At 47.6% G+C, this 125,836-nt stretch overlaps 1 protein-coding gene across 6 annotated transcripts; it reads right to left on the reverse strand.

Annotated features, from left to right (window-relative positions):
* Window positions 1-4,160: 4,160 nt before the first annotated feature.
* Window positions 4,161-118,256, reverse strand: PIK3R6 (phosphoinositide-3-kinase regulatory subunit 6). 6 transcript variants are annotated; one of them, XM_082271464.1, is made up of 21 exons: window positions 86,731-86,844; window positions 86,620-86,656; window positions 56,352-56,446; window positions 50,699-50,785; window positions 47,663-47,754; window positions 45,454-45,522; window positions 44,902-45,034; window positions 41,570-41,639; window positions 39,105-39,288; window positions 33,760-33,907; window positions 28,474-28,557; window positions 25,691-26,096; window positions 19,505-19,604; window positions 18,031-18,144; window positions 15,323-15,433; window positions 14,292-14,382; window positions 10,264-10,334; window positions 9,724-9,814; window positions 7,122-7,186; window positions 6,099-6,211; window positions 4,161-4,900 (listed from the first exon to the last, which is right to left on the reverse strand). In XM_082271464.1, the coding sequence occupies exons 3-21, from the start codon at window positions 56,362-56,364 to the stop codon at window positions 4,744-4,746; spliced, it is 2,199 nt and encodes a 732-aa protein (XP_082127590.1). In that variant the 5' UTR covers window positions 56,365-56,446; window positions 86,620-86,656; window positions 86,731-86,844; the 3' UTR covers window positions 4,161-4,743. The 6 variants fall into 6 exon arrangements, with proteins under 6 accessions (XP_082127590.1, XP_082127592.1, XP_082127589.1 ...); XM_082271466.1 differs by lacking the exon at window positions 86,620-86,656 and adding an exon at window positions 86,496-86,578 and having other exon boundaries at window positions 56,352-56,433; window positions 86,764-86,781; XM_082271463.1 differs by lacking the exons at window positions 86,620-86,656; window positions 86,731-86,844 and adding an exon at window positions 118,163-118,256.
* Window positions 118,257-125,836: the final 7,580 nt, after the last annotated feature.

Consider the following 125,836-nt stretch of genomic DNA (forward strand, 5'->3'; position numbering starts at 1 on the left):
AAAATGATGAATGTTGTGTGAATGTTGAATCGTGGGTCAATGTTGTGCAAATCTTGAGTTAATGTTGAATGTTGTGTGAATTTTGGATGTGAATGTTGTGTGAATCGTGAGTGAATGTTATGTGAATCTTCTGTGAACGTTGAGTTGTGGGTGAATGTCGTGTGGATGTTGGGTAAATGTTGGGTGAATGTTGACTCTTGGGTGAATGTTGGGGTAATCCTGCCGGAGGAAGGGGTCCTGCCTGGCTCCGTGGCGTTTCACTGTCTTCTGTGAAGTGATCATTCTTCAGTAAAGATTTGGATGTATTTGGCGATACGCGGTGTGCTGGTGAATGTGTGTTTTTGATCTGTGATGTTTCCAGTCCCAGTGGGTTGTTGCTGCACCCAGGGCCATGTTACCAAATGGCATGCTGGGCAGTTGCCCGGGGAGCCCCACCTGCCCAGTGACCCAGCCCCAGCCAAGCATTAGTCCCGAGTCCCCTGTGCATCCCGCCGCCGAGCTTAGCAGGTGGCAAGCACCTATCGGCCCTGCGCTGCTGTCAGGCCACTTGGGCCGTGGAGGGGGAGCCCACAACTGCAGGAATGTCTGTCCGCCTCCACAGGAACCGGCACACACAGGACAGTCGAGTCTGACTCCCATCTGTGTGTGTGTTCCCCGGACCCAGCCCCAGCCAAGCATTAGTCCCGATTCCCATGTGCAACCCGCCGCCGAGCTTAGCAGGTGGCAAGCACCTGTCGGCCCTGCGCTGCTGTCAGGCCACTTGGGCCGTGGAGGGGGAGCCCACAACTGCAGGAATGGCTGTCCGCCTCCACAGGAAGAGGCGCACACAGGACAGTCGGGTCTGACTCCCATCCGTGTGTGTGTTCCCCGGACCCAGCCGCCCAACTTGGAAGCTCTCATTAGCCTGGGACTGCTGTACTGATAAATATCACCTTATTGATAATTAGCATTTTTATTCTTGTGGATGATTATGTAGGCGAGGCCCCAGTGCACTGCATTGCCCGGGGCCCTTTAATGCTCTTAAGATGGCACTGGCTGGCAGCTCTACATTCACTCTAGCGCAGTGTTGTTTTTTATTTGTTTTAAATAATTTATTCTGGCCTTTGGAACGAATGAGCGCTGAAGCGCTGAACCCATTTAGGTGCATTCAGTGTTTTTTCTGCTCGTCAGCTCCTTCGCTGAACGCACTGTGCTGGTGGGTGCGTCTTTTTTTCCTGCCTGTGAAAAAAAATGCCAAACGCCTGTAAAATCTGCTTTTTTTTTTTTTTTTTTAAGTCCTTGTGAATGAGTCATTCAAACGACATCGGATTGTTCTCATGATCAGTAAGCATTGTTGTGTGCTGGAAGAAGATTTACTTCACCTGATAATAAAGAAAACAAATGCAGCCACCACATGTAAGGCCCGGTGAAATGCACTATGAGAGCCGGTTCACACTTGGTCGCCTGACAAGTCGCCTCGGGTCGCCTGCCATAGATTAGCACAGGACCCGTTCTAATAGGAGCGACACAAGTCGCTCCGACTTAGAAAAAGGGTCCTGTACTACTTTGGGGCGACCTGGATCGACCTGCATTGACTTCAATGATATGAAGTCCGTGCATGTCGCTCCGAGGTCGCGGTGTGAGCTGTGCACCGCGACTTCACAGGTCGCCCCAGCAAGTCGGGTCGCCTGTATGTGAACCGGCTCTGACAGTTTTAGTTTTGGATTTACAAACACTGACTAGCTTTAGTCTACATTGTTGCAGCTTTCTCCAATAACAAACCATTCAGGAATATCCCGGAGTTTATTGTTACGGCAATTCTTACAATAAATAAATAATCCGGTGTAACAATTTTCAGTGGTTTAGTTCTTGCCAGCGACTCGCTGATGTTTGGACAGAAAACTGAGGCGGTTGGCGGCAATCAGACTGAACGTCAGCCAGGTCCAGGCCCAGTGGACGATGGAATGCGCTGCACCCAAGCCTGGTGTTAGATGCCAGCAGGGGCTCATCCCGCACCATGGACAAGTCCAAAGAAGAAGGAAGGTGACTACACTACACTGTCCACTACAATCCACTGGATTCAAACAGTGACAATCTTTATTAATCCGGACAAAGTGAACAGAGAATCGTGGCCTGGGACTTCCTTCACTGATGTGCTTCTTCCATAAAGTTGGGCCTAATTGTTGACCAGGGCAAATCGAACAGAGAGACCGTGCCTGAGTCATCCTTCCTCACTGACGCATTTCACCCACAAACTTGGACTTATTAATTGATCTAGACCAGGGATCTTCAAACTACGGCCCTCCAGTTGTTCAGAAACTACAATTCCCATCATGCCTTGTCATGTCTGTGAATGTCAGAGTTTAACAATGCCGCATGGGATGTGTAGTTCAGCAACAGCTGGAGGACCGTAGTTTGAGGATCCCTGATCTAGACAAAGCAAACAGGATTTCCGTGTGTGACTCCCTTCACTGGCGCAATTCACTCAAAAACCTGAACTCAGTCATTGACCTGGACAGAGATAACAAAGTCCTGACCAGGGACCTTCTTTACTGGTGCGTTTCACCCACAAACTTGGGCTTAATCATTCATCTGGACAAAGCGAACAGAATCTCCTCACGGGAACATCTCTAGTGAAGTAATTCACCCAAAAACTTGGGCTTAATCATTGACCTGGACAAAGTGAACAAAGAGTCCTGACACAGGACCTTCTTTAGTGATGCGTTTCACGTTTGTGGGTTAAACACGTCATTGAAGGTCCCAGGTGGAAACTCTCTGTTCACGTGGTCCAGACTAGGGCTGCCACGACGCGGCGACTACGAAAAATCGTCGACGTGCGTGAAAGGCGTCGTCGCGTCAACACGTGACGTCACACGCATACCAAAGATACGGCCGGTTCTTTCAACTCCACTTCCGCCACGAGTACGAGACTTCTAAAAAGACTTCCAATGCAATGCCCTCGATGCCCGTGCACAGTGTTCTCCACTGTGCACGGGCATCGCGGGCATTGCATTGGAAGTCTTTTTAGAAGTCTCGTACTCGCGGCGGAAGTTGGATTTTTCGGCAAGATGTTTCTGCAGCGCCACTTCAAGCATTGCCGGCCGGGCCGCTGCATTGATTGGGGCCGCTGCAGGCTGATCCCTCCCACTGTCCCACACAGCCGAGATGTGACGCGCCACTCCAGCAGCAGCAGGTGAGCCTGAGGGATCTCCATTGGGAGGGGGGGCTTACTAAGTGGTCTGTACTAGGTGGGAGGGCTTACTGTGGGGTCTGTACTGGGAGGGGGCTTACTGTGGGGTCTGTACTGGGAGGGGGCTTATTGAGGGGTCTGTACTGGGAGGGGGCTTACTGTGGGGTCTGTACTGGGAGGGGGGCTTACTGAGGGGTCTGTACTGAGAGGGGGGCTTACTGAGGGGTCTGTACTGAGAGGGGGCTTACTGAGGGGTCTGTACTGAGAGGGGGGCTTACTGAGGGGTCTGTACTGGGAGGGGGGCTTACTGAGGGGTCTGTACTGAGAGGGGGGCTTACTGTGGGGTCTGTACTGGGAGGGGGCTTACTGAGGGGTCTGTACTGGGAGGGAGGCTTACTGAGGGGTCTGTACTGGGAGGGGGGCTTACTGTGGGGTCTGTACTGGGAGGGGGCTTACTGTGGGGTCTGTACTGGGAGGGGGCTTACTGAGGGGTCTGTACTGGGAGGGGACTTACTGAGGGGTCTGTACTGGGAGGGGGGCTTACTGAGTGGTCTGTACTGAGAGGGGGGCTTACTGAGGGGTCTGTATTAATTACAGGATTAATTAGCTAATCAAAAAAACACTCAAGCCCAAAAAATAAAATAAAAATAATCGTTAGATTAGTCGACAGACAAATTAATCGTTAGTTGCAGCCCTAGTCCAGACCAATGATCAGTCCTGAGGTTGTAGGTAAATTCATCAGAAGACCTAGGTGGGCACTCTCTGTTCACTTTGGATCATGGGTAGGCCCTTGTTTATGGGTAAACGTGTCATTGAAAGTCCCAGGTGGGAACTCTCTGTTCACGTGGTCCGGACCAATGATCAGTCCTGAGGTTGTGAGTAAATTCATCATAAGGCCTAGGCGGGCGCTCTCTGTTCACTTTGGATCAATGGTTATGCCATGTCTGTGGGTTAAACACGTCAGTTGAAGAGGCCCCAGACTCTTTGCAATAAAGATTGTCAGCATTTGAATACTTGGGAGTGTAGCCAGCTTCCTTCTTCTGTGGACTTGTACAGGTACGGCCATGGTGTGTAAAGCTCAGATGTACAAACGTTCGATGTGAGTTTGGCTCCAGTGTATATATTGAGTACAGACATGAGATTGTTTGCACCGCTCCTCATACATGTCAGTTTAAGGAGTCTCTCAGCCTGGATCGGATAGTTGAGCTTTTGGTTGATGCCGGAGATTATAGCCACTTGATGGATTCTGATATCTCCCGGGGATTGCTCTGGAGAGTTCCCGGATCTGGACACCAGGAGCTCCCGCTATCTCAGCTGCACTCCCTATTCAATGTATAGCAGGCATGGTGCAATCGGGGGAACACCTCGAGGTGGGAGGAAATAGATGGAAAGCAGAACTCGCCATGGAGGTCCTCGAGAGTTCTACATAGACCATGAATAACACACAACTCCGCCCACAATCAGAATATCTCTTTCAGAGGAAAGACTCATTATTCTGGGTTCATGAACCAAGAGATGATGTAAGTGGAGTCATCGATGGTCCATTAGTTTGGTCGGCCATCGTTCTCTGGACATCATTGGATAATGCCGGCAAATGTATTTATTGGGAGCAGCAGAGATTTGGTCATATATTGGCTCAGACCGCCATCTTCCTTTCCGTCCCCCTGACAACGGGATGCCCTCATCTTCTGTAAGCTGTATCCAGGCTCCTGGCAGGGGGTGACCTCAAAGCTGCAAAAAAAAAAAAAAAAACATTTTTTAGGACACTTATAATAGGAAATTACATTTTTAACCACTTAAAGCGGAGTTCCACCCAAAAGTGGAACTTCCGCTTTCGGTATTCTAACCCCCTGACATGCCACATTTGGCATGTCATTTTTTTTTGGGGGGGAGCGGGTACCTAGTTTTGACTGGTACCCACTCCCACTTCCGCTCGGAGCGCCACGGCGCCCTGAACGGAAGTTCTCCTCTCCCCCTCCCTCCCTGCAATCTTCTGGGACATGTCAGAGGTCCCAGAAGATTGCCGGCCAATCAAGACTCGCAGCGCGACTCGCGCATGCGCAGTGGGTACCCGGCTGTGAAGCCGCAAACTGTCACAGCAGGGTGCCCACAGCAGTGATGCCGACGCCGCCGAGACCAGAGGGAGAGGATCGAGGCTTCGGGCGGCCGCATCGCTGGACCATTGGACAGGTGAGTGAAAAGGCTGGAACTCCACTTTAAAGTGGTTGTAAAGGCAGAAGGTGAATTTTATGCATTAAAAAAGCCTTCTGGGTGTAGCAGCCCCCTAATACTTGTCTGAGCCCCATCTCTGTCCAGCGATGTCCAGGAGTCTCTTGGCCGCCCGGGACTCTCCCTCCTGATTGGCTGGGACAGAGCAGCGGCACCATTGGCTGCCGCTGCTGTCAATCAAAGTCAGTAAGCCAATCAGGAGAGAGGGGCGGGGCCTAACGGCAGCTTCTTGTCTGAATTGACACACGGAGCTGCAGCTAAGCTCAAGTGCCCCCATAGGAAGCTGCTTGCTGTGGGGGCACAGGACAGGAGGGAGGGGCCAGGAGCAGCAAAGAGGGACCCGGGAAGAGGAGGATCAGGGCTGCTCTGTGCAAAACCAACTGCACTTTCTTAACCCCTGTTGACAGTTGTTGGTGAACCAGTTTTGGCACAAGCACCCTGACCCTGAGATTGGCGCCGGCAAAGTAGGCACCATATTTAAACCTCACCAGCCTGTCCCTATGTGCTCATTATTGTGTTCATTGCTGGCAAAGCCCCCCCCCCCCCAATAAAAAGCTGCCAATTTACTGCCCACCCACGGAAGGCCTAACAAGGCAGCTATGAGGGTCATACACATGCCATGGCCAATTTGGCCCATACTTAGATCACACGTGACAGATACGAGGTGGAAAGTTCTTATATTCGCAGTATTTCCTCTCACCTGGAGACGTTGGTGTAAGTCCTTCGGCTGTCCTTGTCCATCTGAAGGCTCAGAGTCCTCAGCTCCAGGCTCCTCATCTGTACACTGGACACCTTCAGCCCCTCGCTGATACCCTGCTAGAGAGAACCGTGACATCATGACCCCAGCTAGATGACATCACCAACCATCACATTCAGAAAAATTAAGTCTCAAGCTGCCCAAATCTGAAAATGAATTCTTCTTACAACCGAAATTCTAGGATTGGTAAACGACACGACCAGCGTGACTGATTCGGTTATTTGTGGTTTCATAATGTCAGCATTACAGAGAGAAAGGAGAGCTCAGACATCAAAGTGCAGCACAGCGCTCACCCTACTGTTATTACTATTATTTCTAGTGAGGACACTCCCACTGCCAGCCTGATTTCAGCTGCTGCATAAATGATAATATGCAAATGGATGTAGATGATTTAATAAAGTTTAGAAATCTTTTAACTTTTTTTATTACATAGATGTGTATGTGAGTTATAGGAAAGTGTTTATTATACATTTGTCATATATTCCCTTCAAAGCTGAACTCCCAGATCAGCAAATACCATCCGATTCCTTTCATCGTGTGTCTTCTTCCAGAATCTCGGGGTGATTTGTGTATTTCATCCAGATCTGTGCAGTCATCCAGTGTGAGACTTCCTGTAATAAAGACCGCCCACTGATACTCTTCTCTCCTAGTGCAGGGTGACTGGTCTTGTCTCCGCCTCCTCCTGTAGTTTTTTGTAGTAGGTGGAGCCTGCTGGGCCCCTCCCACAGCTCTGCTCTCTCTCCTTTTGCAGAGAGACTGGTCTTGTCATTGTCCCCTCCTGTAATTTTCTGCAGGCAGCCTGTAGTGGGCGGGTCCTGCTCTCTGCACAGGCTACATACTGCACAGTGATGACGTCACCACCACTTTTACAAGGTAATATCTGGGTTTGCCTGGAGTTCAGCTATAAATCACATACTGTATTATGAGAAATAAAAGGATACAGCCCTATCTTGGAGTTCTACTTACTAAACTTGATCGTCCAGAGGAGGATTTCATTGGCTCATCAGTGCAGATGTTCAGACAGACCAGGTCTGCAAGAAAGAAGCGTTATTGGCTTGTTTTGCTGTTTTGGGGCTCAGGGGTAAATTTCCACCACGCCCCCCTACATAGACTGTGTATGTCCTACATGGACTGTGTATGTCCTACACGGACTGTGTATGTCCTACACGGACTGTGTATGTCCTACATGGACTGTGTATGTCCTACATGGACTGTGTATGTCCTACATCAAATGTGGCCTATGTGGCCTGTGTGGCCTGTGTGGTCTGTGTGGTCTGGGTGGTCTGTGTGGTCTGTGTGGTCTGTGTGGTCTGTGTGGTCTGTGTGGTCTATGTGGTCTGTGTGGTCTGTGTGGTCTGTGTGGTTTGTGTGGTCTGGGTGGTCTGGGTGGTCTGTGTGGTCTGTGTGGTCTGTGTGGTCTGTGTGGTCTGTGTGGTCTATGTGGTCTGTGTGGTCTGTGTGGTCTGTGTGGTCTGTGTGGTCTGTGTGGTCTGGGTGGTCTGGGTGGTCTGTGTGGTCTGGGTGGTCTGTGTGGTCTGGGTGGTCTGTGTGGTCTGTGTGATCTGTGTGGTCTGTGTGGTCTGGGTGGTCTGGGTGGTCTGGGTGGTCTGTGTGGTCTGGGTGGTCTGTGTGGTCTGTGTGATCTGTGTGGTCTGTGTGGTCTGTGTGATCTATGTGGTCTGTGTGATCTATGTGGTCTGTGTGATCTATGTGGTCTGTGTGGCCTGTGTGGTCTGTGTGGCCTGTGTGGCCTGTGTGGCCTGTGTGATCTGTGTGATCTGTGTGATCTATGTGGTCTGTGTGGTCTGTGTGGTCTATGTGGTCTGTGTGATCTATGTGGTCTGTGTGATCTATGTGGTCTGTGTGGCCTGTGTGGCCTGTGTGGTCTGTGTGGTCTGTGTGGCCTGTGTGGTCTATGTGGTCTATGTGGTCTATGTGGTCTGTGTGATCTATGTGGTCTGTGTGGCCTGTGTGGTCTGTGTGGCCTGTGTGGCCTGTGTGGTCTGTGTGGCCTGTGTGGCCTGTGTGATCTGTGTGATCTGTGTGATCTATGTGGTCTGTGTGGTCTGTGTGATCTATGTGGTCTGTGTGGTCTGTGTGGCCTGTGTGGCCTGTGTGGTCTGTGTGGTCTATGTGGTCTGTGTGGTCTGTGTGGTCGAGGTGTGTGGCCTGTGTGGCCTGTGTGGTCTGTGTGATCTGTGTGGTCTGTGTGGCCTGTGTGGCCTGTGTGGTCTGTGTGGCCTGTGTGATCTGTGTGATCTGTGTGATCTATGTGGTCTGTGTGGTCTGTGTGATCTATGTGGTCTGTGTGGCCTGTGTGGTCTGTGTGTGGTCTATGTGGTCTGTGTGATCTGTGTGGTCGAGGTGTGTGGCCTGTGTGGCCTGTGTGGTCTGTGTGGCCTGTGTGATCTGTGTGATCTGTGTGATCTATGTGGTCTGTGTGGTCTGTGTGATCTATGTGGTCTGTGTGGCCTGTGTGGTCTGTGTGTGGTCTATGTGGTCTGTGTGATCTGTGTGGTCGAGGTGTGTGGCCTGTGTGGCCTGTGTGGCCTGTGTGGTCTGTGTGATCAATGTGGTCTGTGTGGCCTGTGTGGTCTGTGTGGTCTATGTGGTCTGTGTGGTCTGTGTGGCCTGTGTGATCTATGTGGTCTGTGTGGTCTGTGTGGTCTATGTGGTCTGTGTGGTCTGTGTGGCCTGTGTGATCTATGTGGTCTGTGTGGTCTGTGTGGTCTATGTGGTCTGTGTGGTCTGTGTGGCCTGTGTGATCAATGTGGTCTGTGTGGCCTGTGTGGTCTGTGTGGTCTATGTGGTCTGTGTGGTCTGTGTGGTCGAGGTGTGTGGCCTGTGTGGCCTGTGTGGTCTGTGTGATCTGTGTGGCCTGTGTGGTCTGTGTGGCCTGTGTGATCTGTGTGATCTGTGTGATCTATGTGGTCTGTGTGGTCTGTGTGATCTATGTGGTCTGTGTGGCCTGTGTGGTCTGTGTGTGGTCTATGTGGTCTGTGTGATCTGTGTGGTCGAGGTGTGTGGCCTGTGTGGCCTGTGTGGTCTGTGTGATCAATGTGGTCTGTGTGGTCTGTGTGGTCTGTGTGGTCTATGTGGTCTGTGTGGTCTGTGTGGCCTGTGTGATCTATGTGGTCTGTGTGGTCTGTGTGGTCTATGTGGTCTGTGTGGTCTGTGTGGCCTGTGTGATCTGTGTGGTCTGTGTGGCCTGTGTGGTCTGTGTGGTCTATGTGGTCTGTGTGGTCTGTGTGGCCTGTGTGATCTATGTGGTCTGTGTGGTCTGTGTGGTCTATGTGGTCTGTGTGGTCTGTGTGGTCGAGGTGTGTGGCCTGTGTGGCCTGTGTGGTCTGTGTGATCTGTGTGGTCTGTGTGGCCTGTGTGGCCTGTGTGGTCTGTGTGGTCGAGGTGTGTGGCCTGTGTGGCCTGTGTGGTCTGTGTGGTCTATGTGGTCTGTGTGGCCTGTGTGGCCTGTGTGGTCGAGGTGTGTGGCCTGTGTGGTCTGTGTGGTCTGTGTGGTCTGTGTGATCTGTGTGGTCTGTGTGGTCTATGTGTGTGGAAGAAGTCTCACCTTCAGTGTCTTTATTGGGTATGGCTTTGATAACGGCTCCAGCAGTTCTGAGCACCATGGAGGCGTCCTTCCCCCGATTACTGGCCAAAGCCTGCAACAAAAGCGTTACATTTTATAGACCCCGATACAATCTCCCCATACACAGATCTGTCATCCATACGATGGTCATGGCAAACCGTCTTCCTGCTACAGGGCCCAGCAGCACTCTAGTTCCTGAGATCGCACACCCCAGATGCCTCAGATTTATAGAACACGTGACTTTCCTTCCTGCCACAATATTTGTAGTTCTGTTCAGCCAGTCTCATGATTCACACAGCCCCGCCCCACTTTATGCCTGCAGGGCGACACCACTGCTCCCGAGTCACCTGCCTATTCATCACACTAGAATGATGGGGGTTTATTTTTTTTCTTTAACCGCTTGCCGACCAGCGTGCCCATTCCCCACAGGGGAAGCTGATCTGCGTCGGCACGCACAGTGAGGAGAAGACTTCATTATTATTTGTGTCATTCTCAACTTTCTGCTGATCAAAGTTTTTTTACCTTTTTATAGTGAACTTGGATCCCAGCACCGCGAAAATCCACCACCGTCTTCTTCCTGGTTATTGTGTTCACTAAATAAAGAAAGTTTATATTAGAACTAAAACTGGAGCACACAGAATCTGGGGCAGCTCTGCATGGTAACCAGGGCCGCTGATAGGGGGGGACCATCAGCCCTCTTGTAGGGGGCCCGAGCACACAGGGGGACCCACACAGAGAGGGGGATTAGTGATGGACAACAAATACAGAAATCTTCCTCCAGCACCTGAATCTGATCTGTCCCTCTCCCTGCTATCAGCTTTTATCTGCTGAGAAAGAGACAGTTGTCCCTCAATAATCCCCTCCCTTGTGTGGGCCCCCCTCCCAGCACTGGCTCTAATGTTATCTCTGCTCAGGAGTTTATTTGTAACTTTGTTTCTCTCTCTCTGTCTCTCTGATCTCTGAGCTCCAACTGCCCAGCCTGTATATTTTTCTCATCTTCATTTTTATTTAACATAGTTTTTTTTTTTAGATTTAGCAGGAATTATGCGAGTTATGTTATATTTGTGTCTGATAATAGTGATTTTGTTGGAATTTTAGCTAAATATATCTTTAATTTTTTCTTGGGGGGGGGGGGGGGGGCCCTGCCATTTCTAACAGCAGCCCTGATAGTAACCAATCCACTTCCAGGTTTTAGGCCCCTTTTACAAAGACGTTCCAATCAGATTTCCCTGTTATTTTATTTATTTATTTCAGGTACTTGTATAGCGCCACCAATTCACACAGCGCTTTACATATACATTGTACATTCACATCAGTCCCTGCCCTCAAGGAGCTTACAATCTAATATCCCTAAGGCCCCTTTCACACGGGCGATCCGATCCACCTGTCAGTTTTTCCAGGTGGACCTGATCGGATCCTCCATGCATCCTTATGGGGCAGCAGATGTCAGCAGAGACATCTTCGCTGACACCCGCTGCTATCCAATCCTGTCCGTGAAATCCGGATGGAAACCCTATTTTTCAGCCGTCTGGAGGATCGGATCGGATGAGAACAGACAGGCGATCTGTTCTCATCCGATTCCCCCATAGAGGACAGCGGGGATCTGACAGCTCTGTCTCTGCACACAGAGTGGAGACAAAGCTGTCATCTGCCTGCTCAGTGGGGGATCGGTGGATCGATCCCCCGGTGGGCAGAACAGACTCCGTCGGGCGGTGTGCCCATGTGAAAGGGGCCTCACTCACATTCCTACATACACATATAAGGGCCAATATAGACCGGAGCCAATTAACCTCCCAGCATGTCTTTGGAGTGTGGGAGGAAACCGGAGTACCCGGAGGAAAGCTAAGCAGGCACAGGGAAAACATGCAAACTCCAGGCAGGTCGTGTCATGGTTGGGATTTGAACCAGCGACCCTTTTGCTGCTGGGGAAAGGTGCTAACCACTGTGCTGCCCACATGTGGACCCAATCAGAAACCTCCATTCTTTTCTATGGAGCGGGTGGTGTAATTTGTCCATTTACACCCGCCTACATCCAACCCAATCTGAGCCTCCAGAAAAAGATGGGTGGGGATGGGTTTCCCCATCCATCCAGCAGATCAGATTGGATGGCAGTTGGGTGTAAACTGACAGGCGGTCCGTTTATATCCAGCCACCCATAGAGGAGAGAGCGGTCTGTGTCCGAGTCCACTTTGGTTAAGCGGAATCAGACACAGACCTGTCATCTGCCTGCTCAGTGCGGATCCGCTGATCCCCCGCTGAGCAAGCGTATCGCAGCCGCAGTTTGTCTGTCTGAATGAGGCCTTATTGTCAAAGCTTCACCACTTGCTGACGCCCTCTGCAGATATACTGCGACAGGCTGGCTCGGCTGAGCGAATCACCGTAACCATCCGTCCCTCCTCGGGAGCGAGCATGGGAGACGTGCAGCAATTCGGGTCAGGGGAAGCTGATCTGCGGGGGCGGCGGCTGTCATTGCTGCCGGGAACCCAGGATCGCTCCCTGGGAAGACAGAACAGCGGTAAACACAGCAGACCTTTGTATGTCAGTTATCATCACAGTGCTCCTCCTATTTAGGAACACAGGTCCCTGTGCTGAGCCAAGAAGCCCATCCCCCACACAGTTAGAAAACACCCCCTAGGGACACATTTAACCCTTTGATCGCCCCTGGTGTTAACCCCTTTCCTGCCAGTGTCATTAGTACAGTGACAGTGCATATTTTTAGCACTGATTACTGTAGTAATGTCACTGGTCCCCCCAAAAGTGTAAAAAATGTCAGTTAGGGGTCCGATCTGTCCGCCGCAATGTCGCAGTCCCACTAAAAATCGCAGATCGCCGCCATTACTAGTAAAAAAAAATGTCATAAATCTTTATCTTAGTTTGTAGACACAATAACTTTTGCGCAAACCTTTTAAAATATACTTATTGCGATTTTTCTTTTTTTTTTTACCAAAAATATATAGCAGAATACAAATTTGCCTAAAATTATGAAAATAATTTATTATTTTTAATTTAATCATTTTTTTTTCGAGAATGTTATATAGCAGAAAGTAAAAAAAAAAAATTTTTTTTTCAGAATTTACGCACTTTTTTTGTTTATAGCGCAAAAAATAAAAATCGCAGAGGTGATCAAATATCACCAAAAGAAAGCTCTGTTTGTGGGGAAAAAAGGACATCAATTTCAGTTTGAGTACAGCGTCGCACGACCGCACAATTGTCTGTTAAAGTAACGCAGTGTAGAATCGCAAAACATGGCCTGGTCATTAACCACTTAAGCCCCGGAAGATTTTACCCCCTTCCTGACCAGGGCCTATTTTGCGATTCGGCACTGCGTGACTTTAACGGACAATTGTGCGGTCGTGCGAAGCTGTACCTAAACGAGTTCGACGTCCTTTTTTTCCCACAAACAGAGCTTTCTTTTGGTGGTATTTGATCACCTGTGCGATTTTTATTTTTTGCGCTATAAACAAAAAAAGAGCGACAATTTTGCAAAAATAACAATATTTTTCACATTTTTTTATATGAAATTCCCCCCCAAAAAAAAGTAAAAATCAAAATGTTTTAACATTTTGGGCCAATTTTTTTTTTTTACCATATGTTTGTTAAAAAAAATCACAAAAAGCGTATTTTGATTGGTTTGCGCAAAAGTTATTGCGTTTACTAACAAAGGAAAAGATTTTTGTCGTTGTTGTTTTTTTATTTTTTAACGCGTAATGGCGGCGATCTGCGATTTTTTTTTTTGCGGTACTGCGACATTGCGGCGGACAGATCGGACCCCTGACTGACGTTTTTGACACTTTTGGGGTTACCAGTGACATTACTACAGTAATCAGTGCTATACATATGCACTGTTACTGTAAAATGACACTGGCAGTGAAGGGGTTAACTTTTTGTGAGAGGGAGGGGCTGTGTGTGTCCCTAGGGGCGTGATTCTAACTGTGATTGGCTGTGGCTTCAGATGTATGAACAGTGATCAACGGTCCTACATAGTAGAACCGTATGATCATCCTTCATACACAGGGGAGAATGAGAGGTGGCTTGTTTACATTAGCCTCCTGCCTTTCTCCCTCTGCACCCGACGATCGCCGAGTGACCGGCGGACATCGGGTCCACCGCTCACACGCCCGCGGGGGGGTCCGTGACCACGCGGGAGCGGGAGTGCGCCTCCGGCGGCGCGCACTCGCTCCCTAGACCCTCACAGGCTAGCGACGTAGCCCTGCCTGTGAGGGGCTGACCACTGATGTAAATAGTCGTGCGGCGGTCAGCAAGTGGTTAAGGGGGAAAATCTTCCGGTCCAGAAGTGGTTAATTGAAGAAGCTGATTGGTTACCATACAGAGCTGCACCAAATATTGCACCCTCCAGTTTTAATATATCATCCCCCCCCCCCCCCCACTGTGTGTGAGGAGAGTAGTATGAGGGATCCCAGGACTGAATTCTTACATCCACATAGGATATAAATCTATAATGTGTGCACCAAGTAGCTGGCAAACCCAGACACTACCTTGTAAAAGTAGCAGTGACATCACCAGCTTTCTCACAGTATGGCATCACTTACATTTAGTAAAGGCGCAGTCCTGGATTTCCACCTTCAGCTCGGTCAGGAAGACCTCCTCCACCGGCTCCAGCGTCAGGTCTCTGAAGTGGATCTGAAAGAACATCGGATATTAAAGTAGAACTCTAGGCAAAACTTTTTTTTTTAAATTTTGGATAGAGCAAGAGAGGGTTATGACCCCTGTCAGAATATCTTTCTGCCATCTGTGTCCCATACCCAGAACAGGAAGTGAGAGGAAATCCCTGCAAATGAACCGCTTCCCCATATACTGCGGCAGGGTGGCTCTCCTGCGCAAAGTCACGCGCGGGAAGCTAAGGGGCGTTGGCGCGCTCCCGCCCCCACTCAGCAGTGGGGACTCCGATGCACGGGTCAGGCAGCTCCGATTGCCACCTGACACCCACGATCGTTCCCCGCTGAGAGAGAAGGACGGTCGGATGTTGTAAACACAGCTGACCGTTCTTCTCCCTGGAATGATCACAGAGCTCATGTGATCCTTCTATATAGGATCACATGTCTCTATGGTCATTTCACAAGCCACGCCCCCCCCACAGTTAGAATCACTCCCCTAGGCTCACATTTAACCCATTGATCACCCACCGGGTTAACCCCTTCCCTGCCAGTGTCATTATTACAGTAACAGTGCATGTTTTTAGTGTAGTGTTTCGTCATAAGCAGACGTCATCTGGGGTGTGGCGACGTACTGATGTAACTTCAGCTCCCCACCCCCTGCTTTTCAGAGCTGAAAGATTCCGTGTAAATTCTGCACGGTGAATGGATGTAGGAGACTCCTGCAGATAAACAGGTACAACTTATGAAGAAGGATTTCTTTCATCTCTGAGGCCAGTCACATCAATGGGTATATGGAAGAGATTACAACCACTTTAAAGCTATTTCTGATCCTATGAAGAAACTTTCAGCTGTTTCCAGAGACAACTTTGACCATACAAATTTATACAACTGGCTTATGGAACTTTTTAGGATCACCGAACAAAAAAAAGTGCAGCAGACAGTTTTGGGGGGTATGCGGTACTAACCTTTACATTGTAAATTTGAAAGTACACCGGCTGCAGCCCAAACCTCAGGTAGTACGAGGCGACATCCAGGATGAAAGGATCCGATGCGGCGTCTCTGGCCGGGCATACAGGCTGCAAAGAATGTGTCTGGAATTATTGGGCAGTAGAGGTAAACTGCAGTCAGACTTGGGGGGTCTATCCTGGAAATACATATGGGGGACACAGCCATTCTGCTCAGGTTTCTTGGTTCAGTGCTGATGAGGACAAGGGCCTCTTCCCAACAACCCTGGCATGGTGTTAGTGGGGGCCCATTGGAATCTGGAGGCCCCCTTTACCAATAAGGGGCCCTGAAATACTGCCCCCCCCCTGTTAATAAGTAAAGGGGCACACAATACCCCAACTCATTCACAAAACAAAGCCATGTAAATGCAAACAAACTTTGTTTGATGTCCTTTATTAACCACTTGCTGACCAGCCGCTGCAGATATACGGTGGCAGGTTCCAGCGAACATCGTACATCGCTTTGCAGGAGCGATCATGGGGCGTGCCTATTCACCCCCAGGGTAGCTGATATGTGGGGCCAGGGGGTCACAATTGCCACCGGGCACCGCGATCGCTCCCCCGTGGAGACAGAACGGTGGTCGGCTGTTGCAAACAGGAATGAACACAGAGCTCCTCCTATATAGGAACAGAGGTCCCTGTGTTGATTCCATAAGCCCATCCCCCCCACAGTTAGAAAACACTCCCCCCGAGGCATATATTTAACCCTTTGACCACCCCTGGTGTTAACCCCTTCCCTGCCAGTGTCATTATTACAGTGACAGTGCATATATATAGCACTGATTACTGAAGTAATGTCACTGGTCCTCCCAAAAGTTTAAAAAATGTCAGTTAGGGGTCCAATCTGTCGCAGTCCCGCTAAAAATCGCAGATCGCCGCCATTACTGGTAAAAAAAATAAATAAATAAAAATTACATAAATCTTTCCTGTAGTTTGTAGACGTGATAACTTTTCACCGCTGACACCCGCTGCTCTCCGATCCGATCCTGTCCGTAAAATACAGACGAGTGGAAAACCTATTTTCCATCCGTCTGGAGGATCGGATTGGATGAAAATGGACAGGCGGTCTGTTTGCATCCGATCTCCCATAGAGGAGAGTCTTTGTCTTTGCAAGAGGGGGAGAACAGGGTGATTAGCAGTGTTTGATCGCTCAGTTCTCACTACAGAGGAGGCAGAGGACAGGGGCAGAATCGGATTAATGCTGCATCCACCTAGGTGAATATAAATGTGTTTTTTTCTTTTATACTTCTCCTTTAAAGTAGTGCATGCACTACTTTTGTTGCGGTCCAACGCGATTGCAGCCTATTCAAATGAATGGGCTGAAATCGCAGTGCACCCGGATTGCATGTGAATCACACAGGAATGCATACTGCGTGTGAACCGATCCTGAGAGCAGATCACATCTGGCTGATCTTACTTTGTTGTGTAATATGTAAGATCCTCTACTTTGGGAATTTTTAGGTTGTTTAAGGTCCTATCTGAAGCACTGCAGAATCTATTCCTGTTGAAATCAATAAGATACAATTAGATAACATTGCTTGCCTATGGAAGCCAATATTAAAAATCAATTTTCTAACCTGCTCTAGCCACTTGCCGACCGCCGCACGACTATTTACTGCGGCAGTCAGCCCCTCACAGGCAGAGTAACGTAGATCTACGTCGCTAGCCTGTGAGGGTCTAGGGAGCAAGCGCGCGCCCCCGGAGGCGCGCTCCCGAGTGGTCACGGACCCCCCCCCGCGCGTGTGACCGGCGGACCCGATGTCCGCCGGTCACTCGGCGATCGTCGGTGCAGAGGGAGATAGGCAGGCGGCTAATGTAAACAAGCCGCCTGTCATTCTCCCCTGTGTAAGAATGGTAATCATACGGTTCTACTATGTAGGACCGTTGATCACTGTTCATACACCTCAAGCCACAGCCAATCAAAGTTAGAAGCACGCCCCTAGGACACACTTAACCCCTCCCTCTCAAAAAAGTTAACCCCTTCACTGCCAGTGTAATTTTACAGTAACAGTGCATATGTATAGCCCTGATTACAATGTCACTGGTACCCCAAAACTGTCAAAAATGTCAGTCAAGGGTCAAAAAGTCAAAAATCGCAGATCGCCGTCATTATGCGTTAAAAAAAAAAAAAACAACAAAAATTACAAAAATCTTTCCCTTTGTTAGTAAACGCGATAACTTTTGCGCAAACCAATTAAAATACGCTTTTTGCGATTTTTTTTTTTTTACCAAACATATGTAGCATTAAACAAATTGGCCCAAAATGTTAAAAAATTTTGATTTTTACATTTTTTTTGGGGGGGGAATTTCATATAAAAAAATGTGAAAAATATTGTTATTTTTGCAAAATTGTCGCTCTTTTTTTGTTTATAGCGCTTGATCCAAAAATCGCACAGGTGATCAAATACCACTAAAAGAAAGCTCTGTTTGTGGGAAAAAAAGGACGTCAAATTTGTTTGGGTACAGCGTCGCACGACCACGCAATTGTCTGTTTAAAGTCACGCAGTGCCGAATCGCAAAATAGGCCCTGGTCAGGAAGGGGGTAAAATCTTCCGGGGCTTAAGTGGCTAAAAAAGTGATTGCTGGAATCTGATTGTCAGTAATGGACAACACACTGTTATGTGCACTAGGGGATGACAGAAATAGCTTGCTAGTCCCGGTCTACTAACCATCATTGCCAGCTTGGAGATCCTGTTGCAGAGAGTGTTGATGTTGCGGTCATACCACGGGTCCACCTGACCCAGGTACCTGCTCAGTTCATGCGACTCACTTGGGGCTTCCTCCTGAAATGAAGAGCAGATTGTCTTTTTATCAGAAAGAGAATTCGTCATTGCGATGTCAAGTAGTAACAGACACATCAGCTTTGCATTCGTTATGTAGAAAGAGTAGAATGGGTGATGATAATGCACAACAGCCTTTCTCAACTGGGGTGCCGCGGCACCATGGGGTTCTACCTGAGGTCTTTAGAGGTGCCGCGGCATCCTGCTTGAAAAAGGGTTGAAGACTGCAGTAAAGAGAAGTAGAAGAGGGAGGCTCTCCACCTCCCCCTACAGGACAGTGCCCGGTGTAAGTGCAAGGCTATGTCTGTGAGTATGCAGGGATCGGAAGGGGTATTTGCCCCATACATCCTACTAGAGGCATACTGAGCTGCAGCCAGCACCCCCTCCCCATTCTGGCAGCATCGCCCAAAGCTTCGTAGACTGTGATGGAAGATCGGCTCTGCCCTGAGGTTCTGCTGAAAGGAAAGTAGGGCGCAGAAGGGAATCAACAGGAAAGTTAGTTGTCAGAGGTTAGTGCAGAGAGAGGGATACAAAAAGTTGTGCAAACAGGCAGTGTTGGGGTACAAAGGTAAGCGGGGGGGGGGGTGTGGAGGTAAGCAGGGGAGGGTGAGGTTTGGGGTACAGAAGTGAGCAGAGAGGGGGGTTTGGCATACAGAGATTAGCAGGGGGATTGGGGTCCAAAGGTGAGCAGTGTGGGATTGGGGTGCAGAGGTTAGCAGAGAGGGGAATGTGCAATGTGATTTTGCAGCCTATTCATTTGAATGGGCTGCAAATTGCACTGGAACACAGAAAATGTAGTGCATGCAAAAAAACAAAACAAAGCCGGACCAAACCGCAAGGTACTACAGTACCATGCAAGTTGGTGCCTTCAAACACACTGCATTTGTGATCTGCATTTGGGGTTCTGTAACAATGCACTGCTACCCGCATTCAGATCGCATGGGGCCGGGGCGTGCCTATCCCACACCTTGTTCTGGTGTGAACCGGCTCTAGTCCCCAACGACTTTATTTCTTTTTTTTTACTTACCCATACCAAAAACGCACTGTATTTTCTAATGCATGGGGGTACTGGAATGAATTAATGACACCCCTGTGCTTCTGCTGAAGAGTCATTAATTCATTCTGGTACCCCCATGCATTAGAAAATACAGTGCGTTTTCGGTATGGGTAAGTGAAAAAAAGTAATAAATTCGATATTGCACCTGTTCCCCGACACTCAGTAATGTGAACCAAGACTTAACTGGGGTGCCTCAAGACTAAAGATACTTTTTAAGGGCGCCCTGACTGGAAAAAGGTTGAGAAACACGGATGTGCAAAGTATAGTTAGTTAGGATTAATAGAAGATACAAACCGGAAATCTTACCAAATCAGGCAAGGAATCGGACTGTTCTCCGTGGACGGGGATACAATAAAACTGAAGATTGGCCTTAAGGGTCCGGTGGGGCCTCCTGGCTTCTCTCTTCCTAGAGGGCAAACAAATACAGAGATCCTATTTATCCAATCTAGATCTATGCAATATGAGAAGACAAGAGCAGTTTATTAATAGAACAAAAACAGAACAGTAACATAGTGAATGAGGACCTCTGCTTTTTACATCTATATCAAATGGGGGGGGGGGGTAGACCCCAAAAAACTATCCTAAAACAATACAATTTTAGTGCAAACAAAAAAAAATGATCATCAACTGAAACTCAACTCTTTAGACTCCTATTACAAAACTGTCTGAGTGTGCATTACCATTTATGAACACAAGATGGCAACAAATACAAGCAGTTAAAAGTAAAGTATTTTTTTTTTTTTTTTACACTGTCTTAATCGTCTAAGGCACAGGTGTCAAACACAAGGCCCGTGAGCGGAATGCGGCCCCCCAGGGCATTTCATGTGGCCCTTGCACCTCTCCTGCAGCTGCTGCATCTCCCTCATCTCTGCCCCCACCTTGTCTCAGCAGATGGCAGCAGAGAGGACCAAACTCCTCTGGCAAATCCTGTGCTTCCTCCTGCAGCTCTAGAGAGGAACCCCCCCCCCCCAACTCAGTTGGCAGCAGAGAGGAGGACACAACTCCTCCTACAGATCCTGCACCCCTCTGTGCATCCGTAGCACCCCCTCCTCTCCGCCTCCACTGGTCTCAGCATTTAGCTGACTCCGAGCCCTCCTCCAGACCCTGCAGTTGCTGCTTCCCAGCTCTGCCTCCAGCTTGCTTCTTCCCAACAGCAGCACATGGTAAAGGCGATGCACTGTGATGTAAGGGGGGGGCTCTTGACGTCTGATAGTTGTGGGCTACAGATTGACCTGGCCCTCTAAGGGCGACCATAATACTGATGCGGCCCGCGTTGAAATTGAGTTTGACACCTCTGCTCTAAGGTGAAATAAAGACAAGTAAATGACTCCTGCGCTCAAATGTTGCATAAAGGCCAGAGAGGCAATGGCTGTGTCGTTGCTGCCCTCTCAGGATGATTTGTATCCACACAAACTGAAAGTAAAAAACAATCCTCTAAGGCACATGTGTCAAACAGAAGGCCTGTGGGCTGAATCTGGCCCTCCAGGCCATTTCATGTGGCCCCCGCACATCTTCTGCAGCTGTGGCACCCCCCCTCATCTCCATCCACACCTTATATTTCAGCAGTCGGCAGCAGAGAGGATGACAGAACTCCTCCTACAGATCCTGAACCTCTCTGTTCACTTGCAGCACCCACTGGTCCATAGTTGGCAACATTCTCAAAAAATTTATAGGGACCATTTTTTTTGCCTTTGGGTGGAGTATTTTATTAGGGGGTGGGGCATTCATTTGTAGATGTGGTCTAGATGTAGTAGAAAAATGTGATGTGCGTAGCGCTTTGCAGTTAAAAATGGGCTTGGGGTGTCATTAACCACTTAAGCCCCGGAGGATTTGGCTGCTAAACGACCAGAGGGTATTTTGCGATTCGGCACTGCGTGACTTTAACGGACAATTGCGCGGTCGTGCGACGCTGTACCTAAACGAATTTGGTGTCCTTTTTTTCCCACAAACAGAGCTTTCTTTTGGCGGTATTTGATCACCTGTGCGATTTTTTGATCACGCGCTATAAACAAAAAAAGAGCGTAAATTTTGCAAAAATAGCAATATTTTTCCCTTTTTTTATATGAAATTCCCCCCAAAAAAAATGTAAAAATCAAAATTTTTTAATATTTTCGGCCAATTTGTTTTATGCTACATATGTTTGGTAAAAAAAATCGCAAAAAGCGTATTTTGATTGGTTTGCGCAAAAGTTATTGCGTTTACTAACAAAGGGAAAGATTTTTGTCATTTTTGTTGTTTTTTTTTTAACGCGTAATGGCGGCGATCTGCGATTTTTTTTGCGGTACTGCGACATTGCGGCGGACAGATCGGACCCTTGACTGACATTTGTGACACTTTTGGGGTTACCAGTGACATTTCTACAGTAATAAGTGCTATACATATGCACTGTTACTGTAAAAATACACTGGTAGTGAAGGGGTTAACTTTATTTGAGAGGGAGGGGCTGTGTGTGTCCCTAGGGGCGTGATTCTAACTGTGATTGGCTGTGGCTTCAACTGTATGCAGAGTGATCAATGGATCTACATAGTAGATCCATGTGATCATCTCTCATACAGAGAGGAGAATGACAGGCAGCTTGTTTACACAAGCTGCCTGACTTTCTCCCTCTCCCCCGCCGATCGCAGAGTGGCCGGCGGCGATCGGGTCCGCCGGTCACACGCGCGGGGGGGTCCGTGACCACGCGGGAGCGGGAGCGCGCCTCCGGCGGCGCGCGCTCGCTCCCTAAACCCTCACAGGCGAGCGACGTAGACCTACTTCACTTTGCCTGTGAGGGGCTGACCGCCGCCGTAGATAGTCGTGCGGCGGTCGGCAAGTGGTTAAATAGTGTTTGAAATGAAAGAGGAATGGAGGGAAAGAGAGTGAGACGGAGAGAAAGAGGGAGGGGGGAGGAGGAGAGAGGTCTGGAGACATGCTTGGCCAGTCCATCACCTTTACCCTCAGCTTCTTTAGCAAGGCAGTGGTCATCTTGGAGGTGTTTGGGGTCGTTATGTTGGAATACTGCCCTGCCCCCCAGTCTCTGAAGGGAGGGGATCATGCTCTGCTTCAGTATGTCACAGTACATGTTGGCATTCATGGTTCCCTCAATGAACTGTAGCTCCCCAGTGCCGGCAGCACTCATGCAGCCCCAGACCATGACACTCCCACCACCATGCTTGACTGTAGGAAGACACACTTGTCTTTGTACTCCTCACCTGGTTGCCCCCACACACGCCTGACACCATCTGACACCAAATAAGTTTATCTTGGTCTCATCAGACCACAGGAGATGGTTCCAGTAATCCATGTCCTTAGTCTGCTTGTCTTCAGCAAACTGTTTTTGGGCTTTCTTGTCCATCATCTTTAGAAGAGGTTTACTTCTGGGATGACAGCCATGCAGACCAATTTGATGCAGTGTGCGGCGTATGGTCTGAGCACTGACAGGCTGACCCCTCCCCCACCCCTTCAACCTCTGCAGCAATGCTGGCAGCACTCATACGTCTATTTCCCAAAGACAACCTCTGGATATGACGCTGAGCACGGCACCCAACTTCTTTGGTCGACCATGGCGAGGCCTGTTCTGAGTGGAACCTGTCCTGGTAAACCGCTGTATGGTCTTGGCCAATGTGCTGCAGCTCAGTTTCAGGATCTTGGCAATCTTCTTATAGCCTAGGCCATCTTTATGTAGAGCAACAATTCTTTTTTTCAGATCCTCAGAGAGTTCTTTGCCATGAGGTGCCATGTTGAACTTCCAGTGACCAGTATGAGAGAGTGAGAGCGATAACACCAAATGTAACACACCTCCCCCATTCACACCTGAGACCTTGTAACACTAACGAGTCACATGACACCGGGGAGGGAAAATGGCTAATTGGGCCCAATTTGGACATTGTCACTTAGGGGTGTACTGACTTTTGTTGCCAGCGGTTTAGACATTAATTGCTGTGTGTTGAGTTATTTTGAGGGGACAGTAAATTTACACTGTTATACAAGCTGTACACTCACTACTTTACATTGTAGCAAAGTCTCATTTCTTCAGTGTTGTCACATGAAAAGATAGAATAAAATGTGAGGGGTGTACTTACTTTTGTCAGATACTGTATATACTGTATGTACGTTTTTTAAATTTGTGCACTATTCCAATGTTATTTGCAGGATTTCACTATTGATGTGTTGATATGAAGTCTGTGTGTGTTTAATATCTTTTGTGAGATTTACTACACATAGATGGGGGGAGGGAGCCTCTGATGTAAAGAGGGACCTCTGATGTGATTGAAGGACCTATGATGTGATGGGGGGGGGGGGGGGGCCTCTGACGTGATAGGGAGCTTCTTATGTTATGGGCGACCTCTGATGTGATGTGAGGACCTCTAATGTAATAGGGGGACCTCTGATGTGATGGGAGGACCTCTGATGTGATGGGAGGACCTCTGATGTGATGGGTGAAGCTCTGATGTGATGGGGGGACCTCTGATGTGATGGGGGACCTCTAATGTAATAGGGGGACCTCTGATGTGATGGGAGGACCTCTGATGTGATGGGTGAAGCTCTGATGTGATGGGAGGACCTCTGATGTGATGGGGGGACCTCTGATGTGATGGGGGGACCTCTGATGTGATGGGGGGACCTCTGATGTGATGGGGGGACCTCTGATGTGATGGGGGACCTCTAATGTAATAGGGGGACCTCTGATGTGATGGGAGGACCTCTGATGTGATGGGTGAAGCTCTGATGTGATGGGAGGACCTCTGATGTGATGGGGGGACCTCTGATGTGATGGGGGGACCTCTGATGTGATGGGGGGACCTCTGATGTGATGGGGGACCTCTGATGTGATGGGGGGACCACTGATGTGATGGGAGGACCTCTGATGTGATGGGTGAAGCTCTGATGTGATGTGAGGACCTTTGATGTGAGGGGGAGGGACCTCTTATGTGATGGGAGGACCTCTGATGTGATGGGGGACCTCTGATGTGATGGGGGGACCTCTGATGTGATGGGGGACCTCTGATGTGATGGGAGGACCTCTGATGTGATGGGTGAAGCTCTGATGTGATGTGAGGACCTTTGATGTGAGGGGGTCCTCTGATGTGATGGGGACCTCTGATGTGAGGGGAGGACCTCTGATGTGATGGGAGGACCTCTGATGTGATGGGTGAAGCTCTGATGTGATGAGGGGAACTCTGATGTGATGGGGGGACCTCTGATGTGATGGGGACCTCTGATGTGATGGGAGGACCTCTGATGTGATGGGTGAAGCTCTGATGTGATGAGGGGAACTCTGATGTGATGAGGGGAACTCTGATGTGATGGGGGAAGCTCTGATGTGATGGGGGGACCTCTAATGTGATGGGGGGACCTCTGGGGCTCAGGATTTTTCATACTTGGGGTGATGTATTTTTGGGGTGATGTATTTTTTGGGTGATGTATTTTTGGGGTGATGTATTTTTGGGGTGATGTATTACTTGGGGTGATGTATTTTTTGGGGTGCTGTATTACTTGGGGTGATGTATTTTTTGGGGGGTGATGTATTTTTTGGGGGGATGTATTTTTAGGGTGATGTATTTTTTGGGGGGATGTATTTTTGGGGTGATGTATTTTTGGGGGGATGTATTTTTGGGGTGATGTATTTTTTGGGGTGATGTATTTTTGGGGGTGATGTATTTTTTGGGGTGATGTATTACTTGGGGTGATGTATTTTTTGGGGTGATGTATTTTTGGGGGGATGTATTTTTGGGGTGATGTATTTTTGGGGGGATGTATTTTTGGGGTGATGTATTTTTGGGGGGATGTATTTTTGGGGTGATGTATTTTTTGGGGTGATGTATTTTTTGGGGTGCTGTATTACTTGGGGTGATGTATTTTTGGGGTGATGTATTTTTTGGGGTGATGTATTTTTTGGGTGATGTATTTTTTGGGGTGATGTATTTTTTGGGGTGATGTATTTTTGGGGTGATGTATTTTTGGGGTGATGTATTTTTTGGGGTGATGTATTTTTTGGGGTGATGTATTACTTGGGGTGATGTATTTTTTGGGGTGATGTATTTTTGGGGTGATGTATTTTTTGGGGTGATGTTTTTTTGGGGTGATGTATTTTTGGGGGGATGTATTTTTGGGGTGATGTATTTTTGGGGTGATGTATTTTTGGGGGGATGTATTTTTGGGGTGATGTATTTTTGGGGTGATGTATTTTTGGGGTGATGTATTTGAGTAAAGTTTGACAAATTCTGGTGAAGAGTCAGAAGTCTGCCCTGTTGAAGGAATAATCCCCTGGATCCTAAATACTGCCATATTGCTTCCTTTCCTCATGTGAATATTGTGAATCTGGTGTTGCTCAGTCACACAACTATTCCACAAATGGATAAAAGTGAACCAACATGGTTGCTCCCTCTGCACTGTTTCCCATGATGCCCTGGTGTGTAAAGATGGAGTTGGTGCTGCTCCAGTATGAGCCACTCAGCTCTGATTGGCTCCTCAGGCACTTTCAATGAGCCACATATTAGGTCTGATTGATACCTGAAAGAGTAGTAGGCTTTGGCCAGTCTGCCCAGAGCCCTGTCGTCCCCCAGAACGATGACCCTAGCGGTGGGCAGCCTATCAGGACCAGAGGGGACCTCAGTGCTCTGACCCGACAGTCTCTGTAGTGTCCCCGTCCGGCTTCCCTTGGGCGCCTTAGTGAGGTTCTGGAGCAGAATGGTGGGGTCCAGGTCTTTCTTCTTGATGCATGGCTTCCTATACAGTTTGTTTGGTTCCCTCTCCTCCGCCACTGGTAAGTCCCTCTCAATCCCGCTATCATTGGACCACACCGAAATACGGTTCTGTTCGCTGCTGTCCGAGTCCATCGCCAGTTCTGGCATCTTGAACGACTCGATCTCGGCGTCCATGGCTTGCGTCTCCCGGGTGAATAGCATAAGTTCTTTCCCTGAAAATAGATAAAAGGATAAAGATATCAAATATTAATATCTGTAATATCTGTAATAAGTTACCCAACCCCCTCCCCCCTATGAACATCTGATCTGTGGCAGTTGAAAGATGAAAAAATGCGTATATACTCCAGTATAAGCCGACTTTTTCAGCATGTTTATTTTATGCTGAAAAAGAGCCCCCCTCGGCTTATACTCAAGTCACGGTCTCATTTACCTTTTACAAATGGCGGCAACATGTCATCGCGCAAGCGCCGTCTGCCCAGGAATACTGTAGCCGAACGTGTACAGGCTTTCCCGAGCATCGGCGGCACATGCGCGGTGACGGGTTGGCGCCGGGCGGCGCCATATTTAAATGTAAGTCGCTTTACCAACAGGTAAGTGATACTCCTCCGCAGTCCCTGCATTTCCTCATGAAGTGCTGCGAGCGTGGTACAGGACATTCTTCTGTACCATGCCCGCAGCACTGCATCTCCTGTACCATGCCTGTACCACCTGTGCCATGCCGGTACCATCACTTGTGCCATGCCGGTACCATCACTTGTGCCATGCCTGTACCATCTCCTGTGCCATGCCCGTACCATCTCATGTGCCATGCCCGTACCATCTCCTGTTCCATGCCGGAACCATCTCCTGTGCCATGCCTGTACCATCTCCTGTGCCATGCCTGTGCCATCACCTGAACCATGTCCTGTACCATCTCCTGTACCATCTCCTGTATCATGCCTGTGCCATCTCCTGTACCATGCCTGAACCATCTCCTGTATCATGCCTGAACCATCTCCTGTATCATCTCCTGTACCATCGCCTGTACCATCGCCTGTGCCATCGCCTGTGCCATCTCCTGTACCATGCCTGTGCCATCTCCTGTACCATGCCTGAAATATCTCCTGTACCATCTCCTGTACCATGCCTGAACCATCTCCTGTACCATGCCTGTGCCATCTCCTGTACCATGCCTGTACCATCTCCAGTACCATGCCTGTGCCATCTCCTGTACCATGCCTGTGCCATCTCCTGTACCATGCCTGAACCATCTCCTGTACCATCTCCTGTACCATGCCTGTACCATCTCCTGTACCATGCCTGAACCCATCTCCTGTATCATCTCCTGTACCATGCCTGAACCATCTCCTGTACCATCTCCTGTACCATGCCTGAACCATCTCCTGTACCATGCCTGTACCATCTCCTGTACCATCACCTGTGCCATACCTGAACCATCTCCTGTACCATCTCCTGTACCATGCCTTTACCATCTCCCTAACCATGCCTTTACCATCTCCTGTACCATGCCTGTACCATCTCCTGTACCATGCCTGTGCCATCTCCTGTACCATGCCTGTAACATCTCCTGTACCATGCCTGAACCCAGCTCCTGTATCATCTCCTGTACCATGCCTGAACTATCTCCTGTACCATCTCCTGTACCATGCCTGTACCATCTCCTGTACCATGCCTGTACCATCTCCTGTACCATGCCTGAACCATCTCCTGTACCATGCCTGAACCATCTCCTGTACCATACCTGCACCATCTCCTGTATCATCTCCTGTACCATCTCCTGAACCATCTCCTGTACCATGCCTGAACCATCTCCTGTACCATGCCTGAACCTTCTCCTGTACCATGCCTGAACCATCTCCTGTACCATGCCTGAACCCATCTCCTGTATCATCTTCTGTACCATGCCTGTACCATCTCCTGTACCATCTCCTGTACCATGCCTGAACCATCTCCTGTACAATGTCTGTGCCATCTCCTGTACCATGCCTGTGCCATCTCCTGTACCATGCCTGAACTATCTCCTGTACCATCTCCTGTACCATGCCTGTGCCATCTCCTGTACCATGCCTGTGCCATCTCCTGTACCATGCCTGAACTATCTCCTGTACCATCTCCTGTACCATGCCTGTGCCATCTCCTGTACCATGCCTGTGCCATCTCCTGTACCATGCCTGTGCCATCTCCTGTACCATGCCTGAACCATCTCCTGTATCATGCCCACAGCCCTGCATCTCCTGTACCATGCCTGTACCATGTCCTGTATCATCTCCTGTACCATGTCCTGTATCATCTCCTGTACCATGCCCGCAGCCCCTGTTTTGTGTCTCGTGGTGGTCCAGTTGGGTTCAGTAGCTGCTGCTTTTCCCACCCTAGGCTTATACTCGTGTCAAAAAGTTTTCCCACTTTTTTGTTGTAAAATTAGGTTTTTTTGTAGTAAAGTTAGGTGCCTCAGCTTATATTCGGGTCGGCTTATATTGGAGTATATACAGTATATAAAGTTTGCATTGAAAGCTGTGGGTGCGTCCTCAGCCTTATGAAGAACAGACAGGGATAAATAGTTGGGAAAGTGGTGCAGAAAATAACACTTACATAGCTGATCGTCCTCCGTCCATAGGTGGACACTGATATTCGGGCAGGGGAGGGGGATTCTTTGAAGTTTGGATTCTGTGGTTTCTGTAAAAGAAAAGAGAAGGAAGAAATGAGTGCTGAGCAAAGATTTATCAATGAGCCCCATGAATCAGGTGTATCTTATCCAATCAGGGTGCAGCATGCTCAGTAATCTGTCAGTATAACACTTCCTGCTATTTATTACTTCTCACACACATCACACTACTCCCCTGACACTGCTACATCTGCTTTTCCCTCCAGAAGGACGGCACCATCTTTGTTCAGGCATCATCCAGGGTTGCCATACAATTCCTGGGCTGAGATGCCGGCTCAGAAATGACAGCAAACCTTGGTGCCTGAGCAGTTATTGGCTCCTGCTGTGGCCTCTCACCGTGTGACCAGCTACAAACTTCCAATGTTGCAGTCTGATTCCTTGGGGAAGAAGAGACTGAGAAATGCGAGAAACTACAAAGTTACAATGTACAGTCTGATCACTGCTGGGGAAGAGACTGAGGAAATGCCTCCTCCTGTCTGCTACAAAGTACAGTCTGATCACTGGAGGGGAAGAGACTGAGGAAATGCCTCCTCCTGTCTGCTACAAAGTACAGTCTGATCACTGGAGGGGAAGAGACTGAGGAAATGCCTCCTCCTGCCTGCTAAAATGTACAGTCTGATCACCGGAGGGGAAGAGACTGAGGAAATGCCTCCTCCTGTCTGCTACAAAGTCACAATGTACAGTCTGATCACTGCATGAGGAGAGACTGAGGAAATGCTTCCTCCTCCTTCTACAGAGTTACAATGTACAGTCTGATCACTGGAGAGGAAGAAACTGAGGAAGTGCTTATTCCCACCTGCAGCAGACTGACATCAGCTCAGCCCAGGCAAAGTCACTAAACTGGGGGTCAGGGTTTGCTTTGTAATGAGAAAAGATAGAGATTTTCTTGAAGAAGATACAGCTGATGTATACCTTACCATGTCAGGACTCTGTTCTGGAAGACTTGTAAAGTTTCTGACAGGCCTACTTTTATTATTATATATGATATTTTATATACTTTATCATATACGTATATATTATTTTTGTACGGGGGGGGGGGGTGGTGTTTGTCAGGAGATTCCAGGGCAGTTCTCCAGGCAGTTCCCCCTTCTGCCCCCTTGCAAGTTCTCCCTTCTGCCCCCTCGGCAGTTCCCCCTTCTGCCCCCTAGGCAGTTCCCCCTTCTGCCCCCTTGGCCGTTCTCCCTTCTGCCCCCTTGGCAGTTCCCCCTTCTGCCCCCTCGGCAGTTCCCCCTTCTGCCCCCTTTGGCAGTTCCCCCTTCTGCCCCCTAGGCAGTTCCCCCTTCTGCCCCCTCGGCAGTTCCCCCTTCTGCCCCCTTTGGCAGTTCCCCCTTCTGCCCCCTAGGAAGTTCCCCCTTCTGCCCCCTTGGCCGTTCTCCCTTCTGCCCCCTTGGGAGTTCCCCCTTCTGCCCCCTCGGCAGTTCCCCCTTCTGCCCCCTCGGCAGTTCCCCCTTCTGCCCCTTTTGGCAGTTCCCCCTTCTGCCCCTTTTGGCAGTTCCCTCTTCTGCCCCTTTTGGCAGTTCCCCCTTCTGCCCCCTCGGCAGTTCCCCCTTCTGCCCCCTTTGGCAGTTCCCCCTTCTGCCCCCTCGGCCGTTCTCCCTTCTGCCCCCTCGGCAGTTCCCCCTTCTGCCCCCTCGGCAGTTCCCCCTTCTGCCCCCATTGGAAGTTCCCCCTTCTGCCCCCTCGGCAGTTCCCCCTTCTGCTCCTCGGCAGTTCCTCCTTCTGCCCCCATATAAATTCCCCAGATTGCATTGCTGTATATTGTCTTATCATAGGGGATCTGTAGTACAGCAGCAGATACACAAACTGTGATAAAACGATTGTCATCAGCAGTGTGCAGTCATTACCATTTCCACACACTGACCACTTCCTGCGACCCGCCAGCGTCTCCTTCCTCCTATCAGTGCCGGGCGCAGCGCTGGATTTCAGTTGCAGAACAATTTCCTCGATGTTACAATCTGCAATGACTTCATCCCTCCCGCTGTGACTTCCCTGTTCATCTCTAGCAGTGTGTGTGTTATACACAGTATATACAGTATACGGGTATATGCGGCACGGATGGTGTATGAGGAGTCCATGCACACAACCCCCGGAGACCACCAATCATAAACATAGGACGTCCTTTTTTCCCCACAAACAGAGCTTTCTTTTGGTGATATTTGATCACCTCTGCGATTTTTTTATTAATCACGTCTACAAACTAGGGGAAAGATTTATGTCATTTTTATTTATTTATTTATTTTACTAGTAATGGCGGCGATCTGCGATTTTTAGCGGGACTGCGACATTGTGGCGGACAGATCGGACCCCTAACTGACATTTTTGACATTGTGGGGGGACCAGTGACATTACTACAGTAATCAGTGACAGTGTACTAATGACACTGGCAGGGAAGGGGGTTAATACTGGGGGTGATCAAAGGGTTAAATGTGTGCCTAGGGGAGTGTTTACTAACTGTGTGGGGAAGGGACTTGTGAAATGATCATAGAGACATGTGATCATATATAGAATGATCACAGGCGCTCTGTGATCATTCCAGGGAGAAGCAGCCCCCCCATCCTTCTCTTGTCGGGTCCCCCAATGGTGCTCCTGGCTCCTCCCCCCCCCCCCCACTGCACGCTGCTTGGAAGTTTGATGACACCCAAAATTATCTCTCTACCACTCAGCTCATCACACATCACTAATTTACTACTAGACATATCAGCCTGAATGTCACATGACTTCCCCAAACTCATTCTATCCAAAACCGAGCTCATAATATTTCCCCATCCCCCACGTCTTTCCCTGACTTCTCTGTCACTACTATTAGCCCCTCCCTGCATGCAGCGACCCTGATACAGAGCGCTACTATCAGCCCCTCCCTGCATGCAGCGACCCTGATACAGAGCACTACAATCAGCCCCTCCCTGCATGCAGCGACCCTGATACAGAGCACTACTATCAGCCCATCCCTGCATGCAGCGACACTGATACAGAGCACTACTATCAGCCCCTCCCTGCATGCAGCGACCCTGATACAGAGCGCTACTATCAGCCCCTCCCTGCATGAAGAGACCCTGATACAGAGCACTACTATCAGCCCCTCCCTGCATGAAGCGACCCTGATACAGAGCACTACTATCAGCCCCTCCCTGCATGCAGCGACACTGATACAGAGCACTACTATCAGCCCATCCCTGCATGCAGCGACCCTGATACAGAGCACTACTATCAGCCCATCCCTGCATGCAGCGACACTGATACAGAGCGCTACTATCAGCCCCTCCCTGCATGCAGCGACCCTGATACAGAGCACTACTATCAGCCCCTCCCTGCATGAAGCGACCCTGATACAGAGCACTACTATCAGCCCCTCCCTGCATGCAGCGACACTGATACAGAGCACTACTATCAGCCCATCCCTGCATGCAGCGACCCTGATACAGAGCACTACTATCAGCCCATCCCTGCATGCAGCGACACTGATACAGAGCGCTACTATCAGCCCCTCCCTGCATGCAGCGACCCTGATACAGAGCACTACTATCAGCCCATCCCTGCATGCAGCGACCCTGATACAGAGCACTACTATCAGCCCATCCCTGCATGCAGCGACACTGATACAGAGCACTACTATCAGCCCCTCCCTGCATGCAGCGACCCTGATACAGAGCACTACTATCAGCCCCTCCCTGCATGCAGCAACACTGATACAGAGCACTACTATCAGCCCATCCCTGCATGCAGCGACACTGATACAGAGCGCTACTATCAGCCCCTCCCTGCATGCAGCGACCCTGATACAGAGCACTACTATCAGCCCCTCCCTGCATGCAGCGACACTGATACAGAGCACTACTATCAGCCCATCCCTGCATGCAGCGACACTGATACAGAGCACTACTATCAGCCCATCCCTGCATGCAGCGACACTGATACAGAGCGCTACTATCAGCCCCTCCCTGCATGCAGCGACACTGATACAGAGCACTACTATCAGCCCATCCCTGCATGCAGCGACACTGATACAGAGCACTACTATCAGCCCCTCCCTGCATGCAGCGACCCTGATACAGAGCACTACTATCAGCCCCTCCCTGCATGCAGCGACACTGATACAGAGCACTACTATCAGCCCCTCCCTGCATGCAGCGACCCTGATACAGAGCACTACTATCAGCCCATCCCTGCATGCAGCGACACTGATACAGAGCACTACTATCAGCCCCTCCCTTCATGCAGCGACACTGATATAGAGCACTACTATCAGCCCATCCCTGCATGCAGCGACACTGATACGGAGCACTACTATCAGCCCATCCCTGCATACAGCGACACTGATACAGAGCACTACTATCAGCCCCTCCCTGCATGCAGCGACCCTGATACAGAGCACTACTATCAGCCCCTCCCTGCATGCAGCGACCCTGATACAGAGCACTACTATCAGCCCCTCCCTTCATGCAGTGACACTGATATAGAGCACTACTATCAGCCCCTCCCTTCATGCAGCGACACTGATACAGAGCACTAGTATCAGCCCCTCCCTGCATGCAGCGACCCTGATACAGGGCACTACTATCAGCCCCTCCCTGCATGCAGCGACACTGATACAGAGCACTACTATCAGCCCATCCCTGCATGCAGCGACACTGATACAGAGCACTACTATCAGCCCCTCCCTGCATGCAGCGACACTGATGAAGGTTCCTGCGCTACTTTTTGGGGATTTCCTTGTGATTTGCATAGACTTCTGTTAAATTTAGGTCACAAGCCGCAATGAAATCGGAGGTGCAAATCGCACTGATCTGCGTCTTTGAAATTGCGCTAAAGTATTGCAATTTCAAAGCCGCACTGATGTTGAACCAGGGCTTAAGGTTGAAGATTTTTTTACCTTCATGCATTGTCTGCAGGAAGGTAAAAAAAAAACCTTCTGTGCTCAGCGCTGGGACTCTCCCTCCTCTGGCTTTCTCTGTGGGTATTCCTCGAGGGGGAGGAGCCAGGAGCGCCGGCAGGGGACCAGAAAAGGAGAGCATCGGAGCTGTTCTGTGCAAAACCACCGCACAGAGCAGGTAAATATAACATGTTTATTATTTTTTATAAAAGGAAGCTTTACTGCCACTTTAAGGCTCTTTCCCCGGTCGCCATGGTAACGGTTGTTGGTTTTTGTGATCTTTTCATAGCTGGTTCACCATTGCATTGCTGATTACTGTAAGCCGTTTATTTCCAGCGTTTACCTTCCTGCGGCGAGGTGACAATCTTGTCGTAGATCTCCCTCAGCCGCTCGCTGTGCCGCCTCCTGTTGCCTCCGCTTTCTTCCTCGCTTCGCTCCACGGCAGACAAAACTTCCTGGAACCAAAGTTCCACTTCCTCTGTGGTTTGCGTCTTTCCAGGTTATAAAGTAGAAAGAAACAAAACAAGAAATAAGAATGAGAAAAGAACACAAAGAAAGTGCAGAGGTGTCGGGGGGTCATGTGATCTCTCTGACAGTGGTTTTGGGTCATGTGACCAGATACTGGGGAGCCTAACTCTCTGCTTAGTATACAGTAGCTGACAGGCACTCGTTTTCTCTACACCGAACCCCTCCCCTGCATCATTCCTAATCTTTACTTGGCTAAAGAATATCTAAACCCCAAAAACAAAACTGTAATATATTGCAGCTTACAGAGCATCTGGAAAGTATTCACAGAGCTTCACTTCTTCCACATTCTGTTATGTTACAGCATTATTCCAAAATGGATTAAATTCATTATTTTCCTCAAAATTCTACAAACCCCTCCCCCATAATGACAACGTGAGAGAAGTTTGCAAATTTATTAAAAATAAAAGATGAAAAAATCCCATGTACATAAGTATTCACACCCTTTGCCATGACACTCAGAATTGAGCTCAGGTGCCTCCTGTATCCCCTGATCTTCCTTGAGATGTTTCTACAACTTGATTGGAGTCCACCTGTGGTACATTCAGGTGATTGGACATGATTTGGAAAGGCACACACCTGTCTATATAAGGTCCAGCAGGTAACAGTGCATGTCAGAGCACAAACCAAGCCATGAAGTCCAAGGAATTGTCTGCAGACCTCGGAGACAGGATTGTATGGAGTCACAGATCTGGGGAAGGGTACAGAACTATTTCTGCAGCATTGAAGGTCCCAATGAGCACAGTGGCCTCCATCATCTGTAAATGGAAGAAGTTTGGAACCACCAGGACTCTTCCTAGAGCGGCCGCCCGGCCAAACTGAGCGATCTGGGGAGGAGGGTCTTAGTCAGGGAGGTGACCAAGAACTAGGGTTGCCACCTCATCCCTTTAATCCAGGACACATATTAATTTCACCGGTTCTGTGGCTGGTTAAGGTGGTAATTAAACTCACTTGGTGCATCTCATCTGCATTATATCAGCCTCGGAACCTGTAATTCTGATGAGTCTTGGATTAAAGGGATGAGGTGGCAACCCTACCAAGAACCCGATGGTCACTCTGACAGAGCTCCAGCATTTCTCTGTGGAGAGAGGAGAACCTTCCAGAAGAACATCCATCTCTGCAGCACTCCACCAATCAGGCCTGTATGGGTGTGGCCAGACGGAAGCCACTCCTCAGTAAAAGTCACATGACAGCCCGCCTGAAGGACTCTCAGACCATGAGAAACAAAATTCTCTGCTCTGATGAAACAAAGATTGAACTCTTTGGCCTGAATGGCAAGCGTCATGTCTGGAGGAAACCAGGCACCGCTCATCACCTGGCCAATACCATCCCTACTGTGAAGCATGGTGGTGTGTCCACTCCCCTCCCTCCTCTCTACCTTGCAGCACCTGATATGCCAGTCTCTGTCCCACAGATGGGCAAGGGGAGCCCAGGATACATATCACAAAAGGGAGGTGGAAGCATTCAGGTAGCAGTGCAGCCGCCCCAATGCTTCCATCCAACAAGTAAACCCGGCTGACAAAAGCCCAGGCTCCAGGACGCAATTTCTTCTCGCCATGGCGACCTGGCACCTGGGCTTTGTTGAGTCCCGTAATAAATGCACCAACAAATTAATTTTATAATGTATATTTGTTACATTTTTGCATTCAAGTCTGCTGTGCATTGCAACCATGATCACTGCATCATCATCCTGCATTGTTTGCCCCCCAGCTCCAGGTCTGTAGGGAGGTGTGGGGACCTTCTATTATGGGACTGGAGAATGTATTGGATAGACAAATTCCCCTGCTGCCGGTCTTCTCTACTGAGTCTGTCTGCAGCAGTAGCAGATGGATGACCTGGTTGTGCAGGATGAGACACTCAATTCAAATAAATAACAGAATTCCCCAAGAAGATTCACCCTGCAATTCAGATAAGGGGGCGGTGTGCAAAGCTCCCAACTGTCCCTGATTTGGAGGCGCTGTCCCTGATTTGGAGGGACTGTCTCTGATTTGGAGGGGCTGTCTCTGATTTGGAGGGACTGTCTCTGATTTGGAGGGGCTGTCTCTGATTTGGAGGGACTGTCTCTGATTTGGAGGGGCTGTCTCTGATTTGGAGGGGCTGTCCCTGATTTGGAATAAAGTCCCTCTGTTCCTCTTTCCTCCTCATTGTCCCTCTTTTTGGTCTGATCTATATAGGTGTATATAAATGCACTTTTTATTTTTCAAAAAGTGTTTAAAATCTGGCCTGTTAGTGTGCCCTGAGGACCAGAGTTGAGAAACACTGGTTTAACCAATCAATTTTTTATTTTTTTTTGTAAATTCTCTAATAAGGGGGTGTGTCCTATGCCTACATAATTTTGCTAATAGGTGTCCCTCATTCCCATCTCGGAAAGTTGGAAGGTATGGCGGTGTGGGTTTAGAGCAGTGGCGGCTGGTGCTCTATGGGCCGGGGGAGGCGGCAGATGGACCACACCAGCCTACACACCATACCCCCCTGGACCACACCAGCCCACACACCATACCCCCCTGGACCACACCAGCCCACACACCATACCCCCCTGGACCACACCAGCTCCAGCCTGCACACCATACCCCCCCCCCCCCCAGTTGCCAGCTCACTTACCCTGCGCTGACATGTGGAGGGCAGGCAGCGTCTTACCCCTCAGTATCCTCCGTGGGTTGGGCTTCCCCTGTGTCTCCTCCTCGGCCAATAGCATGGCTTCTCCTTTCGACCAATCGGGAAACGGGTCTCAGGACCCGCTTCCTGATTGGCCGGAGGAGGAGAATCAGTGTGGCAATAGCGAATATGCATTCGCTATTGTCACACAACTGGGTGGGCTCACTTGCGCCCACAGCCCACCCTTTTTAGAAGCCTATTAGAGCCTCTGGCTCTAATCACGTGCTTCAAAAAAAAAAAACAAAAAAAAAACCCATTGGAATCCATGCGTCCGGCGCCCTGCATGTAGATTAGGGGGCCGGATGCATGGATAGGGGGGCAGTGCCCCCGCGTCCTCAATGGACGGGCCGTCACTGGTTTAGAGCAGTGTTTCTAACCCTTTACAATGATGGACAGTCCCGAGGCACCCCATTCTAAAATGTATTCTAATATTTCTACACAATGCAGCAACATCCACATGTAGGACACCCAGCGTTGGAGGTGATTTATTCCACCAAAGCAAATACACTTTTGAACACTGGTGCTGACTAGTAGACCAATGTTTCTCTTCTTCCTCATTTTTTCTCCATCACTTAGCTAATGTGACCCAAGGTCATTGGTTGTTAGGACGCTGGCAGCTAGAAGGTAATGGTGCATAATAAAAATCTGTGGCTTTGTGTAACTCAAGGCAGGCTTGTTCCACTCGTTGGCATGTATACAATTTTTGGGCAATCTTTCGGAATTTTGCCAAGGCACCCCTGAAGATACCTCAAGCCCCTCAAAGGTGCCGGGCACCCTGATGGAAAAAGGCTGGTTTAGAGGAATGGCGTATGCAACCATGATTCACCTGAACTATGTATGTAACATGACATATGGGGAAAAAGGCGGCCTATGCTTTAAAATTCATTATATCCAGGTCCTTACACCCACTAGATGTTCTAGTAAATACCAGCAGGGCGTTTTTTCAGTAGGAATGCGGGGGGAACGCAGTTCCAGCACCTTCAGAACTAAATGTATGTAATGGCAAGGGGTGCTGGGGTGTGCTGGAGGGTCTATTGATGCTGGCTGCTGGGGAATCTATTGTTGCTGGAGGGGATCTATTTTTGCAGAGGAATGGGGGGTCTATTGTTGCTGGGGAGGTCTTTAGTTGCTGGTGGGAGATCTATTGTTGCTGTAATCGGGTCTTATGTTGCTGGGGGGGAGGGTCATTCATTGCTGGGAAGGATACATTGTTGAGGGAGGGGTCTGTTGTTGCTGGCTGCTGGAGGGTCTATTAATGCTGGCTGCTGGGGAATCTTTTATTGCTTGAGGGGCTCTATGTTTGCAGGGGGCCTATGTTTTCTGGAGAGGTCTTATTTGCTGGTGGAGAATCTATTTTGCTGGGGGTGGGTCTTATGTTGAAGTGGGTCATTCATTGCTGGGAAGGATACATTGTTGAGGGAGGGGTCTGTTGTTGCTGGCTGCTGAAGGGTCTATAGATGCTGGCTGCTGGGGAATCTTTTGTTGCTGGAGGGGATCTATATTTGCAGGGGGTCTATTGTTGCTGGAGAAGTCTATTTTTGCTGGTGGTGAATCTATTTTTGCTGGGGGGGGGGGTCTTATGTTGCAGGGGGTCAATCATTGCTGTAAGGGATACACTGTTGAGGGAAGGGTCTATTGATGCTGGCTGCTGGAGGGTGTATTGATGCTGACTGCTGGAGGGTGTATTGATGCTGACTTCTGGAGGGTGTATTGATGCTGTCTGCTGGAGGGTGTATTGATGCTGTCTGCTGGAGGGTGTATTGATGCTGTCTGCTGGAGGGTGTATTGATGCTGACTGCTGGAGGATGTATTGATGCTGGCTGCTGGAGGGTGTATTGATGCTGACTGCTGGAGGGTGTATTGATGCTGGCTGCTGGAGGGTGTATTGATGCTGTCTGCTGGAGGGTGTATTGATGCTGACTGCTGGAGGGTGTATTAATGCTGGCTGCTGGAGGGTGTATTGATGCTGACTGCTGAGGAAATCTTTTGTTGCTAGAGGGGATCTATATTTGCAGGGGGTCTATTGTTGCCGGAGAAGTCTATTTTTGCTGGTGGAGAATCTATTTTTGCTGGAGGTGGATCTTATTTTGCAGGGGATCAATCATTGCTGGGAGGGATAAACTGTTGAGGGAAGGGTCTATTGTTGCTGGCTGCTGGAGGGTGTATTGATGCTGGCTGTTGGGAGTCCATAGTTGCTGGGGTGGATCTATTGTCACTGGGGTGTCCATGGCTGCTAGATCTATTTTACTGCCTTTCTTGTGATCATTAACATATTCCATACAAAATACTTAATACCACAAAATGATACTTGGTTCTGTATTCTCTAAAAGGGGGGGGGGGGGGTACTAGGAGACAGATAAGAGGCAGAACCAAGCTCGGGGGTGGGTAGGGGGGGCGGAGGCAAGGGGGGACTCAGAAGAAAGGAGTTCCTGCACCTATTCTCTGAGACAAAAAGGCCTGAATACCAGTATTGGCAGACAGCCGGCCCAATGCAGCCTCTTCACTTACCTCCAGCACCCTCTGCAGCAGAGCGATGTCGCAGTCCTTTCCCAGCGCGGCCTGGATGCTGTTGGCGATGACATAACTCATGCATGAGACGGAGGTGTGAGACATCTGACCTGCCTGAGTTTCACGTAGAAGAGTGTTACATACAGCCTCCGAGACCAGGCCGGGGTCCAGAAACAGCAGCACCCTGTGGAAGAACGCCATTCTTTCTTACTGGCTTTAGAACAGAACCCCTAAAGCAAACCCATCATGAGAAAATTATGTGACCTCCTGAAAAATGGACATTTCCTGGCTGTCATACCAGTGCGATTAATTCAGCATTTTTCTTGGACGCTGATCAGGACCAAGCATAGAGATAAGAAGTGGAACTAAACTCTGAGGAAGAGACTGGTCCAGTGGCAGCTGGTGCATTGGGGGCGCAGGGGCACCGCCCCCCCTATCCATGCGTCCGGTCCCTAATCTACATGCAGGGCACCGGACGCATGGATTACAACGGGTTTTTTTTTTGAAGCACGTGATTACAGCCAGAGGCTCTAATAGGCTTCCAGAAAGGGTGGGCTTGGGGCGCAGAGCACTCCACCCTGAGCCCACCCAGTTGTGTGACAATAGCGAATTAATATTCGCTATTGCCACACTGATTCTCCTCCTGGCCAATCAGGAAGCGGGTCCTGAGACGCGTTTCCTGATTGGCCGAAAGGAAAGGCCATGCTATTGGCCAAGGAGCCGATGAGGAGGAGGGAGAAGACTGAGGGGGAAGCCGTCGCTGCCTGCCCAGGGTGAGTGAGCTGGCGACTGGGGGACAACAGTGCGGGCTGGAGCTAGTGTGGTCGAGGGGGGGGGGTATGGTGGTGGTCCGTCTGCCACCCCCCTGCCCCATGGAGTACCAGCCATCACTGGACTGGTCCTCGAAACGCGTTAGCATACTGGATTTTTACTTTATCCTACCACATGATATCATGCAGTGAGGATTGTACTATGTGATGAGTTTGATACATTTGATATCTTGTGAACATAGAACCATTTTTGATAATAAAGCAAAGATTTTGGGATATAGCACTAGGTCTGTGCACCCGCTCTTTCTTTATTTTTGTGGAACTAAAACTGTATCTGAGCACCACAAACCCAAAACTCTATTTCATTCATTTTTAATATTCAAAGCAAACTCCCCAATCCATTCATGTCTCCATGCTTTATTTTGTTGAGAAATCACTTTGAAAAACACCGGCTCTAGCATTCCTAGCCACGACCATCTTGAGTAAGGGCAGATGATTCATGTACATTTACTTCCTGGAATCCATCTGCCCTTAGCTCATGCATGCAGGCAGAGGGGTGTGTTTAGCTGAGAAAACCCCTCCTGAAGACTCCTGGGATGTATGACATCATTTTGGACTAGGCCAGAAACCCTTTTTCCCAAATATCACAAATGTCGATTCACTATCCCCTTTATGCAGTATTTACCTCAAAAAACAAAAGTGCTTGGTAAATACCACATAAAACGGCGTTAAAGTCAACTCACTAAAATAAATAAATGCACGCGTTAAATAAGAAGTGGTCCAGGAATGCGATCTTAAAGAATGTATTTTATTTCATCTGGTTGTCTAGGAGTCGGCACTTGCCAGCGTCCTTAACAACCAGGAAATAACGTCTTTAACGACCATCCTAGTTGTTAAGGAGCCGACACCTGCCATGTCTTTACTAACTACAGCTCATCTGCTGTCAGTGGGATTCCCCTCTGTCAGCAATGTAAGCAAATGAAGAGCCATTATAAATTAAAAAAAAAAACACAGCATGGGGGTTCCTCCCCAATCTATACCAGGCTCTTCAGGTCTGGTATAGATTTTGTGGGGGACCCCCTTGCCAAAATAAATTAAAAAAATGGCACGGAGTCCCCCTAAAAAGCTATACCGGGCCTGGAATGGATTCGGGGGATCCCCGCGCTGTTTTTTTTTTCCATTTTTTTTGTGAGGGCTCTTTTTTAGTGTACATTTTGCTGATGAGTCATAGTTGTTAAGTACGCAATGGGTGCCGGCTCCTTAACAACCAGCTATTCACTGGTTGTTAAGGACGCAATGGGTGCCGACTCCTTAACAACCAGGTATTCCCTGGTTGTTAAGGACGCAACGGGTGCCGACTCCTTAACAACCAGGTATTCCCTGGTTGTTAAGGACGCAACGGGTGCCGGCTCCTTAACAACCAGCTATTCCCTGGTTGTTAAGGACGCAACGGGTCCCTGGTTGTTAAGGAGGCTGACGGGTGCTGACATTAAAAAAACATTGGTTTTCACTACTTAAATACTGCATAACTTTAGGAAATAGCGCATGTGGCATTTTAGTAGCGTTTTTTAAAGGGAATTGCAAAAATATTGGAAAATTCTGTGAGCTTTTTTACTGCTGATCTTAAAGTGGTAGATACGGTTTTGTGAATGGAGCCTGTTGTAATATATAATATATTTAATGACAGTCACTCACTTGTCCTGTTGCTGAGAAACATCTCTTTTCAGGTTTTGTTCGGAAACAACCATTTTCTGATAGGAAAATCCTGAAAGAATAAATGTCCGGAGGTTGATTTACTAAAGGAGTAGCTGCATGGACACGCTGTCTGTATCTTAACTGCTCACATAGGGGTTGATTTACTAAAGGCAATTAGATTTTGCACTCTGCAAATGCACTTGTTCCAGAGCTTAGTACACATATGTCTTGTGGCCCTCCCACCCAGTTTTGCAGCCAGATCGTGATAAAACTCCATTCCGCCATCTCCGGCTTTCACCCTCTGCTCCTCGCTCTCCGCTGTCACTTGTAAACACAGGAGCCTTCTGTGTTTACAAGGGACAGCTTTGCTTTAAGCAGTTTTCGGATGTGACAGATCCCCCATGACAGGGCACGGCGGGGACAGCTCTCCGGAGTCTGAGAGTAGGAACAATCTCCCTGCATGACAGCGCCACCTACACAGGGAGGTATAAAAGAGACAAATACATGGATAGTAGAGAGAACCACCTACACAGGGAGAGATAGGAGAGAGTAGAGATACAAGGAAGCTTTAGTTTGGAATTGCACACTGTGCATACCTAAACCCTGCACTCTGTACACAGCGCACCCCTAAACCCTGCACTCTGTACACAGTGGACTCCTAGATCCTGCACTCTGTACAAAACGCACTCTGTACAAAATACACTCCTGAACTCTGCATTCTGTACAAAATGCACTCCTGAACTCTGTAGTCTGTACATAGTGCACCCCTAAACCCTGCACTCCAGTACACAGCGCACCCCTAAAGCCTGCACTCTGTACACAGGGCACCCTTAAACCCTGCACTCCTGTACACAGGGCACCCCTAAAGCCTGCACTCCTGTACACAGGGCACCCCTAAATCCTGCACTCTGTACACAACGCACCCCTAAACCCTGCACTCTGTATACAACGCACCCCTAAAGCCTGCACTCTGTAGACAATGCACCCCTAAACCCTGCACTCTGTGCACAATGCACCCCTAAAGCCTGCACTCTGTAGACAACGCACCCCTAAAGCCTGCACTCTGTAGACAACACACCCCTAAACTCTGCACTCTGTACACCGCGCACCCCTAAACCCTGCACTCTGTACACAGCGACCCCTAGAACCTGCACTCTGTATACAACACCCCCTAAACCCTGCACTCTATAGACAGAGCACCCCTAAACCCTGCACTCTGTACACAGAGCACCCCTAAACCCTGCACTCTGTACACAGTGCACCCCTAAACCATGCACTCTGTACACAGCGCACCCCTAAAACCTGCACTCTGTATACAACACCCCCTAAACCCTGCACTATATAGACAGAGCACCCCTAAACCCTGCACTCTGTACACAGAGCACCCCTAAACCCTGCACTCTGTACACATCACGCCCTTAAACCCTGCACCTTGCACCTTGTGGCTCTTTACCATATGACCAGCTGTGTCCAATCACATCACAGCTGATCACAATGTAAGCAGAATTTGCTTATCGGTATTCCTCTTCACCCTGACAGAGCGAGAGGAGAGGAGAACCGGTAAGCGGCAATCCACACAGAGGGGGGGCATCTACACTGATAATCAGGGCACTTATCATAAATGCTCTGATTATCAGGGCAGCCTCAACAGTGCCAATCAGTGCTGCCAATCAGTGCCTACCAGTGCTGCCTGTCAGTTTCCGTCAGTGCCGCCTATCAGTGCCATCTATCAGTGCACATCAGTGCCACATATCCATGCTGCCTCATCAGCACCCAACAGTGCCGCCTATCAGTGCTCGTTAGTGCCATCTATCAGTGCACATCAGTGTAGCCTCATCAGTGCTGCCTTTCAGTGCTTGTCAGTGCCACCTATTAGTGCCCAATATTACTGCCTATCAGTGCCGCATTTCAGTGCTGTTTAATCAGTACAGCCTCATCAGTGCACATCAGAGAAGGAGAACAATTACTTATTTACAAAATTTTATAACTGAAGCTAAGAAAAACTTTTTTTTTTTTTTTTCAAAATTTTCTGTCTCAAAAAAAAATTAGAAAAAAATGTCATATGGGTACAGTGTTGCATGACCGCACAATTGTCATTCAAAGTGCGACAACGCTGAAAGCTTAAGATTGGCAGCATGGGGATTAAAGTGCCCAGGAAACAAGTGGTTAAATGCTGCTGGCTGTCAGTCTCTCAGCCAGTGTGTTAGCTCAGAGAAGAGAGGGGTGTCTCTGTGAGTGTGCCTGCCCCATCTCTAAGTGCCGGGTCACACATATGCGATGCGAGAACCCTGCAAATCCACTACAGGTTCCCGCATCGCATTCGACTCGCAGACAGTTCACACTGCCATATGTGAATCGCTGGGGGTGTCAATACAAAGTTAACTACACCCCCAGATCAGTTCACATATCGCAGTGCAAACTGTCAGTTCGGACAGGAATCGGATTGCATAAGTGTGAACACCCATGTGATCTGATTTTGGTGCGGACCAAATTAAAGGGTCCTGTGGAACTTTGGACCGAATGCGATGCAAATTCATCCATACAATCTGTACAATCTGTATGGCTGGATTCGCAATGCACAGACCGCCGCTTCCAGTGTCCAACACTAGGTGGAACTGTGACCTTAGACCTCTGAGAAAAAAATGGGTGAAGCTGTGACCTTTGACCTCTGGGAACACACCTCCTGACCTTTGACCTTAGGGGTGGCTACATGAACCTATTCCTGTGTCAAAACCATCCCCCTCGTCTGTACCGTCAATAGGCAAGCCCTAACCCCTAACCCTAACCCCAACCCTTACCCTAACCCTACCCCCTAACCCTAACCCCTACCCTTACCCTACCCCCTAACCCCAACCCTTACCCTAACCCCTAACCCTTACCCTAACTTTTACCCTAACCCCAACCCTTACCCCTAACCCCAACCCTTACCCTAACCCTACCCCTTACCCTAACCCTACCCCCTAACCCCTAACCCCAACCCTTACCCTACCCCCTAACCCTACCCCTAACCCCAACCCTTACCCTAACCCTTAACCCTTACCCTAACCCCAACCCTTACCCCTAACCCCAACCCTTACCCCTAACCCTACCCCTAAACCCAACCCAAACCCTTACCCCTAACCCTTACCCTAACCCTACCCCCTAACCCTTACCCAAACCCCTAACCCTACCCCTAAGACCCTAACCCGCAGGGGGGAGGAGTGATATCACAACTCCTAACTTTCTACATTCTTCCAGGTGTAGATGCATGGACACCCCAATGAACAGACGGCTTTGTTGCGTTTGGACAATATCTGGATTTATGGGATTGGAGGGATTTCTCCTCTAATTACCTGGCACTTTCTTCTCGGTTTTGATCCTCTGGGCGTAGTCCAATCCGATGGTGCAGTACGGTTTGGGCAGAGTGAGAATCTTCTTACAGAAGACATAGACCCGTTCATAGAGTTCATCCGAGATATACGCCGCCTGGAAAAGACGTTTATAACAATATAATCACTGACTGCATTCATAGGGAACTCGTCTGCCATTTAAAACCTTTAGGGCCCTTTTACACGAGCTTTCCGATCCATGCAGCCCTATGGAGAAGCGATTCTCAGCAGAGACCTCTCCGCTGACACCCGCTGCTATCCGATCCGATCCGTCAAATCCGGGAAACTCTATTTTCCGTCTGTCTGGAGGATCGGATCGGATGAGAACGGACAGGTGGTCCATTTTCATCCGATCTCCCATAGAGGAGTAGGGATCTGACAGGTCTGTCTCTGTAGAGTGATCAGAGATGGAGCTGTCATCCGCCTGCTCAGCGGGGATCAATGCATGGCATAAAAAATAATAAATATTGAGTGTAGATGTCTTTATATACATTTATTGACATCCTCAGAACATACCTTTGTGATGGCGTACATCAGCGTGTGCAGTAATGGGATTATATAGTGCAGGTTGTCACTTAGTTCCGCCTGAGGACACAATACAGACAGACAGACAGACAGACAGACAGGTTAGAATGTTCGATATCACAGCAAATAAAAGCAATGGCATTTTCATTCAGTTGTTCCGTTCCTGTAGGAGTGGAGGAAAAACGCCTCTTCTAGGATGACACTCAATGATGTATTTGTAAAAAAATATTGCATAGCTGTTCATCTCTCGAAAACTGCATTTAAAATAATTTTGTGAAAATGGGGCAAAATCGAATGTTCTCAGGCTGTATTCTTAGTAGTTTGAATGTGTGAATGCAGACAATACTGTTTTATGGCCACTAGATGGTGCTGACTACACTAAGAAATAAGTATGCTCCTCAGTTCAATCTAGTGACCATAATGTGGTACTTTCTGCATTCACGCATTCAAAAAGCATTAAATATAAACAATATTGTCAAAAGTATTGGGACGCCGGCCTTTACACACACATGAACTTTAATGGCACCCCAGTCTTAGTCCGGAGGGTTCAATATTGAGTTGGCTCCGCCCTTTGCAGCTATAACAGCTTCAACTCTTCTGGGAAGGCTGTCCACAAGGTTTAGGAGTGTCTATGGGAATGTTTGACCATTCTTCCAGAAGTGCATGTGTGAGGTCAGGCACTGATGTTGGACGAGAAGGCCTGGCTTGCAGTCTCCACTCTAATTCATCCCAAAGATGTTCTATTGGGTTGAGGCCAGTCAGGTTCCTCCACCCCAAACTTGCTCATCCATGTCCTTATGGACCTTGCTTTGTGCATTTGGTGGAGGGGGGGTTATGGTGTTGGGTTGTTTTTCAGGAGTTGGGTTTGGCCCCTTAGTTGCAGTGAAGGAACTCCTAAGGCATCAGCATACCAAGACAATTTGGACATCCATGTCTTTATGGACCTTGCTTTGTGCACTGGTGTTCAGTCATGTTGGAACAGGAAGGGGCCGTCCCCAAACTCCTCCCACAAAGTTGGAAACATGAAATTGTCCAAAATGTCTTGGTATGCTGATGCCTTAAGAATTCCCTTCCCTGGAACTAAGGGGCCAAGCCCAACCCCTGAAAAACAACCCCACACCATTATCCCCCCTCCACCAAATGATTTGGACCAGTGCACAAAGCAAGGTCCATAAAGACATGGAGGAGCGAGTTTGGGGTGGAGAAACTTGACTGGCCTTGTCTTCCAGGGCCTGGGGCTCGGCCCCTTAGTTCCAGTGAAGGGAACTCCTAAGGCATCAGCATACCAAGACATTTTGGACATCCATGTCTTTATGGACCTTGCCCTGTACACTGGTGTGCAATCATGTTGGAACAGGGAGGGGCCATCCCCAAACTCCTCCCACAAAGTTGGAAACATTAAATTGTCCAAAATGTCTTGGTATGCTGATGCCTTAAGAGTTCCCTTCACTGGAACTAAGGGGCCAAACCCAACCCCTGAAAAACACCCCCACACCATAATCCCCCCTCCCCCACACCATAATTCCCCTTCCACCAAATGATTTGGACCAGTGCACAAAGCAAGGTCCATAAAGACATGGATGAGGGAGTTTGGGGTGGAGGAACTTGATTGGCCTTATCTTCGGGGGGTTGGGCTTGGCCCCTTAGTTCCAGTGAAGGGAACTCCTAAGCCGTCAGCATACCAAGACATTTTGGACAATTTCATGCTCCCAACTTTGTGGGAGGAGTTTGGGGATGGCCCCTTCCTGTTCGAAAATGGCTGCCCACCAGTGCCCAAAGCAAGGTCCATAAAGACATGGATGAGAGAGTTTGGGGTGGAGGAACTTGACTGGCCTGCACAGAGTCCTGACCTCAACCCAATAGAACACCTTTGGGATGAATTAGACTGCAAACCAGGACTTCTCATCCAACATCAGTGCCTGATCTCAAAAATGCGCTTCTGGAAGAATGGTGAAACATTCCCATAGACACTCCAAAACCTTGTGGACGGCCTTCCCAGAAGAGTTGAAGCTGTTATAGCTGCAAAGGGCGGAGCCAACTCAATATTGAACCCTACGGACTAAGACTGGGATGCCATTAAAGTTCATGTGTGTGTAAAGGCAGGCGTCCCAATACTTTTGACAATATAGTGTATATTAAAGTGTCTTATATACTGTAAAATCACGTCCCATATCGGGATGGCCTGTTGGTAAGTTCCTACCTTCTCCAGCTCCTTAATAAGGACCCCAACAATTATATTCCCGTTGTAGGGGTTCCGGTCCAAACTCTTGTGCAAGGTCCATCTCAGCATTCCTGTCGGAGAGCATAAAACGGCCGTTAGTTAGGAGAATCCCCCCCCCCCCCCCCCCAGATTACTTTCCCTTCATTTACATCTGAGTGTATCCCAGCTCGTGTCCTGATAGGAATACGGCATTCAGACATTGCTTGTTCTGATGAACCTGTGTAAGCATTGATTTGGACATGGAGGATTCCAGCACTGCGCTATGAAAGCACCAACACGCCGTTTTTGGGACAAGCTGCCTTTTAGGTCCGATTTCAGGACATGCCGAGTTTTTAAACTTTATTTAAATAGGAGCTCCAGTCTCCCCGCAAAAACATTAAAAGGCAACAGTTATAAATCCTGTAACTGCTGACTTCTATTATAAGGACACTTTCCTGTCCCTATCCCGGGATCCAGCGATGTCCTCACCCGAGCCGATTCTTCAGTCAGGTCCGGGGGGCTGGCACCGCCATCTTAACCCCTTCAATACTGGTCACATTCACCCCTCTCCTGACCAGGCCAATTTTCAGCTTTTTATTGCTGTCACACTTTTAATGACAATTGCACAGTCATGCAACACTGTACCCAAGTGGAATTTGTATCTTTTAGTTCCCACAAATAGAGCTTTTTTCTGGTGATATTTCATCACCACTGAGGTTTATATTTTTTGCACTACAAATAAAAAAAGACCCACATTTTTAAAAAAAACATTTTTTTCTTCCTTTCTGTTATAAAATGTTGTGAATGAGTAATTTTTCTCCTTCACTGAAGGGCACTGTTGGGGCTGCACCGATGGGGCTGCACCGATGGGCACTGATGAGGCAGCACTAATGAGGTGGTACTGATGAAGAGGCACTAATATGCAGCACTAATGGGCGCTGATGAGCGGCATTGATGGGCTTTGATAGGTGGCACTGATGGGCACAGATGGGGGCACTAATATGCAGCACTGATGGACACTGATGAGGCTGCACTGAAGGGCACTGATGAGGCAGCACTAATTACGTGGCACTGATGAGGAGGCACTAATATGCAGCACTAATGGGCGCTGATGAGCGGCATTGATGGGCACTGATAGGTGGCACTGATGGGCACAGATAGGGGCACTAATATGCAGCACTGATGGACACTGATGAGGCTGCACTGAAGGGCACTGATGAGGCAGCACTAATTACGTGGCACTGATGAGGAGGCACTAATATGCAGCACTAATGGGCGCTGATGAGCGGCATTGATGGGCACTGATAGGTGGCACTGATGGGCAGCAATGATGGGCACGGATACACTCATGGGCAGCAATGATGGGCACTGATGAGGAGGCACTGACAGGCATCCCTGATGGACACTGATTGGCATCACAGATGGGCACTTATTGGTATCCCTGATGGGCACTGATTGGCATCACATGTGGGCACTGATTGGCATCACAGATGGGCACTTATTGGTATCCCTGATGGGCACTGATTGGCTTCACATGTGGGCACTGATTGGCATCACAGATGGGCACTTATTGGTATCCCTGATGGGCACTGATTGGCTTCACATGTGGGCACTGATTGGCATCACAGGTGGGCATCCCTGATAGGCCTGCACTGATAATCAATATGCTGATTATCGGCACTTCCTGGTTACGATGTAATCAGCTGTGATTGGATGCAGCTGATCACATGGTAAAGAGCCAAGGTCATAGGCTCTTTACCGAGATCAGAGATGCGGTGTGTCAGAGGGGCACACTGATCGCTGTGCACCTCCAGCGGGTGCGCATGAGCGGCTTATCCTGCTATACGTCATGTGACGTCCAGTCAGGATACTAAAACCCCCGCCCGGCCCTCATTCTGCTATAGATTGGGTGAAACCTGTGATGTTTCCCAGAAGGCATTGGGGGAAAGAAAGGGGGGGGGGCAAACTGACCGGAAGTAAAAGTGGGTTCTTGTCAAAACTGGGTACCCCCTCCCTCCCAAAAAGTGTCATATGTGGCAGTGGAGGGGGGGTGGCGGGGGGATGCAAACAAGCAGAGCTTCCCCTTTTGGGGAACTATTGACCTCCAGAAGGTTTTACCCCCCTTCATGTCCGGGGCATTTTTTGCTATTCAGCACTGCGCTACTTTAACTGGTAATTGTGCAATCATACAATGCTGTAACCAAATAACATTTATATAATTTCTTTTACACAAATAGATCTTTCTTTTGGTGGAATTCGGTCACCGCTGGCTTTTTTTATTTTTTTTATTATATAAATTTAGAAAAGACCGAAAATTAAAACAAAAACGAAATATATATTTTTTTTACTTTCTGTTATAGAACAAATCCAACTAAATCAACTTTCTTTATAAATTTAGGCCAGATTGAATTCTGCTACATGTATTTGGTAAAATAAAAATCCCAATAATTGTGTATTGATTGATTGATTGGTTTGTGTGAAAGTTATTGCGTCTACAAATTAGGGGATGAATACTGGAATTTACGCAGCATTGGCGCTTTACTGGCAGTGGGCGTGTTCAGCAACTTATAGTGGGACTGTTATTGGGTGGCGGGAAATCTGGCGCTAACTGACACTATCTGGGAGGGTCGCTAACTGACACTGACGTCACTAGGGACACCAATACAGTGATCAGTGATAATACTATAATAATGACACTGGCTGAGAAGGGGTTAACATCTAGGGGGCGATCAAACGGTTAATTGTTGCATGTAATAATCATCCTTCCCACAGACAGGAACTAACCCCCTCATCGCATTCAGCAGGAGGAACGGTCGCCAAATGCGACTAATCAAGGTTTATAGGTTCCATCCACAACTGACCTGCCTTATGATTCAGCCTTTTTAGGGTTAAAACAGGTGGTGAGGAGGTGACATATCTCTCTGCCCTCTACAAAGCGATCCACCATGGATTGTTTTTCAGTGGAATGACAAGGACTGCCACACATGAGAACACTGAGAAGGTTGGAATCCGTCTCCTTCCTCCCCACCAACCTACCTGGGTCAGACTGCAGGGCTGCATGCTGGCCATCAAGGCCCCGGAGGATGGCTTGCACCTTCTGATGGACCATGTCTGCCTCGGTTGCTGAAAAGCAGAAGAAACATCATTTAGGGTTGTTTGTGATCATTTAGAGCCGGAGTCTCCAAACTTTTCAGTATGCAGGTACATCATACAATGTTCAGTATCTCACAAAAGTAAGTACACCCCTCACATTTTTGTAAATATTTTTATGTGACAACACTGAAGAAATGAGACTTTGCTACAATGTAAAGTAGTGAGTGTACAGCTTGTATAACAGTGTAAATTTACTGTCCCCTCAAAATAACTCAACACACAGCCATTAATGCCTAAACCGCTGGCAACAAAAGTCAGTACACCCCTAAGTGACAATCTCCAAATTGGGCCCAATTAGCCATTTTCCCTCCCCGGTGTCATGTGACTCGTTAGTGTTACAAGGTTTCAGGTGTGAATGGGGGGCAGGTGTGTTAAATTTGGTGTTATCGCTCTCACTCTCTCATACTGGTCACTGGAAGTTCAACATGGCACCTCATGGCAAAGAACTCTCTGAGGATCTGAAAAAAAGAATTGTTGCTCTACATAAAGATGGCCTAGGCTATAAGAAGATTGCCAAGACCCTGAAACTGAGCTGCAGCACGGTGGCCAAGACCATAAAGCAGTTTAACAGGACAGGTTCCACTCAGAACAGGCCTTGCTATGGTCGAACAAAGCAGTTGAGCGTATGTGCTCAGCGTCATATCCAGAGGTTGTCTTTGGGAAATAGACGTATGAGTGCTGCCAGCATTGATGCAGAGGGTGAAGGGGTGGGGGGTCAGCCTGTCAGTGCTCAGACCATACGCCGCACACTGCATCAAATTGGTCTGCATGGCTGTCGTCCCACAAGGAAGCCTCTTCTAAAGATGATGGACAAGAAAACCTGCAAACAGTTTGCTGAAGACAAGCAGACTAAGGACATGGATTACTGGAACCATCTCCTGTGCTCTGATGAGACCAAGATAAACTTATTTGGTGTCAGATGGTGTCAGGCGTGTGTGGGGGCAACCAGGTGAGGAGTACAAAGATAAGTGTGTCTTCCTACAGTCAAGCATGGTGGTGGGAGTGTCATGGTCTGGGGCTGCATGAGTGCTGCCGGCACTGGGGATCTACAGTTCATTGAGGGAACCATGAATGCCAACATGTACTGTGGCATACTGAAGCAGAGCATGATCCCCTCCCTTCAGAGACTGGGCCGCAGGGCAGTATTCCAACATAACGACCCCAAACACCTCCAAGACCCCCACTGCCTTGCTAAAGCTGAGGGTAAAGGTGATGGACTGGCCAAGCATGTCTCCAGACCTAAACCCTATTGAGCATCTGTGGGGATCCTCAAACAGAAGGTGGAGGAGTGCAAGGTCTCTAACATCCACCAGCTCTGTGATGTCATCATGGAGGAGGGGAAGAGGACTCCAGTGACAACCTGTGAAGCTCTGGTGAACTTCATGCCCGAGAGCCCCTATAACCAGTTTTCTATCCTTCTGGTCCATGCCTGCAGACCTCAGTTTGTAGATTAAGCGTTCATGGGGACCTCTATTGAATGCTTTGCAAAATCCAGATACACCACATTCACCGGCCTTCCCCTATCTAGATGGCAGTTTACTTCCTCCTAGAACGTTAGCAGATTGGTCTGGCAGGAACGACCCTTCCTAAACCCACGCTGATTACTACTCATGATACCATTTTCTTCTGAAAATTCTTGAACCTCTTTAGTAACTTCAGACCAGGCAAGAACAAAGTTTCAAAAGCTTTACTGAAAAAAATGCAACAGAACAGAGTGAACAGTCTTTTCCTAGTGTAGCATCCTCATTGGTAGGTGCTAGTGAGGACATGGCTCGGTTTGGTGGGGGGTGAGTGTAGCACCCTCCTAGGTAGATGCTAGTGAGAGGAAGTATAGTTTTGAGCTCTGTCTGCTTACCAGAGGGGCTGCAGGTAAATCTATATTGCTTTCTACCTACCAGAGAGCAGGATCTGTTAGTGAGGTGTGCTCAGTGTGTGACTCATTCAGTCTAGAGAGTGTTTCACGCTGGTTCAATAGGGAGGCATGTTGGACAGTGGGAGGAAACCTGACGAATGGGTGCATAAGCTTTTGATACAGTCCTGGTGATTGGCGGAGGGCAAGTCGCCTTGGTGCATTCTGGGATACTGTATAAAAGCCAGGAGCACATATGGTCGGGGTCTTTGGCTGGAGAGCATAGTCCCGGAGGCAGGGGGCGGCTGTCTCCTCCTCTGAGGAGGTACCATGCGGTCGTAGGAGGTTGTCCTGAGGGCCTGAGGAATGGATGAGAGGAGCTATACACAGAGGTCTGGGGGAGCTGACTGAGAGGGGAGACACTGGAGACCCTGGGACCGCAGTGTCGTGAGTACAGGGACTCGTGTCAAGGGGCCTGACCTGAGGGGGGCCACCCCTAAGTGTAGGATAGTCAGTGGACGGGTGTCAGCAGTGAAGAAAAAAGAGGCATCCCTGATGCTAAAAGAGGATGCTAGTGGGAGTATCCCGAAGATAATTGTCAGTTCACCAAATCGTCTTAAGGAAAGAGACTCAATCCAAGTTCATACATAGTGGCAGGGTGAATCAACAGCCTGGTTGTATCATAAGATAGGAGTCCTCAAGCATTGTCTATAGTTCAAATTGGAGTATCCCACTATTCCCTTCTCCTATCCCCATTTAAAATAAAACAAAAACAACAAGTAAATACCCTCCATGGACTGATTATTGAAGTGAGCCAAGGAAGGAGAAAGTAAGAACTAGAAACTGTCATTATTGTATGCTGGTGACTCAGGGGGACCCGTAGAGCGAAACCTGGCAGTCCTTATGGGGGCAGTGCTACACTAAGATCCCTAATTCCAGGGACAATACAGATGTGTGGCTGCGGGGATTCCCTTCTAATTTGAGCTGTTGCAGGAGCTGGGACGAGCTCCATCCTGTGCCATTACTCCCAGTGGCGGATGTTACACCCCGACATAGAGAGCTTGAGCGGCACACCAAGCTGTATTGGATCCCTAATAGGGATGGGCTCAGGCATATTCGGATCCTGGTCCCAACCTACTTGAGCAATCCCACCAGGAAGCTGACACTGCACACCACCAATCATGAGCAACCCAGTCAGGGCATGTGTATGTGCAGCTGCGGGCCGGGAAATGCCTCACTGCCTGCGATTGGCGGTATGCAGTGACGGCTTCCTGGCAGGATTGCTTGGGTGGGTTGGGACTAAGATCCGAGCAGTGGCGGCTGGAAATACGGGGCGCAGGGGCGCCGCCCACCCCTATCCATGCGTCCGGCCCCCTAATCTACATGCGGGGCGCCGGACACATGGAAGTCAATGGGGCTTTTATTTTTTTTTTTAGCCATGTGATTAGAGTCAGAGGCACTCACAGGCCCCGAGCCCACCCAGTTGTGTGACAATAGCGAATGAAAATTCGCTATTGTCACACAAATCCTCCTCCTGGCCAATCAGGAAGTGGGTTTTGAGACCCGTTTCCCAATTGGCCGAAAGAAGAAGCCATGCCATTGGGCATGGAGGAGGAGGGAGGAGATGCAGAAGACGGGGAAGAAGACAAAGCTGCCGCCACCGCCTGCTGCTGCATCCAGGCAGGTTAAGTGAGCGGGGGGGGAGTCCTGTCTGTCCATCCTCTCTGTCCTCTCCTGTCTCCCCTATCTCCCTGTGGTCCGGGGGTGGGGTATGGTGTGCGGCCTGGTGTTGTCCAGGGAAAGGGGGGGTATGGTGCGGTCGGTCTGCCCCCCCCCCCCGCCCATGGAGCACCAGCCGCCACTAGATCCGAGCATGTCTGAGCCCATCCCAAATTCCTAACTAGGCTTGTGGCTGCCCCAGCGTACCTGCACAGGATGAGCCCATGCTTGGTAGAGTCCATAGTGGCAGATCTCTAGAACTGGTGTCTTCAGGGAGAACTGCAGGTCCCAGCAAACCCCCTACACAGTGGATGTGACAGCAGGCAGGCTTACTTTTGGAGGGGGAAGATGCTGTGGCTTGCCTGTGTCTTTTCTTCCCATGTAGACTGTCTGAGTCTGGGCAGAGCCTTCCCCCCTTTTTTTATCAGCACAGGGAGATAGGCAGAGCTCTGAAAAACATCCAGCAAACCAGGTTAACTGCTTCTCTCCTGGCTGGGGCAGCATATCTCACTAACCAGCATTTCAACTTGCTTACACATGCACTGCTTTAAAAAATGCACAGCAACCGGATCGCATGGTACTGCTGTACTATGCAATCCGGTACAGTTAAACGCACTACGTTTGCAACCTGTGTTTTGGGTGTCGCTAGCATTGCACTGACACCAGCTGCAGATATCCAGCACACTGCGTTTTAAATGCGGCGCAGGAAACGCGCGTGGGAGGCTGGTTTTCCGCAGCGCATTCTGGTGTGAACTGGCACTCAATGATAACGGTAAAGAGGACAAATAGAGCGGATCAATCCACCTAATGGAAGCACAGATAGCAAATACTTCATGGCATAAAAAAATGCAACCCCCCCCCCAATTTATTCTCTAGGGCCTCGGCTTTATGTAATATTTGGGGGTTCAATTTTCTAGCGAAAAATACTGATTGTTACACGAAAACAAAAAGTGCCAGAAAAAGGCCCGAAGCTGAAGTGGGTAACGAAAGGTTTACTTCATGGGTGGAAGGGAGAGAATAGAATTGTGAGAGTCTTTTACTGGGTAACGGGTCAGTCCACACAGAAGTGACATTTTATCTAGGGGTGGATCCTGGTCAACAAGTCAGCCCTGGACTTCTTATCTGCTGCAACAACAACTTCCTTCCATAACTCCTGACCCAAATATGTGTGTTTCAGCTCCTCCTATTACATTCAGCATTACAGAAAATAAATAAAAATCAATAGTAATAAGGACCATAGGTGTACAGACCCAGGGATGGTGGAAACCCCTCATAATGGGCACAGCGGCACAGCGGGTGTACAGACCCAGGAACTCAGCACAGGGATGGAGGGAACCCCTCATAATGGGCACAGCGGGTGTACAGACCCAGGAACTCAGCACAGGGATGCGGGGAACCCCTCATAATGGGCACAGTGGGTGTACAGACCTGGGAAGTCAGCACAGGGATGGAGGGAACCCCTCATAATGGGCACAGCGGGTGTACAGACCCGGGAACTCAGCACAGGCATGGAGGGAACCCCTCATAATGGGCACAGCGGGTGTACAGACCTGGGAACTCAGCACAGGGATGGTGGGATCCCCTCATAATGGGCACAGTGGGTGTACAGACCTGGGAAGTCAGCACAGGGATGGAGGGAACCCCTCATAATGGGTACAGCGGGTGTACAGACCGGGAACTCAGCACAGGGATGGTGGGAACCCCTCATAATGGGCACAGCAGGTGTACAGACCCAGGAACTCAGCACAGGGATGGTGGGAACCCCTCATAATGGGCACAGCGGGTGTACAGACCGGGAACTCAGCACAGGGATGGTGGGAACCCCTCATAATGGGCACAGCGGGTGTACATATCCAGGAACTCAGCACAGGGATGGGGGGAACCCCTCATAATGGGCACAGCGGGTGTACAGCTGACTGTCAACACCCTTCAATAGAAATCTATGAATGACGTCCTGGGTGGGATTACCTGAGAGGTCCATAGAGGAGGCATTTATCAGACGGAGGTGGGGGATGGAGGCTCACACATCTGTGTAATATTCAGCTGAACTCTCCTCCGCAGATCTGCAGGGACAGAAGACACAGAACAATCATTCATTGTTTCCATAGATAAATAAAGAACACTCTTATTTTCTTTAACAGCCAACCACAAGTCTGCTTTCCTAATGTCATCTTGAACATTATATCTGAAAATGGATTGGATGAAGATTTCCACAGCAAGACCTTTACATTACTGATATAGGTTGTTATGAGCTGCACTGTGCGTTACAATATTTCCAGTGTGGTGCTTACAAACTTTTCCTCTACATGCCAAGCTGATCTTTGCAGTTACATAGATGTGTAGCAGCGGCGGAGCTAGACTTTTAAAACAGGGGTGGCAAGGTATTATTTTGGGGGGTCAATATACAAAGTGTTCAATTACACCCTTCAATGCAGTGACCAGCGTGCCGTGCCCCCATCAATGCAGTGACCAGCGTGCCGTGCCCCCATCAATGCAGAGACCAGCGTGCCGTGCCCCCATCAATGCAGTGACCAGCATGCCGAGCCCCCATCAATGCAGTGACCAGCGTGCCGAGCCCCCATCAATGCAGTGACCAGCGTGCCGTGCCCCCATCAATGCAGAGACTTACCTGCAGCCACCACTTCTCCTCAGTCCCCCGGCATCTCCTCGAGTCCTCCCGCCTCCTCCTCAGCGGCTCGGCCAATGGCATGCGTTCGCCTTTCGGCTAATCAGGAGCGGGTCTCAGACCGGGTTCCTGATTGGCCAGGAGGAGGATCTGTGTGACAATAGGGAATTTTCATTCGCTATTGTCACACAATGGGTGGGCTCGGGGCGCACTGCTCTGCGCCCCGGATCCACCCTCTTCTGAAGCCTATTAGAGCCTCTGGCTCTAATCAGATGACAAAAAAAAAAAATCCCATTGAACTCCATGCGTCCGGCGCCCCGCATGCAGATTAGGGGGCCGGACGCATGGATAGGGGGGCGATGCCCCTGCGCCCCCAACACACCGGCCGCCACTGTCAAACAGTGTAATGTTTTCAGCGGGGTGGCAACAGGGGAGGCAAGGACTTCGTCTGGGGTGGCAATTGCCACCCCAGCTAGCCCTCTGGCTCCGCTACTGATGTGTAGGACATATTAGCCATAGAGATCAGAAGTTTATTGGATTAAATAGTCAACACTATGAAAAAGCCAACTCATTTGGGGGGTTTAAACTCCCCTTCATCAGGGCTTACAGTGAGGAAAATAATGATTGGCTTCCCTGCAGATTGTCAGTTTGCCCACTTCACTTTCAAAGAAATGGGGGGTGTATAATTTTTATCATAGGTGTATTTTATATGATAGAGACAGAATATCAACCAAAAATCCAGAAAAACACATGATACAAATGTTATAAATGGAGTTGCAGTTCAGTGAGTAAAATAAGTATTTGATCCCCAACCAACCAACAATAATTCTGCCTCCCACAGACTGGCTACAGTAGGGGCTCATGTGGTACACAGATTAGTCCTGTCAATGTAAGAAGGAGCTCCTAATGAAAACTCGTTATGTGTATAAAAGAATCTCTTTCCTCCAATCACATCTCACCATCATGGGAAGACCAAAGAGCTGTCAGAGGAGGTCAGGGAGAAGATTGGAGACCGGCACAAGGCTGCAATGGGCTACAAGACCATCAGCAAGAGGCTTGGTGAGAAGGAGACAACTGTTGGAGCGATTATTCCCAAATAGGAGAAATACAAAATAACCATCAATCACCCTCAGTCTGGAGCTCCATGGAAGATTTCTCCTCATGGGGTGAGGATGGTCATGAGAAAAGTGAGGGATCCGCCCAGAACTACATGGGAGGAGCTTGTGAATGATCTCAAGGCAGTTGGGACCACAGTCACCAAACAAACCATCGGTAACACAATACACCACCATGGATTGAAATCCTACAGCTCCCACAAGGGCCCCCTCCTCAAGAAGGCGCATGTACAGTCCTGCCAATGAACATCTAAATGTCCAGCCACTTGATTGTTTTTACAGTCAGCAGGATAGGACGTCATTTCCCCCCCCCCCTGCTGCCCTCCAATACTTCTATCGGCTCGCCCCCTACAATCAGCTGGCTGCGGCCGTTTACCATAGAGCTGACTGAGGACCAGATGGTCCCCGGCCATCTCTATATCCTTTATAGGCTTGGCACGACGTTATGACGTCACTTCCGGTGCCGGTGTTCTAAAATTTTCTCGGACCCGTGAAAAAATCGGACCTCGTCACTTCCGGTGATAGGAGTCTCAAGTGCGCATGCGCATAAGACATTATCTTGGTTTGGTAAACTTATAACACATAGCGGGCAGCTGAATGAGAGGAGGCGGGGCTGAGGTGGGACGGAAGACACCGCTGCGTCATCTGCAGAGCTGAATAGAGGAGGCGGGAGAGGAGGCGGGACGGAGGTGCGGCCGTGTAATAAATGCAGGACTTTAGCGACTCCTTGTTTTATTATCTTTAGCAATTATCGTATTATTTATCCTTAGGATTTCATTACATTTACTATTTATATAATACAAAATAAGAAATACTAAATGTAATGAAATCCTAAGGATAAATAATACGATAATTACTAAAGATAATAAAACATAAGGAGTCGCTAAAGTCCTGCATATATTACACGGCCGCACCTCCATCCCGCCTCCTCCACCAGCTCTGCATATGTGTCCTCCGTCGCACCTCAGCCCCGCCTCCTCTCAATCAGCTGTGCGCTCTCTGTTATAATTTTGCCAAACCTTGAAAAATGTCTTCTGCGCATGCGCACGGACGACTCCCATCCGCTGTTTTGTGATGCTCTATCACCGGAAGTGACGAGGTCCGATTTTTTCACGGGTCCGACAAAATTTGACAACACCGGTAGATGTAAACACCGCTGTTTCTTTTACTGGGAAGCCGAGATTGTTTTTTTCTTTTTTTTTTTTATCTCAGTCTTTCCAGCCTAGAGGAGAGATGTGGGGACTTATAGACCCCCGATCTCTCCATAAAGAGGACCTGTCATGCTCTATTCCTGATTCAAGGGATGTTTACATTCCATGTAATAGGAAAAAAGTGATTAAAAAAAAAAAAATTAAGGGAAAATGTCAAAATAAAAAAATAAAGTAAAATAAATAATAATTAAAAAAAATGTAAAGCGACCCCACCCCCGTGTGCTCACAAGAAGAAGCGAACGCGTATGTAAACGACGTTCAAACCTCACATGTGAGGTATTGCTGCGATCGTTAGAGTGAGAGCAATCATTATAACTCTGGACCTCCTCTGTAACTCTAAACTGGTAACCTGTAAACATTTTTAGAGCGCCACCTATAAAGATTATTTTTAAGTACCGAAGTTTGACGCCGTTCCACAAGCGCAATATGAAAGCGTGACATGTTGGGTATCTATTTACTCGGCATAACATCATCTTTCACATTATAAAAAAAAATTGGGCTAACATTAGTGTTTTTTTTTTTTTTTTTCTGGAAACAGTTTAAAAAAGAAAAAACGTGTTTGAAAATTGCTGCGCAAATACCGTGTGATGTCAAAAGTTGTAACAACCACCATTTTATTCCCTGGGGTCTCTGCTAAAAAAAAAAAAAAACACATATATAATTTTTGGGGGTTCTGAGTAATTTTCTAGGAAAAAATGATGATTTTTTTTTACATGTAGGAGAGGATTGCCAGAATAGGACCGGTGTGGAAGTGGTTGAGAAAACACAATCATAATCAATTTGAAATACATTTGAGATACAATTTATACATTGCTCACTTGGTTGTTGTTTTTTCTTTTTGCCTTTCTTATGCCTTGACTTGTAGAGTTTGGTATAGAAGTTCTCTTTACTGGTCAGAACTTAGGAAAGCTTTGCCTTTAACCTCAATATCCGCTAGAGATTAAATTTACAACAAACACACAGCAAAAAAAGGAAGCTCAGCTCCGGCCTCGTTCACCCTTTCTACTATTAGATCATTTACACACAATATAGATCGGGGTTCATTTTGAACATCTGCAGAGAATTACGTTTGCTGTAATACATTATAATACAGTTCATTTTTTTTTTATCACAGTATCTACTGATCCCCAGATCCATTGAACCAGGGGGCTCCAAACTTTCTAAACAGACTTTAGGGGGGCCAGACTGTGACCATTAGGAGTATAAAGTGTCCTGAAGTCAGTGGGAGTAAACATCTTTAGCAGAAGGAGGAGGAATGGTGCACCATCATTAGTGTCAGTGGGAGGAATAGTGTCCCATCATTGGTGTCAGTGGAAGGAATAGTGTCCCATCATTGGTATCAGTGGGGGGAATAGTGTCCCATCATTGGTGTCAGTGGAAGGAATAGTGTCCCATCATTGGTGTCAGTGGAAGGAATAGTGTCCCATCATTGGTGTCAGTGGGAGGAATAGTGTCCCATCATTGGTGTCAGTGGGAGGAATAGTGTCCCATCCTTGGTGTCAGTGGGAGGAATAGTGCACCATCATTGGTGTCAGTGGAAGGAATAGTGTCCCATCATTGGTGTCAGTGGGAGGAATAGTGTCCCATCATTTGTGTCAGTGGGAGGAATAGTGCCCCATCATTGGTATCAGTGGGAGGAATAGTGCCCCATCATTTGTGTCAGTGGGAGGAATAGTGTCCCATCATTGGTGTCAGTGGGAGGAATAGTGTCCCATCATTGGTGTCAGTGGGAGGAATAGTGCCCCAACATTTGTGTCAGTGGGAGGAATAGTGCCCCATCATTGGTGTCAGTGGGAGGAATAGTGCCCCATCATTGGTATCAGTGGGAGGAATAGTGCCCCATCATTGGTGTCAGTGGGAGGAATAGTGTCCCATCATTGGTGTCAGTGGGAGGAATAGTGCCCCATCATTGGTGTCAGTGGAAGGAATAGTGCCCCAACATTTGTGTCAGTGGGAGGAATAGTGCCCCATCATTGGTGTCAGTGGGAGGAATAGTGTCCCATCATTGGTGTCAGTGGGAGGAATAGTGTCCCATCATTGGTGTCAGTGGGAGGAATAGTGCCCCATCATTGGTGTCAGTGGAAGGAATAGTGCCCCAACATTTGTGTCAGTGGGAGGAATAGTGCCCCATCATTGGTGTCAGTGGGAGGAATAGTGCCCCATCATTGGTGTCAGTGGGAGGAATAGTGTCCCATCATTGGTGTCAGTGGGAGGAATGTGGTTGTAAAGGCTGAAGGCGCATTCTATGTTTGAAACCTTGATTCCATACATGCACCTGTGCTGCTACCCCCACGGACCCCCTTAATACTCATTTGAGCCCCCTCTCGATCCAGCGATGTGCACGAGAGCCTCAGCTGTTCTGCTGTCAATCACAGCCAGTGAGCCAATGAGGAGAGAACAGAGGCTGGGCCGAGCCGCAGCTCTATGTGTTTTTGGATGCATAGAGCGGGGCTCAGGAGCGGGAACGCACCAGTGACCCCATAGCAAATAGCTTGCTATTGGGAGCAGTGGTCAAGGGGGAGAAGCCAGGAGCGCCGGCGGGGGACCCGAGAAAAGGAGGATCGGGGCTGCTCTGTGCAAATCCTTTACAGAGCAGGCAAGTATAGCTTTTAGTTTATTTGTTTTTTTACAGCCGAACCTTTAATATCACTTTAATTTTACATTTATAATTACTAATTGCTGATTTATTCTGGGGGAGAGGAGAAGCACTTTTACTTACCTGATACTCCACTTCCCCAGCAGAGGGCGCTCCCCCTGCCCTGGTGGTGAACTGTCCCTTAGCGTTATCACGTCCAATGCAGAGCTATGGACAACCTTTTTTACATGCTAACTTTGTCCAGTTAAACCCGATTCACTAAAATGTTCTCACTTAGATAATGCAATAAGCGCGGATCCTTTGGATTGTGCAGAATGGATAGAAGGACACGGGCGCCCGCTGGGGGGTCTGCAGAGAAAGTCAGCGGTTACAAGCTGAACAATAAGTACATCATTCCGCTGTGATAAGTGAGGGATGGAGTGATGGAAACTTCGTCTCGCTGATAGTGAAGATGGAACAAGTGCTGGAGGAATGAGAATATTTATTTTCCATCCTGTACAGCAGATGCCGGCATGTCTGCACTGAGACCAATCACTTTTCCACAAATGCGTCCATAATCTTCTAACCTCAGAAGCAGCTGGAAAGTTCTCATCAACGTGTATTCTTATTTAACCACTTGCCAACCAGTGGCGTGCCGGTACATCGCTGGACTTCAAGTGGTTGTACCAGGATGATGCCTCCAGCTGCAGTACCATTCTTTAGGAGTCGGTGGTCGACTCTCCTGTAAAAGCAATCCTAGTGGCTAACTAGCCACTGGATTACTTTTACGAGCAACAGGAGGGGACATCCCCCTCCTCCCGCCACCTTCTTTGGCTTTAATGGGATCTCCCGTCCCACCAGTAGTCCGGAACAACCAGCCGGTGCTTCTGGCTATACAGAGGAATCAGGACCTCCTTCCTCCTCTTGGTGACCCCTCTAGTGATATAAAGATCTATATAGAGGAATCAGGACCCCCTTCCTCCTGCTGGTGACCCCTCTAGCGATCTAAATACAGAGGAATCAGGACCTCCTTCCTCCCGCTGGTGATCCCTCTAGTGATATAAAGATCTACATAGAGGAATCAGGACCTCCTGCCTCCTGCCCCCTCTAGTGATATAAAGATCTATATAGAGGAATCAGGACCTCCTTCCTCCTGCTGGTGACCCCTCTAGTGATATAAATATCTATATAGAAGAATCAGGACCTCCTTCCTCCCGCTGGTGACCCCTCTAGTGATATAAAGGTCTATATAGAGGAATCAGGACCTCCTTCCTCCTGCTGGGGACCCCTCTAGTGATATAAAGATCTATATAGAGGAATCAGGACCTCCTTCCTCCTGCTGGGGACCCCTCTAGTGATATAAAGATCTATATAGAGGAATCAGGACCTCCTTCCTCCAGCTGGGGACCCCTCTAGTGATTTAAAGATCTATATAGAGGAGTCAGGACCTCCTTCCTCTTGCTGGTGACCCCTCTAGTGATATAAAGATCTATATAGAGGAATCAGGACCTCCTTCCTCCTGCTGGTGACCCCTCTAGTGATATAAAGATCTATATAGAGGAATCAGGACCTCCTTCCTCCTGCTGGTGACCCCTCTAGTGATATAAAGATCTATATAGAGGAATCAGGACCTCCTTCCACCTGCTGGGGACCCCTCTAATGATATAAAGATCTATATAGAGGAATCAGGACCTCCTTCCTCCAGCTGGGGACCCCTCTAGTGATTTAAAGATCTATATAGAGGAGTCAGGACCTCCTTCCTCCTGCTGGTGATCCCTCTAGTGATATAAAGATCTATATAGAGGAATCAGGACCTCCTTCCTCCTGCTGGGGACCCCTCTAGTGATATAAAGATCTATATAGAGGAATCAGGACCTCCTTCCTCCTGCTGGTGACCCCTCTAGTGATATAAAGATCTATATAGAGGAATCAGGACCTCCTTCCTCCTGCTGGGGACCCCTCTAGTGATATAAAGATCTATATAGAGGAATCAGGACCCCCTTCCTCCTGCTGGGGACCCCTCTAGTGATATAAAGATCTATATAGAGGAATCAGGACCTCCTTCCTCCTGCTGGGGACCCCTCTAGTGATATAAAGATCTATATAGAGGAATCAGGACCTCCTTCCTCCTGCTGGGGACCCCTCTAGTGATATAAAGATCTATATATATAGAATCAGGGCCTCCTTCCTCCTGCTGGTGACCCCTCTAGTGATATAACGATCTATATAGAGGAATCAGGACCCCCTTCCTCCTGCTGGGGACCCCTCTAGTGATATACAGATCTATATAGAGGAATCAGGACCCCCTTCCTCCTGATGGTGATCCCTCTAGTGATATAAAGATCTATATAGAGGAATCAGGACCCCCTTCCTCCTGCCCCCTCTAGTGATATACAGATCTATATAGGAGAATCAGGACCTCCTTCCTCCTTCTGGTGATCCCTCTATTGATGCTCCCTATCATCTGTAATAAGCACCCCCGAAGCTTTTTCCTCTGTAGCTCTGACCAACACTTTACCTCCAATTCCGTACTCTATAGGAGGATTCTCTTCTCAGAAGTGCATTATATTACATTTAGAAAGGTTGAAATGCAGTTCCCACGGCTTTGACCAATCTTCCAGCAATGCCAAATCCATGTTCCCTGAAACAAATATCAACCCCCCCCCCCCTGCACACCATTTTGTAATCAGCAAAAAGAGACTTCTTCAGCATAGGATTTGCTGTCCACATGCGATTAATGCGCCGTCCCACCTACATATCTCTTAGTAAATCAGATCCAATGCCATTTGATCCAACAATGGCCCCTCCCACCTCCACATAGTGCAATCAGAGGCTCCTCCCACACCACATCAGTGTGGGGTTCTCACCTGTTGGCGTCAGTTATTGATCCGTCAGTACAGGGACTCCTGTGGCTCATCATAGTATATAAAAAATAAAATAATTCAAATATCTATCAGTTAGTATTATAAAAGTATCTCCAGCTTGGAGTTCTCCTCGAAAATATTCAATTCTATCCTTCTGGAACCCCGAGAACATCACCTAAAAATGTTCTTCTCCGCCCCGAACGGAATCCCTATTAATAGCCAACAAACATAGAAACGCACCAGGAAGTCCAATATACGTCTCCAGCGTTCTATCAGGAAAGAGAATGTTTGATCAAAGGCGGAGGGAGGGGAAGTTTTTCTTTCTGCTGAAAAACAAATCATCAACCAAAGATATTTCACCAAGTAGCCGGGGTTCCTGTTTTTCCTCTCAAAATATACAAACGTCTATTAGGTCCGGGAGTGTGGCGGAACTTGGTGGTTGATGAATCGTAATTGGGGGCGTATAGCGAGACGATGGCCGGGCGTAGACCAGGCGCCTGACCATGCCTGGACAGCTTATGTGGCGCCCGAGTCAGCACGTGGCCTCTCCATGGTGAAAGCTTTGTTTTCTGCTCTCCATGGCAACCAGCTGCAAAGAGACTTTCCAGCATGCTGGGCAATCTTCATGTTAAGATCAAGAAACATTACCTACGTAACTTGGCTGTTTTGGTGAAATTGTGTTTTGTTAAAGCTGAACTCCATGCAGGCAGCTAAACACAGAGCTAGGGTGCTCTCACCACCCTCTGAGCCCCCTATTGTACCTGCCCCCAATCCACATCCGAGCACTGTCCCCTGTCCTCAACCAAATAGACCCCCCTCCCCAGCAAGAATAGACCCCTTCAACAACAATAGATCCTCCCCAGGAACAATAAACCCCCATCAGCAACAATAAATCCTCCACCAACAACAATTCCACCCCCAGCAACAATAGACTTCTTCCAGCAACAGTAGATTCCCCAGAAGCCAGCATTATTAGACCCTCCCACAGACAGCAACAATAGACTTCACACAAAAAAGTAAATCCCCCAGCAACAATAGATCCCCACCAACAACAATAGATCCACCCACAGCAACAATAGACCTCACACAAAAAAGTAAACCCCTCAGCAACAATAGATCCACCCACAGCAACAATAGACTTCTGCCAGTAACAGTAGATCCACCCAGCAACAATCAACTTCTGCCAGCAACAGTAGATCCCCAGAAGCATTAATAGACCCTCCTACAGACAGCAACAATAGACCTCACACAAAAGAGTACCCCCCCCCCCTGCAACAATAGGCCCCCCAGCAATAATGTATCCTTCAGCAGCCTGAGCAACGTAAGACTCCCTGGCAATAGATCCTCTTCCCCAGCAGCACAGCACCCCCCCCCCCACCACCACCACCACCAATGGCAATAGATCCCCCAGCTGCTAGCTTCAATAGACCCTTGAGCATGCAGGTTCAAGCCCTGGATGGTTGCCATGTAGAAATGCTCCTCTACATTAACATTTCCCATATTAAGTTGTACACTTAAGAATTTACACAAGCAGCACATCAATAATTACAAGAGACATTCATTTCTGCTATCTTGGAACACTTCATCAGCTTGACTGACCCTAAAGGAGTTGTAAAGTCAGAAGGTGCATTCTTTACATTAAGATAAAAACCTTCTGGGTGTAGCAGCCTCTCCAGCACCCCTAATACCTGAACCCAATTTCTGTCCAGCGATGTAAACGAGTCCCACGGCCGTCCGGGACTCTCCCTCCTGATTGACTGAGACACAGCTGCGGCGCCATTGGCTCAGTCAGTCAGCCAATCGAGAGAGAGGGGGAGATGGGCCGAACAATCACTTTACAATCTTTATGATCACTTTAAGCTGGCCATGTGCTAGTAGATTTCTGAATAAACATTTGTACAGCACTTCTCAGTACATCTGATGACTTGACGAATGTCACATGACAGTACTTCAAAATGTTTGCTTTAATAGTTGAGACCAGCAATAATGTGCATGCATGAACTAGAGAGCGAGAGATCAGCAATAATGTGCATGCATGAACTAGAGAGAGAAACCAGCAATAATGCGCATGCATGAACTAGAGAGACCAGCAATAATGCGCATGCATGAACTAGAGAGTGAGAGATCAGCAATAATGCGCATGCATGAACTAGAGAGAGAGAGACCAGCAATAATGTGCATGCATGAACTAGAGAGAGAGGCCAGCAATAATGTGCATGCATGAACTAGAGAGAGAGAGAGAGACCAGCAATAATGTGCATGCATGAACTAGAGAGTGAGAGATCAGCAATAATGCGCATGCATGAACTAGAGAGAGAAACCAGCAATAATGCGCATGCATGAACTAGAGAGAGAGAGACCAGCAATAATACGCATGCATGAACTAGAGAGAGAGACCAGCAATAATGCGCATGCATGAACTAGAGAGAGAAACCAGCAATAATGGGCATGTATGAACTAGAGAGAGAGAGACCAGCAATAATGGGCATGTATGAACTAGAGAGAGAAACCAGCAATAATGCGCATGCATGAACTAGAGAGAGAGAGAGACCAGCAATAATGGGCATGCATGAACTAGAGAGAGAGAGACCAGCAATAATGGGCATGTATGAACTAGAGAGAGAAACCAGCAATAATGCGCATGCATGAACTAGAGAGAGAGAGAGACCAGCAATAATGGGCATGCATGAACTAGAGAGAGAGAGACCAGCAATAATGCGCATGCATGAACTAGTTAGAGAGAGAGACCAGCAATAATGGGCATGCATGAACTAGAGAGAGACCAACAATAATGTGCATGCATGAACTAGAGAGAGAGACCAGCAATAATGGGCATGCATGAACTAGAGAGAGAGAGAGACCAGCAATAATACGCATGCATGAACTAGAGAGAGAAACCAGCAATAATGGGCATGCATGAACTAGAGAGAGAGAGACCAGCAATAATGGGCATGCATGAACTAGAGAGAGAGAGACCAGCAATAATGTGCATGCATGAACTAGAGAGAGAGACCAGCAATAATGGGCATGCATGAACTAGAGAGAGAGAGACCAGCAATAATGTGCATGCATGAACTAGAGAGAGAGACCAGCAATAATGGGCATGCATGAACTAGAGAGAGAGAGAGACCAGCAATAATACGCATGCATGAACTAGAGAGAGAGAGACCAGCAATAATGTGCATGCATGAACTAGAGAGAGAGACCAGCAATAATGGGCATGCATGAACTAGAGAGAGAGAGACCAGCAATAATGCGCATGCATGAACTAGAGAGAGAGAGACCAGCAATAATGCGCATGCATGAACTAGAGAGAGAGACCAGCAATAATGGGCATGCATGAACTAGAGAGAGAGAGAGACCAGCAATAATACGCATGCATGAACTAGAGAGAGAGAGACCAGCAATAATGTGCATGCATGAACTAGAGAGAGAGAGACCAGCAATAATGTGCATGCATGAACTAGAGAGAGAGAGACCAGCAATAATGTGCATGCATGAACTAGAGAGAGAGAGACCAGCAATAATACGCATGCATGAACTAGAGAGAGAGAGACCAGCAATAATGTGCATGCATGAACTAGAGAGAGAGACCAGCAATAATGGGCATGCATGAACTAGAGAGAGAGAGACCAGCAATAATGCGCATGCATGAACTAGAGAGAGAGACCAGCAATAATGGGCATGCATGAACTAGAGAGAGACCAGCAATAATGGGCATGCATGAACTAGAGAGAGACCAGCAATAATACGCATGCATGAACTAGAGAGAGAGACCAGCAATAATGGGCATGCATGAACTAGAGAGAGAGAGACCAGCAATAATGCGCATGCATGAACTAGAGAGAGAGACCAGCAATAATGTGCATGCATGAACTAGAGAGAGAGACCAGCAATAATACGCATGCATGAACTAGAGAGAGACCAGCAATAATGTGCATGCATGAACTAGAGGGAGACCAGCAATAATGGGCATGCATGAACTAGAGAGAGAGAGACCAGCAATAATGCGCATGCATGAACTAGAGAGAGAGACCAGCAATAATGTGCATGCATGAACTAGAGAGAGAGACCAGCAATAATACGCATGCATGAACTAGAGAGAGACCAGCAATAATGTGCATGCATGAACTAGAGGGAGACCAGCAATAATGGGCATGCATGAACTAGAGAGAGAGACCAGCAATAATGCGCATGCATGAACTAGAGAGATAGACCAGCAATAATGCGCATGCATGAACTAGAGAGAGAGAGACCAGCAGCAATACGCATGCATGAACTAGAGAGCGAGACCAGCAATAATGGGCATGCATGAACTAGAGAGAGACCAGCAATAATGGGCATGCATGAACTAGAGAGAGACCAGCAATAATACGCATGCATGAACTAGAGAGACCAGCAATAATGTGCATGCATGAACTAGAGAGAGAGAGACCAGCAATAATGTGCATGCATGAACTAGAGAGAGAGAGACCAGCAATAATGTGCATGCATGAACTAGAGAGAGAGACCAGCAATAATGGGCATGCATGAACTAGAGAGAGACCAGCAATAATGTGCATGCATGAACTAGAGAGAGACCAGCAATAATGCGCATGCATGAACTAGAGATAGACCAGCAATTACTCTTGCATAGAACTATGAGATCAGCAATAACTTACAGAAGTTGGTAGTCATAAGTGGCGGCCCGTCCATTAGGGGCGCAGGGGCGCCGCCCCCCCTATCCATGCGTCCGGCCACCTAATCTACATGCAGGGCGCCGGACGCATGGATTCCAATGGGGGATTTTTTTATTCTTTGAAGCATGTGATTAGAGCCAAAGGCTCTAATAGGCTTCAAAAAAAGGGTGGGCGCGGGGCGCAGAGCACTGCACCCTGAGCCCACCCAGTTGTGTGACAATAGCGAATGAATATTTGCTATTGCCACAGTGATTCTCCTCTCGGCCAGTCAGGAAGCGGGTCCTGAGACCTGTTTCCCAATTGGCCGAAAGGAGAAGGCATCCTATTGGCCAAGGAGGGAGGAGACAGCCGCTGAGAGGGAACATGGGGACTGGGGGGGAAGCCGCCGCCTGTCAGTCCCGTGGAGCAAGGTAAGTAAACTGGCGTGGGGGGGGGGTCCGTCTGCCACTGGAGTGATTGGAGGGGGGTCCGTCTGCCGCTGGAATGATTGGAGGGGGGTCCGTCTGCTGCTGGAGTGATTGGAGGGGGGTTCCAGGGGGTCCGCCTGCTGCTGGAGTGATTGGAGGGGGATTTTGGGGGGTCCATCTGCCGCTGGAATGATTGGAGGGGGGTCCGTCTGCCACACACGTCCTCCGACTGATGGAGCACCAGCCGCCACTGGTAGGCATGTGACTTTTCTGTATATTTTTTACTGTACACAAGCCACAACTAGAGGTTTGGGAAAGAGAAGCAAGCAGCATCCTTATGAATGCATTGAAAATGTTTTTATGAATGCATTGAAAATGTTTTGTATTATGCAAAGAAAGCTAAATGTGTAATAAAAAGAATTTTTCAAAAAAAAGAAAGCTAAATGTGCGAGCGTAACGGCTGGAAATATTAACCACTTCCATACCGGGCACTTTCACCCTTTTCTTGCTCAGGTCAATTTTCAGCTTTCAGCACTGTCACACTTTGAATGACGCGGTCATACAACACTGTACCCATATGACATTTTTATCATTTTTTTTTTCACACGAATTGAGCTTTCTCTAGATGGTTTTTAATCACCACTGGGGTTTTTTTATTTTTTGCTAAATACAAAAAAAAGCCAAAAAATCTTTCTTCATAAATTTAGGTCAAAATGTATTCTGCTCCATTTCTTTGGTTAAAATAACCCAACTCAGTGTATATTATTTAGTCTGTAGGAAAGTTATAGAGTCCACAAACTATGGGATATACACTATCTGACAAAAGTAAGTACACTCCTCACATGTTTGTAAATATTTTATTCTATCTTTTCATGTGACAACACTGAAGAAATGAGACTTTGCTACAATGTAAAGTAGTGAGTGTACAGCTTGTATAACAGTGTAAATTTACTGTCCCCTCAAAATAACTCAACACACAGCCATTAATGTCTAAACCGCTGGCAACAAAAGTGAGTACACCCCTAAGTGACAATGTCCAAATTGGGCCCAAAGTGACAATATTTTGTGTGGCCGCCATTATTTTCCAGCACTGCCTTAACCCTCTTGGGCATGGAGTTCACCAGAGCTTCACAGGTTGTCACTGGAGTCCTCTTCCACTCCTCCATGACGACATCATGGAGCTGGTGGATGTTAGAGACCTTCCCCTCCTCCACCTTCTGTTTGAGGATCCCCACAGATGCTCAATAGGGTTTAGGTCTGGAGACATGATTGACCAGTCCATCACCTTTACCCTCAGCTTCTTTAGTAAGGCAGTGGTCATCTTGGAGGTGTTTGGGGTCGTTATGTTGGAATACTGCCCTGCCCCCCAGTCTCTGAAGGGAGGGGATCATGCTCTGCTTCAGTATGTCACAGTACATGTTGGCATTCATGGTTCCCTCAATGATCTGTAGCTCCCCAGTGCCGGCAGCACTCATGCAGCCCCAGACCATGACACCCCCACACACCATGCTTGACTGTAGGGAAGATACACTTGTCTTTGTACTCCTCACCTGGTTGCCCCCACACACGATTGACACCATCTGAGCCAAATAAGTTTATCTTGGTCTCATTAGACCACAGGAGATGGTTCCAGTAATCCATGTCCTTAGTCTGCTTGTCTTCAGCAAACTGTTTGTGGGCTTTCTTGTGAATCATCTTTAGAAGAGGCTTCCTTGTGGGATGACAGCCATGCAGACCAATTTGTTACAGTATGCGGCGTATGGTCTGAGCCATTAACTCAGCCCTAACACACCTGCTCCCCGTTCACATCTGAGACCCTGTAACACTAACGAGTCACATGACACAGGGGAGGGAATGGCTAATTGGGCCCAATTTGGACATTTTCACTTAGGGGTGTACTCACTTTTGTTGCCAGCGGTTTAGACATTAATGGCTGTGTGTTGAGTTTGTGACAAAATCACGACCCACAATGTGCTTGTGTGCTTTCGTCAGATTACCGCTTCTTTCAGTCTTGAACATCGATATCAGGTATTATCGCAGCAATATACAAGTCTAGCCGACAACTTAGCTTGTATAAGATCTGGAACGTTTATTGAACAGACTCGCACACAATATATACCACACCAGGTCAGGTAAGCCTGATTACATTATCATATGCAGATGAAATTGTATACAGGAACATAATTAACCTGAGCTAATTACCGATTCATCTGGACAGAAACAATAGGTGAATGGGAATCCAGACCCAGACTATGTTATAATTAACATGCTAAATAACTCAGCACTGCAACAAGGCTAACACAAAGCACATTACACATTATCCTAAGTATAAACACAGAACATCTTATTAAACAGACAATAGCAGAAGACCACCAGTAGCAGTCTGTCTGTCTCCTACATTGAAGTACTTGGAATCCACATCTAAGCAATGCTTTGATTATTCAGAAGTCCCAGACTTCATGGCAACGGTCTACAATAGTCTATGAGGAAAAGCTCATACAATGTTCTATCATTCTGATACAGTGGAATTAATGTATCATAGATTTCTTGAGGGATAATGTGGATAAATATTAGTGAAGTAATCAAAACCACATTCTCAGTGTCCAATAAGTAGCTGTCCATCATTTTCTTGGTCACCCTGTGCCCCTAATAGACACAGGGGTGACTTACACATAAGAGGGGCCTAGGGAGTTGTGAGAGGCATTTCTCAGTCTCTCTAAGGTAAGCTGGGTTCCACGGGTCCCCCAATCAAAGTAACTCCCGTCACAGAGGTTTTTTGAGGGGACAGCACTCTTTACACTGTTATACAAGCTGTACACTCACTACTTTACATTGTAGCAAAGTGTCATTTCTTCAGTGTTGTCACATGAAAAGATAGAATAAAATATTTACAAAAAATGTGAGGGGGGTGTACTTACTTTTGTCAGATACTGTATAATTAAATAAAAGCTGATCATTGTCAGCACCTTTGTCAGTAATAAACGGTTTGCCCCATCCCTATAACCGCTACATCTGCAGCACGGCGTGTTCTTTTGAAAAACAACAGACATACTGGCTGGATCACCAGGTGAGAATAGAAGAAAGAAAGCCTAAAAAAGAAAACAAATGCATCCATCACATCTAAGAATCGGTAAGCTGCAATATATTACATTTTTCCTTTTAGGTTTAATACCAGGGGCGTAACTACAGGGGTTGTAGGGGTTGCAATTGCAACTGAGCCCCATGGTCCAGGGGGCCTGTGCAGTCCCGCTGTGGGACCGTAATAAAGGGCCCCGCAATGAGAGTAAAGGGCCCCAGGATCAGTGGGAAGAGCCCCAGGCTTGAAGGGAAGGGCCCCGGCCAGGGGTCCGAGGGGCCCTTCATGGTTTCCTGCATTGGAGCCCTGAAGGTTCTAGTTACGCCTCTGTTTAATTAACCACTTAAGCCCCGGAAGATTTTACCCCCTTCCTGACCAGGCCCTATTTTGCTATTCGGCACTGCGTGAATTTAACGGACAATTGCGCGGTCGTGCGACGCTGTACCTAAACAAATTTGATGTCCTTTTTTTCCCACAAACAGAGCTTTCTCTTGGTGGTATTTGATCACCTGTGCGATTTTTTGTTCATGTGCTATAAAGAAAAAAAGAGCGACAATTTTGCAAAAATAATAATATTTTTCACATTTTTTTATATGAAATTCCCCCCCAAAAAAATGTAAAAATCAAAATTTTTTAACATTTTTGGCCAATTTGTTTTCTGCTACATATATTTGGTAAAAAAAATCACAATAAGCGTATTTTGATTGGTTTGCGCAAAAGTTATTGCGTTTACTAACTAAGGAAAAGATTTTTGTCGTTTTTGTTGTTTTTTTTTTTAACGAGTAATGGCGGCGATCTGCGATTTTTTTTTTGCGGGATTGCGACATTGCAGCGGACAGATCGGACCCTTGACTTACATTTTTGACACTTTTGGGGTTACCAGTGACCTTTCTATAGTAATCGGTGCTATACATATGCACTGTCACTGTAAAAATGACACTGGCAGGGAAGGGGTTAACTTTATTGGGGAAGGAGGGGTTAAGTGTGTCCCTGGGGGCGTGTTTCTAACTTGTGGGATGTGGCTTTACATGTAACAGCACAGATCAACGGTCCTACATAGCAGGACCGTTAGATCAGTGCTGTTACACAGGGAAGAATGACAGGCGGCTTTGTTTACATTAGCCGCCTGCCTTTCTCCCTTCACAGCGGACGATCGCGAGTGACCGGTGGACATCGGGTCTGCCAGTCACACGCACATAGGCGTGCGCACAGGGTGTGCCGGGTGTGCCTGGGCACACCCTAATCACCTAGGGCACATTAGCATTATCGCTCTGTTTGCCAGTGAGGAGATGGGAAAGATCTCCCTCGGATCTGCTCTGCTCTATTTCTCTTTGCCAGCAGGGAGAGTAATGTATCAGGGCCATGTACATGTAGGCAAACACATGCATGTGTATTTAAACTTTGGGGTGCACACCCTAATGCAATAGGCTGCTCACACCTATGCACACGCATGGAGGTGTCCGTGAACGAGCCGGGGCGGGAGGGCACCTCCGGGGGCGCGCGTTCGCCCCCTATTGGCTTACAGGCTAGTGACATACCCATACGCCACTTTGCCTGGCCGGGGCTGATCGCCGCAGTATATGTACTTGCGGTGGTCGGCAACCAGTTAATACCTATTTAAAACTTGAATTAACAAAAATAAAGAGGAAGGTGAAATACTTAGGGCTTATGAGGAGGTTAGAGGTCCCTCCAGCAGGTGTCTGGGTACATTAGTCATTAAACCATTTAACTGGAAGTAAAGCGTTTCACACGGCTGGTTTTTGAATGCTGCAGAGTTTCCTGTGGACCCGCAGCCCATCCTTTCCCGCCCCCCCCCCCCCCCCCCGTTAACCCGACCTTGAGTATCCTTTTTATAGACAAGGAGAACAAACTCTTTGTCTATTGTTCCTTACTTTCCCTTATCCCATGGGCACCCAATAACCTTCCCGATTACCGGCCGGGATTTTCTGGAGGTGCGATTTTAAAATAGCCGCTGAAAAAAAAAACATTTTTACAAAAGCTGCTGAAATGTTCTGTGTGAACGTCGCTCGGGGCTGAAGAGAAAGCCTCAAATCTGCGGCGGGTTGGCGTCGGTTATTAGCGGAGAAACAAAAGCGTCTGAACAATTACTGATATTCAGAGCAGTCATAAGTTTGTCACAAGTCACACGCATCTCAACCGCCAAAAATAACTCACACACATAAAAAGTTATTAGTAGAAAAAAAAAAACTGAACACCTGCAACACAAGAAGAGGGGGGGGGGTGGATAAAGAGGAGGGGGGGGGCGTGTATAAACACAGGGGGGAGTGCGGTAACATGCGCCTTTTTTTAGATCGCTGGATCCGCTGCACATTCACCAGCCCTGAAAATGTGGTGTTTGGTCTGCACTGTACTCACTGGAGAACGTGAAGCCCTTGTTAGGGAAATTCCTTCGATCTGCACACAAAAGAATTACAAAATAATTTTCTTGCACTTTTTGTTTACAAGTATAAATCAGTATTTTTTGCTAGAAAATTACTTGTAACCCCCAAACATACATTTTTTTTTTTTTAGCAGAGACCCTAGGGAATAAAATGGCGATTGTTGCAATTTTTATGTCACACCGTATTTGCGCAGCGGTTTTGCAAACGCAATTTTTTTTGGAAAAAATACACCTTCATGAATTAAAAAAAAAAAAAAACAATATTCTTCCCAATTTTTTGCATAATGTGAAAGACGATGCTACTCCGTGTATATAAATACCTGACATGTCACGCTTTAAAATCGCGCACACTCGTGAAATGGAGACAAACTACAGTACTTCCCCATAGGCAACGCTTTAAACGTCTTTACAGGTTAGCAGTTTAGAGTTACAGGAGAGGATTGGCCCTAGAATTATTGGTCTCGCTCTTAACGTTTGTGGTAGGGATAGACCGTTATGGTTTTTTCAGGGCCGATGCCAATACTTTGGTCACAACGTATCGGTATCGGCCGATATGGGCCAATATTTTGTACATTTAAAGTTTTGAAAATTTTTTGACACAAATTTGGTATTGGTGCTGAACATGTTAATTTTTGTTTAATGCCCAATGGCGGGCTGGCACCCTGTGGTGGGTGGCTGGCTGGCTGGCACCCTGTGGTGGGTGCCTGGTACAGTGCCTGTGGGTGGCTGACTGTCTGGCAGCCTGTGGTGGGTGGCTGGCTGACACAGGGGCTGTGGGTGGCTGGCTGGTACAGTGCCTGTGGGTGGCTGGCTGTCTGGCAGCCTGTGGTGGGTGGCTGGCTGGCACAGGGGCTGTGGGTGGCTGGCTGGCACAGGGGCTGTGGGTGGCTGGCGGTTAAAGTGCCTGTGGGTGGCTGGCTGTCTGGCAGCCTGTGGTGGGTGGCTGACTGGCACCCTGTGGTAGGTGCCTGGTACAGGGCCTGTGGGCGGCTGGCTGGTACAGTGCTTGTGGGTATCTGGCTGTCTGGCAGCCTGTGGTGGGTGGCTGGCTGGCAAAGGGGCTGTGGGTGACTGGCTGGCTGGTATAGTGCCTGTGGCTGGCTGGCTGGTACAGGGCCTGTGGCTGGCTGGCTGGTACAGGGCCTGTGGCTGGCTGGTACAGGGCCTGTGGCTGGCTGGCTGGTACAGGGCCTGTGGATGTGGGTGGCTGGTACAGGGCTGCTGTGGGTGGGTGTATGGCTGTGATACACTCCCGCGAGACTAGTCCTGACTCCAGACGAGGCTGTCTAAGGTGAGGGAGGTGGCCTAAGAAGCCAGAATGACGTCACAAAAATATTGGCCAGTTCCGGGGCCGATACCGATATATCGGGGAAAGTGCATATCGGCCTTGCCGATAATTGGTCTATCCCTAGTTTGCCGCGATACCTCACATGAGTGGTGCGAATACTGTTTACATATGTGTGCACGACTTACGTATGCGTTCGCTTTTGTGTGCAAGCTCAGAGGGATGGAGGTTCTTTAGGTTTTTTTTTCTTATTTATTTTTACTTTTTATTTTTACACTGTGCCTTTAATTTTATTTATTTTTTGAAATCACTTTTATTCCTATTACAAGGATTGTAAATATCCCTTGTAATAGAAAGAAGAATGACAGGTCCTCTTTATGGAGAGATCTGGGGTCAAAAAGACCCCAAATCTCTCTTTTACATTTAAAAGCAAAAGATCAAAAAACATTTTTGATCCTTTGCTTAAGGCCCCTTTCACACGGGGCGGATCAGCTCAGCGGACTCCTCTAGCTCTGCGGGGATCGATCCGTTGATCCCCACTGAGCAGGCGGATGAGAGGTCTGCTCACTGTGCAGAGACGGACCTGTCAGAGTCCCAATCTCCTTTATGGGAGACCAAATGAAAACGGACAGCATGTGGTAAACCCGAGAAACGCTGGTGAGTGGCGGGAGAGGACGTCCAATCCCCCCCCCCCCCCCTCTATGGAAACCCCTCCAGCAGATCAGGAACCACTCGAATGATCTCAAGAGAAAGCCAACCATTGGCTGAAAAAAAACGGTACGACGGTTATGTGATATCTTCAGCCGTAATCCTGGTAAACCACTTGCAACCTGCAACATATATATATTGAGGTCAGCAAGTGGTTAAAAATACATTGTAACAATAATGTTGATACAATGTTCCGGATACAAAATATTGACAAGCAAACTTTGCAACTGTGTTTTCAGGAATTCAGCAGCGCTCCTGTTAAAGTGACAGTTGCTCCCAACAATTGGAGGCACTCCTCTAAAGGTGGTGCTTATGAACAAGAGCCTATTGAACCCACGACCGGATTTAGACCATGGAGGGGCCTGGGGCACTTCAGGTTTCGGGAAGGGGGAGGCGCATACACAAAGTTTACATTCTCAATGACAGTCAGCAGTATTAGAATGCATGACACAACGTTATTCTGTAGTCACATGTACGCACACACACGCAGTCATAGGCCGCCTACCTTAACCACTTGCCGAGCACGCACTGCACATTTATTGCGACAGTGCCGGCTGGCTGCGAAGAATCACGTATACACACAGTATCTCACAAAAGTAAGTACACCCCTCACATTTTTGTAAATATTTTATTCTATCTTTTCATGTGACAACACTGAAGAAATGAGACTTTGCTACAATGTAAAGTAGTGAGTGTACAGCTTGTATAACAGTGTAAATTTACTGTCCCCTCAAAATAACTCAACACACAGCCATTAATGTCTAAACTGCTGGCAACAAAAGTGAGTACACCCCTAAGTGACAATGTCCAAATTGGGCCCAAAATGTCAATATTTTGTGTGGCCACCATTATTTTCCAGCACTGCCTTAACCCTCTTGGGCATGGAGTTCACCAGAGCTTCACAGGTTGTCACTGGAGTCCTCTTAGAGATGCAAGAAAGGAGAGAGCGGCGCCAGCTTAGTATAGTACAAGTTTATTTAACACTGTTAAAATTGGTGACTCACTGTCCGAGGTTGGGTGAGACTGGTACACAAAGACTGTTAGAGTCATCCATCTTCCTCTTCCAGGATAGTGGTCATAGGAGAAGGTGGTGAGGTTCCAGAGGTATAGCCGAGCCGCTGTGGGGCTGCTAGTTGTCACTGTCCGCGGTGGAGCATGCACAACAGGGCTCCGGCTGCCGACTTCTGATCCCTCAGGGGATGCCTGACTGTAGGAAGACACACTTGTCTTTGTACTCCTCACCTGGTTGCCACCACACACGCCTGACACCATCTGAACCAAATGTCTTGGGGTCATCAGAGCACAGGGGATGGTTCCAGTAATCCATGTCCTTAGTCTGCTTGTCTTCAGCAGATTAACCCCCTCCCCTTCAACCTCTGCAGCAATGCTGGCAGCACTCATACGTCCATTACCCAAAGACAACCTCTGGATATGACGCTGAGCACGTGCACTTAACTTCTTTGGTGGACCATGGCGAGGCCTGTTCTGAGTGGAACCTTTCCTGTTAAACTGCTGTATGGTCTTGGCCACCGTGCTGCAGCTCAGTTTCAGGGTCTTGGCAATCTTCTTATAGCCTAGGCCATCTTTATGTAGAGCAACAATTCTTTTTTTTCAGATCCTCAGAGAGTTCTTTGCCATGAGGTGCCGAGTTGAACTTCCAGTGACCAGTATGAGAGAGTGAGAGCGATAACACCAAATTTAACACACCTGCTCCCCATTCACACCTGAGACCTTGTAACACTAAAGAGTCACATGACACCGGGGAGGGAAAATGGCTAATTGGGCCCAATTTGGACATTTTCACTTGGGGGGTACTCACTTTTGTTGCCAGCGGTTTAGACATTAATGGCTGTGTGTTGTCACTTAGGGGTGTACTGACTTTTGTTGCCAGTGGTTTAGACATTAATGGCTGTGTGTTGAGTTATTTTGAGGGGACAGTAAATTTACACTGTTATACAAGCTGTACACTCACTACTTTACATTGTAGCAAAGTCTCATTTCTTCAGTGTTGTCACATGAAAAGATAGAATGGGAGGGGTGTACTTACTTTTGTGAGATACTGTACGTGATTCTAGGGGGAGCAGGGCGCACACCTACCTGTCCGGCTGTGCTGTGATTTGTCACAACACATGCTGATCAGTGATTGACCGTCGGCACCCGATGATCAGCTCTGATCTTCCCCGAATACAGCTCTGTCAGTGTAAACAACATTGGGGAGATTTACTAAAACTGGAGAGTGCAAAATCGGGTAGAGCTGTACATGGCAGCCAATCAGCTTCTAACCTCAGCTTGTTCAGTGAAGCTTTTGCAATAAATCCTGGAAGCTGATTGGTTTCTAAGTAACTGCACTACTGACACCATCCACTGCCCTACTGACACCGTCCTCTGCTCTACTGACACCGTCCACTGCTCTACTGACACCGTCCACTGCTCTACTGACACCGTCCACTGCCCTACTGACACCATCCACTGCCCTACTGACACCATCCACTGCTCTACTGACACCGTCCACTGCCCTACTGACACCGTCCACTGCTCTACTGACACCGTCCACTGCCCTACTGACACCATCCACTGCTCTACTGACACCATCCACTGCTCTACTGACACCGTCCACTGCACTACTGACACCGTCCACTGCACTACTGACACCGTCCACTGCACTACTGACACCGTCCACTGCACTACTGACACCGTCCACTGCTCTACTGACACCGTCCACTGCTCTACTGACACCGTCCACTGCCCTACTGACACCGTCCACTGCTCTACTGACACCATCCACTGCTCTACTGACACCGTCCACTGTATGTTTAGGCTTTGGGGTGTACACCCCAATGCAATAATCTGCACATCCCTATAGGGCCCCGGCTGCCTTAAGCAGTTGAGCAACTTGATGGGGTTGATTTACGTAAAGCAAATAGACTGTTCAGATGGTGCAGTTGCCCTCTGCAGGGGAATTTGCTCCAGAGATTAGTAAATGAGGTAAAACTTCACTTTGCAAAGAATAACCAATCACGTGCAAGGAAAATAGAAAAAAAAAAGGCATTTTTGCCTGAGCATCCTTGCGACTGGTGAGTATCTTTGCGACTGGTGAGTGTCCTTGCGACTGGTGAGTATCCTTGCGACTGGTGAGTATCTTTGCGACTGGTGAGTATCTTTGCGACTGGTGAGTGTCTTGCGACTGGTGAGTGTCCTTGCGACTGGTGAGTATCCTTGCGACAGGTGAGTATCCTTGCGACAGGTAAGTATCCCTGCGACTGGTGAGTATCTTTGCGACTGGTGAGTATCTTTGCGACTGGTGAGTATCTTTGCGACTGGTGAGTGTCCTTGCGACTGGTGAGTATCCTTGCGACAGGTGAGTATCTTTGCGACTGGTGAGTATCTTTGCGACTGGTGAGTATCTTTGCGACTGGTGAGTGTCCTTGCGACTGGTGAGTATCTTTGCGACTGGTGAGTATCTTTGCGACTGGTGAGTATCTTTGCGACTGGTGAGTATCCTTGCGACTGGTGAGTATCCTTGCGACTGGTGAGTATCCTTGCAACTGGTGAGTATCCTTGCAACTGGTGAATATCCTTGCACTGGTGAGTATCCTTGCGACTGGTGAAGTAGCTTGCGACTGGTGAGTATCCTTGCGACTGGAAGTATCTTTGCGACTGGTGAGTGTCCTTGCGACTGGTGAGTATCCTTGCGACTGGTGAGTATCCTTGCGACGGGTGAGTATCCTTGCGACTGGTGAGTATCCTTGCACTGGTGAGTATCTTTGCGACTGGTGAGTATCTTTGCGACTGGTGAGTATCCTTGCGACTGGTGAGTATCTTGCGACTGGTGAGTATCTTGCGACTGGTGAGTATCTTGCGACTGGTGAGTATCTTGCGACTGGTGAGGATCCTTGCGACTGGTGAGGATCCTTGCGAGTGGTGAGTATCTAGTGACTGGTGAGGGTATTAGCGACTGGTGGGTACCCCAGGTTTTGTACCAGGGAAGTTAGAGGTAGTGTAGGTAAGGAAGAGCAGGTCGTTAATATTATCCCCATAGAGTAGTGGGTAATAATGTCCGACAGGATTGGGGATGCCACTCAGTGCACTTCTTGCGGCATGTATGCGTTCCTTGATGAACCAATCGAGGACGAATACTGCTGTGCAAGATGTGAGCGACTTGTTGCTCTGGAAGCCCACATCGTGGATCTAGAGAACACAGTGACAAGACTGCGTGGCATCTACAACCTGGAAAGGAGCTTGGACTTTACCCATCAGGCGCTGGCAGGGGTCAGCATAGAGGAGGGAGGAATGGAGGAGACGCAAGCAGCAGAGGTACGCAGCTGGGTGACTGTTAGGAATGTTAGGGGGAGGAGAGTCAGGGAGGCCAGTCCTGAGTTGGTACACCCTAACATGTTTGCCGAGTTGCAGGTTGAGGGGGATATCAACTCAGGGGTGGCAGAGCTGGAGCATGCGCCCTCCCCCAGCTGCCAGGGGAGGGACGGCTCCAGGAAGAAGGGGGGCCGTAACTCAGGAAAGGTTAGAAAGGTTGTGGTAGTTGGGGACTCAATTATCAAGAGGACAGAGAGGGAAATCTGTAAAAAAGATCTCGTGAACCGAACAGTTTGTTGTTTACCGGGCGCCCGAGTTCGGCACATCGCAGATCTGGCAGACAGATTATTGTGCGGGGCTGGGGATGACCCAGCGGTCATGGTGCATGTGGGCACTAATGACAAAGTTAAAGGTAGGTGGAGGATCCTTAAGAACGATTTCAGGGACTTAGGTAATAGATTGAGGAATAGGACCTCCAAGGTGGTTTTCTCTGAAATACTGCCGGTACCTCGAGCCACACAAGAGAGGCAGAAGGAGATTAGGGAACTTAACAAGTGGCTGAGGAATTGGTGTAGGAAGGAGGGGTTTGGGTTCCTGGAGAACTGGGCTGACTTCTCAGTCGGCTACCGGCTCTTTAGTAAGGATGGGCTGCACCTTAATGGGGACGGTACAGCTCTTTTGGGGAGAAAGATGGCCACCGAGTTGGAGGGGCTTTTAAACTAGGAGACGGGGGGGGAGGGCTCAGAAATAGAATCAGTCAGGAGGGAGCAGAGGACTGAAGGCAGCTGTAGGGTCAATAGCGACAGTAGGTCAACAACATCAATTGGCGGGTCTGTGCGGGAGAACAGCAGACCAAACAGAAATAAACAAAACCGCCAATCACGTTTAACTTCCGTAAAACTAAGAGGGGTATATGCTAATGCCAGGAGCCTAGCTAATAAGATGGATGAGTTGGACATGTTAGTACATGAGGAGGACATAGACCTTGTGGGAATAACGGAGACTTGGTTCGACCCCTCACATGACTGGCTGGCCAATATCCAAGGGTATTCGGTGTACCGGAAGGACAGGGTTGGTAAAAGAGGGGGAGGGGTATGTCTCTATGTCAAGAACAATATAAAGGTGCTAGAAAGGAGTGACATTACGGATGGGATGAGCATGGATTTAGAATCTGTGTGGGTTGAACTCGATAGGGAAGAAGATATGGGAAAAGTAGTTGTGGGGGTTTGCTATAGGCCACCTAACCAAGGGGAGGAGGTAGAGCTGGAATTTTTAGCACTAATAGGTAAAGCGGCAAAACTAGGATCAGTCATCATATTGGGGGACTTCAATTATCCCGACATTGACTGGGAAGAGGGGACTGCACACTCGCATAAGGCCCGGCTATTCACGGAAACCTTACAGGATAACTACATGTCGCAGTTGGTGGATTCCCCTACTAGAGAGAATGCTATCCTGGATCTATTGATCACTAATGACCCAGACATAATCTCGGAGGTAGGAGTCCAGGACAACCTGGGCTCTAGCGATCACAGGATGATCACATTTAGTATAAATAACAATATAAAAAGGCAAGTGGGGAACATAAGAACCCTAAACTTCAGAAGGGCAGACTTTCCAAAATTGTACTCATTGATGGAAAGGGTAAACTGGGACCAAACCCTGGGATCACTGACCACAGAGGAAAAATGGGAATGCTTTAGAACAATATTAAGCAAAGGCATCTTGCAGTGCATTCCTATGGGGAATAAATTTAGAAGAGACAAAGCCAAACCTGGCTGGCTAAACCGTAGCGTTAAAAAACTTATTAGGGGAAAAAAATTGGCCTTCAAGAAATATAAATCAGAGGGCACCGTATCGGCCTTCCAGCAATACAAGGAGGAAAATAAGAAGTGTAAACACGAAATCAAGATGGCTAAAATCAACTTTGAGAGACAAATAGCGGAGGATAGTAAAAAAAACCCAAAGAAATTCTTTAAATATATCAACAGCAAAAAAACTAGGGCAGAGCATATTGCACACATAATTAGCGATGATGGGAGGATGGTTACAGAGGACACTGAAAAAGCAACCGTGCTGAATTCTTTTTTCTCGTCAGTCTTTACGCAGGAAACGGAGGGGTACACTGACCATGACTGTATGGTTAGTAGTAATACACAGGACTTGCCACTATGGCTAACAGAGGGGGAAATCAGGGAAAGACTGGATAAACTTAACACAAACAAATCACCAGGCCCGGATGGCATACATCCGAGAGTGCTCAAGGAACTCAGTATGGTTATATCTAGACCACTGTTCCTGATCTTTGCTGACAGTATTAGGACAGGAGATGTACCAGGGGATTGGAGGAAGGCTAACGTGATTCCGATATTCAAAAAGGGCCAGAGACATATCCCGGGAAATTATAGGCCTGTCAGTCTGACATCAATAATATGTAAACTTTTGGAGGGGATGATAAGGGACTATATCGTAGAGTATGCTAAAGACAACAACATCATCAGTAGTAACCAGCACGGGTTTACAAATGGGCGATCTTGTCAAACCAATCTCTTAGCATTCTACGAGGAAGTGAGCTGTGAGCTAGATAGGGGGAGACCAGTGGATGTGGTGTACTTGGATTTCGCTAAGGCGTTTGATACAGTTCCCCACAAGCGCTTAATTTATAAAATAAGGTCTGCAGGTATCGACAGCAGGGTTTGCTCTTGGATACGGAATTGGCTAAAAGGCCGTGTCCAAAGGGTAGTAATAAACAGCGCATACTCAGACTGGTCTGAGGTAGTAAGCGGGGTGCCCCAGGGCTCAGTCCTGGGACCAACCTTGTTCAATTTATTCATAAACAGCATTGAGGACGGGATCAGTAGTTCGTTATCAGTTTTTGCAGATGACACAAAATTGGCCAGGGCAATAACTGCACAGCATGAAGCAGATATATCCTACAGAATGACCTGGACAAAATTACGGAGTGGGCAACGACATGGCAAATGAGGTTTAACGTGGAGAAGTGTAAGGTTTTGCACTTGGGGACCAAAAACATAAAAACACAATACACGTTAGGAGGGGAACCCTTGGGGGAATCAAAAATGGAGAAGGATCTGGGAGTCTTAGTTGATGATAGATTAGGCAACAGCATGCAATGCCAAGCGGCAGCTTCCAAAGCCAACAGAATATTAGCATGCATAAAGAAAGGGATGTATTCCAGAGATAAGACTATAATCCTTCCACTTTATAAAACTCTGGTCCGACCGCATCTGGAGTATTCTGTCCAGTTCTGGTCGCCAGTCCTCAGGAGGGATGTGTTGGAGCTGGAGAAAGTCCAGAGAAGGGCAACTAAACTAATTAGGGGGTTGGAGGACCTTACCTATGAAGAGCGGCTGCAATCGCTCGATTTATTTTCCCTGGAGAAAAGACGTCTGAGAGGGGACATGATAGCAATTTATAAATATCTTAATGGGGATCTCAGCTTAGAAGAAAAGCTGTTCATTCGAAGGAATTGCATGAGGACTCGAGGACATACAATGCGATTAGAGGAGAAGCGTTTTAACCTCAGGCAACGTGGGGGGTTCTTTACTGTTAGGGCTACAAGATTGTGGAATTGTCTACCACAAGAGGTGGTTTCTGCGGGTAGTATGGTGACTTTCAAAAGACTCTTAGACTTACATCTCAAGGATCAGGAGATTGAGGGCTATGTTAGATGATTACAGTCACACACACCTACACAGGTTGAACTGGATGGACTATTGTCTTTATTCAACCTCACCTACTATGTAACTATGTAACTATGTAACTATGATGATGGAAGTCAGCAGAGCTTCACTTCTTTTACTAACCTCTGGAGGAAATTCCCTTGAAGAATACGCAGCCTATTTGTCATTAGTAAATCACCCCCAGAGTGTGCTTGATGGCTTTGCTGGACGACATAAGAGAGTTTGGAACCCTGCTGGTCATAGTTTCAGCCACAATTGGCTTTACATTAAATGAACCAAAGATGGAAACCTGCCTTTTAGTAACTTTAGAAGACCGTATGAATAAATTCCTGAGGTCACAATACACAACAATAGCATCATTTTTTTTCTGAAAAGTTCCACCTTTTATCAATAAAAAGCCATTCTTAAACCTCAAGTCAGTGACTTTGCATAGGCTGGGATGGAGCCTATTTGTGCTAAACCTCAAAAGATGTGCGTTGCACAGCATGTTGCCCTCTGACTGCTGAGGAGCAAACTGTGTCAGTATGCATGCTGGGACTTGCGGTTCCTCAGTGTCTCCCAGAGTACAGGTTACCATGCATGACCTAGCTGGGTCTTCAGGATAAGGTTACATGCATTTCCTACCTGGGTAGGTTAACATAACATGCATAGCAGGATAAGGTTAACATGTATGACCTGCCTGGGTCTTCAGGATAAGGTTAACATGCCTGACCTGCCTGGGTCTTCAGGAGAAGGGTAACATGCATGACCTAGCTGGGTCTTCAGGAGAAGGGTAACATGCCTGACCTACCTGGGTCTTCAGGAGAAGGGTAACATGCATGACCTAGCTGGGTCTTCAGGATAAGGTTAACATGCCTGACCTGCCTGGGTCTTCAGGAGAAGGGTAACATGCATGACCTAGCTGGGTCTTCAGGAGAAGGGTAACATGCCTGACCTACCTGGGTCTTCAGGAGAAGGGTAACATGCATGACCTAGCTCAGTCTTCAGGAGAAGGGTAACATGCATGACCTAGCTGGATCTTCAGGAGAAGGGTAACATGCATGACCTAGCTGAGTCTTCAGTAGAAGGGTAACATGCATGACCTGCCTGGGTGTCAGGAGTAGGTTAACAAACACGCATGACCTACCTGGGTTATCAGTATCAGGGTAACATACATGACCTAGCTGGGTCTTCAGGATAAGGTTAATATGCATGACCTGCCTGGGTCTTCAGGATCAGGGTAACATACATGACCTAGCTGGGTCTTCAGGATAAGGTTACAATGCATGACCTACCTGGGTCTTCAGAATAAGGCTAATATGCATGACCTGCCTAGTTCTTCAAGACCAGGCTAATATGCATGACCTGCCTGGGTCTTCAAAAGAAGGCTAATATGCATGACCTACCTGGGTCTTCAGGATCAGGCTTAAATGCTTGACCTACCTGGGTCTTCAGGATCCCAGAACGCAGCTCCCATCCACAATAAAAGCCAAACACGAAGAAGCAGAACAAGAGACGTTGGCACATCTGGGCCCCTGGCTGACTCACTACCAGTGGAAATAATGAGTGGTTTGTCTCCTACTCCGCTCTTCATAAAGGACTTTTCACAGCCCTAATAAGAGGGATTGTCAGTCCGGGGACAATCTCAAGCTGCGCCGGGCTGGGAAGCCGAGGGAGGGAGTCAAAAAATTCCCTCACACTTCCATTTTATATCGCCTAAGCGTAACCCGTTCCTACCCGGGTCCTGGCGAGTCTGTGAGACACCTGCTCCTGCTATCCCCGTGCAGGGGTTAACATTCCGCAGCAGCTCATGCGGAGAACAAAGTTACCACTTCTAATGGAATATTTAAAGCTTTTCCTGGGATCAATATTCCTGCCCATCAAACATTAATGATCGAAGTTCCAAGTTAACTGGATTTCCCAACAGCTAGCGGAAACATTGAATATTTACAGCCCCGCAGCGGCCGTTCTGAGGTTACGTAGCAAATTTTGACATTTTCAAAGATGGTAACGATGGACGGCTTCTAGCATCAGGACTTGTAGATAAAGACCCCTCCCTGCCCCACTGCTGGTCACATCTTCACCAATTTACCAACCTACAACTCATTAAAAGTAAGAGGAGACCATCAACGCCCCACCCTTACTTTCTTTGAGTCTCTATGCATGCAGCCTGACCCCCCCCCCCCCACCACCACCCCCACCACCACCATGCATATTGTGTCCTCCATTTATATTCTTCCCCTAACTGAGACTTTTTCTGGCAAACCTTCTTACTTTGTTGAATGGGAAAGGGAACTAGAAGTCCAGAAATCTTGCATTTTGACTCATAAACTCTCTTTTGCGAGTAAAGCACAAAGTTATTACGAGCTGGTATCATTACCCCTGGATTTTATATAAAATAATTCCAAATATATCTGACCGATGCTGGCGATATCTATCTCATATACAGGTTATATATATATATATAGGTTTAAGAGGGTGTCTATGGGAATGTTTGACCATTTTTCCAGACGCGCATTAGTGAGGTCAGGCACTGATGTTGGACGAGGAGGCCTGGATGGTTGAGAGGCAGGCCAGTCAAGTTCCTCCAACCCAAACTCGCTCATCCATGTCTTTATGGACTTTGATTTGTGCACTGGTGTGCAGTCATGTTGGAACAGGAAGGGGCCATCCCCAAACTCCTCCCACAAAGTTGGGAGCATGGAATTGTCCAAAATGTCTTGGTATGGTGACACCTTAAGAGTTCCCTTCCACACTCCATTACCATTTATTACCGGCCTTTGGGTTTGTCCCTCGACTACGCTTCCGCTTGTTCCCAACCTGCAACTATTGGTACCAACCTTTGGCTTGTTTACTGACTACACTTCTGTTTGATCCCTACTTACTATATCTACTACCAGACCCCGGCTTGTTCACCTCCTGGTGGGGCAATCCTGAGGATCGCGACCTGGCACTTACACACAGCAAAACCCATCTCCACCATCAGGAGCTCTGGTGAATACTGGTTAAGGTTCCTTCAGCCCAAACTCGCTCATCCATGTCTTTATGGACCTTGATTTGTGCACTGGTGTGCAGTCATGTTGGAACAGGGAGGGGCCATCCCCAAACTCCTCCCACAAACTTGGGAGCATGAAATTGTCCAAAATGTCTTGGCATGCTGATACCTTAAAGCGGAGTTCTACCCTAAAATTATATTTACCTCCATCTTCTCGCTCCGGGTCACCTGAAAAACAAATGGATAATCGCAATTCTTTTTCTTTTTTACTAACCTTGTTTAGAAGATAATATACTTACCTTACTTCCTCTTCCTCCCCTCGGCGGCCACGGCGATTCGTCATTTCCTGGCATGCAATGATTCCTGGAAGCTGAACGTCATCGCTCCCAGGAATCAATGCGCCTGCACCGGCCCCGACGTCAGTTCCGGTGCAGGCGCCGTCGTACCTTGCTAAACAGCTTCTGGGCATGCCCAGAAGCTGTGCAGGGATGACGCTGTGGCACCGGAAGTGACAGCGGGGCCGGTGCAGTGCTTTGTGGGACCGAAGAAGACGGAAGAGGACACAGAAGAGGATCGCGCTGGCTTCAAGCTGCCAACACCTGAGATGGCGTGCGCTGGAGAAGAAATTTTCAAGGTAAGTATTTCTTCTAAAAGGTAAGTGCAACCCGGGACAGATCAGAGGCTAGCCATTGTGGAATGCACTAGCCCTGACTGTCCCAGGGGTATTTTTATTAAAAAAAACTTTCCCAGTGTGGAACTCCGCTTTAAGTGTTACCTTCACTGGAACTAAGGAGCCAAGCCCAACCCCTGAAAAACAACCCCCACACCATAATCCCCCCTCCACCAAATGATTTGCACCAGTACACAAAGCAAGGTCCATAAAGACATGGAGGAGCGAGTTTGGGGTAGAGGAACCTGACTGGCCTGCACAGAGTCCTGACCTCAACCCGATAGAACACCTTTGGGATGAATTAGAGATGCTGAGGTGATGCCTGTGGCTGCATATAATCCTGGTATAGCCACCGTATGGGTACAACGCTGGACGGGAAGTGGTTAATATCCTATTTATATAAGCTTTTTATTTCTCTTTTTGGCCTTTTATGACTCGGCTTGCTCACTTCATTTAAATTTACAATGTTGATTTAATTCTTTTAAAACAATCTATAGCAGGAGCCACACCTACCAGTTGTCACCCGTCACCCATTGGCTCTACACTTTATATTTAGGTTTTCTTTCTCTCTTTCTTCTGAAATCTCTTTTGATGCAAATCTTATGAAAAATGTACCGTATAAAAAACAAAAGAAAAAAAACCTCTTTACCAACAATGTGGACGGCTCTCCATATGTCGTGGTTTTGTACCCTGCAGACACCTACAATGGTCAGCAGAAAAGGAAAAGGAATCACTACAAATCACTTAAAGGGATTCGCACCGAGAAAAGGCGCACGCAGCATTTTCATAATAAGATAATGTAACGCCTCTCTGTAGAGCTTCTGCATTAAAGCTGAAAGCTGTAATAAACCAAAAAATTTCCTATATTGCAGCTTACAATCATTAGATGTGGCGGCTGCATTCATTTCTTTTTTTTTTTTTTAGTTTTTTCTCCCCTCTGCTTTCACCTGGTGATCTGGCCAGTCACACATCTCCTGTATCAGAGCACCCGGGGGGTGGAAAGCAGCATTGTCAGTCTGGGGGGAGCGGAGTGTAGATGTACTTGCAGATTTAACCACTTGCCAACTGCCGCACGACTATATACGGCGGCAGTCAGCCCCTCCTGAGCAAAGCGACGTACCGGTACGTCGCTCGCCCACGAGCGTCTAGGGGACAAGCGCGCCATCGGAGGCACGCTCCCGCCCCCGCTCGTTCACGGACATTCGATCTCCCGCTGGAGAGTGAGAAAGGCAGACGGCTGATGTAAACAAAGCCGTCTGTCATTCTCCCTGGTGTAACTGCAGAGATCATACGGTCCTGCTATGTAGGATCGTATGTCTCTGTGGTTACATGAAAAGCCACACCTCTTTACAGTTAGAAGCACACCCCTAGGGACACAATTAACCCCTGCATCTCTAATAAAGTTAACCCCTTCCCTGCCAGTGTCATTAGTACAGTGACAGTGCATATGTATAGCACTCATTACTGTAGTAATGAGTGCTGGTACCCCCAAAAGTGTCAAAAATGTCAGTCAAGGGTCCGATCTGTCCGCCGCAATGTAGCAGTGCCGCAAAAAAAAATCGCAGATCGCCGCCATTACTCGTTAAGAAAAAAAAAAATACAATAAAAATGACATAAATCTTTCCCTTAGTTAGTAAACACAATAACTTTTGCGCAAACCAATCAAAATACGCTTATTGCGATTTTTTTTACCAAAAATATGTAGCAGAAAACAAATTGGCCTAAAATGTTAAAAAAATTAGATTTTTACATTTTTTTTGGGGGGGGAATTTCATATAAAAAAATGTGAAAATATTGTTATTTTTTCAAAATTTCCGCTTTTTTTTTTGTGATCAAATACCACCAAAAGAAATCTCTGTTTGTGGGAAAAAAAGGATGTCAATTTAATTTGGGTACAGCGTCGCACAACCGCGCAATTGTCCTTTAAATTCACGCAATGCCGAATCGCAAAATAGGCCCTGGTCTTTGAGCAGCCAAATCCCTAGGGGCTTAAGTGGTTAAGGGGCACCTTTAGACAGTAGCATTGTCAGTCTGGGGGGGAGGGGATTGCAGATGTACTAGCAGATTTAGATACACTAACAATTTGACGGTGAACTTTATAAGCAGTTACAGCAAACAGATTTTTTTTTTTCCTTTTGGGATAAAGGTTTCACATAAATCCATAAAAGTTGATCATTTTAAGCACCCCTGTCAGTGGTAAATGGTTTGTCTCATCCTCCTAACTGCTACATCTGCAGAACAACTTATTCTGTTGAAAAACAACAGAAATACTGGCCAAGAGCAAACAAAGAACAAAGAAAACAAATGCAGCCACCACATCTAAGAATTGGGAAGATACAATATAATAAATGTAAGGAACAAGAGAAGAAGGCCCATGGGACTATAAAGAGACAACCACAAGAATATAAAATTACAAAGGTTATTATACAAAAGGATAAAAAAGACAATACATAGTGTAAGGGATTAGCTCGGTGGTAGGCGTATGGGTGACCCCTTTGGGGGTGCGTTTTCACAGAGAGATAGCCGAGCAGAGGTTGAAAACAATAGTTTGGTTTATTAGGTCAATTTTCTTCATACCAGTGCATGCAGCAAAAACATCAAAATAAAATAAAAGACAAAATAAATCCTTGCCTCTGTGGGCGGCTACCTTCTCACGCTGGAACCTACCTAAGAAGTCTTTCCAACCTACTGTTGGGCCGACACTGCTGATCCTACAGCAGACACTCAAATGTCCATTTGTTTGCTTTTCACACAGCACAAACATTGTCCATTGAACATGTCCCTTTGTTTTCTTTCACACAGCACATGTTCATTTATAACAGGATCCTTTACTCTTCAGATTCTTCACATTGAACACAGTTCATTTAACAGGTCCCTTTACTCTTCACACTCTTCACATGGAACACTTTGTCTTCTCACCTTTGAGACGTCTTCACTCGTGGTTACCCTCCTTAGCTTCACATCGCTGTAGGGGGTCTTCTCCCATGCTCACCAGCTTGTCGGGAGGCACACATCCGACTGTCCCCCTCTCCCAGCCCACACGGCGACAGGAGGCAGCAGTCCTTCTCCCATGCCCACACGGCGTCGGGAGGTACACGTATGTCTGCCTTTCTCTGGACAAATTATAGAGGCCCCGATCTCCTCATTCTGAACAGCTGAAGGCCTTTCAACTTCTTTACACCTTCCTGCTGCCTTTGGCAGCCGACACCCTATAATAATCAGTGAACTTTTCAAAGCAGGTGGGAATGTGTCTCCTCTCAGTGACTACATTCCCAGATTTACCTGACTTCCTGTCACATACCCCCCCCTCTTGTTTCAACCCTAGGGTTGGGACACATATTTCCAGGCACGCATGTGTCAGGCACTGCTGACTCACTGATAAGCCTCCTATTATCCTCAAGCTTCCGGATGAAACTGTTTTGTCATCTTCATTGACGGATTTCTCATAAATGCCACACAGTTTGTCTCTCATCTCATATACACATTCTTCAACTGCATTTTTGGCATCATTTTGCTCCTTCTCGTTTCTGTCATCTTCATTGACAGCTTTCTCATAAATGTCAGACAGCTTGTCCCTCATAACCGTCTGTCCAATCCACCATGGAGGACCGTGATCCATAGGCAACTCAATTGGGCTAGTCTTAATGTCTTCAACATTCTTAAGACGCCTCTCTCTGCAATCCATAAATGTTTTCCACAAAACTTTGAGAACCTTTGCTTCACTAAGCTTTGTTCCAAGTAGGGACTCTTGACGTCCCTCTGTGACTGGAGTTGCTTCTCCATACAGCTGTACACAATCATTGACTCTTTGTTTCTTGAGTTTAGCTTGCTCTAAGATGCTGTGCAGAGGATTTTTCATTTGCGACACCAGGCTGTCACCCATTTCTTCAAAGTGACCCCTGTTCCTTTTTCCAGAGACATCAATATCATTCACCAAACATGTTATATTCAGAGGCAGATCTGAAGCATTTGCACTCATCAACTTCTTAAACATTTCGCCCTCCTGAGCGAGTCGCAGTAAAGGCCTACTATTTGATTTGATATTGAGTTTATATTTCTTGCCAAACTCTTCACAGAAGAAGCCAACCAGAACATCATCAACTTTCCTTCCACCAACATAGGGGTCAAACGCAACAACACAGTTGAACCCAGCGATCTGGGTGGTATCCATTATAGACCTCCTCTCTGCATCAGTGAAGAAGCATGGAACTGCAACACATTCTTTTACAGGTTTCTTCAATGCACTTTCTGCTGAACTATTTGACCGCTCAAAGTCACCTAGTTCCTTTTCTCTATCTGAATTCCACATGGAATGCATCTCAAGATCACGATCAAATTTCTGCCACCTGTCTTTCACCAGTTCCATTTTGGAAATATTCCCTGAAAGGCACTTGAACTTAATTTGCTTCACGTTTTCATCAACAGCCTTAGTTTTCTCCACTAGGTGGCGTTTGCTTTTTTCTCCCAGATTTATATCACTTGCTTTAGTTTTCTCCGCTTTAGTTTTCTCCACTAGGTTTTCAGCCTGAACTGAGAAAACATCACATTTCTTACACAGCTCCTTTGTTTGCTGAAGTTTTTGAAGGAACGGTTTATTCCACAGGGGTGATTCAAGCCACATGTCATCACATTTCTGAGGCTCACTCAGGACAGACCCCAAAACACTGATCCTTTTAAAAACTGCATCAGGCACACTATCCCCTCTTTGGGACAGATCCTCTGTTGCCTGGAATTCCTCTTCCAGTTCCTGCAACGGAATCTTCATCTCTTCTACTTGCTGTTCTAAGGCTCGCTTAGACTTTTCTAGCTCCTGAACTCTTTTCACAACATCATCCTTGGAGCTGACCAATTCTTCCATTTCTGTACGCAGCTGTTTGTCAACACTTTCTAGTTCAGCCTTACACTCTAGAGCTTCCTCCAAAGAGCGAGCCAAGAACAGGGCTTTGCTCTCGTTATCACGCACCTCCGTTTCTGCACGTGCACGTTCTTCTGCATATTTTGCAGACACAGTCTTCTCTTCACCAAGCATCTGATCAAACTTCTTTTTCACATCTTCAACACACTGTAATGAACCAACGCTTTCTTCCATGCGTTTTTTCATATCCGCCATCTGAGCTTGCAATGTTGCGACTTGCTCTGATAGGTTTTTCTTTGCTTCCGCCTCCTCTTTTAATTGTTCCAGGAAGCCATTTTTCTCATCTTCCATTTGTTTGAGCTTTGTGCTAAAACTCAGCCTTTGACACCTCTCTTCCTGTAAGAGTTCCTGCGTGTCTTGCAGCTGCGATTCCAAGATAGAAAAATCTTCCGCAATTTCTCTAGATTTGCTGTCTGCTTGAGAAAGCTGATTTGTAACATTGTCCAACTCAACCTGCAGTCGGTTTGCCTTCTCTAACAGCTTAGCACACAATCGGTCACCTTCTGACACCTTGACTTGCGATTCCAGAAGCCGTGCCTCTACTTTTTCCCTCTTATGTTCACAATCTCCTTTTCCCTGCATAAGAGCCTTCACCTCATTGGCTAGTTTCTGGGAATGAGACTGTAATTCTGCCACACAGGCTTCTTTCTCCTTTAACTGCTGCTGGAAACGTTGGGCTTCACCTTTCCAACTTTCACAGTCTGCACGTAATTCATCTACCACATTGCTCAAAGTGGTGAGCTCATACACAGTACTCAGTAATTTAGCCTCTCTTTCACTTTTCTCTTTGTCGCTGAGAGACAATGTCGCTTTCAGAGCGACATTCTGTTCCTGCGACTCCTGCAGGTCTATTTTTGTAACTTCCAAACACTGAAGACTTTTTTCCAGCTGATTACGCAACTCCAACATTTCACACATACTTTGCTTCTGCAAAGTCTGAATTTCAATTTCCTTTTCCATGAGGATGGTATCTTTCTCCTTTATAGTGTCTTGACATTTTTGCAACTCGACCAAAAGAAGAGCAGTGGTTTCTTCCCACTGTGACACATGAGACTTGAGTAGTTCATTCGTTTCCTGCAAGTTTCTATGCTCCATCTTAAGCAATTCCACGGCTTGTTCCTTTTCTTCCATTTTCCGTTGCAAGGCATCCAACTCAGCCCTGCACACATACTCGGTTTCTTCCAAACCGATGGCCTCCATTGGCTGCTGGCGTCTCTGTTTCCAGCCTGCCATGCTCTCTTGATGAGCCTTTTGTTGAGCTGCAAAGCTCCGTTGTTTCAGCATCTCCCCCATTTTGGGTTTACTTTTCATCTGAGAACCCTGCGTCTCCATAGCAGTTTCATTTGCCCCAGTGTTGCTAGGGACAACAACTTTTCTCTTTAGCCGATTCCGTTCAGGCATGGATGGGGCTGGTTCAAATGGTAGCATCCCCTCCATCCATAGAATTCGGTCTCTCATTTCATCTATCTTTGCATTTTTCAGGCGTTTGGATCGCCCCATCTTCAATAACTCCACAAACAAATTTTTCACAGTCCAGCAAAAAAATTTTCAGACCACTGTCTCTTTAACACATGTAGTTGTTCTCTCTCTTGCAAGATCTCTTTTCCTGCGCACACAGTTTGTGCAGTCACTTGCACCAGACACAACAAAGTTCATCAAATAATTTTGAGACCGCTGTCTCTTTAAAACACTTTTTTTTTTTCTGTCAGGATCTTCTCTCCTGCACACATAGATTGTGCAATCTCATGCACCAGATAAAGTTCATCAAACATTTGCACTTCCTTGCAGGGATCTCTGCTTATGCCCGCATCCTCCACCATATGTAAGGGATTAGCTCGGTGGTAGGCGTATGGGTGACCCCTTTGGGGGTGCGTTTTCACAGAGAGATAGCCGAGCAGAGGTTGAAAACAATAGTTTGGTTTATTAGGTCAATTTTCTTCATACCAGTGCATGCAGCAAAAACATCAAAATAAAATAAAAGACAAAATAAATCCTTGCCTCTGTGGGCGGCTACCTTCTCACGCTGGAACCTACCTAAGAAGTCTTTCCAACCTACTGTTGGGCCGACACTGCTGATCCTACAGCAGACACTCAAATGTCCATTTGTTTGCTTTTCACACAGCACAAACATTGTCCATTGAACATGTCCCTTTGTTTTCTTTCACACAGCACATGTTCATTTATAACAGGATCCTTTACTCTTCAGATTCTTCACATTGAACACAGTTCATTTAACAGGTCCCTTTACTCTTCACACTCTTCACATGGAACACTTTGTCTTCTCACCTTTGAGACGTCTTCACTCGTGGTTACCCTCCTTAGCTTCACATCGCTGTAGGGGGTCTTCTCCCATGCTCACCAGCTTGTCGGGAGGCACACATCCGACTGTCCCCCTCTCCCAGCCCACACGGCGACAGGAGGCAGCAGTCCTTCTCCCATGCCCACACGGCGTCGGGAGGTACACGTATGTCTGCCTTCCTCTCCCAGCCCACACGGCGACAGGAGGCAGCACTCAATAGATTTTCTCTGGACAAATTATAGAGGCCCCGATCTCCTCATTCTGAACAGCTGAAGGCCTTTCAACTTCTTTACACCTTCCTGCTGCCTTTGGCAGCCGACACCCTATAATAATCAGTGAACTTTTCAAAGCAGGTGGGAATGTGTCTCCTCTCAGTGACTACATTCCCAGATTTACCTGACTTCCTGTCACAATAGTGTTACATATAACAAACATGGTCCTCAAAAAAGGCATTTCACATAACATATATTGGTTATGAGGACCATGTTTGTTATATGTAACACTATGTATTGTCTTTTTTATCCTTTTGTATAATAACCTTTGTAATTTTATATTCTTGTGGTTGTCTCTTTATAGTCCCGTGTTCCTTACAATATTTTTGGGGCTGAGACACGCCTGTCTTACGTTTGTCAGCCCGGCACCTTTTTGCACAATATAATAAATGTTTGCCTCTGGGTTTAAAGGAGAAGTACGGGGAAAGCTCGTTTGTACTTCTCCTGTGGATTTCAGGAGTGGAGTTCGTACTGCACTCCTGTGACCTTTTTTCAGCAGACGGTGGGCTGAAGTCCGCTGTCTGCTGACATCACAGAGCCGGTCCAGGCTAGGGAGAGATCATGACAATGGAAGTCAGGATCCGCCCACATGCCTGGACCGGCACTCGGTTCAGCCTCTCGGCAGCCCGCTCCCTCCACAGCCCAGCGCTCCATTAAACAGGGGGGGGGGGGGCAGACCAGAGAGTGGTGACTGGCAGTTACCAGCTCTCTGCTTGAGGAGCTGTGAGAAGCGAGCGATCTGTGGTGTTCGATCGCTCAGTTCTCAGTGTTAGGGGCGCCAGGGGGACCAATGCAGCATTCATCTAGGTAAGTATGGTTATTAAAAAAAGAAAAACCCCCATACTATTAATACCGCTTAAAGTGTAATCTGCTTCTTTTTAAATAAAACTGATAAGCTGATCATGGCTGGTGGGAGGGGCTGGCAGAGTGCTGTACATCAGGGGTCCCCAACCTCGGGCCGCGGACCGGCACTGTTGATGAGCGGGCCACACAGCAGGAAATGGGCGGTGACCGCGGTCTGCGAAGGGCTATGACAGACTCATCACCTGCTGTGCGGCCATGCCTGTGTGTCCTCTCCTGTGCGGCCAACTATGTCATACAATCAGCAGGTGTTGGGGGGTGGGAGGGGAGGAGCTTCAGATCGGAATGGAAAGCTCCTCTTACATTACACTGCCCCTTTACATCACAGCCCTCCTTTACATTGCAGTACCCCCTTTACAGTGCAGTGCCCCCCTTACAGAGCAGTCCCCTTTACATTACAGTGCCCCTTTACATCACAGCCCTCCTTTACATTGCAGTGCCCCCTTTACAGTGCAGGCCCCCCTTACAGAGCAGTCCCCTTTACATTACATTGCTCCATTTACAGTGCAGCCCCCCCCCCCCTTAAAGAGCAGTCCCCTTTATATCACAGTGCCCCCTTTACAGTGCAGTCCCCTTTACATTGCATTGCTCCATTTACAGTGCAGGCCCCCCCTTACAGAGCAGTCCCCTTTATATCACAGTGCCCCCTTTACGGTACAGTCCCCTTTTATATTACAGTGCTCCATTTACAGGGCAGTGCCCCCTTACAGAGCAGTCCTCTTTACATCACAGCCCCCCTTTACAATGCTTTGCCCCCCCTTTACAGTGCAGTGCCCCCCTTACAGAGCAGATCCCTTTACACAACAGTGCCCCTTTACATCACAGCCCTCATTTACATTGCAGTGCCCCCTTTACATCACAGTCCCCCTGTACATCACAGTGCCCACTTTACAGTGCAGTCCCCTTTACATCACAATGGCCCTTTACATTACAGTGTCCCTTTACAGTGCAGTCGCCTTTACATCACAGTGCCCTTTTACATTACAGTGTCCCTTTACAGTGCAGTGCCCTTTTACATTACAGTGTCCCTTTACAGTGCAGTGCCCTTTTACATTACAGTGTCCCTTTACAGTGCAGTGCCCTTTTACATTACAGTGTCCCTTTACAGTGCAGTCCCCTTTACATCACAGCCCCCTTTACGTTACAGTGCCCCCTTTACAGTGCAGTCCCCGTTACATTAATGTAACAGGATTGTGCAGGTATGATGTTTGTTATCTGTGAAGCCATTAGGCTCCTCCGGAAACCATCGTGAAAAAACCCCCATCCTTCATTGGATGTGACAGCGCACGCAGCATTCTTATACCGTAGAAGTGGCTCCATAGAATACTATAAAAATGTCACCGAACAATGGCAGGAAGCTGTTGACATTAAACAAGTTGTTTGGTCTCTGTGTGCAGTGTGCAGCAAACAACGTCCGTCTCACTTACACGTATAGGCTATATGCGGTGTAGGTTGTGACCTGTTGCACTGCCTGTGAACTTCTGATGCACCATGAAGAATGTTCACCCATACCAGGACCCTGGGGGTGCTCAGCATAGGAATAGAGATGCCCCTGGGGGTGCTCAGCATACAGCTGGAGGTGACCCTGGGGGTTCTTAGCATACAGGTGGAGGTGACCCTGGGGGTGCTCAGCATACGGGTGGAGGTGACCCTGGGGGTACTCAGCATACGAATTGAGGTGACCCTGGGGGTGCTCAGCATATGGGCAGAGGTGACCCTGGGGATGCTTAGCATACAGGTGGAGGTGACCCTAGGGGTAATCAACATTCAAGTTGAGGTGACACTGGGGCTGCTCAGAATACAAGTGAAGGTGACCCTGGGGGTGCTCAGCATATGAGTGGAGATGACCCTGGGGTTGCTCAGCATATGAGTGGAGATGACCCTGGGGGTGCTCAGCATATGAGTGGAGATGACCTTGGGGGTGCTCAGCATATGAGTGGTGATGACCCTGGGGGTGCTCAGCATTCGAGTGGAGGTGACCCTGGGGGTGCTAAGCATATAGGTGGAGATTACCCTGGGGCTGCTCAGCATGCAAGTGGAGGTGACCCTGGGGGTGCTTATCATTTGGGTGGGAGTGACCCTGGAGGTGCTCAGGATAAGAGTGAAAGTGACAATGGGGCTGCTAAGCATACAAGTGGAGGTTACCCTGGGGGTGCTCAGCATACGAGTGGAGGTGCTCAGCATACGAGTGGAGGTGCTCAGCATACGGGTGGAGGTGACCCTGAGGCTGCTTAGCATACGAGTGGAGGTGACTCTGGAGGTGCTCAGAATTCGGGTGGAGGTGACCCTAGGGGGTGCTCAGCATACAAGTGGAGGCCACCCTGGAGGTGCTCAGCATACAAGTGGAGGTAACCCTGGGGCTGCTCAGTACACGAGTGCAGATGACCCTGGGGGTGCTCAGCATATGAGTGGAGATGACCTAGGGGGCAGTGGTGGAGCTAGACTTTTAAAACAGGGGTGGCAAAGGGGTGGCAAGGTATTATTTTGGGGGGGTCAATAATAATAAGTTGTATTTGGGTACAGCGTCGCACAACCTCACAATTGTCAGTTAAAGCAATGCAGTGCCGTATCACAGAAAATGGTCTGTTCATTAAGGGGGAGCTGAAGTAGTTAAAGGGTCAGTTTTTTCAGATAATTTTGCCCATTTAAGACTTTTTTCAGGGGTTGGTAGAAACAGGCAACTCGAAATCTAGATCACAGCTGGAACCCCTCTACATGTGCCACAGCTGCGATGGTTTATGTTAAGCCTATGTGAAATTTGGCTATCCAGGTCAATGGGGCCATGCCACAACCATAAGCCAAACACTTGGCTTGCTGTTGTGGCTTATTAGCCCCATAAAAAATCTGCCACTCTGCTAAAAAAAAAAAAAAAGCAGGATTTAGGAGAATTATTATAAATAATTTTGCCCCCTTTAAAAAAAACATTGTAATGCCACCCATATTCCTGTCCTTTTAAACAGGGTGACTGACAGTAAGCTGACACTAATAATGCACAGGTGTGTCTTTCACCCTGGTAAAAGGGCAAGAATATGGGTGACATGATTACAATGACTTATTAAAGGGGGAAACATTTTTGGTAAGGAGCAGCATAGACTGTACAGGAACAGGCGCTTCTACTACTTGGGCAAAAGTACTGTCCCTCACCTCAGTCACTGCAGGCTGCCCAGGAACTCCTTTCAGAGCTGACCCATTCCATCCATCCCAAGATCGCGGGAATCGGGATGAAGATTAAGGCATGTGATTGACAGACAGACAGCGCTTCCGATGCACCCATTGGCTGTGTAAGTAGCAGGAGGCGGTGCAGCCTGCAAGATTTAGGCTGCACCGCCTCCTGCTGCCTCCCAAGCCAATAGGTATTTGAGGTTCGAGTCCTCCCTCCCTCTGCCTACCAGCTCTCCAATCCGCCTCCCGAGTCCCTCCGCTCCGCAGCTCTGAGCTCTCATAGTACGGTGATCCCCTGTGATTCCTCCACTGCCATGCACCCGCCCAGGATCAGGGTGGCAACAGGGGTGGCAAGGACGTTGTCTGGGGTGGCAATTGCCACCCCAGCTAACCCTCTGGCTCCGCCACTGCTAGGGGGTGCTCAGCATATGAGTGGAGATGACCCTGGGGGTGCTCAGCATTCGAGTGGAGGTGACCCTGGGGGTGCTAAGCATATAGGTGGAGGTTACCCTGTGGCTGCTCAGCATGCAAGTGGAGGTGACCCTGGGGGTGCTTATCATTTGGGTGGAGGTGACCCTGGAGGTGCTCAGGATAAGAGTGAAAGTGACAATGGGGCTGCTAAGCATACAAGTGGAGGTTACCCTGGGGGTGCTCAGCATACGAGTGGAGGTGCTCAGCATACGGGTGGAGGTGACCCTGAGGCTGCTTAGCATACGAGTGGAGGTGACTCTGGAGGTGCTCAGAATTCGGGTGGAGGTGACCCTAGGGGGTGCTCAGCATACAAGTGGAGGCCACCCTGGAGGTGCTCAGCATACAAGTGGAGGTGACCCTGGGGCTGCTCAGTACACGAGTGGAGGGGACTCTGGAGGTGCTCAGAATTCAGGTGGAAGTGACCCTGGAGGTGCTCAGCATAAAGGTGGAGGTGGCCCCGAGGGTGCTTAGCATACAAGTGGAGGTAACTCTGGGGCTGCTCAGCATCATTGGTGTCAGTGGGAGGAATAGTGTCCCATCATTGGTGTCAGTGGGAGGAATAGTGTCCCATCATTGGTGTCAGTGAGAGTAATAGTGCCCCATCATTGGTGTCAGTAGGAAGAATAGTGCCCCACACCTGGTGTCAGTGGGAGGAATAGAACCCCATCCCTGGTGTCAGTGGCAGGAAAAGTGCCCCATCATTGGTGTCAGTGAGAGGAATAGAGTCCCATCATTGGTATCAGTGGGAGGAATAGTGCCCCATCATTGGTGTCAGTGAGAGGAATAGTGCCCCATCTTTGGTGTCAGTGGGAGGAATAGTGCCCCATCATTGGTGTCAATGGGAGGAATAGTGCCCCATCATTGGTGTCAGTGGGAGGAATAGTGCCCCATCATTGGTGTCAGTGGGAGGAATAGTGCCCCATCATTGGTGTCAGTGGGAGGAATTATGCCCCATACCTGGTGCCAATGGGAGAAATAGTGCTCCATTTTAAGTGTCCATAGAAGAAAAAGCCATATAAAGACAGGCAAAGGGGCCCCCGGGCAGCAGTCTGGAGACCTCTGCACTCGACAACTATTTTGAGTTTAGTCAACTTTTAGCCATAAAATCTTCCTAATTTCAAGTTACCAAACAATCAAAATTATGAAAATTGGAAATGGTTCCAAATATCTTTTCAGGTGGCACTGGGGCAACTTCGATCTATTTCTGGCCATTATCCTGACCATCTCTTGCATTATGTCCACAGTCTCTGACCATTTTTTGTATCACATCTGTAGTCTCTGACCATCTCCTGTATTATGTCCGCAGTTTCTGACCATCTACTGTATCATGTCTGCAGTCTCTGGCCATCTCCTGTATTATGTCCGCAGTCTCTGACCATCTCCTGTAGTATGTCCGCAGTCTCGGACCATCTCCTGTACAATGTCTGCAGTCTCTGGTTATCTCCTGTATCAAGTCTGCAGTCTCTGAACATCTCCTGTATCATGTCTGCAGTCTCTGACCATCTCCTGTATCATGTCTGCAGTTTCTGACCATCTCCTGTATCATGTCTGCAGTCTCTGACCATCTCCTGTATCATGTCTGCAGTTTCTGACCATCTCCTGTATCATGTCTGCAGTCTCTGACCATCTGCTGTATCATGTCTGCAGTCTCTGACCCTCTCATGTATCATGTCTGCAGTCTCTGACCATCTGCTGTATCATGTCTGCAGTCTCCGACCCTCTCATGTATCATGTCTGCAGTCTCTGACATCTCCTGTATCATGTCTGCAGTCTCTGACCATCTGCTGTATCATGTCAGCAGTCTCTGACCATTTCCTGTATCATGTCTGCAGTTTCTGACCATCTGCTGTATCATGTCTGCAGTCTCTGACCCTCTCCTGTATCATGTCTGCAGTCTCTGACCATCTCCTGTATCATGTCTGCAGTCTCTGACCATCACAATCTTTCTGAACATGATAACATTTGATCTTTTTTAGATACATTTTGCCATTTTTTCTCCTGTCTGCCTCCTGTGGTTTCGCGCAGCTTCACATCTCAGTGTTTTATAAAGCTGTGAACAAACAGTCAGGACTTGAAACATGAAAAGTCATAATAAGAAATGAAATCAGAGGAAACTGCCCACCCTCACAGAGAAGTGGCTTTAAGGGGCCCTATTTATAGCGGATTGGACGCACAGTCACTCACCTGTCACTGTCTGACACATCCCCCGCAGCCGGCTCCTCTCCCGTCTCAGTCCTGGTAATGTCTCCGTAGACCATCTATGAGTGTCCCGGGATCTGGAGAAGAGTATACACACGCCAGCAGCAGATGGAGGGCGACCGGGGTAGTGAACTTCTGTTCTGCGAGGGCCCCAGAGGCACAGGAAGGAAGAGGAGGGCAGGACAGCGGCCGATCACATGCAGAAATTATAAATACCTCAACCCTGATTCATTAACAAAAAAAAACTTCTCTCCAAGTGGCGTGATGGACGGCGCGGCTGCTGGTTCGATTTTACGCCAAAGATTTGATGTCATCTGTCTTTTCTTGGAATTTTATCCCGGTTCAGGACTTTGCCATGCACTGACACTGCGGAGCAGGATCCGTTCTTCCTCTGGATGTACAGACAGCTGTATGAATTAGTGATCAACCAATAGCAGTTTTTCGTTGCCAATATTGATATTTTGGCCATTGCATATCGGTATCAGCTGATATGGGCTGATATTTTCGTACATTTAAAGAAATATTTTTTTTTTTATTTGACAGGTACTCTTGTGGATGGATCTGGGGGTCTAAAAGACCCCAAACCCCTCCTCTGCACTTAAAAGCATTCAAAACGCCAAGTTTGGCTGTAATAAATGCTGTCATTTTTTTTTATTTATTTATTTATTCTATTAAATGCTGTCATTTTTTTATTTATACATCACTTCCGGGTTTTTACATGGAGACCTGATCAGAGCTGAATGCGGCTTTGATCGGGTCTTTGGCGGCCGTGCAGGCTGGTTGCCCAGTGGGACGGAAGACCCGGGCGAGCCGCGGAAGGCGGCGGGAGGGGGGCGTCCCCTTCCCGCTCCTTGTAATGACAGCCGAGAGGCTTTTCAGCCACATCGGTTGTCATTACAAGACAGCCGACTGTCGGCGATGGACGCCTGACAAGTCGCCGTGGGTCGCCTGCCATAGATTAGCACAGGACCCGTTCTAATAGGAGCGACACAAGTCGCTCCGACTTAGAAAAAGGGTCCTGTACTACTTTGGGGCGACCTGCATAGACTTCAATGATATGAAGTCCGTGCATGTCGCTCCGAGGTTGCGGTGCGCGCTGTGCACCGCAACTTCACAGGTCGCCCCGGCAAGTCGGATCACCTCAGTGTGAACCGGCTCACAGTGTCACCAGTGGTGGTGTCAGTGGCAGTCTGTCAGTCTCCCCCACCCCCCACCCCACATCGTCAGTTAGTGTCAGATTGTCCTCTGCACTATTACAATCCAATTATAGGTCGCTGATCGCCGGCATTAGTAGTATAAATATTTTTTTTTTTTTTTAAATTACAATTTCCACACAAACCAATCAATATACGTGTATTGGGATTTTATTTAACCTGTTGGCCTAAATTTATGAAGAAATTAGATTTTTTTTAAATTTTATTTTATTGTATTTTTTTATAGCAGGAAGTAAAAAACATTTTTTTTTTTTCAAGATTTTTTTTTTTTTTCGTTTATAGCGCAAAAAATAAAAAAAAAACCCAGAGGTGATCAAATACCACCAAAAGAAAGCTCCATTTTGTGTGAAAAGAAATGATATAAATGTAATTTGAGCACAGTGTTGCATGACTGCACAATTATCAGTTAAAGTAGTGCAGTGCTGAATAGGCAAAAAAATGGCCTGGTCATTGACTTCCTTGGCGGTATTCCCGAATGTGACTCGGGGTGGAATTTCAGTGCCGTGAGCGGTAACCCCGAGCCACATTCGGGGTACCGCCAGGGAGCATCGCTGGATCCTGGTAGAGCGTACTTACCTTGTCCCTGGGATCCCGCAATGTATTCCGGCAGTGTACAGCGGCCGGATCTTCCGCCCGATGCTGTGAGCCCCGGCTTCCGTCTCCTGCGACGTGACGCTCGCTGGGGGGTGGAACCGGCGGCAGATTCAAAAAGTAAAACACACCAAACACACTGATACATTGTAATCCCATTGGATTACATTACTAAATAAAATCAATTTACATTAGTTTGCCCCCCAGGGCCCTTTCCTGCAGTTTTACTGTAGAATATATATATATATATCTAAGCGGTATGTGTGGAGAAAACCAGGCACTGCTCATCACCTGTCCAATACAGTCCCAACAGTGAAGCATGGTGGTGGCAGCATCATGCTGTGGGGGTGTTTTTCAGCTGCAGGGACAGGATGACTGGTTGCAATCGAGGGAAAGATGAATGCGGCCAAGTACAGGGATATCCTGGACAAAAACCTTCTCCAGAGTGCTCTGGACCTCAGACTGGGCCGAAGGTTTACCTTCCAACAAGACAATGACCCTAAGCACACAGCTAAAATAACGAAGGAGTGGCTTCACAACAACTCCGTGACTGTTCTTGAATGGCCCAGCCAGAGCCCTGACTTAAACCCAATTGAGCATCTCTGGAGAGACCTAAAAATGGCTGTCCACCAACGTTTACCATCCAACCTGACAGAACTGGAGAGGATCTGCAAGGAGGAATGGCAGAGGATCCCCAAATCCAGGTGTGAAAGACTTGTTGCATCTTTCCCAAAAAGACTCCTGGCTGTATTAGATCAAAAGGGGGCTTCTACTAAATACTGAGCAAAGGGTCTGAATACTTAGGACCATGTGATATTTCAGTTTTTCTTTTTTAATAAATCTGCAACAATGTCAACAATTCTGTGTTTTTCTGTCAGTATGGGGTGCTATGTGTACATTCATGAGGAAGAAGAATGAACGCAAATGATTTTAGCAAATGGCTGCAATATAACAAAGAGTGAAAAATTTAAGGGGGTCTGAATACTTTTCGTACCCACTGTATATATATATATAGAGAGAGAGAGACATATATGCAATAAATGCATAAAAAATGCATTAAAAAAATGTGAAAAAACGCACTGCAGAAACAGATCAAAAGCAAACTGTGAACCAGGACTAAAACTGCTGCACACAGAATATGATCCAGTTCTGCATAGTAACCAATCAGCTTCTTACTTCAACTTGTTCATTAAAACCTGGAAGCTGATTGGTTACTATGCAGAGCTGCACCAGATTCTGTGTGCTCCAGTTTTAGTAAATCTCACCCCACAGAGTCACAAACTGTTATACAGAGAAAGGCCGCTCCATTAAACTGCATTGTACTCATTCCTTTTATTTACTTCTTCCCCTTTAAGATCTTTCTTTTTTTTTCATGTCTGGGAAATATCAGAAATATTTTCGATGGCGCTGGAAATCCCGGCGATATTTACTAAGAATGTCACCATTATGAAATCCTGACCTCGCCTACTTCACTGTTTATACAAAATGGTTTTTGCTGCACCGCAGGCACTCTGCCTGACAGAGGACTCTCTGTGTTCCCAACGCTGCGACTCCGCAACTTCTACAGCCACAGACAACTCCGCCCTACAGGTAGTTACCTCAACATACACTATATCACCAAAAGTATTGGGACGCCGGCCTTTACACACACATGAACTTTAATGACCCCCCAGTCTTAGTCCGTAGGGTTCAATATTGAGTTGGCTCCACCCTTTGCAGCTGTAACAGCTTCAACTCTTCTGGGAAGGCCGTCCACAAGGTTTAGGAGTGTCTATGGGAATGTTTATCCATTCTTCCAGAAGCGCATTTGTGAGGTCAGGCACTGATGTTGGTTGAGAAGGCCTGGCTCGCAGTCTGCGTTCTACTTTATCCCAAAGGTGTTCTATCGGGTTGAGGTCAGGACTCTGTGCAGGCCAGTCAAGTTCTTCCACCCCAAACTCGCTCATCCATGTCTTTATGGACCTTGAGGCTTTTCCTCAGTCTCTGACCACCTTCTGTAGCATGCCTGTAGTCTCTAACCACGTCCTGTGACATTTCCTCAGTCTCTGACCACCTTCTGTAGCATGCTTGTAGTCTCTAACCATGTCCTGTGTCATTTTCTCAGTCTCTGACCACCTTCTGTAGCATGCCTATAGTCTCTGATCATGTCCTGTGGCATTTCCTCAGTCTCTAAACACCTACTATACCATGCCTGTAGTCTCTGATCATGTCCTGTGACATTTCGTCAGTCTCTGACCACCTTCTGTAGCATGCCTGTAGTCTCTGACCATGTCCTTCGGCATTTCCTCAGTCTCTAAACACCTTCTGTAGCATGCCTGTAGTCTCTGATCATGTCCTGTGGCATTTCCCCAGTCTCTGACCACCTTCTGTAGCATGCCTGTAGTCTCTGATCATTTCCTGTGGCATTTACACAGTCTCTGACCACCTCTGGTACCATGCCTATAGTCTCTGACCATGTACTGTGGCATTTCTGCAGTCTCTGACCACCTCCTGTATCATAGTCATATACAGTTGTGTGTTCGCTGCTTCTGACACTAAATAGTCACTAATTTTTATGTGAGGCCCTTTGGTGATCTCAGGGGCCACACTTGAGGCCCCCTATATCAAGAAAGTTTATTATTACCACTGGTCTACATCACTGGCAGTGGCTCGCTACTTCCCGGTAACATGCACGTCTAAAGGGTGTCCAGGAATGTGTTCTTTCACTTTTGCAAGCAGCTGATGTAACACTCCTCCTGCTGGCTGTTATGAAGACTGGAAGTACTAAAAAAAAAAAAAGCTACAGGGGGGGGGGGGGGGGGGATAGACACATTTTTAAAGTAAGAAAAAATGTTTCAACAAAAGCAATGCAGCGTTTGGATTCAGTAATTATTGGTCTTTATTAATAGTGACAGAAAGTCTGGAGTTCAGCTTTAAATCGGGGTCAAAGCAGGCCCTGTCCAGGAGGGGGCGGTGGCACCAACTTCTCCTGTTGCCCCAATCGGTTGCCAGGTGTCAGGAATTTTCCAAGCATGAGTTGAAGTGTCCCCGGAACAATCACTGCACTTCACATGAATATTTCTTTTACTTCCTCATTCTTTCTCCTCAATAGTCCTGAAAGTCCCTGCGTGCGATCGTTATTATTCCATCACAATGTATCCATTATCTGTATAATTCTTCCAGTAATCCAATCACAGCAGCCCCCTGTAAGTGAACCCACGCAGAGATCAGGACCTGAAAGAATTTTTTCTATTTTGGGATTCAGCACTGCGTTATTTTAATGGATAACATTCTCAAAAAAAAATTAAAAAATCAAACTTTTTAACATTTTAGGCCACTTTGTTTTCTGCTACATATTTTTGGTAAAAACAATCCCAATAAGTGTATATTGATTGGTTTGCGCAAAAGTTATCGCGTCTATAAACTACGGGAAAGATTTGTCATTTGTATTGTTTTTTTTTTACTAGTAATGGCAGCGATCTGCGATTTTTGCGGGACTGCGACATTGCGGCGGACAGATCGGACCCCTAAATTACATTTCTGACACTTTTGGGGGGACCAGTGACATTACTACAGTAATCGGTGCTAAAAATATGCACTGTCACTGTACTAATGACACTGGCAGGGAAGGGGTTACCATTGTGGGTGATCAAGGGGTTAAATGTGAGCCTAGGGGAGTGATTCTAACCGTGGGGGGCGTGGCTTGTGAAATGATCATAGAGACCTGTGATCCTATATAGAAGGAGCTCTGTGATAATTCCAGGGAGAAGAACGGTCAGCTGTGTTTACAACATCCGACCGTCCTTCTCTCTCAGTGGGGAGCGATCGCGGGTGTCAGGGGGCAATCGGAGCCGCCTGCCCCGTGCATCGGAGTCCCCGCTGCCAAGTGGGGGCGGGAGCGTGCCACCAGTGGCACAGGCTCGCCCCCTAGCTACAGGCGCGAGTGATGTATACCTATGTTGGTTCGCGCAGGAGGGGCTGTCTGCCGCAGTATAACTCGTGCATCAGCTTCCCCGCTGCTGAGTGGGGGCGGGAGCGTGCCGTCGGCGGCGCGCACTTGTCCCCTAGCTTCCCGCGCACGACCGACGTAGATGTACATCGGTTTGTGCAGGAGAGCCACCATGCCGCAGTAAAAAGGCGGCGGGTGGTCGGGAAGTGGTTAATAAAGTGACAATGCTCAAAAATCGCACCCCGGCCGTATATGATTAGAAAATTGAACCAAAAATCGAGCCGGTAGACCAGGGGGAGGCAACTTTATTGAGGCGGAGACCTACCTAAACAACATGGGAGGAGTCAGAGATTACTGGGCGCAGTGTCACCTCCTCACACCTGATTTAGTGCCGGTTCACATTGGTGCAATGTGGGAACCCTGCCAATCCCGCATCGCACCCGACTCGCAGGCAGTTCACACTGCCATATGCGAATCGCTAGGGGTGTCAATACAGAGTTTACGACACCCCCAGATCAGTTTGCATATCGCAGTGCGAACTGTCAGTTCGGACAGGAATCGATTCGCATAGGTGTGAACGCCCATGCGATCCGATTCTGGTGCGGGCCAAAATAAGGGTCCTGAGTGACTTTGGTTCGAATGTGATGCAAATTCAGCTATACAACCTGTACAATCTGTAATCGCATGTGGTTTGCAGAGCAGTGCCATGCGAATGACATGCGATGTCTGAAATCGCTGAAGTGTGAACTGATACTTAACGCTCGAATTGTCGAATTACCGTGCCACAATCGCGTTCACAGCACGGCAATCATGCTTTTAAATCAGGAGGCAACATTTCACCTCCTCACCACCAGTCAAACACACTCGGATCGCTTTTCAGAGGAACAGCAGTGCTCTTAGTTGCATTCGGTAGCGGCATGCTTAGGGCTCATTCACAGGTAAAGTTGATGGGAAGAGGGGGGGGTGGGTGTCAGTAAATCTCTGTAGTTGAGTCTCAATTTTACCACTCCCACAATCCCAACCCCCTTTAGCAGTTGAGAAAGCAGCCAGAGGTGTAAACATGGCGCAGCAGGAACTATTTTTGAATTGTTTGTCGGGCAGTAAAAAAAAAAAAAAATGTAAGTGAAATACGCATGAATAGTAGGAATGATTAAAGTAATGCAGTCATGAAAGGGGGTAAATCTTCTGGAGGTCAAGGGGTTAAAATGAGTGCACTAAAACTCTACGCACATGGGCCAAATCACTCGTGCAGCCAGGAGCCCAACTATCTGTTCTTTCCCATTCACACACCTCCCAAATTTTTGAGATGGGAACGAGGGATTGACTATCAGCAAAAAAGAATTATACCCAAAAAAAATTTAGGGTTAGGGTTGCCTATTGCCGGTAAAGACACAGGGGATAGTTTTGACACAGGAAATGGGACATGGACCCACCCCTAAGGTCAAAGGTCAGGATTTGTGGACCCAGAGGTCAAAGGTCAGGAGGTGTGGGCTCAGAGGTCAAAGGTCAGGAGTTGTGGGCCCAGAGGTCAAAGGTCAGGAGGTGTGGGCTCAGAGGTCAAAGGTCAGGAGGTGTGGGCTCAGAGGTCAAAGGTCAGGAGTTGTGGGCTCAGAGGTCAAAGGTCATAGCTCCACCTAGTGCTGGACACAGGAAGTGGCGTAGGCTGGCCCTAAGCAAGAGTTTTTCTACCACTGCTATTCCTTTATATTGAAATTTGCAAATGCAGCAATTTAGAAATTGGATGCAAGGTTTAGCACTGGGAGATAAATATTGCATTTTATATAAAACTATATAAATCAGACCAAAATGAGGGAGAAATGAGGAAGAAAGAGGGACAGGGACTTTATTCCAGATCAGGGACAGTTGGGAGTTGTGCATTCACTGTGCATGTTGGGGGTTGCTGATCCTTTAAACTGTTCAAACTTCTCCTCTCTGTTATCTGGGTGTAACCTGGAGCTTAGCGCTGCCAGGGGAGACAATCGCCCGGATACGGTAACCGAGGACGCCGTTCGCTGTGATTAACGATGGGCCGCTTCTCGCTTCCTCTGGCTTGTATTTCCCTCGCTGACGTCAATCAGATACATAGTAACACTTTTCTGCTCCGATAATCTGAAGAATTTGCAAAAATAACTTTTTCTTCTTCTTAATAAATCCTTGTTTAGTTTCACTTCTCTGTTTCTCATGCGGGCGCTCAGCGTTCTCATTCGCTTTATAAGTCAACTTCATTCAGGGCAGGCTAAAGACTTTGGCAATCAAGTGAGATTGTTACTTTGCTGTGATTGGGCAACATATCATACCCTCCAACCATGCAAACTACCATTACTGTATGATGGCCACCAGGGCTGCTGATAGAAATCACAGGGCCCTATATAGACTACTTGACAGGGCCCCCCCTCCCCCTAAGAAATCATTAAAGTGGAGTTCCGCCCCCCCTCCAAAAATTAAAAGTCAGCAGCTACACATATTGTACACATACTGTAGCTGCTGACTTTTAATATTAGGACATTTACCTGTCCTGGAGTCCAGCGATGTCGGCACTGCAGCCGATGTTTCCATCGGCTGTCGGGTGCTGCTGCCACCATTGCCTGTAAGGGAACCCTCCCAGTGAAGGGGAGAAGAAGCAAAGTCGCACAGGTCAGGAAACAGTCTGGGGGAGAGGAGCGGAAAGCCCAGCTACACTAAACTGCACTGGGACAAGATAACAGGCAGCTATGGAACCGCTGTAACAGTAAATTCTTCACCCCATGGCAATGCAGCTGATCAGCTGTGACTGTATCAGGAAGACAGAGCAAAGGGGGAAGAGATGAAAAAAATATACAGGCTGGGACAAAGAGTATAAGAAGAACTGCAGGGAGAGAAACAAAGTTACAGAGATAACAAACTCAGGAGCAGAGATAACATTGGAGCCAGTGCTGGGAAGGGGGCCCACACAAGGGAGGGGGATTAGTGAGGGACAACTGTCTCTTTCTCAGCAGATAAAAGCTGGCAGCAGGGAGAAGGGAGAGATCAGAATTCAGGTGCTGGAGTGAAGATTTCTGTAAGTCCCGGTTCACACTATTGCGATGCGGGAACACTACGAATCTACTGCGTGTTCCCGTATCGCATTCGCAGCACAGACAGTTCACACTGCCATATGCGAATTGCTGGGGGTGTCAATTCAACGTTAATGACACCCCCAGATGAGATCGCATATCGCAGTGCGATCTGACAGTTCGCACATGAATCGGATCGCACTAGTGTGAACCCCCATGCGATCCGATTCTGCTGTGGACCAAAAAAAGGGTCCTGTGCGAGTTCACTGCGATTGTGGTGGGAATTCAGCCATACAAACTGTATGGCTGAATTTGCACCGCACAGAGATCGCATGTGATTTTAGAAGCAGTGCGCTCCGAATCACATGCGATGTCTGTCATCGCAATAGTGTGAACCGGCACTAAATGTCATTCATCACTAATCCCCCTCCATGTTCGCCCCCCCCCCGTGTGCTCCGGCCCCCTTAAGAGGACTGGTGGTCCCCCCCATCAGCAGCCCTGATGGCCACGGGTACTCATGATTGGTTCAAATCAGCATTTGTGGGAGGAGTCTTGTTTAGGACCCTGACCTCACACCAAGTCTAGACTTTTTTGTGAGAGCAATTTTTTGTTTATTTATTTTTTTGCACATGTGAAAATTGAAAAAAAAAATATATATAGGAACCCAACAGGTTCTAATTCCACGCAAATTGATAACCAAAAACAGATAAACTACAATAAAGAGCTGCGTGTTGTAAAGTGTAAAAAGCACATATACCGTGAAAAGAAACAAAGAAACCGCGCTCTTACATCATAAAAATCATATCACCATAGTGAATAAAGAATAGTGAAGAGACACATAAATAAATACATCTTCATTTAAATTAAAAAAAAATACATAAAAACTGTAAGTCCATATATAATCCCACAGGTGAGTAACGTCCTCAGTGAGTATAGGAAAGGTTCCTTTCCACCAGCATGCAGACGCACTATACACTCACCAGACTTCATTGACCCCTATTACAGGGAGTCAAAATGCGCATATGGAAAAATCCGAAATGTCATACGTGAGGTTACAGGAATGATTTCAAACCACTGCTGTCATCCATTCAATATGTATATAAATAGCGTATTCAAAGCTCCAATGTTTCCATATAGAGAGGGAGAGGAAGAAACACTCTCATGGTGCTACTCTCATTTGATATACTTCTCAAATGATTTATTTAAAAAAGAAGGTTATATTGCACTTACATCAAAGAAGACAGGGATCAGCATGTATTGTTTAGGATGATGCTGATCCCTGTCTTCTTTGATGTAAGTGCAATATAACCTTCTTTTTTAAATAAATTATTTGATATACTGCACCATGAGAGTGTTTTTCCTGTCCCTCTCTATATGGTAACATTGGAGCTTTTAATACCTTATTTGTATGCATGTTAAATGGATGACAGCAGCGGTCTGAAACCATCACTGTGACCTCATGTACAGTATGACATCTTGGATTTTCATTTTTTCATTGGATGTGCATTTTGACTCTCTGTAGTAGGGGTCAATTAAGTCTGGTGAGTGTATAGTGTGTCTGCATGCTGGTGGAGAGGAACCTTTCCTATATATATATCGGGACTTCACAATTTTTATGTATTTTTTAATTTGAATGAAGATGTATTTATTTATGTGTCTATTCACTATTGTTTATTCACTACGGTGATGTGTATATTATGATATAAGAGCGCGGCTTCTTTACACGTTAAAATTGGCTTTTTTTTTGCTTGGAAATGACTTAACCCCCTCCCCCCCAAACAGTTATATACTGCATTTTCTGAAAGCAGAAGCCCTGTAGACTTTAAATGATAGCAGTTGCAATTTTTTGTGTTGCACAATATCTGTGCAACTGTTTATCAAATCTTTTAAGGAATAAATAGACTACACTGTATTTAGTGCACACCAACACAAAAGAATACTCAATTTTTGACACAATGTATAAGAAGGGGTAGTGTCGAATAAGCAGATACAAAACATGTCAAACTTTAAAATTGCTGTACAGCTGCCCAGATTACATGAAAACGGGATCCGGCTTCAAAAGAACGGTCCCAAGCTTAAAGCTGCAGCTGCTTTGTTTTATCCCCCTAACTTTCAGGGCGTTTATAAACTTGGTAGACAAGAAGTTAGAGTGTAACTAAACTAGGGTTGCCACCTTTTCTTCAAGCCGAACCGAAACACTTTAGCTGCACATAGCAATTTTCTTTTTATAAGGGGGAACTCTGTGGATTCTGGTGTAAGGGGTTTCTGCTCACCAAAGCCCCCCTAAACATTAAAGTTCCCAGCATCCCCCCTTTAAATCAGGGTTCCCAATGCCCCCCTTATATCAGAGACTGCAGAGCACCCCTTATATCTGAGTCCCCTTTACCTTAGTGTACTCACTTGCTTGGAGGCAGGAGAGAGAGGAGAAGGAGGGGGGAGACTTCAGTTGTTGACAGTGGATGGTGAGCTCACTCACCCTAGGATGGAGGCTCAGGCATTTGGTACCTTTCACCCATGATGTATCATGGGGGGGTCCCAGGCAGCAGGGGGAATCTGCACGGCTTGGGGTGATTAGGGTACCCGGCATGCCTATACGCCGGTATATGCCGGTATACGCATGTCTATGGGTATTCGGTTACTTGGGGAGACACAGTTAAGTCTTAATAGTGTGTCCGGGTTCCAGGTGGTCTGAAACCTGGACACATAATTTAAAACATGTACTGTCCAGGTGAATCCCGGATGGGTGGCAACCCTAATCTAAACCCAAAAATAAACCTGTAATATATTGAAGCTTACTAGTTCACAGATGTGGTGGCTGCATTTATTTTTTTTTTTTTTTTCTGTTTTAGTTTTGCTTTTATTTTTATCTGGTGATCCTGCCAGTAGGACACTTCCTGTCCCCTAGGGTGACAACACTCACTTACTGTATCTATGGAAGATCCTAAAGTATAAAAGAATAAAAGAGAGCGCATGGATCTGGAGTAATATTAGACTCTATTATTGAAGGTTTTGTGATGCTCAGTCCAATGCCTCGGTCAGGAACTATAGCTGGTAAGTGTTTGTTAAGCAGGCTTACTGGTACTTGGTTGCCCCTCCCTCCAGGTGCACAGTGCTATAGTTTAGACTTTGGAATTTAGCAAACAGAAAAAGGTATCTCTAGTCCAGGCTGGTCAGGCAAGGGTCAATGTCACTGTGGAAGAGCAGCCGTACCACAGTCTAGAGGCTGGTGGTGGTCTGGAAAGGCAGTAGCTGGTAGCCTAAACTAAAGAACAGCTCCAAGGTCAGGGCAGATAGCAGGCAAGCGTAATCCAGTAAACAGTTTGAGGGCAAAGCAGATAGCGGGCAAGTGTATTCCAGTAAGGTCCGGGCAGGTAGTGGGCAAGCATAATCCAGTAAACAGTTTCAGGACAGAGCAGATAGCAGGCAAGCGTAATCCAGTAAGATCAGAGCAGATAGCAGGCAAGCGTATTCTAGTAAGGTCAGGGCAGGTAGTGGGCAAGCGTAATCCAGTAAACAGTTTCAGGACAGAGCAGAAAGGGGGCAAGTGTAATCCAGTAAACCGTTTTAGGTCATACACAATCCTAGACCCGCAGTTGATCCAGAGGAAGGCGAAAAACCCCCAGCAAAGCATGAGCCTTTAGGAACGGAAAAGAAATCCCTTCCTGATCCCCGGAGAGGCAATCGTATACTCCCTGGATCAACTTTACCTATAAATATTAGTACCCATTTATATTCTGTACACAAAGGAAAGAATCCAGGACTTTTTTTAAAGCAATCTACTGAGCTGTCCAGAACCACCTTGGTAGGGAGTCTATTCCACATTTTCACAGCTCTTACTGTGAAGAAACCTTTCTGTATTTGGAGACGAAACCGCTTTTCCTCTAGACGTAAAGAGCACCCCCTTGTCCTCTGTGAGGACCTTATATTTTCACTATATGGACCCCTTATGTATTTATACATGGTGATCATATCCCCCCTTATGTATTTATATATGGAGATCATATCCCCCCTTATGTATTTATATATGGAGATCATAGCCCCCCTTATGTATTTATACATGGAGATCATATCCCCCTTATGTATTTATACATGGAGATCATATCCCCCCCTTATGTATTTATACATGGAGATCATATCCCCCCTTATGTATTTATACATGGAGATCATATCCCCCCTTATGTATTTATACATGGAGATCATATCCCCCCTTATGTATTTATACATGGAGATCATATCCCCCCCTTATGTATTTATACATGGAGATCATATCCCCTCTTATGTATTTATACATGGTGATCATATCCCCCCTTATGTATTTATACATGGTGATAATATCCCCCCTTATGTATTTATACATGGAGATCATATCCCCCCTTATGTATTTATATATGGAGATCATATCCCCCCTTATGTATTTATACATGGTGATCATATCCCCCCTTATGTATTTATACATGGAGATCATATCCCCCCTTATGTATTTATACATGGAGATCATATCCCCCCTTATGTATTTATACATGGAGATCATATCCCCCCTTATGTATTTATACATGGTGATCATATCCCCCCTTATGTATTTATACATGGAGATCATATCCCCCCCCTTATGTATTTATACATGGAGATCATATCCCCCCTTATGTATTTATACATGGAGATCATATCCCCCCTTATGTATTTATACATGGTGATCATATCCCCCCCTTATGTATTTATACATGGAGATCATAGCCCCCTTATGTATTTATACATGTTGATCATATCCCCCCCCCCCTTATGTATTTATACATGTTGATCATATCCCCCCCTTAATCTCCTCTCCTCAAGAGAGAATAAATTCAGTTCCTCTAATCTCTCCTCATAGCTGAGGTCCTCCATGCCTCTCATCAGTGTGGTTGCCCTTCTCTGCACTTTCTCCAGTTCCCTGATCCTTTTTGAGAACCGGAGCCCAAAACTGAACTGCATATTCCAGATGAGGTCTTACTAATGATTTGTACAAAGGGGGGGGAGGGGGGATATCTCTCTCTCTGGAGTCCATGCCTCTGTTATACAAGAGAGGACTTTGCTTGCTTTGGAAACCGCAGCTTGGCATTGCATGCTATTATTAAGCTTAGGATCTGCCAGAACACCCAGATCCTTCTCTGCTATGGATTCCCCCAGATCATTCTCCGCTATGGATTCCCCCAGATCCTTCTCCGCTATGAATTCCCCCAGATCCTTCACCGCTATGGATTCCCCCAGATCCTTCTCCACTATGAATTCCCCCAGATCCTTCTCCGCTATGGATTCCCCCAGATCCTTCCCCTCTATGGATTCCCCCAGATCCTTCCCCGCTATGGATTCCCCCAGATCCTTCCCCTCTATGGATTCCCCCAGATCCTTCCCCGCTATGGATTCCCCCAGATCCTTCTCCGCTATGAGATCCCCCAGATCCTTCTCTGCTATGGATTTCCCCAGATCATTCTCCGCTATGGATTCCCCCAGATCCTTCTCCCCTATATGGATTCGCCCAGATCATTCTCCGCTATGGATTCCCCCAGATCCTTCTCCGCTATGGATTCCCCCAGATCCTTCCCCGCTATGGATTCCCCCAGATCCTTCTCCGCTATGAGATCCCCCAGATCCTTCTCTGCTATGGATTTCCCCAGATCATTCTCCGCTATGGATTCCCCCAGATCCTTCTCCCCTATATGGATTCCCCCAGATCATTCTCCGCTATGGATTCCCCCAGATCCTCCTCCGCTATGGATTCCCCTAGATCCTTCTCTGCTATGGATTTCCCCAGATCATTCTCCGCTATGGATTCCCCCAGATCCTTCTCCCCTATATGGATTCCCCCAGATCCTTCTCCGCTATGGATTCCCCCAGATCCTTCTCCGCTATGGATTCCCCCAGTTCTCCTCCCCCTAGTATGTATGATGCATGCATATTCTTACCCCCCAGTGCAGAACTTTAATCAACTTTATCAACATTAAACCTCATTTGTCACATAGTTGCCCAATGAAACAGTGCATTGGGGTCAGATTGTAAATTGGAGACATCCTGTAAGGAAGTTATTCCTCTGCAGAGCTCGGTGTCATCTGCAAAGACTGAAATCTACTTTTATTCCCAGACCCGATATCATTTATAGCACAGAATATTTTAGAGATTATTACCTTGTTCTGTGCTATGGACAGACAAATGCATTGTAAATAAAAAGAAATACAATGTAACAAGTTGGACTCACCTAACAAGCAGATGAATGTCCCCGGGGCTGAGCTGAGTGAGTGTGTGACACGGAGTGTGAGCTCGGTTTCCTGTCCCCGTGTCACCTCCCCCCAGCTGTCACACCTGTACGGAGGAGAAGCCGGCCAGCGTTTCCTGCACAAGTCTGACAGCTGTGCCTCCGCTCAAGGTCCAGCTTCCGAAAATAAAATGTTTATCAGCGGAAAAAAAAAAGTCTTGAAACTTTCGCAAAGTTTGCACTCGGTGACACGGGGAGATGCCGCGGAGGGAGTTGTTAGAGGGAAGAATCGGGCACCAGTCCAGAGAAACGCACGCTGATCGAGGAAAGACTCAGAGCGAGCAGAAAAACAGGATACGGATCTACACCGAGCAGCTGGGAAAACCACTAAACACGAGCAATTCCCAAACCTGCGTCTGTTCCTTGTACAGGGGAGGAAACTGATCCACATTGATGGATCTGACTGACACCATAGAAGGTGCTGTGGCCACCTAAAGTGTTTGTACACAATGATTGTAAATCCTCACCTTGTAAAACAACCCATTCAGTTTAAAATAGAAATGAAAGGCAAAACATTTGTTTAAACATTATAAATACCTTTCTCCACCGTTTTATAAATGATCACATTCCTTCTGTTCTCAGCTGCATAAGAGCTGGGCTAGGAGAAGCAGCAGCACACTTAACTTCCCAGTGACAGGCTGTGCAGCGGGGGCCTGTTAGGATAAGTCTGATCATTGGAGGAGTTCCCAACATAGCTAGAGAACGGACCACGATGTGCTCTCCTGCTTAGTGTGGTCAGTATTAGGAAAGTAGAGGGACTGGCAGGATCAGTAGGGATTTTACATAAAGGAAGCAATAAAAAGCGAACAGGAGACTTCTTCATACCAGTACATGGTACAGCAGACACATATCGGGGGGGGGGGGGGGGGGGGAGAGAACAGGAGACTTCTCCATACCAGTACATGGTACAGCAGACACATATGGGGGGTGGAGGGAGAGAACAGGAGACTTCTCCATACCAGTATATGGTACAGCAGACACATATCGGGGGGGAGGGGGAGTGAACAGGAGACTTCTTCATACTAGTACATGGTACAGCAGACACATATCTGGGGGGGGGGGGAGGAGAGAACAGGAGACTTCTTCATAACAGTACATGGTACAGCAGACACATATCGGGGGGGGGGGGGAGAGAACAGGAGACTTCTTCATACCAGTACATGGTACAGCAGACACATATCGGGGGGTGGGGGTGGGAGGAGAGAACAGGAGACTTCACCACACCAGTACATGGTACAGCAGACACATATTGGGGGGGGGGAGGAGAGAACAGGAGACTCCTTCATACTAGTACATGGTACAGCAGACACATATCGGGGGGGGGGGGGTGGGAGGAGAGAACAGGAGACTTCTTCATACCAGTACATAGTACAGCAGACACATATCGGGGGGGGGGTGGGAGGAGAGAACAGGAGACTTCTTCATACCAGTACATTGTACAGCAGACACATATCGGGGGGTGGGGGGGGGGAGAGAACAGGAGACTTCTTCATACCAGTACATTGTACAGCAGACACATATCGGGGGTGGGGGGGAAGGAGAGAACAGGAGACTTCTTCATACCAGTACATGGTACAGCAGACACTTATCGGGGGGGGGGGGGTGGGAGGAGAGAACAGGAGACTTCTTCATACCAGTACATTGTACAGCAGACACATATCAGGGGTGGGGGGGAAGGAGAGAACAGGAGACTTCTTCATACCAGTACATGGTACAGCAGACACTTATCGGGGGGGGGGGGTGGGAGGAGAGAACAGGAGACTTCTTCATACCAGTACATTGTACAGCAGACACATATCGGGGGTGGGGGGAGGAGAGAACAGGAGACTTCTTCATACCAGTACATTGTACAGCAGACACATATCGGGGGTGGGGGTGGAGGGAGGAGAGAAAAAGGAGACTTCTTCATACCAGCACATGGTACAGCAGACACATATTATGGGGGAAGGGGGGGGGGGTGGTGGCTGGAGTGGCATGAAAACATCCCCTTGTGACAGTAATAGGCAGTGACAGGTACTCTTTATGGAGGGATCGGGGGTCTAAAAGACACCAAACTCCTCCTTTGCATTTAAAAGTATTCCAAATGCTAAAATCAAGATTTTTGAATTCTGTCTTTTTTTTTTTTTTTTTTTAAATTGACGCCATTGGCAGCTGAGTAAACCGGAAGTGCCGTTGTGACTTCTGGGTTACTACATCGGAGACCCGATCTAAGCCAAATCTGACTGCATTTCGGGACGTGCCGGCTGGTCCTTCGGGTCTCCCAGTGGGACAGGAAACCCTGGCGGAGTGGTGGGAGGGGTAGGGGGCGTCCTCTTCCCGCTCCTTATAACAGTCAAGCGGCTGCTGAGGGAAAACTACAAACTAGGGGAAAGGTTTATGTCATTTTTATTTATTTTACTTTGTTTTTACTAGTAATGGCGGCGATCAACGATTTTTAGTGGGACTGCGACATTGCGGCGGACAGATCGAGCCCCTGACATTGACACTTTTGGGGGATCAGTGACATTACTACAGTAATCAGTGCTAAAAATATGCACTGTCACTGTAATAATGACACTGGCAGGGAAGGGGTTAACACCAGGGGCAATCAAAGGGTTAAATGTGTCCCTAGGCCAGTGATGGTGATCCTTGGCACTCTAGATGCTTTGGAACTACATTTCCCATGATGCTCAATTACAATGCAGAGTGCATGAGCATCATGGGAAATGTAGTTCCAAAACATCTAGAGTGCCAAGGTTCCCCATCACTGGCCTAGGGGGTGCTTTCTAACTGTATGGGGGATGGGCTTATTGAATGAACACAGAGACCTGTAATCCTAAATAGGAGGTCCCTGTGTTCATCACTGACAGAACAAGAGGTCTGCCCTGTTTACAACAGCAAAGCGCCATTCTGTCTCCACGGGGAGCGATCGTGGGTGCCCGGCCGCAATCGGGGCCACCAGACTTGCAGATCAGCTCCCCCTGTGGTGAATGGGTGCGTGTGCAGTAAAGGGAAGGTTGTTTCGCGGGAACGAGCCAACCTGCCGCAGTATATGTACGGCGGCTGGTCGGCAAGTGGTTAAATCCACCCCCATTTTCCGTATAACCGCATTCCACAACAAGACAGCCGCGACACTTTTATATTGATTTGATTTTATTATTTTTACAATCCACTTTTTTTTTTAAATTAATGTAATAATTACAGTTAAAAAAAATATACATTTCATGTTAAGCCAGAAAAATACAAGAAGGTTGTGAAATTTTACAGCATTTGTACAGAATTATTTTGGCTCACTTTTCCACACAGATATTGGCTAAACAAGCAAACCTTTCCAAAGCAAAAATAACGCGGGGGAGGGGGGAGGGAAAAGGGAAATTTTGCCTATTATTTAAATGTAGGTATTTTATAATTGTATGTTGTGGAACAGCTGAATTTATTACATATATACAATTTTTTTTACACAGATTTGTCTGCAGTCATGGTAGAACATTTTTTGTTGATTTACTAAGAGCAAATAGGCTGTGCACTTTGCAAAGTACATAGGCATGCATACAGGATGTGCCAGATGTGCCTGGGCTGCCCGGGGCCTACTGACACCGCCCACTGCTCTACTGACACCGTCCACCGCTCTACTGACACCGTCCACCGCCCTACTGACACCGTCCACTGCCCTACTGACACCGTCCACTGCTCTACTGACACCATCCACTGCTCTACTGACACCATCCACTGCTCTACTGACACCGTCCACTGCCCTACTGACACCGTCCACTGCTCTACTGACACCGTCCACTGCCCTACTGACACCGTCCACTGCTCTACTGACACCGTCCACTGCCCTACTGACACCATCCACTGCACTACTGACACCATCCACTGCCCTACTGACACCGTCCACTGCCCTACTGACACCGTCCACTGCCCTACTGCCACCATCCTCTGCTCTACTGACACCATCCTCTGCTCTACTAACACCGTCCTCTGCTCTACTGACACCGTCCTCTGCTCTACTGACACCGTCCTCTGCTCTACTGACACCGTCCACTGCTCTACTGACACCATCCTCTGCTCTACTGACACCGTCCTCTGCTCTACTGACACCATCCTCTGCTCTACTAACACCGTCCTCTGCTCTACTGACACCGTCCTCTGCTCTACTGACACCGTCCTCTGCTCTACTGACACCGTCCACTGCTCTACTGACACCATCCTCTGCTCTACTGACACCGTCCTCTGCCCTACTGACACCGTCCACTACCTTACTGACACCGTCCACTGCTCTACTGACACCATCCACTGCCTTACTGACACCGTCCACTGCCCTACTGACACTGTCCACTGCCTTACTGACACCGTCCACTGCCTTACTGACACCGTCCACTGCCCTACTGACACCGTCCACTGCCCTACTGACACCGTCCTCTGCCCTACTGACACCGTCCACTGCCCTACTGACACCGTCCACTGCTCTACTGACACCGTCCACTGCTCTACTGAAACCGTCCACTGCCCTACTGACACCATCCACTGCTCTACTGACACCATCCACTGCCTTACTGACACCATCCACTGCCTTACTGACACCGTCCACTGTCCTACTGACACCGTCCACTGCTCTACTGACACTGTCCACTGCTCTACTGACACCGTCCACTGCTCTACTGACACCGTCCACTGAATTACGATGGCGATAGGCCAAATGTTCTCTAAAAAGGATAGAGTTAACATAGGCAACCCACTAGGCCATAGTAGGCACATTAGATGCCAGCCAAAATTGGGCGATCAACTTCCTAGCAAGGTATAATAATCTGGTTACATGATATAAATACCTTTTGGATACATTTCAGCATCGATTGCACCCAACAGACACACCAGCGGGGTGGGAGGTATTTGGGCTAGATCAGAAATAGTCTGCATAACCTCTGCCCGATATCGTGTACGTTTCGGACAAAGCCAAATCATGTGTATAAAGTCCCCTCTGTGGACTGTACATTTCAGGCATAAAGGAGAGTCCCTCCAACCCCAATCAAATAGTTTAATAGGTGTACGATAAGCTCTGTGCAGGATAAATAGTTGCGAGAGTTTATGGGAAGCCGATAGCGACACAACTGGAAGAGACTCCAGGGCCATGTCCCATTGATCCCCATCTATTTCTCCAATATCAGTAGTCCAATGGGTTCTAATACAACAAGGTTTAATACATTTCCAGCCACATGGCTACTCACATAGGTAAAAAATAGGCGGGCATGTAGTAACTGCTAATGTCTGGAGTAGATGGAGGCATCCCGAAAGGAACCGCAAAGAGTTGACCGCTCCTGAGCCAGGTGTGTCTGTGCCGGACCACAGGGTGTCAGCCGATCGGTATGGTAACCAGGGGAAATCAGGTCAGATGTAATGTCCATAGACAAGTCAGGTGACGCCGTTCTTCAAAGCTTCCGCTTTTTCATCAGACTTTTAGAGCAGAGTTTCTCAACTTTTTTTCAGTCAAGGCACCCTTTAAAATTAAGGGCAATCTCGAGGCACCCTCCAAAACTATGGACAGTCTTAAGATGCCCCATTCTAAAATATTTTAATAGTTTTACGGAATGCAGAAACATCAATACACGTAGGACACCCAATGTTAGAGGGGATTTATTCTTCCAAAGCAAATACACTTTTGCAAACTGGCACTGACTAGTATTCCAATGTTTCTCTCCATCACTTAACTGATGAAGAGAGGCGAGGGAGGGTCAAAAAAGGATGATATGAAGGGAACGGACATCCTCCTTATCAACTGATGATGTCATTGGTCGTTAGGAGATTGGCAGCTAGAAGGTTGTAATGGTGCACAATGAAAACATGTGGCTTTGTGTAACTAAAAGGCAGGTTTCATCCACCCACCGGCTTGTATACAATTTTGGGGCAATTTTTAGGCATTTTGCCAAGGCACCCCTGAAGAAACCTCAAGGCACCTAGCTAGGTGCCTGGGCACCCTGGTTTAAAAAGGCTGCTCTAGACCTCTGATGAAAAAGCTGAAGGTTTGTGTCACGGGGTAACGTGGCAGAGCCTGACGTAAGAGGAGTGGCTTACCGGGTAACTGGAGTGGCACAGGTGCACCAGAGGGGCGGAGTCTAAGTGTTTATAGTGAAAAAACTATCAGCGCAAGACTAAGTGAAATTCAAATGTGTATAAAATGTGCTAGAATAGGAGTCTAAGTGTTAGCCGGTTTTCACCAGGGCCCCAGATGGTGGGGATGGATTTGGATTTGGCTGCTTGCTAACACCAGTTCGCGGCCCAGGTCGATTGCCTGGGAGAGCCAGGAACAGGTCCAGGACCAATAGCCGGTAGCAGGTAAACAGATCAGGATGAGACAGGAGGATAGTCAGGACAAGCCAAGGTCAGGGCGGGCAGCAGGTAGTCAGAATCCAAAGACAAGCCGGGTCAGGTAAACAGGAACAGCAGATATAACAGGCACAGGATACAGGAGAGCTGAAGACAACACAGCAATCGCCTAGAGTGACAGCTGTGTATAAATAGGCCGTTTTGGTGCCAATTTGGTAGCCTCGAACTACACTGAGGTAGCTTCGAACTCTACCGAGGTAGCCTCGAACTCTACCGAGGTAGCCTTGAACTTCCACCAAGGTAGCCTCAGCGCATGCGTATAGGCGTTCGCCGGTTAGCGACGCCGTTGCGCCTGCGCAGGGTATTGAGTCCCTGACAGTTTGAAACGCGTCACCTGACTTGTCTATGGGCGTTACATCAGGCCCGACATCCTGTGCTTTCTCCGCTGGTTCTGACACCAATGTGACACTCTGTGGTCCTGGCTTGGGAGCGGCAAACCCTTTGCCGTTCTTTTCGGGATGCCTCCATCTACTCCAGACTGTATGCCTGCTTGTTTTTTTACCTATGTGTGTAGCCATTTGGCTGGAAATTTAATAAACCTTGTTGTATCATCTGCTACACTTAGTCCGGCACACCCTGCTGTTTCTTTTTTCATTCCTCAGAGAAATGCTTCACTCTATGGGGAGCTGCCACTAATCTTGCTCTTTTCTCATATTATGGACTTTTATATTCATTTTTATACATGGGCTTTGATGTTTTAGGACTTTTTTTGGTTCATATAAGGTTTCAGTGCATATTGGATGTTTTGATGCGCCATTCTGGTTTTTCTGCGTCTTCTCAGCTAAGCAAACCCTCCTGCCTGCATGCCTGAGCAAGGGGCAAATGGATTCCAGGAAGTAAATGCTACATAAATCATCTTCCCTTACTCAAGATGGCCACAGTGCAAAATGCTGGGGGGGGGGGGATTAAAGTGATTTCTCAAAAAAATAAAGCATGGAGACATGGATGGATGGGTGGAGACATTAATAGATGGATGGATGGATGGAGACATTAATGGATGGGTGGAGACATTAATGGATGGATTGATGGAGACACGAATGGATGGATGGATGGAGACATTAATGGATGGATTGATGGAGACCTGAATGCATAAGGGAATTTGCCTTGAATATGAAAAATGAATAATTTTCAGTTTGTGGTGATCAGATGCAGTTTAGTTCTGCTTTAGAAGCTTTCTTCGGTAATAAATACACAAATATTCACATAAAGAAAACTTTTAGGAAAACAAAAAAAAACAACGTTCAATGAAAACATCTA

This window comes from Pelophylax lessonae, assembly GCF_965119305.1.
Source record: "Pelophylax lessonae genome assembly, chromosome: 11".
In the NCBI taxonomy this organism is placed as follows: domain Eukaryota; kingdom Metazoa; phylum Chordata; class Amphibia; order Anura; family Ranidae; genus Pelophylax; species Pelophylax lessonae.

Excerpts from the sequence above, each read along its gene's own strand:
- PIK3R6 (XM_082271463.1), bottom strand. Across the intron at positions 45,035-45,453 it reads TGATGTACGCCATCACAAAG|GCGGCGTATATCTCGGATGA; the intron begins GTATGTTCTGAG and ends CGTCTTTTCCAG. Across the intron at positions 28,558-33,759 it reads TGTCACCTCGCCGCAGGAAG|AAACCACAGAATCCAAACTT; the intron begins GTAAACGCTGGA and ends TTTCTTTTACAG.